We start from the raw sequence: 109439 nt of genomic DNA, 5'->3' as shown, positions 1-109439 counted from the left end.
AAATGGGCTAAATCGAAAAACTATGAAACAATGATAATAACTAAACATATAAAAGTACTATATGGACTGTGCTTAGAATATATAGAAGTAGTTAATGATTTCATATGAATGGCAATTTTATATAAATTTTATAATTTAATGCCATAAATAGTGCATAATATGAAAAAAATTAAAATAATATTTCAAATCGCTAAGAGGTCATGTTGCCAATTCTCCTTTCTGAAGGGAACACCAGACAAATTCTTCAATTTCTGATTTTTAGCAAATGTTGTGAAGCAGCAGCTTGTGGGCAACATACAAATGCGAGGGGAATGGTAGGATCAGTTGTAAAATTGAAACTTCTTCAATTTCACTGAAGACATTCAAATTCAATTTCATTCATTTTTATTCTCACGCATTTGCGGTAGGAATTCTATATGAAAACCAAATGTGGTTTACCAGGCGCACAGAAAAAATAGCGCGGCGCAGAGTTATGAACGAGCGAACTTTGCTTTGAAGCAGACGCACGTTCCTTATGAATGAATTTGTTGTCGTTGTAATATGAAATACTTAGAAAATAAGCCGCGAGTTCGCTTGAATATTATTGGCCGATGATGGCGTCTACGTTTTTTGTCACTTGCGCGAATGTTTGATTTTTTGCGAAAGACATATTGAGGGACATACATATGCAAATATATTTGGACATGCGAATGAAAGAAGGCAATTTCAAGAATATTCATATATGGACATATGAACATTTGAAGCAAGTAAACAATAATAGCTGTTTGAGTTCACAGATTAGACAAATTTGCTCTGATATCGTCTGTGGTGCTGCTTGTATAGCAGACTTCTTTATTGCAACGTGAAATATTTTGCCAAAGTTCAAATCCTATCAGATATTTTTTTATACTCTTTTTTTATTTCTATAACCCTTTTTTATTAAATGATATTTGAATTCTAATTTCATTATTATTTCCCTCATTATTTACATTTTCTTTTCATAAGTCAATTATTCTCCATTTTATTACTTTAATTTTTGTTTATGCGCATATCAAAGAACATCTCTGCATATGTATGTATATACATTTTGCTTATAGAGTGGTGTAGTTCGTTGCGTAAATTGACAGGTGTGGTGAAATTTTATTTTCGAACTTGCGCGTTTTCGATGTTCCTTCATCGTAATTAACATTTTAGAACAGCTAACATTTGCTCCTTCTCTATTCATTTACGTTCTCTGGTTTAAGTATGCATATACTGTATGAGAGAAGTGAAATAAAGAAGCTGTGTTAACTAAAAAGATGCATCTATTACCACACTCCACGTATAAGATGACAACGAAAATAACAATAGAATAATAGATTTTCATCTGTTTCAATATCAAGTTAAAGCGATGAAATACAGATGGCGCTATTCTATAACGCCAACTCTTACCGCGAAAGGGATCAATTTTTACACTCTCGCAACTTGTTGCTACATAGTATAATAGTTTTGTTCACCTAAAGGTTGTTTGTATCACCTAAAACTAATCGAGTTAGATATAGGGTTATGTATATAATAAATGATCAGGATGAAGAGACGAGTTGAAATCCGGGTGACTGTCTGTTCGTCCGTCCGTGCAAGCTCTAACTTGAGTAAAAATTGAGATATCTTTATGAAACTTGGTAGACATGTTTCTTGGTACCGTGAGACGGTTGGTATTGTAGATGGGCGTAATCGGACCACTGCCACACCCACAAAACGCCATTAATCAAAAACAAATAAATTGCCATAACTAAGCTCCGCAATAAGATACAAGACTGTTATTTGGTACACAGGATCACATTAAGGAGGGTCATCTGCAGTTAAATTTTTTTTTTAAGTGGGCGTGGTCCCGCCCCTAATAGGTTTAATGTGCATATCTCCTAAACCGCTAACGCTATAATAACAAAATTCACTAGAAGCAAATATTTTAGAACTTCTATCTATAGTGTGAAAATAGTTGAAATCGGGTGGCAACTCCGCCCACTCCCCATATAACGATACTGTTAAAAACTACTAAAATCGCGATAAATCAAGCACTAAACACGTCAGAGACATTAAATTTTATCTCTGGGATGGTTAGAGATGACTTCATAGGAACCGCGTTCAAAATTAGACAGAGGTCGTGGCACCGCCCACTTTTAGATGAAAACCCTTATCTTGGGATCTGCTTAACCGATTTGAACCAAATTCGGTGCATAACGTTCTTTTCATATTTCTATGTTATAGTGCGAAAATCGGACTACAACCACGCCTATTTCCCATATAACACCATTTTCAATTCCATCTGATTCTTTCACTTTCCACTATGCATATCAAGAAACAATGATTATATCGGGGTAAAACTTTGCGTGAATTATAAGTTTAAGGTATGCCACTTTGTGACCAAAAATTGTCTAAATCGAACCAAACTGTTCAATCCCCTAAGTACTAAATATGTGGACCCCAGTGCCTATAGTTGACCTTCTACCGAAAATATCAGTCAATCCACAAAGAAATCTCAAACGAGTATACCATTTGACTTTGCGAGAGTATAAAATGTTCGGCTACATCCGAACTTAGCCCTTCCTTACTTGTTAAATTTAAAATCTTACGTAATACAAAGTTCACTACCCTCCCTGCCCATGGTATCTTTTTAATATCTGACACAACTGCCGGAATTCTATGTAAAACGTTCTAAAATCAACAACAATTTAAAAAAACAATAAATTCATTGTTAAAACATTATCTAGTTGATCGAATTGTGAATCTGAACCATCCTCGACGCTCATTGAACTCACACAAAAAATTTCATCAAAATCGGTCCAGCCGTCTAGGAAGAGTTCAGTGACACACGCACAGAAGAAATATATATTGTGACGAACACGGATGATAGAACAAAATCGAATCAACGATAAACTGCCAGAAGCAACTAGACAGCGAATTCGTAGTTGCCAGAATGTTCTAGTAGTAAAGTAGTTAGCGAATTCGTAGTGGCCAGAATGTTCTAGAAGCAATGTTTTGTTACAGATTTACTATATAAGGGCTGCCGGATTGTGCAGCAAAGACAGTTCTAGTTAGAGTGTTGTCGTGATAAGAGCAATCAAGCTATAAGCAAGAAGTTGTAAGCTCGAATAACGAGCAATAAGTGTTAAGTTGTTGGAATTAGAAATAAAGATAAGTGTGTAGCCATTAAATTGGGACTTTTATTTAACAATCCAGTGATCGAACTCAAGAGTGAGTTACAGGTAGACGATTTATCGAGAAATCCGTTACAATTGGTGTCAGAAGTGGGATTGTCAAATAAATTCCAAAGGAGATAATTATTTAAAAATGGCCAAGTTTAACGATCTGAAGATTCCACAACTGAAAAAGGAGCTGGAACAACGTGGTTTGGCGACAAATGGATTAAAAACTGAATTACAATCACGGTTGAGAGAGGCCATGGAGGCGGAAAACATTAATGTTGAGGAATATGTCTTTCACATGGAATTAGAAGAAGAGACAACAAAGATAGAAGAAAAGGAAGAGGCTCAATGCTCGTCAAAGATGGTGGACATGAACATGCTTTTTTCTGCAATATCGCAGATGGGGACGCAGATGTCAACGCAAATGTCGACACAATTTAAAGAGCAGGATACACGTATGTCTCAGATGTCAACGCAGTTAGAAACGCGATTGTCAACGCATTTGGAAGAGCTGTTCGCAGCGCAACATGCACGTTTTTCAGCACAGTTGTCAGCACCGAAAGAGCTCGACGTGCATATGTCAGCGCAGGTATCCTCACAGTTGGAAGAGGAGGAAGCATGTGAACCAGGATCTTCACAGTATGAAGAGCAAGAAGCTTGTATACCAGGAAAAGTGTCTTCGCAGTCGGAAGAACTGAACGGGCGCATGCCAGCGCAGGTATCCTCACAGTTGGAAGAGGAGGAAGCGTGTGTACCAGTACAAGGGTCCTCACAGTCGATAGAGCTGGAACTGCGTATGTCAGGGCAGGTGTTCTCACAGTTGCAAGAGGAGGAAGCGTGTGAACCAGTAAGAGGTTCCTCACAGTTAGAAGAGCAAAAAGCTTGGATACCAGCACAAGTGTCCTTACAGTTGGAAGAGCAGGAAGCGTGTATACCATCACAGGTGGAAGATCAGCATAAAATTGAACCTGAAACGGATGACTCTGTGCAAGAAGATCCAGAATTGGAAGGTGCATTACATAAGGTGGAGTTGAACCAATGTACAACGATTGGAGAAATAACTACAGGAAGGCCAGTCACAAAATCATATTGGACAGAACGGAGCAGTTTAAAGTTAGTGTATGGCTGCTTTCATCGAGTATGGAAAAGCGAAAATAAGCAACCCTTCCGAGTACTTATGGTTGTTCCAAGGGTTGGAATTCCTAATATTCTTAACGTGCAGTACAAATGTCCAAGAGGAGGGCACTTGAGAGACATGAAATCCTTGGAGCATTTGAAGCAAAGGTTTTATTGGACTGGTTGTCAATCAGCTATAGAAAGGATTGCGAAATATGCTGAGAACATTGTAGCTAAAGGATCAAGGTCCAGGAGTCATGGGCAGATGAAACAGCACAATTCGCGTGCGCCAGCTGAGAAAATAGGCGTGTATGAAGATGGTCCATTCCCCACCAGTAAATTAGGAAATAGTCATGTTTTGTTAGTCAAGGACCATTTCAATAAATGGCCACAAGTATACACAATTCCTAACCAAGAGACTGAACCAGTGGCGGAGGCATTCATCAACAAGTGGGTAACGAGATTCGGTGTTCCAATGGAGTTACGTTCTGAACAAGAATGGAATCTCGAGTCAGCTTTAAGTCAAGGGATGTACCAGAAACTGAGTATCCGGAAAACGGATGGAATTAACTCCAAGAAGAGAAGGACGGCTAACGATGTCAGCACCAGCCTAGAAGACGAGATGGGAGACATAAAAGCTTTGTGTTTGGTATCGCAAATATGTCTAATCGGGACGATCAGACTTAGGTGGAGGGCAGTGTGACGAACACGGATGATAGAACAAAATCGAATCAACGATAAACTGCCAGAAGCAACTAGACAGCGAATTCGTAGTTGCCAGAATGTTCTAGTAGTAAAGTAGTTAGCGAATTCGTAGTGGCCGGAATGTTCTAGAAGCAATGTTTTGTTACAGATTTACTATATAAGGGCTGCCGGATTGTGCAGCAAAGACAGTTCTAGTTAGAGTGTTGTCGTGATAAGAGCAATCAAGCTATAAGCAAGAAGTTGTAAGCTCGAATAACGAGCAATAAGTGTTAAGTTGTTGGAATTAGAAATAAAGATAAGTGTGTAGCCATTAAATTGGGACTTTTATTTAACAATCCAGTGATCGAACTCAAGAGTGAGTTACAGGTAGACGATTTATCGAGAAATCCGTTACAATTGGTGTCAGAAGTGGGATTGTCAAATAAATTCCAAAGGAGATAATTATTTAAAAATGGCCAAGTTTAACGATCTGAAGATTCCACAACTGAAAAAGGAGCTGGAACAACGTGGTTTGGCGACAAATGGATTAAAAACTGAATTACAATCACGGTTGAGAGAGGCCATGGAGGCGGAAAACATTAATGTTGAGGAATATGTCTTTCACATGGAATTAGAAGAAGAGACAACAAAGATAGAAGAAAAGGAAGAGGCTCAATGCTCGTCAAAGATGGTGGACATGAACATGCTTTTTTCTGCAATATCGCAGATGGGGACGCAGATGTCAACGCAAATGTCGACACAATTTAAAGAGCAGGATACACGTATGTCTCAGATGTCAACGCAGTTAGAAACGCGATTGTCAACGCATTTGGAAGAGCTGTTCGCAGCGCAACATGCACGTTTTTCAGCACAGTTGTCAGCACCGAAAGAGCTCGACGTGCATATGTCAGCGCAGGTATCCTCACAGTTGGAAGAGGAGGAAGCATGTGAACCAGGATCTTCACAGTATGAAGAGCAAGAAGCTTGTATACCAGGAAAAGTGTCTTCGCAGTCGGAAGAACTGAACGGGCGCATGCCAGCGCAGGTATCCTCACAGTTGGAAGAGGAGGAAGCGTGTGTACCAGTACAAGGGTCCTCACAGTCGAAAGAGCTGGAACTGCGTATGTCAGGGCAGGTGTTCTCACAGTTGCAAGAGGAGGAAGCGTGTGAACCAGTAAAAGGTTCCTCACAGTTAGAAGAGCAAGAAGTTTGGATACCAGCACAAGTGTCCTTACAGTTGGAAGAGCAGGAAGCGTGTATACCATCACAGGTGGAAGATCAGCATAAAAATGAACCTGAAACGGATGACTCTGTGCAAGAAGATCCAGAATTGGAAGGTGCATTACATAAGGTGGAGTTGAACCAATGTACAACGATTGGAGAAATAACTACAGGAAGGCCAGTCACAAAATCATATTGGACAGAACGGAGCAGTTTAAAGTTAGTGTATGGCTGCTTTCATCGAGTATGGAAAAGCGAAAATAAGCAACCCTTCCGAGTACTTATGGTTGTTCCAAGGGTTGGAATTCCTAATATTCTTAACGTGCAGTACAAATGTCCAAGAGGAGGGCACTTGAGAGACATGAAATCCTTGGAGCATTTGAAGCAAAGGTTTTATTGGACTGGTTGTCAATCAGCTATAGAAAGGATTGCGAAATATGCTGAGAACATTGTAGCTAAAGGATCAAGGTCCAGGAGTCATGGGCAGATGAAACAGCACAATTCGCGTGCGCCAGCTGAGAAAATAGGCGTGTATGAAGATGGTCCATTCCCCACCAGTAAATTAGGAAATAGTCATGTTTTGTTAGTCAAGGACCATTTCAATAAATGGCCACAAGTATACACAATTCCTAACCAAGAGACTGAACCAGTGGCGGAGGCATTCATCAACAAGTGGGTAACGAGATTCGGTGTTCCAATGGAGTTACGTTCTGAACAAGAATGGAATCTCGAGTCAGCTTTAAGTCAAGGGATGTACCAGAAACTGAGTATCCGGAAAACGGATGGAATTAACTCCAAGAAGAGAAGGACGGCTAACGATGTCAGCACCAGCCTAGAAGACGAGATGGGAGACATAAAAGCTTTGTGTTTGGTATCGCAAATATGTCTAATCGGGACGATCAGACTTAGGTGGAGGGCAGTGTGACGAACACGGATGATAGAACAAAATCGAATCAACGATAAACTGCCAGAAGCAACTAGACAGCGAATTCGTAGTTGCCAGAATGTTCTAGTAGTAAAGTAGTTAGCGAATTCGTAGTGGCCGGAATGTTCTAGAAGCAATGTTTTGTTACAGATTTACTATATAAGGGCTGCCGGATTGTGCAGCAAAGACAGTTCTAGTTAGAGTGTTGTCGTGATAAGAGCAATCAAGCTATAAGCAAGAAGTTGTAAGCTCGAATAACGAGCAATAAGTGTTAAGTTGTTGGAATTAGAAATAAAGATAAGTGTGTAGCCATTAAATTGGGACTTTTATTTAACAATCCAGTGATCGAACTCAAGAGTGAGTTACAGGTAGACGATTTATCGAGAAATCCGTTACAATATATAAAGATATATACAGGTTGGTTGAAAAGTTGGTTGGTCTCTCCAAGAAATAGCACTACTAACTCCAAGATAGTACAACTATCGTGAGAACACATGCAAAGTTACAAGTCATTCTGTCAATTAATTCTTTGTTTATAAGCCATTTGAAGTTGACGTCTCAGAGTGTTTTTTATACAATAATATGAAACAAATTGAATACCGCGCAGTGATTATATCTTAGTTTTGAAAGGTTTCAAAGCAAAGGAAATTTATGAACAATTGTTAGATGGGTATAAGGAGTCTTCACCTTCAAAACGCACCGTTGAATTTTAGGCTGGTGAATTTAAATGATGTCGTACTAGGCTTGAAGACGATCCACGCGAAACACGACCGAAAACCGCAACTACAATAACCGCAACTAAATGATTGAGCAAGTTCATAACATTGTTAGTGAAGATCCAAGTTTGACTAAGCGGGAAATTGCTAATGACACAGACATCTCAGACAAACAAGTACTTCATTTTTACATGGAATTATTATAGAATTACATACGAAAAAGCTGTGCCGCACCAGCCTTTTGGGTTAGTTGGATTAAAAAAATTTATGAGAAAAGACCCGGCTAGCGCCTACTACCTTTTCAGAAACCTGAAACAATTTCTTCGTGGAAAGAGTTTTTCGTCGATTGAAGAAGCTATTACAGCCGTAGACGGTTATTTTACAGAGCATCCGGAAAGTCATTATAGGGATGGATATATTAAATAAAAAATATATATTTCGTACCAAAAAGAGTATTTTTTCATTTCGAGCGCAAAAACTTTTCAACCAACCTGTAAATTATCAGGATGAAGAGACGAGTTGAAATCTGGGTGACTGTATGTTCGTGCATCTGTGCTGCAAGCTGTAACTTGAGTTAAAATTGAGATATCGTGATAAAAACTGATACACATGTCTCTTGGCACACAAGGGGGGTTGATATTGAATTATATATATACATATATAACCGCTAAAGCTATAATTAATAACCAAATTCACTTAAGACATGCACCCCTACCGAAAGTGTGAAAACGGATAATAACCCCACCCATTCCCCATATAACGGATTTGTTAAAAACTACTAAAAGCGCGATACATCGCGATATCATCAAATGGATGCCGCGGAGTCGTTAAGTTTGACACCCGAGATAGTATGAAATGGCTTCATGTCAGCCGATGTAAAAATTAGACGTTGGGCGTGGCACAGCCCATATTTAGGTGCAAACCCATATCTCGAGACCTGATCTTCCGATTTTAGCCACAAACCACAAATTGAGTGATCCCCACTCTCGGGCTTTTTACTGAAAATATGCGAAATATTATGCGGAAGGTTTTAACGTCTAATAAAATAATTAATAATAGTGAGAAGATGAAAGATAGTGGTTCCACTAGGATCTAAAAGTGATGGAAGAAAGGTATCAAGGTGTATGAGAGCGCCCAATTATGGCAGATTACACTAGTCAACCAAACAGAAAAACTGTCGCATGGGTTTTACTATATATACAAGTATTCTGGTTATATAAGCATATATAATATATGCATATGGGAAAGAAACGGTTTACAAATCGAAAAAATTTGTTTCTAAACACTTCGAGCGATTTGACCATTTTTCGGTTTTCGCTCCCATATAATGAACCACGTCTCATCAGCTCTGAAGACTTCAATGATTTAATAAGAGACTTAAATCTATCTACTTATACTAAATACTCCTGATGATGTTGATCACTACCGCCAAAAACATTGGCCGACACGTACCGATTACGAAGTAAGAAAATGAAATATTAAATGGGAAGTAATTATCGATCTTAAAATATTTGAAGCTTTCAAATATTTGAAAGATTTTTAGTCCAAAGCTTTCAGATACGAAAATAAAAGTTGAAATCTTTTTAAGCCCTCAAATAAAAACATATTATATAAGGAAAGGCTAAGTTCGGGTATAACAGAACATTTTATACTCTTGCAACTTGCAAGAATCAAAGCCGAGGAAATTCCTTCGGGTGCTTTATATTAAAAAATGTTGTTATTCGATAAAATCATAGATAAATTACAATTTGGCCATAAATTTAGACTTAGATTTATTGCTATAGTTTAGTTAGCGTCAACGCTAAAATTATATTAAAAACACCTTCAAATGAGATAATTGTATGTGATATTAACTCGACCAAAGCGATTAAATTTAATATATTGAGTTGATGTGAAAAACGTTAACCAGAGGCTATTAGGAGTATGAGGTTTAGACTAATTCCATTTGTGTTAAGCGAGCAAAGTTATCACTAAAATATCATACATTTTGACCAACCTAAACGGTAAAATAACAGGTGGAAAGACGGGCTGATTGCATTAATTTTGGCATTGCCCAGGTATACTGGAGAACATATTATATTATAAATGCAACATATATTGGACTTGGGGGTAGTATTGACCCGATTTTATCCATTTTTGTCAATACCATATAATACATGCCAAAGACTAATAAAATGCTCCCAGGTTTTCCTCAAATACCATCGCCAAGGGATCCCGAGATATGGGTTTTCCCCTAAAGGTGGGTGGTGCCACACCCATTGTCGAATTTTTATTTTGGCTCCTATAAAGCTTAATTGTACCATCCCATCTACGTCTCTGACTTGTTTATTTAATGAGTTATCCAACTTTAAATAGCTTTAATCAAAACCGTTATATGGGGAGTGGGCGGGGTTATCACTTGATTTTACCCATTTTCACTTTGATAGGGGTGCTCAAAATGTTTGTCCTTAGTGAATCTGGTTATTATAGGTTTAGCGGTTTAGGAGATGTGCACATTAAACCTATTAGACGGAACAATTCGTTCAATTTTAGAAAAACCCGCTTAACTTACGACTCTTTAGAAATAAAAAAAGCATAAAAATATTTTTAATTACTATCATATACAACAAATAAGATTATTAATTAATATAAATTTTATATCTTCTTTCTTGTCACTGCTCGGACGGAATATTCTCCATTGAATTAATTTGTATCTATAAACTACTCGATAAAATGGAAGCCTCAAGCCCAACGGTTTCTATGACACGACGGCTTACACTTTCTTGTCAACGTGCGACAGTTGTTGGATAAAATATGTCGAGCCCCAGTACATGGGAAATAATAAAATGTACCTCTAACCGATGCATAATGACGTCCGCCCAAGATCATGAATTGTATACTTTGCCCCTCTACAATACTAACCATCAAATAGTGTTAAGGAAATCGTTCACCAATTTTCTCGTGTACCATTTTCTTTGTGATATCTCAATTTTTACTCAGGTTATCGCTAGTGCACACAGATGGCCAAACAGATTGACAACCGGAAATCAATTCGTATCATCTTCTTGATCATTTTGATTGTAACGTATCTATTGCGATTAGTTTCAGGTGTGACAAACAAATCTTAGCTGACTATATGCACCTTGTTGTGAAATTTTAAATGTATTTTACTTCAAGTTTTCATTAATTAAACCAATAAATAAAACTAACTTGCAAGGATCAAAGCCTGTGAAACACATTAAGGTGTTGGCACAACTTAATATTAAACTAGGGAAAGTATTGCCGTAAGTTCTTCCATTTGGGGCATGAAGATACACTAGTATTAGAAAGATATTTTTCTTTTTATGTTAGCTATATGGCGGCAAAGGACTCCCTATGGTGAGTAAAGGTAACGGTTATGTTGAAAACTACTAAAAATGCGATAACTCACTGAATTCATGCGCCACGAGAAATAAATTTTTTTTTAATCATGATCGTAAGGAAGAGCTTTATGGGAACAATTTTAAAATTAAACAATGGGCGTGGCACCGCCCACCTTTAGATGAAATCCTATATCTCAGCAACTACTTGACCGATTTCAACCAAATTTGGTGTGTTAGGTACCTCTTTTAGACACTGTGGAAATAGGCGAAATCGCATGACAACCACGCCTACTTCCCATATATCAAGCTTATAAATTCCGTCTGATACTTTTACTTAAGAGTGTACAATTAAACGTCACCGAAATTATCAGAATATACATCTTACGCCCATTATCAGAATATACATCTTACGCCCAAAAATTGTTTATATAGGATCTTAACTTTTACAGACCCCCACACAATGTGGAAGTTATTTTAATGAAATTGAGAGACAGTGTATCTATATGCTTAACATGGATAAAACTTTACTCCATATATTTATATATATATATATCTATAAAATAGCCTGAAAATAAGTTCTCAAGTATACCTGAGCAATGTAAAAAATTAATGCAATTAGCGTTTTCATTTCTCTGCCCCCAATGATTTTAGTAAAATAAAGAATAATATATATAATATTATATAAAATATAGAAATAAAACTAAAAGAGTCTATGAGTTAATATGCCACCAAATTTGATTGTAATATATTCACGATTTCGGCGAACAATGAAGTTGAATCCTCTCGCTATATTTTTTAATATTGCCAACACCTAAAGGTATTTAGCCGGCTTTGATCCTTGTAAAATGCAAGAGTATGAAGTGTTCGGTTACATCCGAACTTAGCTCTTCCTTACTTGTTTATCTTTTTACTTTGGTGTTTTCCTTTGATAGGTGGGTACGTCTGAGTAAGGGGGCGATTCCGTTTAAATAAAGAGAATTAGCGTTTTTGTTGCAACGTTATATTATAGTTCAATATTGATATATCCTGGGTGTATATATATACATATACACCTGGGTGTATATATATACATATACATATATGTATATACATTAAACGGTTGTGTGTTCTAACAATATTGATTAATTGTTTTATGTATATTTTATTTATTAGATTTAGATTATTATTCATATGTTAACCCGTGGTATGTTGGGTTATCTCCTTATATTGTGGTTAGATGTTTTGTGTATCCATGTATCTTTTCCGTGTTCTCTTATATTGTAGCATGAGATGATGTTCACTACTTATCATATTAATTTTAATGTTCACCACTTTTTTTATACTAATTTCATTTTTAATTTTTGGCGGATTGGACTTTCACTTTTCTTCTTTTAAAACGCGGGAAAACTGTATGGTTTTGTTTTTCGTTTTCTTTTTGTGGTAAGTGAAGTTGGGGCTTTTATTAAGTTTTGGTATTACAATTTATGTCAGGTATAAGGAGTATAAGATCCAATACTTCACCCAATTTTACACATTTTTGGTACAAGGCCATTCTGTCATAACAATAATTTTCTCCCCAAATTTCAATTACAGACCTCACACTTGTAGATTGATCAATATGATCGGTCCACATATTTGGTGTCTGGTGCGATGCCCACCGTCTTATTTTAATACTGGCTTATATAAAACTCTCACTTACCATCTCGGATGTACAATTTTCTGTCTCACACACTTTTATTTATTGCGTTTTCTCCCTTTTAGTAGTTTCAACCATAACCCTTATATGGGGAGCTGATGTGATTATTCTCTGATTCCACATATTTTGCCAATGTATAAAGAAGTGTTGGAAATACTTTTTCTCAGCAAGCTTGGTTGAAATAGCTTCAATGCAAATTTTCATGATGATACTTCAGTTTTTACTTAAGTTATCGCTTGCACGGATGGACGGACGGACAGACAGTCACTCGGAATTCTACTCTCCTTGCCTTCCTGATCATTTATATAGGTATGATACGTATGTATGTATAATGTCTCTATATCTATCATGAGTGGTTTTAAGTGTTACAAACCACCGTTTGGTGAACAAAACTGTTATACTCTGTAGCAACATGTTGCGAGAGTGTAAAAACATATGTAGGTACATTTGAAACACAGGTACTAATCTACGAGTGTGATATTTATCTGCGAAAATATAAAAACATAAATACCTTTGAGATATAGGTACTAAAAAACGAGGGAGGGTAATGTTTATCTGACGTTTCTTGTGGTAGGAACAGAAAGTATTAGCTGCGAACTGGTTCTGGGTTATTCTCTTTTCAAATATTATGACACACTAGTTCTTGATGATGGTGTTGAGTTCAAAAAAGGGGTTACTATGCCGGTTAAAGGTGATGTGCCATTAGAAGAAATCGAGACATAGGATACCGAATAAGCGCCCATGCGTGAAGATTTGATTACAGATATTATCTTAAATTCATGTTTTAACATTGATTTAAAAAAAAAGACTATGATTTATAAATATTCAACAAAGCGCCAACAAACACGGTGAAACAAATAATCGAGCAATACATATTATATGTATGTATGTACTAAAGAAAGATGGTAGCTCACCAATGAATATAAATATTATTCTCACTTATGTTCTTGTTTACTGACCACCACGCAGGGTGTCTTAAGCTAAGCAACTCGGACTCTAGTAGGTAGGATTACGCTTCGCTTGTAGTACTAGGGTCGAAGAAAAATATACTGTAAAAACAAGAAAAAACCTTAGCTTTGGTTACATCGAAGCTATAATACCCTTCACAGACATAAAAAGTTCCTCTACTCAATTAGATTTCTAACTATATATTTTTTATCGTCAGCGAAAATGATATTAAAATCATGCTCAAATGAGATACATATATCTGAAATCTCTGGAATTGATGATATTAGGGATATGAGATTAAGAACAAGGTCTACACCTACTCCATTCATTTTCAGCACTAAGCCATTAATTAAATTTTATAATTTTTAAGTACACTTTTCAACTTAATTTCTTTAAGGTATTATACATTTTGAAGAACCTTTGTAGCTTAAAGTCAGCTGGAAAGTCAGCAATCACCATTCAGAAGGTATATTTTGGACAAAAAGGTGGACTCGAGAACATATTTTCAAGCAATTATTAAATAAATAATTCACACACTGACCCGCATACAAGTATTCCAACTTCCCATATTTTCGGCATTAAACTATAGTACGAGTATATCCAATATTATATTTTCAATTATGAAGTCAACCGGAAGTTTAGATGGAAGATAAGGGTAGTATTGATCTTATTTTATCCCGATTTGATCTATATTTGAAACTCTCTGAGTTTCTTTAGGGTATCTCACACATATATATATATAAAGACTAAAGTCAACCGGATGTTTCAAAATCCTGTTATTAGTTACTTGGGCATTTAAGGCTTAAACAACCCTCTCTCACTTTTTATAAGATTACTTATAAGATTACCACATTGACCGATATATGCGGTATAAAGTCAGCCGGAAATTCAAAAATATTTCCATTAGGTATATAGAGTGTATGGGATGTATTGATTTCAATTATATATCTTACACATTGACCGATATTTTCGATAAAACGTCTGGCACTGGGGTACTCATCTTCGATATGGAGGGGCTTGAACAGTTATGGTCCGATTGTGATAATTTTTACACTTGGTGTTGTATGGGAAGTAGGGGTGGTTGTAGTCCGATTCCGCCAATTTTCACATCGTAACATAGGTGTGTCAGGATAATGTCACCCACCGTATTTGGTTGAAATTAGTAGGTCTCGCGATATTGGTTTTCATCTCAACGTGGGCGGTGCCATGCCCATCTTCCAATTTTCAGACCGACTCCTGTAAAGCCCTGTCGTACCATGTAAGGGGCAAAATTTTATATCACTGACGCATTTATTTATTGATTTATTGCAATTACTGACGATTATTGACGTTTTGTGGGCGGAGCAGATCTCCGATTGTGCCCATCTGCTGTACTGAACTTCTTATGGTGCCAAAGAATATGTGTATCAAATTACATCAAGATATCTTAATTTTTACTCAAGTTAGCCGGATTTTAACTCGTCTCGTCATCCTGATCACTTATATTTGTATATATATATACGAATATATATTACATATATCTATGTCTATTTCAATTAGTTTTAGGTAATACAAACAATCGTTAAGTGAACAAAACTAACTTAGTACACTCTGTAGCAACATGTTGCGAGAGTAAAATAGTAGATCAAAATAATTAATTTATCTCATTTGGGTTAGGAAAAAAAATTAATTCGATTGTACTGTTGATGTAGTAGTTTTTGGTGTTTTGTATTTTACATTTATCCGTACAATTATTTATCTCTACGTTGGAATTGCTAGTTTTGTTCGCTAGCACAAAACTTAATAGCTCAGCTATATTACTCGACTGATTTTTACCAAACTCAGTAGATAATATTATACTGACATTCCTACGTTACCGTTCTAAATCGGACAAAACCCATGCCTACTTCCCATATAACAAAATTTTAAAATCAATCTAATTCTCTCACTTACCAGTGTACAAAAACCAATCACGGTATCCGGCTGTTCAAAAATCTTTTTATTAAGTATTATGCGGGCTATCCACACAGGAAGTATTGACCCGATTCAACCCATTTTTAGCATACAGGCATACTATAATCAAGAAAGGATTCTCTCTGAATTTCAATTACATATATAATACAATATGTCGCTTGTAGTTGAGCTACTACTGCAGAAGGTCTATTTATCATAGGAAATTTAATTCCTCCTAACAAATTTTCTGAATCGGATCCTGTATTTAGGGAACTGAGGGAATTTAATACAAATAAAGTATTGACAACAAGTTTCAATTTTATGATTTCCCGAACATCAGGACATAAAATTTTATTCCATAATGTTCAGAGTCTTCATGAACACATTTATGATATGAAAAGCAACTGTTTGATGCTATCTTCGGATATTTTATGTTTTGTAGAAACTTGGAGTTATCCTTGCGAAAATTTTGATATAGAAGGATTTACTCCAATTAACGAGCTGAGAATAGATAGCACGGAAACAACCAACAGAAATAAACGGGGCATTATAATATATGCAAAGCATAGTATTGCTAGCTCTATACAATCAAAGGCTGTAAAGAAAATTAGTTCAGGCCGCAAAGTTTTAGAAGCGGTTTTGTTTAAATGTTTCAATATTAATATTTTGATTCTGTATAGAAATTCAGCTTCCTCTGTCAGACATTTAATTGTAGAACTTCAGGAAGTCCTTACTTCTAAGTTAGGCAATCAAAATGTGCTAATTGTTGGAGATTTCAACATTTGTTTAATGTCTACAGGGACTGCAATAAGAAATCTGCTCCAAGAAAAAAACTGTAGTTCCTTGCTTGGTGCAGAATATTCAACCACACCTGCCGGTACACATATTGATTGGGCATTTTCAAACATGGATCCTTCCCGTATTGAAACAACTACTTTTGAGACAGTACACAGCTATCATGACAGTATTTGTGTCTCTATTTCGAACTACAAGGTGCGTTCCAAAGTAAACAGAACTTTAAAAAAAAAGACAGAACAAATGGTTTTATCGGCAAAATCAATTAATTTTATTTAAAATAGTCTCCTTCTGCATTAATACAGCTTTTTACACGTTCCAAAAGCATGTCGAACGAGTGTTTTAGCTCGTTGCCCGGTATGACCGCCAGTATGCCGGTGCAAGCCTTTTGAATGGCGTCTGCATAACGCTTTCCTTTCATCGGCAAATGCATTTTTCCGAAAAGGTAGAAGTCGCACGGTGCCATATCAGGTGAATACGGGGAGTGGTTGATTGCTAAAATGTGATTTTTTGTCAAATGTTAATCGGCCACAAGCGTCGATCGATGAGACGGCGCATTATCGTGAAACAAACGCCAATTTCCATCTTCGAGATATTCGGGCCGAACACGTCGAATACGGCGCACCAAACGCTCCAAGGTAGGATACCGCATTAACGTTTTGGCTGGGTGAAACAAATTCTTTGTGGACAATACCCTTGGAATCATAAAAACAAAGCAGCATTGTATTCACTTTTGACTTCATATGGAAAACATAACGTTTCGTCAATAGTCACAATCTTGTAAAGGAAGTTCGGGTCTTTTTTTGCCTCTTTAATGATGTCCTTCGGATGTTGAATTCTGAGCAATTTTTGGTGGTCAGTCAATTTGTGCGGAACAAACCGTGCACACACCTTTTGTAAGCCCAAATGTTCGGTCAAAATGCGATAATTCGATGTTTTGGAGATGTTCAATTTTATTTTCATGAATTTCAATGATGATTTCGGCTTTCGGAATTTTCGGTGATCACGGATTTTTGTTGGCCCACATGTTTATCGTCATATATGTCCTCACGACCGTTTTGAAAACGTTGAAACCACTCGTGCACTCTGCTACGGGATAGGCAATCATCGCCATAAACTTGCTTCATCAATTGAAACGTTTCGGTAAAAGTTTTACCAATTTTAAAACAAAATTTAATGTTGGCTCTTTGTTCGAAGCTCATTTTCGCACCGATGACAAAAATATACTGACATTTAAAACGCAATAACTTCACTTCCAATAGATGAAATGTCATGAAATTTTTACTGAAAGTCGATAAAGGATAGCAAATTCTAACGCACTAGTCGTCATATAGATAGCGCCACTAAAGTTTACTTTGGAACGCACCTTGTAAAGTTTTCAGACTTAGTGCAATAGTTCCTCTTTTTTTTCAAATATAATCGAATTTGAATGGTATAGCAATTTTGTTTTTTAGACAAATTTAAGAAAAATATGTAAATAATCTAATTAAAAAAATTAAAATTATATGTATAATTTGTTATTATATAAGATATTATTGTATAAATATATGATAGAAATTAAATAGTATAAGGAGAAAAGAAATATAATTTGGATATACAAGTATGTATAAGAATCTCTATAAAAATTTATGTTTAATATTGTAAATATTATATGCAAATTACTATAATTATATAATTTTTAAAGTTGTTAATATTTATTATTTTTTAGCTAAACATTTATAATAATATCGATAAAATAAATAAAAAATGATATTCATTGTCAAAAAACGATTTCTTTTCATACTCCTCAATACAGTCCTAATGCAACAAAAGAAAAGAACGATTTACAAATTGCTCTAATTAATTTCACTGTGAATGTAAATAACTGAGGCAACAGTTTCTACTTCTAATTATTAAAATATATATAGAAAACGTCAACCAAAAGTTCAGAATTTATTATATTAGGGATAAGACGTTAAGACCAAGACCAATTAAATATATTGAGCGCCTAACTATTAATATAGTTTTATAACTTTTAAGAAAAGGTTTCCACTTAAATAAATTAATATATTGCGTGGTTTTTATCTGATTTCACACTATAATGTAGGAATATCAGGTTATTATTACATACCGAATGTGGTTGAAATCGGTTGAGTAGGTCCCGAGATATGGGGACCGCGAGCCCCTCTGGATGGCTTGGGACGATGTACGCTGGGCGGGATTCCAATGTTGTCTGTGCCGGTGACTGGTCTGCGTTGTGGACGGATTTGCTAGTCGAGGGAATCGATGGAATAATGTGTGATGCGGTCGTTGGCAATATTGACACGATCTGTCGGTTACACAGTCAAAGGTGCAATGACTATCTGCCAAGCACGTCATACTGTGGCCGTGGGCTCTGGTGATTTTTTGGCGTAATCGCGTTTGTTAGTGTTAGATTGGCATGTACGGATTATAAAACGGTAGTATTTTGAGTTAAACGAACTATTTGTCGGTTTTGATTTTATTTATGCGCTTGTCTTGGCGGGGTTTGTGTAATCGATTCTTCGATGTTCGGAAGGAAACACAATTTTACTAATGGTCGAGTTAGTATACCAGTTTGTGTTCGTACATCTACTATTCTTATGTGACCATCTCGTCCCCGATGGAACTTTTCAATGCGGCCTAGTCGCCATTCGGTGGTAGGAAGGCATTCGCCCGCATTTGGTTCCTTCTGGATCGTTTTCCACTGATGTCTCTTATGGAGATCTTTAAGGTAATCTTCCTTCCATTTATGGCTGATTTCATGATGAAATATCTTAATTTTTTCCCATCGGTCTATTAAATTGAATGAGTCTCCGTCTGCCTCAGGTATGGCGAAAAGTGGAGCTCCTCTGAGAAAATGTCCAGGTGTAAGAGCTGTGAAATCGGAGGGATCTTGCGAGAGTGGTGAGATGGGTCGTGAATTTAGTACGGCTTCTATGCAGGCGAGTAGTGTGGTAAATTCCTCATAATTGAGTTTATATTTACGTGAATTTCTTTCGCCTACACTCGTGGGTCCAAAATATGAGCCAAAACAATAACATTATAAATAAAAACAAAAAGGAGTCCGGACCTCCTTCAAAAAGACCGGAGGGAGGGGGTTGCTCCCAGAGAAGAGCAGCGTTTGGCACGAGCTAGACAAGTGGCAACAAAAAGACAAAGGTCCGCTGAAGAGGCTAAGCCGTCAGCTAAGAGAACGAAAACTAAGGGCGTGACGCCCGTAAGATCTTTTGCTGATGTGGCCCGAAACCGCATTGTCATTGGTGTACTGGATGAGGGTGATCCCGAAGGAAAAATCCCCAGAGCCCAATGGAAATGGGTGCAAGCCGCACTGACGAATGTGGCTTTGGAAGTGCTACTTAGCAATCCAGGTCCACCCCCGTCATGTGCGGATGCCGGATGGTATCAAGGGTAAATAAAGATGATAGCGTGTGACGACGAGAGATCGGTCCAGCTATATAAAGCAGCAAAAGCTAAGGTGGGAGAGGTCTACCCCGGAGCCAAATTGGTGGCGGTAGACAGGAAAGATATCCCATCCCGACCGAGAGCAAGGGTATGGATCCCGTCTACACCATCGCAGCCGGACCAAATAATGCAGCTCATAAGAGCCTGCAACCCAAATCTGCCAACGGAGGGATGGAGATTCGTCAAGGCCTTTGACAACCCCGCAGCAGAATCTGGAGTGGAGACGAAGCGAGCCACAATGCAGATTCTGCTGCTTCTAACAAAAGAATCCGTAGAACCGCTAGCGAAAAGTGGCGGAGAGATCAACTACGGATTCACAAAAGTAAAGGTCATGACCTACAAATCAGACGCCGATGCAGGAGAAAACTTGGCATCGGAATCGGAGTGCGAAGTCGAGGAAGATCCAGTGGAGTCCTCGAGCGACGCAGAGATCACGGATCAAGGTGAGTGTACTTCGGGGTCAGACTCTCTAAACTCTACACTGAGAGTGAGCTTTTAAGCGACTCTCATGATGATGCAGAGAAGACCATAACTAATGCGTCTTCTCCAAATTAATTTACACCACAGCAAACTAGCGTCTCTAGCCCTAGTTAACCGCATGGCAGAAGAACGGCCTGACTTTGTCCTCATTCAGGAGCCATGGGTTAACGGAGGGCGTATTTGCGGTCTGAGGACACCAGGTTACAATCTATACGCGAATGGTGTAGGTGAGCCTAGGACATGTATATTGGCTAACAAAAAGCTTAATGTCTTTTTATTACACAATTACAGTAGTAACGACACTACGGTTGTAAGCTGGGAGACGAGCAAGAGGAAATACCGGCTCGCATCATGCTACATGCCGTACGACGAGGTAGCAGTACCATCGCAGATGTTCAAGGAGCTGGTACGAGACGCCGAAGCATCCAAGTGTTCGATCATACTTGGATGCGACTCCAATGCGCACCATAATCTATGGGGAAGCACGGACATTAATGAAAGGGGAGAGTTGCTCTTTAATTATCTAATAGGAAGTAAGTTTCTGTTATGTAACAAAGGTAGTACGCCAACATTTATAACCAGAAACCGACAGGAAGTATTAGATATAACACTGGTATCGCAAGAACTGGTGGATAAAATAACACATTGGAGGGTATTGGAAGAACACTCCTTCTCAGACCACCGCTACATTGAGTGTATAATTGAAGAAAATGTAGTTAGGGAAGAGAAATTTAGGAATCATAGGAAAACGAACTGGCAGATGCACATGCAGGAGCTAAAAAAGCGTATTCCTATGATTCCACCATACCAACCGGAAAAGAAAGAGGACCTAGACATCCTCGTTAAACGATTCACAGAGTCTTGTCGTCAAGCACTAGAGGTAGCTTGTCATTAACGCACAGTAGGGGAAGAATTACACCTCCTTGGTGGACCCCAATACTTAAGAACATGCAGAAGAATTGCAGGAGGCAATTCAATTCTGCCAAACTATCCCAAGAAGATATATAGTGGGATAACTATCACAACCACCTTCGGGCATACAAAAAGGAGGTAAGAAAAGCAAAAAGAAATTCGTGGAAATCTTTTTGTAGCGACATCGAAGATACAGCAGAAGTGTCCCGACTGAGAAAGATAATGACACAGTCGAAACATAGCATCGGATACCTTCAGAAGCCAGATCACAGCTGGACGGAATCCAGTAAAGAGACTCTGGGCCTACTAATAGACACTCACTTCCCAGACAGTTCTGAGAACCTCACAGGGGGGCATATAATGGGGAGTGAAGTAAGCTCAGAGACCCCTCCGCTAGACATAGTGTCAGATGACAATGTTTATTGGGCAATAGGCAGCTTCAAGCCTTATAAAACGCCGGGACCAGACGGTCTATTCCCGGCCCAGTTACAGCAATCCCTGAGCTACACAATAAACTGGATAACACCATGTTTAGAGGGGCGCTGAAATTGAACTATATTCCCTCGACATGGAGGGAAGTTAAGGTGATATATATCCCAAAGGCGGGCAAAAGCTCACATATTAATCCAAAGGACTTTAGACCAATTAGTCTTTCATCATTTCTTTTAAAAACGCTGGAAAGACCAATAGAAATACATATAAAGGACATACTAAACCCAAGAAAAATGGCAGTTTCGCAGCATGCGTACTCGAAGGGTAGATCCACAGAAACGGCATTAAGCTCAGTGGTTACAGAGATTGAAAAATCTCTGGAAATAAAAGAATACACCCTCGTAGCCTTCCTAGACATAGAAGGTGCCTTTAACAACATCCAGCCGAAGGCCATATTGAGCGCGCTTAAAGATCTGGGCATATCTGAACCTCTCCGGAAATTAATTGAACAGATGCTCTTGGGCAGGTCAATTATTTCAACGCTGGGAGCTTCAACGATGTACAGATCTGTCCGAAGGGGTACACCCCAAGGAGGCGTGTTATCCCCACTTCTCTGGGTCCTGACAATGAATAAAATGCTTGTGGACCTAGAAAAGAAGGGGGTACATGTTGTGGCCTACGCTGATGATGTGGCAGTCTCGGTTAGGGGCAAGTTCCCCAACATCCTCGCTAGTTTCATGCAGACAATACCAAACGAGATTAATCGTTGGGCCGTATCATGCGGACTGAATTTAAATGCTAGCAAGACAGAACTAGTATTGTTTACTAAGAAACACAGTACTCCCGAAATCACGCCGCCATTTTTAAATGGCACCAGGCTAACGATAGGGGATAAAGCAAGCTACTTGGGACTAATTTTGGACAGGAAGCTGTCTTGGAAACAAAACCTGGAAGCGAGGGTAAAGAAAGCTGCTACAGCGCTTTACACATGTAAAAGAATGGTGGGGCCCAGGTGGGGACTGACACCTCGGGTGGCTCACTGGCTGTACACAGCAATTGTAAGGCCGATCATGACCTACGGGATAGTAGTATGGTGGCCAATTACAGAAAAGAAATATGCGATTAGAAGCATGGAAAGTATACAAAGAGCAGCTAGTATTTGCATCAGTGGAGCTCTCAGAACTACGCCAAGCCAGGCACTCAACATAATTTTACACTTGCCGCCAACAGACTTATATTGTAAGCAAATGGCAGCGAAGTCAGCTCTAAGACTGAGGGAAGCCTCCCTATTAGTCGCCTGTAACAAGGGACATTCTAGGATACTTAGGAAGTTCCCGGTTCTTCCCATAACTACGGATTTTCGCAATCCGGTGGAGCTGAACCTAAATCCGGTCCTCAATATTACCTTTCCCTCCAGAGAGGAGTGGGAACGGGATGTAGTGGACAAGGAAGAAGGGATTAGCTTCTATACGGATGGTTCCAAACTGGATAACCGAGTAGGCGACTGTCTTCTCGGCTAAATTAGATACCAAAATCGCCTTCCGGTTACCAGACCACTGTAGTGTCTTCCAAGCAGAGGTCACTGCAATTAAAGAAAGCCTTCTTGTACTAACAAAAAGCGTAATCACAACAAGAAGTGTATTTATATATACAGACAGACAAGCGGCTTTGAAATCAGTGAAGGATTGCCATGATCTTCTAGCGGATCTGTCATCCTATTTCACTGTAAATCTGCAATGGGTTCCAGGACACAGTGACATCCCTGGTAACTGCGTAGCAGATGAACTAGCCAGAGCAGGCACCACCCTACAACTAGATCCTGGTAAGGTGGACATAAATATGCCTCTGGCTACGTGTAGATACCTAATCGATAAACATGTCATTAATATAGCCGAGTGTCAGTGGAATCAATCCCTGACCTGCTCAACCAGCAGGCAAACGTGGCAAGAATGGAATATGAGCCGCACAAGCCGACTGTTAAAATTCAAGAGGAATGATATAAGAACTCTCGTAGGAGTACTAACAGGCCACTGTCTAATAGGCAGACATGCAAGTAGACTTGGCGCGCCATATAACGACTATTGTAGAAGCTGTCAGGAAGTAGAAGAGGAGGAGACCATTAAACATCTTCTATGCGATTGCGCAGCACTATATAGGAAAAGAATCGCAACCATGGGTCGTGGGTTTCTTGACGACGTCTCGGAGGTTGCACAGGTAAAACTTGTCACACTGATGAAGTTCATCAGAAGTACGGGGTGGTTCAGAGAGGAGCCAGTAGAGTGAGGGGATCACAGTCCCAGTGGTATCACAATGGGCCTCCTAAAGGCCTAAGTGTGTCGATTGACAGCCACTTTACCTACCTACCTAGCATGGAAACAAATTAATGAGCTGTGGTAGAACAATGGCTTCTGCATCTATTCGTATATCCGCGTTTGGAGAGACTATGGTGATTGGGCAAACTTTATTTGGGTTTTGTATATTTCTTCTGCCCATTGCCGAAATTTGAGACCTGGAATTTTTGACTGGCAATTTAAGCCGTTTCTGAGCTTTTGATGATGATCTTTGAGAGCCTAGATCTATTGATGCTCTAAATTTAAATAAATCTCCCTTATGTTCTATAGAAATGACCGCAGTGGGTAAAAGAATTTTGCTTTCATTCTTTGAATGAAGTGCTTGAATTTTTGCTACTTTTGAGCAACATGGGAGTTCCTCTTTATTTTCGGGATTTGGGATTTCAGGATTACCTGACTTGGTTGTCGCGACTAGGCCGGTGGTTTTATGAATGTGATTTTGCTTCATATTTGTTAAATTGGTTATGTGAAGCAATGAGTGATGTCGTCGTTGGCAGTACACACAACTGAATATGCTTTCACATTCTTTTGTCCCATGAGAATTGGACAGACAGTTGATCCAAAGTTTATGTTGTCGGACAAAATTGTTTCTATCAGAAACGGACATTTTTTAAATTTCTCGCAAGATCTTATATTCTGTCCTCCTTTACAAATTTCACACAACGATTGCCAATGATTTGTTTAATTTGACACGAATGTTTGGCTTCTATTAACGTGTCTATTATATTATGTGTTATTACTGACTTGAGGTTTAAGAAAGTTTTTATTTGAGTCATTTTGATGACCTTTTGGCTTAACTACCTTTTTGTCTACTCGCTCAACTATTTTGTACTGAGTTGTTAAAAATTCTTTCATTTGATGCTATTTTGGCGACTTCTTTCTTGCCACTAGTGATTGCTCCCATAGTAGCAAAGCAGCATCAGGTAGTGTCGCTGCGCAAGTATTTACAGGATAGGGTCCCACGATTCTGTGGATACATTTTGTCTTTCTAACACAGATAAGCAATTAGTCATTGTCGAGTACAGTTTTTGAAATTCTTGGATGGTTTCTTGTTAAATTTTTGGTAAATTCATTAAAATAGTTACTTGGTTATCTACCGTCTTGGTCTTTCGTCTTCATATCTTTCAGTGCATCCCAAGCCAGATTAAAATGTTCGTCATTCCAAGCGAAACGCTTGACAATACTGCCTGCTTTTCCTTTTGTTTTGTACCTGAGATGGTACACCTTTTGTGCTCGTGAAAGTTTAGGATGGTTGATATACACGGCAGTGAACATGTCCCGGAAGGACGGTCATTGATCATAACCTCCACAAAAAACTATCACAAGCTGGTACTTTTAAAAATATACCTGTATCTAGGTTTTTTTTTTTGGGGAGTTGTAACTACTCTCGGAGGAGGAGTAGTGGCTCTACATGGCCTTAATAAATTTATTTGGTCTAATATCATTGCCATCGTAGTTTCGTACTTAACGAGGCAGTTTTCATATTTGGCTGACGCCGAAGCTTTAGGGTTTTCTGGGAGTTCAGCGTCGTCAGTATCTAATATTGCATCGTACGCCGCCAGAACGCGTGCCCATACATTATCTATGCTTTGAATTTTTAAATTTAGGACTGATTCTGTATTGTCGTTAATAGGCGAAGCCGAAAACCGTGTGCAGTATCTAATAAAACTGTCACTTTAACTTATGAACCTTGACAGTGAATTGTCTTTGGTTCTTTTTGGACTTGCACCCTGCTTTGAGCGTGTAGCTTCTGCGGGTGTGCCTTGTGCTTTATCATCATTAACCATTTTTGGAATTTCTAATGATAGAGGTGTTCGTGGTTTAACCTCTTTTGATCAGATTGCAATTTATAATGCTTTGAATCAAATTGAAAGCTATTAGCTAGCTATTAAAATAGTTTTGTATTAAATTTAATAAAAAAATTGTTATAATAGGATTGTAGTAAAAATTTTAGTTTGCTGCCCAAAGCTGTAGTAAAATTTTTTTTTGCTGTTGAAAGCTTCGATTTTAAAATTAGTATGTTGTAATTTTTTTTTTATCGGACAAGTCAATTTAGATTTTATTAAAATTTATGTCCGCATTATTATTATCTTATAATTTGCCGAAATTGCTACTGGGTATTCGTTTCACTCGTGAATAATTTGTATGTATATACGTTTTTATTGTTTGTATCTATATATATTTGATTAAAAGGAACGCGAAAATAAAATTGTTCTTAACAAAAAATGTATATAATTGTCAATACTAGACCTTAAATAAAAATTAGCCATATACACTAGGGCCCACATATTCGATATCTCGTGAATTTAAATATTATCCGATTTCGACAATCTTTAGATGAAACATTTAATATTTAAATGCACTGTTTGTCCAAAGTTTTATTTTGTCGACTGGCAGTAGATGGAGCCGATTATATATTAATTTTCTATTGTATAACTTGATCGACTAAAATTATCACAATTTTGAATGGTTATGGAAATTGTAATCAGCTGTTTTATAGTTTCTTTACATTTGTACGCAATTTGAAATATTTTTAATTGCTGTGTGTGGATCTAATACATTAGAATTGGAGGACCAAATGGATGTGTTTTTTATATCTTATTTGAGCAATTATTCATATAATTAAAATTTTTCGAAAATTTTCGTTTGACCAAAGCTGCATTCACGTATTTACTTGTACAGCTAGAAAGTAAATGTCAGATGTCAGAAATACATCGATTCCTACGATATTAAAGTTATCTGCGACTCTAAGGTTTTGTGCTCAATGATATCAACTAAGTGTATAAAACGATAATAAAACGCACTTGGTCAATCTACAGTCTCCTTAGTATTAGCTAAAGTATTTAAAGTTTTAGAAGAACACAAATCTAAAGACTGGTTATTATTCAAATATACCGCTTCTGATTTACACCAACTTTCTGATTTTTAAATTATTTTAGAATGGACTGTGCTTCAGGTTTCCGATACACCAGCCGAACAAGTTGCCTTTTATTGCTTACAACTTAATTCTTACAATTTCAACATATATACCTATAACATAGTATATACGAGTATTTAAACTAATTACAACATCAAATATAAATAACTTAATTTTTATCCATTATTATCACTGTTTTAATTTTAAACTTCATTTAAGATTAAATGTCTACCGACCATTACGCAATTTGTAACGATTGACAAATATATTATATGTAGAAAGATAAGCATTTGAAAAGTACTCACAGTCGATGATTTAGCGAGTGATCGACACTTACAATAATACCGATAATCAATAATCGCTTTATCTATTCGCAATAGGAGTGATTGACTCTCGATTTATAAACTGTAAAATGAAAGAATTAGATTGAACTTGAAATTGTTACATTTGGGAGATAGATGTAGTTGTTCGATTCCGGCCATTTTTACAATGAAGATAGGAATGACTTAATAATGTTACACAATAAATTTGGTTAAAGTTTGCCTTATAGTTTCTGAGATATGAGATTTTACCTCAAAGTGAGCGGCGCTACGTAGTTGTTTAAAACATAACTGTTATGTGAAGAGTGGGCGTAGTTATCATCCGATTTCACTTGGGTGCAATAGTCCGATTACGTCCATCTGCAATACCAAACTCCAAAATAATAATAATCATTTGAACAGTAATAACGTAGAAGTAATGACAAGTGAATAAGCCCAACAAATATTTCAGTAATTGAAGCTATATAGCCGAGTTTGAATTCTTATGTAATTGAAATGGAAGACAATATAACTGGAATTTGCAAATAATTTTGATAATATTGACTCAATGTTGCATCTCTATTTCGTTGTAAAGTGAATTTCTTATGCAATAACTTTACCCGTATACGCATCCAGAATTTTTAATAATCCACAAGTAAATACAATAATTGTGCCCACATACGGGTTCGACAGAAGACTTGTGTGAAACTTCTTAATGCGATTGTCAGTGGTTACTGCTCACCTCCGCCTTTGACCACATCCGAGTTCCTTGAACTGTATATACACATATACACATGTATGTATGTACAAATATACAACTAACTCAGAGTGTTGTTCAGTACCGTATTTTGTATTTAGCAACTGTTAACAATATAAACCACAAAAGATATGCATATCGCCAATTATGCATCGCCTTACAGAAACGATATTTAAAATACTTATGAAGACGTATCGGAACAATAAAATATTTACGTGCGAAAATTTACTTTGTAATATTTTATATGTGGCTATTAACTGTCGGTTTTTATTACCTAGGTAATTCGACGACACTGGTTTTGATCTCTACATACGTTTAATACTTTAGAAGCAGAGATTTCTGTTAAAGTTTCTATTAGTTTCTCAAAGCCCAATTTCAGATCTCAGCATTTGGCAATATATAAATACCATACATACATATATGCATCTTGCGAAATCGGGTAGATTCAATATACGGTCATAAAAATGGAAAGAATGTTAAAGACATCTAGACTGATATAAGCAGAAGAAAAAGATACCTTTTCCTGAAATTCGATGATAATACAAGAAATTATACTTGTACACTGCACGAAAGGAAAATTATGTGAAAATACCAGATTTTTTTTAAATGGGCGATACATGTAAAATAAAAAAAAATCGATGTTTTTTTCATAAATAGTTTGTTTAACATCTTAAAAATATACCTGTAAACTTTTAGAACGAAAATCACATTATTTAGTAGGAAAAAATGCATTTCATTGTTCCGCCTCAAATCGACGCTCGAGCGTCAATGAGTCGGTACCGGAGCACGCGATTCTCGGTGACTTGGCTTCTCAGATTTCTGACCTTGAGGCCTTTTGTATTCAAAACCCCGTTAATATATATGCGTTAACTCTTTGATAACGCATTTCTACGAAAATACCAACTGTTTATTACTAGTAAGTGTGTTAACCCTTCCTTGTGGGGTTTGTAGTGCGTAAAGTAATTTTGTCAGTGACAGTTAAACAAAATGCAATCTTATCCTAAAACTACTAAGCATGAATCTTCTCGTGCTTTAAGAACACCAAAGAAAAAATTCCAGGGTAATCAGTATAGTGCTAAAAATAGTAATGAAAAACATTCCGAACCGGAGAGTAGAACCGGGAGAAAACTTTCAAACGAAGGCGAAGAAAATGTACAATTAACATCATGGGTATCATCTTATTGAGTTTTTTACAGTGTTCCTAGCTCTATAAGAGATATTAATATGTCGTGATTGTAAATTACCAGTAACATTTAACGAGAGTGACAGCCGAGGATTAGGGTTTAAAATCGTCGTGCTGTGTAGATCAATCGCAGAATTGTGTTTGTTATACTATGTTCGCACCGACACAAAATTCGTGTTTTCATAGACAAAAGAGGTTTTCACGCGAAAACTTGTGTTTTCATCCATACAAAATCTGTCAAACGAAAACACAGTTTACGCTGAAAACCTCTTGAAAACTTACATTCCACTCATTATAATCGGTGCCTGCTCTAGTTTAATCGATATTATTAGAAGACATATTTTGCCAGCCCTAAATGTCAGTTGACAATTTGTTTACATTCCATAATTGGCCTAAACGTACCCTACAAGAAACAGCTGATGGGTTCACCAATACACTCACATTTGATATGTCAGTACTGTTAATTTACATTTGCATTTTTAAATTCAGAACTATCCACTGATTGGGGAAAGACGTACGCAGAGCTATTGAGAGGAGGAGATGGCATCAAGTGAAAATTTATTTTTATATTTTCATATTTTATTATATTTTATTATATTTTTTGTTGCATTCCCTTTTATATTTAAGTATATTATTATAACTAATTCTGATTAAAAGTTTGAAATTTATTAAAGAAATAAAAATTATATTATCTACTGCGCAAAAGAATTTTTCACTTCTGATAGCGTTTCAGTCATAACTTACAATTTTCAGCTATGACGGATTTATAGTCAGCAATGACTCAGAAAAAGACATGAGAGTGAGCAGTATAAATATATAGTGAATCAATTCCGAATACCCATGCGTTTGTTTACATCAGTTTTTGCACAAGGCTCTTAAGAAAATGATAAAAACTTTGTTCTGCGCGCTGACAAAATTTTTTCAGCTATGACTGTCATATAACCCATCAGATGACCGTCACTGTTCTAACATATGTAAACAAATAGATGTGTGAACTGTCAATGAAAACTCATCGAAAACACACATGTCGGTCAGAACGACTTTGGTTCAAGAAGATTTCAATTCGGTGCGAACATAGTATTACGCGCCTTTTAGGTGTTGCTAGAGAAGGAATAAATGTATTTTGTAACATGATGGACATTTGTAACGGTATCACTGAGAGTTCCTACAATAGTCATGAGCGGCCAATTCTAAATTTAAAAGTTTCTGGAGATGGCACTTGGAAAAAGAGGGGTTTCAAGTCAATATATGGAGTCACAACTTTAATTGGATATTATTGTGGTAAAGTTATTACCGGTTAAAGAAATGTTTTCACGCTCTGAAGTATTATTTGGCGTCAAGTACGGGAATTAAATAGGGGATGGGGATTCGAAAACCTCTAAAGGTATTCTAGATTTGAATCTGTACGGTGAAGATTGCCAAGTTGTAAAAAGCGAGTGCACTGGTCACGTTCAGAAAAGAATGGGCACTCAACTCAAAAAAACTAGAACTGATAATCTCCTGGTGGAAGAGGTAAACTTACTGAAGCTTTGATTAAAAAAATGTCTTTGTATTTTGGATTAGCTATCCGAAGAAACGTAAACTGCGTGAAAGATATGAAGAATGCAATTATGGCCACATACTATCATATGTGCTCTACAACAGACAAACCAAGACAAGTGTATGCCCGTCCGGTCCCGGAAGCTGGTGCAAGTGGTGTAAAGCTAAAGCTTTGGGTGAAGATTCAAAAAAAATTTAACACCCTGCTCCATTACATACTGATGTTCAAACCCATGTAAAGCCTATTTTTGAAGATTTATCTAGGGATGAATGACTTGAAGGATGTTTGGGCGGTCACACGCAAAATGCAAGCGAAATTTTCAACTCTACTATTTAGTGACTTTGTCCGAAACATCTCAATTCTGGATTCAAAATTGTTGAAATTAGTGCTTTTATATCTGCTGAACTCATTACAGATGACGAATGGTCACCATTGCATGTCTTACAAAGATAAAATCGATGAACAAAGAGTCAACAGAGAAAATTGCCGCAGCTCTGTGACGGCTAAAAAAGGTCGTCAAGCATGTCAGGAAGAGCTTGAGTAAAAAACGAACACTACGAACGCATCAAAGGACTTCTGTGCTGAAATCGCTGATTAGACTGTAAGTCTTTGTAGCCGTGGAGTTTCCATGGTCGAAACTTTAATCGCGTTTTTCTCAGAACGACTTTTTAAAACTGGCGTGCAAAATAACTCGGAAATTTCTCAACCGCTTCTTATGAAAATTAGCACACATTTTCTTTGTAGTGTTAGCTTCTAGTTTTACCACCAAACTGCCTTTTTGACCTAAAAAATGTCGGAAAAAGGGTCAAAATTTCGACTTTATTGTCTGAGGCGTCCCATTTTTTTAATTTTTGACTTTTTTGTTTTGTTTTTGGTATAACTAGAAGATACATGTTTCATGAAAAAACTCCAACTTTTTGTTTTTTTTTTTCAGATAGCTAAAACTGAAGCTAAAAATCCTGCCATTCCATCCCACCATTTCAAATTGGTCTAAATACAGGCGTGTTTACATGTATCGCCCCCCTTAAGGCAGAAAGCTTTTTATTTCGTGAAATTAATATTTTCAGATGGTATAAAACATATATACATTACCATGGTAAATTTTCCAAACATTTTGCACACTTTAACATCACTGGAAAAACCCGTAGTTAGCTTCTTAAAATATAATACTTGCACCAATCCACCGGGTAATGAAATTGGATTATCCAATATAGATGAAGAAATAGTTAGAAACACTGATAACACAGGTTAACAAAATTTAATATCTTTTTTCGCATAGGTTTTACTTAATATATTCTGGTTATATAAGCATGTATATATGGAAAGAACGATTAGAAATCGAAAATATTTCTTTTCAAGCAATTATAACGATTTGACCTTTTTTCGCGACTATGTAATGTCGGTCTTCGCGTTCGTTTTGGAAACTGCACCAATAATATCACATCTCATCAACACTGAAGACTTCAATGATTTAATAAGAGTCTTAAATCTATCAAAAAATAAGTCAGAGTTATTGGCATCACGGTTAAAACAATGGAATTACTGAATTCTGATGTTCGAATATCGTATCAAAGAAAACGACATGACAAAATTTTCTTGTTTCTTCAGTAAGGAAGATAGGCTCTGTTTTTGTCATGACGTGAAAGGTTTGTTTGAAGAAATTGGTATTCCTTGTCATTTAACTAAATGACGGCTTTTTATTGATATCTCAACAAAAAGTCTAAACATTGTTTTATAACACAATGGGAACAAGTTTCCATCTGTTCAATTGGCCCATCCCGTACATCTCAAAGAAAATTTCAACAGTATCAAAATGCTATTAACGGCATTTAAATATATGTAATACAAGTGGAAAGTTGTTGGAGACTTCAAGATGGTGTGTTTTTGGACTGGAATACAAGGTGGGTATATTAAATACTCCGGTTATTTTTTCCTGTAACATAGTAAGAATGATGCTGCTCACTAGCGCCAAAAACATTTTCCGACATGTACCGTTTTCGAAGTAGGAAAATTAAAAAATAAATGGGAATCTTAAAACTATATTTATGTCGGCATTGCGTATTAAATTTGATCTTATTATACATTTTGTAAAGGCAATTAATCATGAGACCGAAGCTTTCAAATGTGGTATTTGAAGAATTTTTTTTCCAAAGCTTTCAGAGCCGAAAATAAAAGCTGGAATCTTTGTAAGCCTTCAAATAAAAAAATTTTGATATTATACCAAAGTTACTTATCAAGAAGAAGAAAAAAACCTTGTACAGTTCCAAGGCAGCAGTGCATAGTTTCCTTGGAAACCATAGGGCTGAAAGTTACGAGCTGATCACTGTAATGATTACGAAATTCCCCATCATCGGATGTAGAATGTTTCTAAAGGTACATATTACATTCCCAATTAGAGGAACTTCCACGGAACATCACAGAAAAAGTAAAACTGTTAAATTTGAAACATTTGAGGTCTATTTTAAAATGTATATTGTTAGAATGAATAGTAAATAGATGGTCGGTATTTTTTAGGTACATATATATAACCCGTACCCAAAAATGCTGTAGACCATGTAATCAGGAAACTTCGACTAGGCACTTAATTGAAGTAGCAACAAAAGAAACGAAAGATTGTGAAATGTGAGAAAATCAGGGGCTTCAGGTTCCAGTTCCCATTCTAAAAAAAAATCAAATCAAACATCAATCAAACATTTTAAGTCTGCTATATATTCTATCAAAACAGGCTGGCCTTACAGATGATGGTAAAATATATAACTGGCATTAAAAGTACCCCTAAGTTTATTAAAAGCTATTTAAATTTGGCTTAATGAAAACATCAGATTTGTATGAATATTATGTTGTATTTCAGTTTAATGTTTTCGTAAATTAATACAACTTAAGATTGCAGCTGCATATACTAGTGTGAAATATTATTTTTTATTTCTATGGCTTGTTCATTTTTAAGAGTAGTGTTATCTTGGTCTCCTTCATAGTTATTCATGGCTTGGTTGCCAGTGCATTCATCATTAAAAAAAATCAGCTCTGTTAAAAATAAAAATACAGACATAAGTATATTGTGCAGATGTTTATTATTTGTATATTTTTGCCCTTCGAATCTTGTTTAATAAATACCCTTTCACGTGATCCATACTCGTGGTTTTGGAATGTAGTTAGTAAATAGGGTTGCAAGGCATATAATAATAATAATAAACCCAACGATTACCCTCCTCCCGCCCAACCGACGCGAGGGGCGCAATCCGCATACGTGCGGAATATTAAATTTAATTTCAGACAGGAGAAAAGAACTGCAAACAGTTCCATTCAAAAGTTTCACTAAGAATATTATGCCAAGCATTTCCCTACGACTAGAAAGTGTGGGTAGATTAATAAGTTTTAAACGACTAGTGTATGGAGGTAGACTTACCCTAGCATCCCATCGGAAATGCGCTAAGGCGAAAAGTAAAAATTGTTTTTGAACCGACTCTAACTTGTCAGAATGGATTTGGTAGCTAGGGTTCCATACCACAGAGTTATATTCCAATATAGGTCTAACCAAAGTTGTATAAAGTGTTTTAGTAATATACGGATCTCTAAATTCTTTAGACCAACGTTTAACAAAACTGAGGACAGCTTTTGCTTTCAAAACCATGGTATCAATATGAAGACTGAATCATATATCCTGTTGTTTTAACATATTCTACAACACCGCAAAATGATGTGTTGCTACACGATATTTTGGCTTGAATTAGCCAACTCTCATACTTATACTCTGAACAGGGTATATTACGCTTGCCCCGAAATTTGTAACACCCATAAGGAAATGTTGGAGACCATACAATTATATATCCTCTATATGTACATAAATGATCAGAGTGACGAGCTGAGTCGATTTAGCCATGTCCATCCGCCCGTCTATCTATATATACGCGAACTAGTACCTCAATTTTTGAGATATTCACCAGAAGTTTGAAACACGTCCTTTTATCACCAATAACTTGCTCATTGATCGGAACCGCCGATATCGGACCATACAAACTGAGCGATCAAATTTTTATTTGCGGAAATATATCACGATTTCGACATGGATTACACTGGGAAACAGTAGTTTTGTTTTATGAAGTTTATTACCCGATTTTGTATGATTTTGTCACGATTATTCCAAATCCGTAGTTAGTTTTTCTCTAGTAGCTCTAGTTTTCAGATATGGACATATTATATTTTTAGCCAAAAATACTACAATTTCAGAATTAAACAAGTAATGAAGACTGAGTTCGGATGTAACCGAACATTTTATACTCTCGCATAGTCAAATGGTGTACTCGTTTGAGAACTCTTTATATTATATATTTTAATAATTAGAAGTAGGAACTGTTGCCTCAGTTATTTACATTCACAGTGAAATTAATTAGAGCAATTTGTAAATCGTTCTTTTGTTTTGTTGCATTACGACTGTTTTGAGGAGTATGAAAAGAAATCGTTTTTTGACAATGAATATCATTTTTTATTTATTTTATCGATAGTAATTTGCATATAATATTTACAATATTAAACATAAATTTTTATAGAGATTCTTATACATACTTGTATATCCAAATTATATTTCTTTTCTCCTTATACTATTTAATTTCTATCATATATTTATACAATAATGTCTTATATAATAACAATTTATACATATAATTTAAATTCTTAATTAGATTATTTACATATTTTTCTTAAAATTGTCTTGAAAACTACTGTCAAAATTGCTATACCATTCAAATTCGATTATATTTGAAAAAAAAATTAAGAACTATTGCAACAGTCTGAAAACTTTAATTCGAAATAGAGACACAAATACTGCCATGATAGCTGTGTACTGTCTCAAAAGTAGTTGTTTTAACACGAGAAGGATCCATGTTTGAAAATCTTCAATCAATTTGTGTACCGACAAATACAGTGTACTGATATTTATTTTACTCTTGCAACATGCTACAGAGTATAATAGTTTTGTTAGGTAATATTTGTACACACAGTTTACATATTCACTAACATAATAGCACATAATATTGAGTTATATTTATATTTTAGAAATTAGTAGTTTATTTCATTGTATTGAAATTAAGTGCTCGGAAAACCCCTCCGTAAATTGCTTTTGTCTAACGCTTTTTAAAATATGGGGATCTATGGTACCTATTTCGAATCGTCTGCTCATGAAGGCTAAATTAAATATATAACTTACATATAATTAAGTAGGTTATACACATATATAGAGCAGATAAGTAGATTTTCTTTCTTCAAAAAGTACTTAAATGTAATTGTCTTGAGTTTACGGTTCACCTCATGATCTTCATATTAAAATGTGTCGCAAAACTATAATAATAGACAATAGCATTTAAACCGATGGGGTCGCAGTTTGGCTGAATAAAATTATACTCTGTTGCAACATGTTGCGAAAGTATAAAAATGTTGCGAAAGAACTCAACATTATTATTCGATTATTATTTGGTATATTATTAACTCATGTTATTGATCATAGATTTATTTAGTGTCAATACTATTTTTTTTCCGAAATGTTAACTTTAACAAAAAGAAGCTATTTAACTCAAACATGTGATATAAACTGAACCCAAGAGATTAGATGTAATGTATGGGGTATATGAGGTTGCTGTTGTACCAGTGGAGCGGAACTCAGAATATTAGGGTTATAAGGTTTAACCAATTTCATTTATATGCAGCGATAAACCACATTATTTTTAAGGAAAACTGTCCAAAGTATCAATTTAACGAAGAAAATTATACCATAAGTAGTACATGTGAGCTGGGGAAATTCATGGACCGATTTCACACCTTTTCGGCAATAAACTATTGTATATCTAGTATTTTACGTTTATATAAAGCCAAACGGAAGTTTGAATTTTTTACATAAAGTATTTTGGAGCTAGGGTCAATATATCCCCGATAATGGGTACTAAGGCGGAACCGAGAATTGCAATTCGCAAGAATCAAAGGCCAGGAAATTGCTTCAATATTAGCCAAAACCTTATATTAAAAAATGTTGGGAAAGAATTGAACATCCATTATTAAACGAAATCGTGATTAAATTACAATCAAATTTGGTACCTTCTTGACTTATATTAAAGGCCATAAACTAAGTCTTAGTTTTATTGCTATATTTTAGTTCGCGTCAGTGAAAATTATATAAAAAAATCTTGAAGTGCGATATACATAAGTATGAATGTGATATTAACTCGACCAAAGTGGCTATATTTTATATTATAAGCTTGTGTGGAATACGTCAATCAGAGAGTCGGAATTCATTTAATGAAGGTGTGAGGTTTAGACCAAGGTACATATATGCTATTTTCATTCTAATTCAGCGTCAAACATAATTTTTAAGAAAACTTATCCACTTAATTTCGTTAAAATATCACATTTTAATCAACCGAAACGGTTTAAAGTCAGGTGGAAAGAGGGAAATCATATATATATTGGGGATAGAGTCAGATATTAATTTTGATATTGCTCAGCTATACTCGAGCATAGAAAACATATTTTGAAGCAATCTTATATTATATATAAAAAAAAAACATTAATACTCACTATCCGACATATTCGGCATAAAACTGGTTAGATTAACGAAAAGTATTATAAGTAGTATATGGAAGTAGAGAATATTATTCACCCGATTTTATCAATTTTTGCCAATACTACATACTACAGACTAATAAAATGCTCCCACTGTTTCATTAAGTTACCTCATATACCATCACCAATCATAGGGAATAAAGTCAGACGAATGTTCGAAAATTCTGATATTATTTACATGGGGGCTAGGTAAAATTTTCACCCGAGTTCATCCATTTTAGGATCAAAGATACCTTGTTATGAGTAAAATACGCTCTCTCATTTTCATTCAAAAATCTTTATATTTGGTATATGAGGGCTATAGCAAGTATGATCCGATTCAACCTATTTTTTGACACAAACATACTATTATCGAGAGTTTCATTTATTTATTTTATTATATGAATTTCAATTATATATCTTACGCATTGACCGATATTTTCTGTAAAAAGTCTACTATAGGTACTGGGGTCCACAAATTCAGTACCTAGGGGCTTGACCAGTTTCGTTCGATTTAGACAATTTTTGGTCACAAGGTGGCATACTTTAAATGCATTATTAACGCAAAGTTTTACCCCGATACAATCATTGTTGCTTTATTTGCATAGTGGAAAGTGAAATAATCAGCCCACTGTCTAAGTTTGAACGCGGTTCCTATATAGTCATCTGATACCATCCCAGAGATAAAGTTTAATGTCTCCGGCGTGTTTAGTACTTGATTTATCGCGCTTTTAGTTGTTTTTAACAGTACCGTTATATGGGGAGTGGGCGTTATAGCTTTAGTTGCTTAGGACATATGCACATTAAACGGCGTGGCAGTGGTCCGATTCTGCAATACCAACCGTCTTACAATACCAAGAAAAATGTGTATCAAGTTTCATAAAGATATCTCAATCTTTACAGTTACAGTTTGCACAGACGGACGGACAGTCCCCGGATTTCAACTCATCTCTTCATCCTGATCATTTATATTATATATACATAACCCTATATCCAACTTGATTAGTTTTAGGTGATACAAACAACCGTTAGGTGAACAAAACTATTACACTCTGTAACAACATGTTGAGAGAGAATAAAAATACCACAATTCAAGGAACAATTCTTGTACAGTATTAGCAGGGTTTAAGTAAATACGTAGACTCAACGGTCCTAACAGCAAATATTCAACCAGTTTAAAGTTATGTCCAATGAGTTAGAGTATACGACGGTTTCGTCGCAATTCCCAAATTTGTTTTATTTGCATCACATATAGTATTCCAATTGACAAAAAAATTTTACTCCCGTTTATAGATAAGATAGTAAACGTTTCAAAAATACTAATGGTGTTGTAATTTAATTTATGAAACCTTTCGTATCGAAAGAAATAGTATTTGAGCCTTATATTTTTGGCACGCAACTGTAATAAAACTAAGTATAACGAGTATATTTACTTAGGCTCTTCTATTAAATTAAGGTATGTTGACATTTTCATTTGAACGTTGCAAGGTGATTGAGCGTGAAATAACATTAAGCTTCACAGCTAATTACATAAAGTGCTTAGCATTTTTTCGATCATTTCCGTTCAATGTCTTAATGTACTTACTAGAGATAAAACGAAAACAAGTTGTATTATAAGTTCGTCTTCCTTATTTTAACATGCCTCTACAATAAGTCATCAAAACGTCTGAAAATGGTTTAGTCATTCAGTTAATTGCAAAGTGATCGAGAAAATAAATCAACACGTTAACATAATGTCCACATAAAAGAATTAGAAATACCTATATGTACACAAATAAATTTACATGAGTGCATAAGTGAAATAAAGGAATGCAAAGTTTTAAGATTTTGACTTATGCACAACCACAGACACAATATATAATATAATTTCAACTATTTTTTTAAAGATTGTCCAAGTCGGGGAAATACATTTAACTGTTGACAAATCTTTCTATGAAAAAGTAATGAAGGGCGGTAACGAAGTTCGGGCGTAATTGAACATTTTATCCACTCGCAGTTTGAAAAAATCAAAGACGGGAAAATAGAACTTTCAGGTATTGGCTAAACTTTATATTAAGCAAGAAAAAACGTTAACTTCAGCTATAATACTCTTCATAAGTGCATTTTTTTAGCATAAAGGAGTATAAAAACATCTTTACCTTCATTTTAAAATACGGCAGCTATATGCTATAGTGGTCCGATCTGAACTATTTCTTCGGCTATTACATTATTGCTTTAGACAATAAACCATGCGAAAGTCCTTAAAGATAGCTCATCAAATGTCAAAGCTTTCCATACAAGCCCTTGATTCCGATCGTCGATGGCAACTATACTTGTATACTGTAGTGGTTTCATATCGGATACACTCTCTGAATTTCATGAATTTCGTACCGGCATTACGAAATTCTTCATATTAGGTATATGGAATCCGATTTTATCAATTTTTGACACATGGTACATTATTATCCGATTAAAATTATCTAGAAAATTCAATAATATATCACAGATTGACCGATTTTTTCGGTAAAAGTCAGCTATAAGCATTGGAGTTCACATATTCGTTATCTGGGTACTTCAAAATTTATGATCCGATTTAAACAATTTTTAAACGTGAGATATCAAACCCTAAAGGCATCCATTTATTGGTACTTGATTTGTATACTGTAAACTGGAAAATCAAATGGAATTTTAAATTGTGTTATATGGGAAATAGGCGTGGTTGTATTCCGAATTCTTATATAGGTATAGTAATGTTATATCATCAGTAATAATTTGTACCGAATTTGGTAGAAATTGGTTCAGCCGTTCTTGATACATGGTATTTTAGTTAAAGGTAAGGAGCGGCTCACATGAAGCTCATCCGTGCATGTGAAATTTAATGCTACTAAGGTATTTAGTTAGTGAGTTATCGCCATTTAAGTCGTTTTTAACAAAACAAAGCTTTGTCATAAGCAAATTTAGTTAATATTGCTCTTGTGGTTTGTGAGATATTATATTAACATTATATTCATTTTGGGCAGCACAGCACATTATATTTATATTTCTCATATTGACCGATATTTTTAAAAGAGAAGAATAAATTAATTGGTAGTAGAGACAATTTTTGGGATAGACCACCTGTTAAATTCGTTTGGGTAGAGATGTATTTCTGCATGCCAAATATCGGTTAAATTATACATTAATAAAAAGAGAGCGCTACCAGAAAGTGCGTGTGATCGCTCATTCCTTTCTTGTAATTACAAGTATATGTGTTAGTGTACATATTATATTATTATTTAAGCATGTGAGATGCAAAACTGTTCACGAAAATAAACAAAGACTGTCCACACTAAACCACATTAGTAATCAAAATTGTGTTGAAATAAGGATTTTAACTTTTTACTTTAATAAATTAGTTAACGATCTAAAAACCCAACAATCGATAAATGGTTCTGTTGTTCTATGTATAGTATACGAGAATACATTGTCATTGTAAAATGTTTTGTTATGTTTTTTTTTCATTTTAATTAAATATTGGATGTGTGCAAAATCATCGCGGATTAACTAAGAGCAGGTGAAAAGCTTTCTAGCATTCTTGGAGAAGGATTGAGGAGGTGTAAATAGAGCTATAGGAACAATTCAATTCCTTGATGGGTTCATAGCGCTCCACCGGCATATAATATGAGATAAATATTCCTATAAAAAACTATGCGTAACATGTTACAAGTGTAAGAGAAAATGTCAAATAGTATCTAATAATTGCGTACTAAACTCCAATAACAACCAGGCTTTTGTGGGCATTGTAAAACAGAAATGTGGTTTCACTTTAATGCGATACGAGATAAGAGTCCAGATATTACTAAATATTTGAACCTATAATAAAGGAAGAGCTCACAACCCTTTACACCACATAGGTAATAATAGCAAGTCTCACACTTTGTCAAGACTAATCATTTAGGCAATTCACAAGCTTCGTCTTATGTCTTATATCGTATTTCAATAGCTTAAAAAATACGACACTTGTGAGCACCCTTTAATTGTTGTATTTCATATTATGTAATATTTCTACACTTCACCAGCTGGTAATGAAAAATTAAGAATACAAAAATGACACGGGAAAGTGGCATAAATGAAATTAAAGCTTCTTTATAATAGAAACAGCGGCATTTTGGTTCACATTGCAACCACAGAAACAACCAAATATTTTTATATTTTACTTTTCTTCAACTTAATCTACCTGAATATCGTGGCTTCCTTCCATTAAGAAATTGATGAAATTTATTAATTTTAGACACTTAAAAGTCAACAATTAACAAGTAAGAAAGGGCTAAGTTCGGATGTAACCGAACATTTTATACTCTCGCAAAGTCAAACGGTATACTCGTTTTAGATTTCTTTGTGGATCTTGCCGCCTTGTTCTATGTTGTTCAGCTATAGGCACTGGGGTCCACATATTCAGTACCAGGGGCTTGAACAGTTTTGATTCGATTTAGACAACTTTTGGTCACAAAGTGTATTCACGCAAAGTTTTACGCCGATATAATCATTGTTGCTTGATTTGCATACTGGAAAGTGATGGAATTAAAAATGCTGCTAAATGGAAAATAGGCGTGGTTGTAATCTGATTTCGCTTATTTTCGCACTATAGTATAGAAATATGAGAAGAATATTGTGCACCGAATTTGGTTGAAATCGGTTAAGCAGATCCTAAGATATGAGTTTTCACCTAAATGTGGGCGGTGCCACACCCACTGTCTAGTTATGAAAGCGGTTCCAATAAAATCATCTCATCCCAGAGATAAAATTTGATGTCTCGGGCGTGTTTAGTGCTTGATTTATTGCAGTTTTAGTAGTTTTTAACAGTACCGTTATATAGGGCATGGGCGGGGTTGTCACCCGATTTCAGCCATTTTCTCACCGTAGATAAAGGTGCTAAAAACATTTGTTCTCAGTAAATTTTGTTATTATATCTTTAGCAGTTTAAGAGATATGCACATTAAATCTATTAGGGGCGGAACCAAGCCCAAAAAAAATTCCCCTCCCTAATGCGATCCTGTGGGCCAAATATCAGCCTTGTATCTTATTTTGGAGCTTAGTTATGACAATTTATTTGTTTTTGATTAATGGCGTTTTGTGGGCGTGGCAGTGGTCCGATTACGCCCCAATACCAACCGTTTGACGGTACCAAGTTTCATAAAGATATCTCAATTTTTACTCAAGGTACAGCTTGCACAGACGGACGGACGGACAGACAGTCACCCGGATTTCAACTCGTCTCTTCATCCTGATCATTTATATATATTTAACCCTATATCTAACTCAATTAGTTTTAGGTGATACAAACAACCGTTAGGTGAACAAAACTGTTATACTCTGTAGCTATAGGTTGCGAGAGTATAAAAAAGTAAACAGATACGGCTGATAGAATAGCACACTCAAAACACTCAAAATTTTGTATGGGAAACAACAACAGTGTTGATATGACAGTCATAAAAAAATAAGACAATACAACGATATGACACAATATGACACCTTGTGAATACCCTAATTGTCTATACATATATTCATCTATGCAAATACAAAGCACATATTTCTAAAATTATATTATTGTGAACCGTGGCAGGCACATGCCGTTTAAATTAACGGCATTTCGACATTTCATCACTCCGATATTTTTATCAAATACTTACTATACTCAGATGTATGTGGGTGCATACAAGTACATACATATGTTTATACCCACGTTTATTATCGTCTCAAAACTTTCAGTTTTTCGCGCACTTAAAGCGCGTACTTGTATTTAAGTTTTTGTAATATGTTATGTGTTGTTACATACATAGTTATATACACTAGCATATGTGAAAATATATATAAATATATGTAAGTATGTAAAAATGAAACTGAATTAAACAAGCGACAAAGTTGTTAATTTTCCAAAAGTTTTCCAAATCATTTATCTTCTTAACTTCTCTTAACTAAGTTTTTAATTTCTAATATGTACATATGTATGTATGTAATTATTTTCTCAGTTATAAAAATTTATTTAATCGGATTAATTACCTAATAATCTAATGGATAATGAAAATTATTTCGACAACTTTTGGTTGATGGGAAATAAAGAAAATGTTCACACAAAATCAGTTTCATAGTTTGTTGATTCACTTTGAACGACCTGTTTTCTGCGAGCGACGAACGAGAATCAAACGGCAATGAGAACTTGCGAGAAAAAATTATTTAACGTGTTATATTTTTGGTGGAAGACACGCACACTGCGCAGTGAGGGGTTATTCAGTATTGCCGGATTTAATTTCTGTTAACAATTTTTAATGAAACAAGTAAGGAAGAGCTAAGTTCGGATGTAACCGAACATTTTATACTCTCGCAAAGTCAAATGGTATACTCGTTTGAGATTTCTTTGTGGATTGACTGATATTTTCGGTAGAAGGTCAACTATAGGTACTGGGGTCCACATATTCAGTACTTAGGGGTTTGAACAGTTTTGGTTCGATTTAGACAATTTTTGGCCGCAAGGTGGCATACTTTAATTGCATTATTCACGCAAAGTTTTACCCCGATATAATCATTGTTACCTGATTTGCATAGTGGAAAGTGAAAGAATCAGATGGAATTGAAAATGGTGTTACATGGGAAGTAAGCGTGGTTGTAATCCGATTTCGCCCATTTTCGCACTATGACATAGAAACATGAAAAGAACCTTATGCACCGAATTTGGTTGAAATCGGTTAAGCAGATCTCAAGATATGGGTTTTCACCTAAAAGTGGGCTGTGCCACGCCCACTGTCTAATTTTGAACGCGGTTCCTATAAAGTCATCTTATACCATCTCAGAGATAAAATTTAATGTCTCTGGCGTGTTTAGTGCTTGATTTATCGCGCTTTCAGTAGTTTTTAACAGTACCGTTATATGGGGAGTGGGCGGAGTTGCCACCCGATTTCAACTATTTTCACACCGTCAATAGAAGTGCTAAAAGCATTTGCTTCCAGTGAATTTTGTTATTATAGCATTAGCGGTTTAGGAGATATGCACATTAAACCTATTAGAGGCGGGACCACGCCCACTTTTTAAAAAAAAATTTTAACTGCAGATGCCCCTCCCTAATGTGATCCTGTGTACCAAATAACAGTCTTGTATCTTATTGCGGAGCTTAGTTATGGCAAGTTATTTGTTTTTGATTAATGGCGTTTTGTGGGCGTGGCAGTGGTCCGATTACGCCCATCTGCAATACCAACCGTCTCACGGTACCATGAAACATGTCTACCAAGTTTCATAAAGATATCTCAATTTTTACTCAAGTTAGAGCTTGCACGGACGGACGGACAGACGGACGGACGGACAGACAGTCACCCGGATTTCAACTCGTCTCTTCATCCTGATCATTTATATATATATAACCCTATATCTAACTCGATTAGTTTTAGGTGATACAAACAACCGTTAGGTGAATAAAACTATTATACTCTGTAGCAACAGGTTGCGAGAGTATAAAAAAGTTTGCCTAATAAGAAATTTTACCCAATTCAACTTCTTTCTCGCTTTGTATTGTCTGTGGGATGCTCTTTGATAGGCCGACTGATATACATATATGTATTATACTAGTTTTATACTCTCGTTGGAATTTAGCGAGAAATTTTCTTATAATACATATCGTCATCTAAATTATAAAATAATGTGTCATCAGTTAGCGTAAGTTTGCAGGAGAAAGAAAAAACGGAATAAAATGGACTCACTTCTCATATTGAAACAAAATTCAAAGTTGAATTATAACTTGGTCATAGCTGCCAGCAGAAGCTTAAAATTTGTATGTATCTTATATTTATGTATGTAATATGATGTAGTGTCGACAACAAAAATAAATTTTAAATTTGTTGATGATACGTTATTTGGCATTTTATAGGACGATATGTGTATGTAAAAAAAAGGATTAGAGTATAGATCTCCTCGCTATATTAATTCATTTCAATACCTTATTTCTAACTTAGACTTTAGCTAGGCTAACTCTCTCTCTCTCTCTCTTCTTAAACTACCATACTTAGCTGTGGCTAGTTGATTGATGCTCGTATATGCTGCTGCATACCTTGATTTTTGTTGTCAGTTTCCTGCGATCGATTGTATTTTGTCACCTGTATCACTTCCCACCCTGTCGGGTATAAAAGTATTTAAATAACGAGTTTTCAAATTCAGTCTAGATGCGATCGCGAAAACATTGCAACAGAGCAACGATCAGAGCGGAAACGTGATTAATTTTCATCTACATTCACTGTTGTTCTGTTTGAGATTTCCGAATTTCGCATCCGAAGTTATACATACATACATAAGTAGCAATTTACAAGCGTTCCGGTACACACAGCGCTTCCGCGAAATCAAGCCTTTTAAAAACGATCTGTCGTAAAAAAGTTATTTCCGACATCAGGAAAGTTAAAGTTTCGCAGTATTTCCGTGTCAATGTTATTAGTCAGTGTGCCGTTGTAACGCTACGAAGTGAGTCATCGGCTAATGAAATAGAAATCCACAGTTTCTTACTTCACCAAATTAGGGAGTGCATAAGTAAATATACAAATATATAATATATAAAAAAAAACTTAGTTTAACATATTTATAAAGTTTTAGTTTTAAAACAATGTGCATCTTCTAATTGTATTAATACTGAATTATCGCATTTTATAATATTTTTTTTTTTGCGGAAATTCTACAACTATTGTTAAATATTAATTTTATTAATTTTTTTAAATTCTGTCAGTAAAAAATATACTGATATTATTTTTGCAAACTAAAAAATGTATTACCAAAAATGTATGTGTTCACATGTACATATGTATATGACTGCAGCTTAAGAGTGATTCACTTTCCTTAATTCTTATTACAATGTTTTTTATGAGAACTGAACTGCAAGTATTTATTCCTTCATACATATACTCACGATTTGTTATCTCATTGCAGACATTTATTGAATTAACTGAGTCATGTGAAAGTGTATTGACAGTTCAACAACTCGATTCCCATAATATGACGTGAATGGGAAAGAAAAAACTAATTTGAATAATTAAAATTTTAGTGTAAAAAAATAATCCCAAATTGAGGTAAAAGCTTAAGTATTTGCATATTTTTGAAACACATATCCAAAAGTGTATATGAGAGTTCAAAATTAGTTAATATAGGAAAGACCACAACTGACCATTACTGACTGATAATTAAATTTTAGCATACATTTTACGGTCCTACCCTTTGTCATTAAATGGGTATCGCACTTTTAATGCTGAAAAACAAACACCTTTGTCATATCAGTAAAGACTAGTAATTAACAACGAAAAATATTCAAAATTGTACCGGCCGGTTTTACTTAATTTAAATTGACCCAGATTTTATTCGTTCAAGGGCTGCCATTTTGACGATCTTAACCTGCTTTAAGCTAATATTGCAACACTGGACAGACAGTCACCCTGATTCCAACTCGTCTCGTCATCCTGTTCATTTATATATGTATGTATATATAAGTCTATATCTATCTCGATTAGTTTTAGGTAATACAAACAACAGTTAGGTGAAGAAAACTATTATACTCCGTAGCAACATGCTGCAAGAGTATAAAAATATTGCGAAAGAATTCAACATTCAATTGTCGACGAAATCGTGAATGGAGAACTTATTTTTAATAAATTATAACACCCACACTGAACGACATACATATTCGTAATAAGGTTTGTTAAAATAACGAAAATTATTATGCTTATGGAATATATGGGAGTTTGGGTAAACCGTAAACCAATGTCACATAATTTCGGAATTAAACTATAGTATATCCAGGACTATACGTACGGCATAAAGCCAAGGGGAAGTTCAAAAATCTTAATATTAGGTATATGGGTACTAAGAAGTATTGCCCGATTCAACACATTTATGATATAGAGATATACTACAATACTATCGGAATGTGATTTCTCGAAATTTTAGTAATATATTTCACACATTTACCGATATTTTTTTTTAAAAGTCAGTAATACGTATAGGCGCTGGGGTCCACGTCTTTGAACATTTATGGTCCGATTTTGACAATTTTTAGACTCTAAATCGCATACCTTAAATGCACTATTTGTGAAAAGTTTTCCTGACATATTCATTTGTGCGAGATTTGTATGCTGGAAAGTGAAAGAATCAGAAGGAATTTAAAGTTATGGAATAGTGTATGTTTAGTAGGCGTGGTTGAAATCCGATTTAGCCCATTTTCACACTGTAACACATGACTGTCAGGACTATTATTTTTCGCATTTTTTTTATGATCCGATTTTATCCATTTTCACACAAACATTTGTTCTGAGTAAATTTGGTTGAGTTGGCTTTATTGGTTTTGGAGATACATATGTATGTACAATAATTTTATTAGAGGGCGGGTCCACACTCAATTCTTAAATATTTTGAAACCACTGGTGTCACTACCAACTATGATTCGTTGGAACAAATAACAATTTTGTATCTTTATTTGTGGCTTAGTTTATGACACTTTATACTTGATGTACATTTTTCATTAAAAACAGAAAAATAGTTCCAAATTGAAAAACAAAGTTTTTTGTTAATAAAAATGTGCATTTTGTTTATAAAAAAAACATCTAATGAATTCAACGTACATCTCATTGGAAAGCTGAGAAGAATTGTGTACATTAGGTCGACTAGATATTTTTATAATGAAATAGTTTTCTTCGTATACGCAAATGTTTAAAGATACTTTTTTCCAACGTTGAAATTTTAAAAATTCATAACTCCAAATTTTTTTATACTGAGTCGAAATAAAAAAATACGTGTCCAATATGTTGCCTCAAAGAACATAAAAAAATCTTTTGCACAAAAAACAAATGTGTGTAAATTTTGGATGGAATGACCCATAAATAACAAAAAAACTCCTACTTTAAAAAGAATTAGAGAAAATTTATCTAAATTATATCAATTACAAAATTTTTGAGTAGTTCTTTTATTTATTTGTATATTTGTTTGGGCAAGCAATATACACTGCAAGGAAGATAATACAATCCGTATATAGTAAAACTAATACAACGACAATAAGCAATTAATGAAGTCCTTAAGATAATTTAAATTTTTGTTAAAAAAAACAACAAGAAAAAAACGTTAACTTTGGTTGCATCGGAGTTATAATACCCTTCTCAAATACAAAAGACTCCATACAAGAATTTGATTATGATGGGATAATGTGTGACACCTATATGCTATAGCGGGCCGATCTGAACAATTTATTCGAAGATTGTAACTTTGCTTAGAGAAGTAATCCATGCCGAATTTAAACTATATTTTAAAATAAAAAAGTTGTCCAGACAAGGACAGAATTTTAATTAAACAGTTTGTATGGCAGCTATATGTTACAGTGGTTCGATCTGAACAACCGTTCGGCGTATCGCCAAATAAAAAGTTTTCCATACAAAGACTGGATTTTGATCGATCAGTTTGTATGGCAGCTGTATGCTATAGTTGTATGGTATCGGATTCGACAAAAGAGCAGCTTCTTTGGGAGAAAAGGACTTGTGCGAAATTTATGATCGATATCTCAAAAGCTGAGGGACTAATTTGCATTTATACAGACGGAGAGACAAACATGGCTAAATCGACTCGCTCATATTGCTGATCATTTATATATCATATATATGTATTTATACTTATACTTTATAGGGTTTCCGACGCTTCCTCTGGATGTTAAAAGCTTTGTGGCACACTTAATATATCCTGTTTAGAGTATAATTAAAGAAAGATGACATCAATATTGACGACTCTTTAAAGAAGAAATTTAATTTGAATTTGTAGCATTATGCACTCGCGGGACTCACTTGTTGTAGAACGTACATTATGTAGTACCTTTGGGGGGGGACGATTTCTTTTCTATAAAATCAGAGAGAGAGAGAGATTACGGGTCTAATACTGGTTTCGAGCCAGCGTTTTTTCAACCGAAATTTACCTTTTCAGAATTATAAAAATTTCATTAGTTTTTGAGATATCCGAATGAAATTTACCACATATACATATGTGAATTTTGATATTTTTTCGACCATTCGTCGGAATCGGCGAGATCGGACGACTATATCACATATCTCCCATACAACCGATTAATCAGTTATTTTATTTTCCGGTATCCTGTCAGGGTATAAAAATGCAGTTTAAATCTGTGTAACAAGGACGAAAATCTGTGTAAATTACACATATGTATGTATTATATATGAATATATAAGGTTTGGTAAAAAGAAATATTGTATTTTTGCATTGATACGATTTTAGCAAAAAATATAATATACAAAATATCAATAGAATATAAAAAGTATATATATGTGGTAAATTTCATTTGGATATCTCAAGAGCTGTCAACGAAATTTTTATAACCCTTAAAAGATAAATTTCACCATCATAAAATCGCTGGCTCGAAACCGGTTTTAGACCCGTAGTCTCTTAGGCATAATTGTTCGGAATGCACCGTGGAATATTTCCCTCATACGCAATTTTTTCGATTTTTTGTCTCCCTGTAAATCAGCCCGCACTTATGTACGTTCATGGATATATTTGCATTATACCTATACATTTCTAAAGTATATTTTCCTTGAGACCACATATACCCATACGTGTATACAATTATGTGTATCTTCATACATATATACTTATATACGCTTGCTATTTATTTCGGGGCAACGGTGTACGTATAATAATTTAAGGGAAAGTTGAGTAAGTAGAAAATAAAGTAACAGAAGTTCGTAGCATAATAGCTAGAAATTCTAGTAAAGCTACAGAGTTGAAAACTAGACGTTCACTAAAACGGTCGTGCTAGAAAACTCGTCGGAGTAGTGACGCGAATGCGGCTAAATTTCCGAGGACCGTTCGTAATGCGTGACGGTCGATAGTGAAATATTTCGAAAGCAGCCGTAAATACCGTATATTTGGAGTAGGCAGAAGAAGGATTAGTAGTGCATGAGTAGGTTAAGTGTCAAATAGAAATAAGAAATAGAAATCCCAAAATAAATGTAATCTGGGTAAATACATAAATACAGCAATATTTAAAAAAAAATCGTACATATAAACGACGTAATCGATGAAAATAACTGATATACACTCATACATGATATACATACTTACATGTATGTATCTAAATAGGTGAAACAATATATATGCATGTATCTACAGTTTTTCAAGTGTAAAACCTTAAAAATTAACTTTTAACAGACAAATAACATAAAAAAAGAATAAACTAGTAACAACAGTTAGGGCATTCTTGAATAATGGACTTCTTTTTTTTAAGAGTTTCAGAATTCACGGTTTCAGTACGTATGTAGGTACATACATCCGTATATACGTCATGTCGACGCTGTAGTATCTACAACAGATAGTTGTTTATACTATGTATTTTTTCAAGCTCATTCAGGGTAATGTTCATTTAAAAATGGTTTCCTACATAGAACATTGAAATTTAGACATAATATGAAATTTAGTTATAGATTATATTTACCGAATCAATTATGTTTAGCAAAATTACTCAGTTACTCGTAAAAATATAGTTGTTGGTCCTCATTTGCATGTGTACGTTCACGTGATCTAATTCATTTCACACATCAATTTCAAAATCTTCTGATTTCTGCTTAGGCTTTCTTTCAGATTTTGCTTTACTTAATATGTTCATATACAATTAGTTATTTACATTATAGCAGACCATTGCAGAATTTTCCAGTTGCTTGTAGGTTTTTTAGCCTTAACACTTTGTTGGGATTTGCCATGTGCTTATCTGAGGTTGTATCTTCACAAAAATAAAAGAAACTTTGCACAAAAATAAAAAGATTCCAAAATGCATTCAAAAGTAAAAGCCGCCCACATCTTTACGATAATTATGTAATAGCACAAACCGTCACCGACATTCCTCCCTTCCGTACTTACCGCCCGTATCAAATCAAATTTGTCAAAAGTTATGCCCGTAGATGCAACGCAGAAATCAGTTGTGTCTTTTGTTTTCATTTCACCAATGTTGCCATTATTCTATTTGTATACACGATTTTTCACACATTTAGTTTTTAGTTATAATTTTTCATAATGTAAATGCTCAAAACTAAAATCCTACTATAAAAATAATAGTGTCCCTATTTATAAAAAGGTGTATTCCACTGTGATTCTGAGTTATTTTAAGAATATTTCAAATATATTCAAGTTCATTTGTTAATTACTACAAAATATCGAGACTGACAACCCAGCGTTGCAAGAGATTGCTCTCTTTTGCGGGTATCCTACCGTACGGTCTATTGAAGCGGACGGTAGCAGCGGTGGTGACTGTTCATTTACATTGCGCTCATGGGTCGTATCAGCTGATTCGGTCCACGGTTTTGCGTCGGTGACTGTTTGTGTCATATTCATCATATGATACCGCAACTTATGTGTATGTACATAACTTTTAGCGCCTAAACCTAACACTGTGTGCTACATTTGTTTTCGTTAGTATGAAAGCATGCACATTCGCTTTCCTTCTTTTTTCTTTACAAGTATACACCCAAATTTGAAATTTGTCCCTTTGGTTGACTTTATAGAAGCATACATTAGGGTGACGATAACCCTATATAGAAAAGTGGCGCTAGTTACAACTTATAAATATACTTGAAGTTTACTTTTTTATACGAACAGTCAACTAAATTATCTAAAGAATTCTTGCCGGAAAAATATTTTGATCTACCATATGTATATGATCAGCCAAAAACATATAATTCATCTTATTAAATTATTAATTTTTTGGTTCTTGTAGACAAATAGGGCAAAAGTTACCGTCACATGATTATTATAATTTTTAAAGGCAAAAACAAACATAAAATATTTTCAAGACAAATTTTAGCATACTTCTTGCATGCTACAATTCAACTGAATGTATTTAATTCCAAAATCAAATATTTTATTATTGGACTTATTTACAAAAACAACTATATTCTATATAAAGTACATATGTATGTATTTATTATGGTCACCTGCATTGCACTTATCCTTATAGTTTAGTAAAATCTAGAAAACAAATAAAAATAGCTTGAACACTAACTTCTTCAATATCCGATTTTGTGTGATATGGGAACTTTAAAAGTAATCGGTCATAATAAAGTACCGTTATTTTTTTTAAACTTTAGAAGGCCTCGTGTCAATATAAAATAAGCCAAAAAAGAACGAAATAAAATTATAATGAACGATTATATACAGCAATAGACCGTTAGTGAAATCTGCGAATTAGTTCATTCGTACCACAATTACTGGTATCCATACAAGTCAGATGGGCAATATCAGAAAAAAATATTTACCCAACAGTAAAACACGGGTATGTCAGAATCTGGGGTTGGAGAGTTAGTGTTATTGATGATATAATGGACAAAAAAGAAAAATTTTAAATAAAACCGACTACCAGTTTCAGCATTCTTCGAATATGGGTATTGTACAACACTCCTCACATCTTGAAAACTTCACCTCAGTCCCTAGATCTTAACCCGATGGGACCATTTGGATAGATGCTTTCGAGAACACTACGTGTCATCACATAACCGGCTAATATAAATTACTTCTTGAATAATGGATGAAAATTAATTCAGATGTTACGCAAAAAAAATAGTGCATTTAATGCGAAAACGTTTGCGATAAGTTATTAATAATAACGGTAAACATACAACATATTAAAATATATTTACTCCTCATATAAATGAAATTTTATATAATATTATCATGACTTTTGTCCCGAAATATGTATTATAAACAATGCTTCTTAACTTATGTTCTAGAATAAGTCAAAATTACATAACATGATTAATCAAACGAAATTTCTATATTACCCCCCATAATTCTAAAACCTTTGAAATCTTTACCTAATTAACCATTTTAATTTCATTTGCCAAAGTCAACGGGAAGCGCATTATTAACCCTTCCTTAAAGTGTCAGAATATTAATTCGAGAAGGCTTTAAAATATTTATAGGTATAAGTTTAGATATATTTCTGAACTAAGAAAGTCCCCTTGGGTGGGAAATAGATACAATTTTTCAATTATATTTTGAATCCTGGGGTAGGGAGTTATCAGTAGGGAATAAAACATTAATTATTTTCTAAATGTAAAACTTTTATTTCATTCACTACATGAACACAGAAAACTTCGCGAATGACACCCACAATGTTATTATATTTTATTGTCCAAAAAATATCGCATCAATGCCATTGGCAGTTATAAATAGACAGCACAAGCAAAATAATGAACCTTATGCATAATTATAATAATCAACACCTTGCCTTAATTAGAATGGCAGATTTCGTCCTACCTTGGCTCTTGAAAAAAATAAATTACAAATGCGATCTATATATTTTTTCTTTTTATAAGATATATCGTACTAACTTCAAAAGATGATACCTTTGTGTACATTTGTCTGATTTAAGTATGCAAATTTGCGACGCTTTGTTCGTAAACTTGTTGCCAACGAGATGACAACTTCATTACACCCCTCTCGTAGAAGGCTGCGTCCCTATTGGCAAAAAACTCGGAGAGCCAATTTTCACAGGCCTCTCTTGAGGCCAACTTCTCACCATTAAGCACGTTCGCCATGGACAGGAAAAGATGATAATCACTTGCTCCCAGGTCCGGACTATAAGGTGGGTGCATTAGGACCTCCCTCTGTTGATCAAAGATGGCCTCTTCTGGATGAGTGCTGCCTTCAAGCGGTCCAGTTGTTGGCAGTAGAGGTTGAATTGAGTGTTTGGCCATAGGGGAGCAGCTAGTAGTAGATAATTCCTTGCCAATCCCACCAAACACACAGCAAAACCTTCCTGGCCGTCAATCCGGTCTTGGCCACCGGCTGGGCCGCTTCCCCGAGCTTTGACCACGACCGTTTGCGCTCGATGTTGTCGTAAGTGACCCATTTTCATCGCCAGTCACAATCCGCTTCAGAAACGGGTCGATTTTGTTGCGATTCAGCAGCGATTCGCAGATGGAAATTAGGTCCAGCGTTAGTTCGTGTGGCACCCAAACATCGAGCTTCTTTTTAAATCCAATGTTATGCAAATGGTTCCAAACGGTTTCCTGGCTTATCTTTAATTCCTCAATAAATAAATAAGTGCTCACGTGACGGTCTGTTTCCACTATTTCCAAGATTTTATAGCAATTTTCGACGACAGGCCTCCCGACGCGTGGTGCATCTTTGACATCGAAATTACCGGAACGGAACCTAGCAAACCACTTTTGTGCTACACGTTCGTTTAAAGTATCGGGCCCATAAACTAAATTAATTTTTTCAGCCGCTTTGGCTGCTTTTTCGCCTTGATCAAAGCAAATTGTAAAATATAGCGAATTTTCTCTTTGCTGGTGTCCATCTTTGACGAGCGCTCACAACGTACTGAGTCAATCAATCGAAAAACTGTTAAAGACAAACTCTTAGCGCGAATAAACACGTTTGCGATACGTAACACTAGTACTATGGACAATAACGCCATCTCTTAACTTTTTACTGGACCTAATATTTCGAATTCTAATTAAATTCCGAACTATATTTGATTAAATATAAGTTGTTAACTACTATATTGGGCCTTCTGACTTTTTCAAATAAATTCTTAGAATCACATTGTAATAAAATCCTCTTGTGTTTAATATGTAGTACCATATAGCCAATTTGCTTAGTCACGTATTTCTACAAACTTAGTGCATACGCATTCCATCTAAAAACTTGACTAATAAGGCCACCTTAATTAAGAATCGTATCCATTGTAAAGAAAGAATGTATCATCTTCTGTTACAAAGAATCGTCTTCTAAAATTCCACCCACATACTGAAAAAGGAATATTTAGTGACTCACATATAAAATTACCAAAAGAGATAAATACAGATGCAGTTTAATTCAGTGTAACAAGGACGAAAATGTGTGTAAGTTACACATATGTATGTATTATATAATATATGCATATATAAGGTTTGGTAAAAGAAATACATGTATTATTTTTGCATTAAATTCAAGGTTTTATTTAGTTAGAATGATTCGATTTTAACAAAATATGCACCGTTTGGTTTGGTATATTTATTAATACTTGTAGAAACGTTCGTCCCTATTGGCAAAAAACTCAAACATAAACTTCTCTTGAAACAAACTTACTAGACCTATTATTCACATACACATATGTGTATATACCCGTATATAGGATTTAGTGACACATTTTTGACATCGACTGATTGTTTTAGGTTTTCAAATCACAGCAAATTTGTATTGTATTATTGTAGGTGATAAATTTGGCTCTTGCTCAACGCGTGCGATAACATGCAGTTTAAATAGTGCTGCGAAAAGACGAGTACTTCCTCCATTCATTAAAAAGTACTTAACGTGGATCATGGAGCGCTCCCAAATCATATAAAAGTTGTAATCCAATTAAAATTGCAATGTCCTAAGGCAACACTAAATATTTCAACTCTGCAAACTATCAGAGCACTCCATGGTGTACCTGGGGAAACTACTTCTGTAACTACTATAAAATCAATTTTCTATGAAGTATTTGTGAAGGATTACTTCCGAAACTTCCTCTCACTCTTTAGGATAATATTGTTTTTATTTTCCTTCGTTATCACTTAATTTTCTTACTTCAATTTAATACTTAAAATATATCATGTGTGTTCATAATCACGATGATATTCGATCTAAAAATCAAATAGATCCACTTTCCTTACACGCTAGTAAATTACACATCGTGCAGTGGTTAACAACAAAAAACAAATCACTATCGGAAATCCAACTATATAGGTAGAAAATCATGAGAGTTATACCAATCAGAAGCCGATTTGGTAATAGACCTTCTAGTAAACAATCAACAAAAAAATAGAAGTTGCTTATGTTTAAAAAATACAGTTGTAAAGTAGTTTATACCTAGTTGATTCGGCTCATATTTCAGTATTGGGATACACATATTATAACAAACCCCTGTCCAAACATTTACGATCAAAAATTGCGTATACCTACATAGGTAGATACATATTTATATACATAAGATATAATTTCTATTCGTTAGTATAGTTTTGTCGAAATGTTAGACTGACAGCAATGTCTACGACGTGATAGACTTATAAAATTCATATTTCTAGTCTATTGCGTTTCGCAATGGATATGAGAATAGGATTGACTTCAATCTACAAGCGTTACAGGCGTGAGCACCGAGTTGTCCTCTGCGAATGCCATATTTTACTACATGTGGAGATAAATACATATTTGTTCACACAGTTTGTTTTCATTTGAAAATTCAAATTATACCTTGAGAACTGAATTTTCATTGCAGTAGGTTTAATGGAACAAGCATATTTACATATACTTGTACCTAAGCAAATACATATATGAGTACATGCGTACACAAGTGGATTATGAACTACTTATACTCCAATCTAGTTTTAATGTACACGTAAAAAATATTTTTAGGAAAACATGAATCATAGATAAGTATAATACTAGGTAAAAGGTTTGTTTCATTTAAAAATTTAATTTAAAGAATAAGGAACTGAGAGCGTGAACATGCACAAGCTTTATAAACATGAAATATGCCATTATTAAAAAATTTCGTTATTTTCTTTTTAACTGACTAAATATACTCTCGCAACATGTGAAACAGATATAAAGTTATGCATATTAAAATTATAAGGATGGCCGAGACGAGTCGAATTCCGGTCCGTCCACCTGTCCGTGCAAGTGATACTTGAGCAAAAGTAGAGCTATCTTGTGACACTTGATACACGTTCACTTAGCACTATGTAAACGGTGACAAAATTACGTTAATCGAAAAACTTTAAAAGACTACAACTAAGCCAAAAATTATGATAAATTAAGATAATTTGGTACAGGGCATCGCAATACACTCTGTGTCTGTGATTTAAAATTTTTTTTCAAAAAATGAGCGTGACTACCTCATCGGGCTGCAACCAAGCCTACTGCCCGTACAATACAGTTTTAATATATTATAGATCTGATTCTTTCACTTTATAGAATATTAATCAATCACTAATGCAGATATCTTTGTACTACTCTGCATAAAAAGTGCCTTCAGGATATGTCATCTCACGTTTATCCGGACTATAACTTTCAAGCTCTAAGAACCGTATTTTCTTGGATATAGTACAGTTTGCTGCTAAAAATAAGTGAAATTGAACTTTCACTTTTCAAGCCCAAAATATTTCCTCCTTGCAAATTGCGAAAGTATACATTGTTCGGTTACATTCATTGTTATGGTTTCGTTCACACGTCGAATTACTAAATTAAAAATTAGTAAAGAAAAGAAAATAATATTACTTACAGTTCAAAGGAGATTTTTCATTTATGATATATTTTCGGACAATATGATAAGTTTTTGGTCAGCAAAATCATAGTTAAAGTATCATGAGATCGAGCAGTATAGATATACAATATAAGTAGTTAATAAATTCCAAATAACGGTATGCTAGAGAGAAGCATATGCACACGTGTACATTTGTTTACTTCAAACACCATCTGGAAAATCTTAAGTTCTTATATTTTTAATAGAAAAATAAAAATTTTATTGAGCTTTACAGTTTATTTTCATTAAATTTCATTTTATTAAAGAGTACACCTGGTTTGAAATTTTTTAAAACGGATTGTTTTTATATTTCAATGGGTTAACCATTAAAAATAACATACTATAATTTGAATCGATATCTAAAATAGTTTTTGAGTTACAACCTTTTAAAATGTAATTTGTATTGTATTTTCTGTATATATTTCTCCATACAATGACCTATCACTTTTTTGATCGGATCGAAAATTTAATTCACACCACAAAATATTGGGTAAATTTTTTAATTTTTTTTCGACTGTAGGTCATTGAATGGAGAAGAGAACTGGTGAGAAATATTTTATTAAAATATTAAATTGAAAGCCTTTCCATTTATTTTTGTTTGACTTCCCATCACTTGCAAGGGTACATATATATTTTTTTGTGACGACACAGTTGAAACCTCTTTATTAAACCACTGATACATTACAGAATGTTGTATAACAACAACATAACAAGAAAAATACGGTAATGGCTGCTAGTGTCTCAGAAAAAACTGTTCGCTGGATTATCCGAAACCAAAAAATTAAGATTCATTCATTAGATGATAGTGAACGAATAATACTTTATATACTATAGTTTATTGCATAAAATGTGTGTACACCTAATCCTGTTTTTATACGGTAGATTGGTTTCAGAAAAAACCGTGTAAAAAACGACTTTGATCGTATGCAAAATTAGGTGAGGAATAGGTTCCTTTTCTTCAAAACCTATTAAATTTTGTGAAAACAAGTATTTTTTAGAACGAGTATTAATGTAAATTTGTGTTATGCTTAATGTGTATTTACACATGCATAGTTATTGATGAGGGAAATATGCACTATAAGTTTAAAAGTAATGTAAATTAAATGTAGACAAGTTCAGGAACTAAAAACAAATATGTAAAAAGCTAGAAATAACTCAATGCATATAAAATATTTCTTTGACTTTACTTCGTCTGATTGTATTGATATTTCAAAATATTAACACATTTAAAATTTGCTTGTACGAAAAAAAGGGGGATATCATTTTTATACTCTCGCAACTTGTTGCTACAGAGTATAATAGATTTGTTCACCTAACGGTTGTTTGTATCACCTAAAACTAATCGACTTAGATATAGGGTTATGTACATATAAATGATCAGGATGAAGCGACGAGTTGAAATCCGGGTGACTGTCTATCCGTCCGGCCGTCTGTGCAAGCTGTAACTTGAGTAAAAATTGAGATATCTTTATGAGACTTGGTACACATGTTTCTTGGTACCGTAAGGTTGGTATTGCAGATAGGCGTAATCGGACCACTGCCACGCCCACAAAACACCATTAATCAAAAACAAATACATTGCCATAACTATTTGGCATACAGGATCACATTAGGGAAAGACATCAAGAGTTAAAGATTTTTTTTAAGTGGGCGTGGTCCCGCCCTTTAATAGGTTTAATGTGCATATCTCCTAACCCACTAAAACTATAATAACAAAATTCACTGAAAGCAAATGTTTTTAGCAACTCTACCTACAGTGTGAAGATGGGTGAAATCGGTTCACAACCTCGCCCACTCCCCATGTAACGGTATTGTTAAAAACTACTAAAAGCGCGATAAATCAAGCACTGAACACGCCAGAGACATCAAATTTTATCTCTGGGATGAGATGATTTTATTGGAACCGCTTTCATAATTAGACAGTGGGTGTGGCACCGCCCACTTTTAAATAAAAACCCATATCTTGGGGTCTGCTTAACCGATTTCAATCAAATTTGGCACACGGATTACAACCACACCTATTTCCCATATAACCTCATTTTAAATTCCATCTGATTTTTTCACTTGCCAGTATGCAAATCAAGGAGCAATGACTATATCGAGGTAAAACTTTGCGTGAATAATGCGTTTAAAGTATGCCACCTTGTGATCAAACAAGAAAAAACGTTAACTTCGGTTGCACCGAAGCTATAATACCCTTCACAGGTACAAAGGTTCCTTACAATAACTTGATTCAGATCTAACTTCGTGTATCGATAATAAAAAATAATTTTTTTTTAAGCAGGCACTACGATCGTTCAGTTTATATGATAGCTGTATGTCATAGCAATCCGATCAAAACAATTTTTTCGGAGATTATATTCTTGCCTTAGAAAATAACTCATGCCAAATTTCGTCAAGATACCTCGTGAAATGAAAGAGTTTTTCATGCAAGCACTTTACTCCGATCGTTCAGTTAATATGGCAACTATGTGTTATAGTCATCCGATCTGTACAATTTCTTTGGAGCTTGCACTATTGTTTTAAATAATATTCTCTGCCAAATTTCGTGAAGATACCTCGTGAACTGAAAGAGTTTTCCATACTAGCACTTGATTCCGATCGTTCAGTTTGTATGGCAACTATATGTTATAGTCATCCGATCTGTACAATTTCTTTGGAACTTGCACTATTGCTTTAAATAATATTCTGTGCCAAATTTCGTGAAGATATCTTGTGAAATGAAAGAGTTTTTCATGCAAGTACTTTACTCCGATCGTTCAGTTAATATGGCAGCTATAAGCTATAGTCACCCGATCTAAATAATTTCTTTGGAGATTATATTGTTGCCTAAAATAATAATCCATGCTAAATTTCGTGAAGATACCTCGTCAAATGAAAGAGTTTCCCATACAAGCACTAGATTCCAATTGTTCGGTTTGTATGGCAGCTATATGCTATAGTCATCCGGTCAAAACAATTTCTTCGGGAATTATATTGTTACCTTTGAAATTAACTCATGCCAAATTTCGTGAAGATATTACCTCAAATAAAAAATTTTCCCATACAAGTACTTAATTCCGATTGTTCAGTTTGTATGGCAGCTATATGCTATAGTGGTCCGATATCGGCCGTTCCGACAAATGAGCAGATTCTTAGTGAGAAAAGGACAGGTGCAAAGTTTTAGATCGATAGCTTAAAAACTGAGGGACTAGTTTGTATATATACAGACAGACGGACCGACGGACAGACAGACAGACGGACATGGCTAAATCAACTCAGCTCATCATACTGACCATTTATGTATACATTTTATAGGGTATCCGACGTTTCCTTCTGGGTGTTACAAACTTCGTGGCAAACTTAATATACCCTGTTCAGGGTATAAAAACGTCTAAATCGAGCCAAAAGTGTTCAAGCCCCTAGGTACTGAATATATGTACCCCAATGCCTATAGTTGACTTTTTACCGAAAATATAGGTCAATATGTAAAATATATAATTAAAATTCATATAATAAAATAAATAAATGAAACTCTCCATAATTGTATGTCTTTATATTAAAAATGTATTGAATCGGATCAATACTTCCTCTAATATGAAATTTTGCCAACACCTGAAGTAAGTTCCCGGGTTTTGATCCTTGCAAGTTGCGAGAGTATAAAATGTTCGGTTACACCCGAACTTGGAACTTCCGTACTAGTTGTTTATTCAAACAAAAATAAGAATTAGTAATTCGCTTCACAAAAATAGTTAAAAGGATTCAAAATAAAGTTAATAGTTGCTAAATGGTAGAGGCAATTTTTATATTTACGAAAAGTTCTGAGTTATTTATCGCTGTTTTGTTTTTCGAATCATCTCAGTTGACTTTGAGCAAAATGTTGTCATGAAAAATCTTTCATACGATTCATATAGCTAATCTGGAAAGCTTTGAAAAATACATTAAAAACTCCAAAAAACTGGTCCAGAGAAATGTTAAAAAAATACTAAAACCTTGCTTCGAATCACGTTTATGACATCATGAAATGTGATGATTTGTGGATTTACGCGTATGAGTCCGAAAGTAAACAGCAGTCGACTGTGTAGGTGTGTCCAGATCAGCCGAGTCCAACAAAAGTTGTTCGCGCACGAAGCACTTCTAGGCAAATGGTTACCAGTTTTTTGGAAAAACTGGACATGTCGCAACCATACAACTAAAACAACACAGAATAGTTAATTCTGAGCGGTACACCACCATTTGTTTACCAATTGTCTTTCACGAAATCAGAAAAATTAAGCACCGAAGACGGATCAATCTTCACCACAGCAATGCAACTTCTCACACATCGACAAAAAAAATGCATTTTTGAGCACTCGACACCTGAAGAGGCGGTTGATGCGTTCAGAACACATGTTTTGGAGATACCCCATTCAGAGTGACAAAAATGCTTCGACAATTGAATCAAACGCATGCAAAAGTGTTCTTAATGGAGAATATAGCAATAAAGCGATTTTCAATTATTAATACTTGTTTCTGTTCTCTAATATTGAAATATAAAAGGCATCTCTCGTATATTGTGCGAACTTATTACTTGTATACCATATGTACATACATATATAAGCTCGCTAATTCGGTTGTTATTTATCTTACAAAGCACGTTCAAAATTCAAACTAATTAAATATTTGCACCGTCTGCTTATTTTTCAAGTTTCTGTTTTGTAAAATGTGCACATAGGTTTTCGCCTGTATGTAGCAACTCTTTTTTATTAATCCTATGAAATCACAAATTAGAATTATAAATTCGTTTATTGGATAAAATAGGCGAAAAATGTGTATGAACAGTCCAAAGTGTGTTATTTATATGTACATATGATCCATATGTATGTGCAGGGTAACTAGGTGTTCTCTCCAATATTCACCCAAGCTTTTTGTGGTGGAAAAAAAAAACTTCTTAAAGAGACACAGACCGCATCATTTTCTTTTAATGATATGTGTTGATGACACAAATACATAAAATCATAATTTTAATAATTAATAATTATGAGAACATAAAATTCTGAAAATACAATACCATAGTTAAATGCTGAAAATGAAGAAAATCGGTTTACGAATTACCCCAGCTCTCATATATATAACATATAACGATTTTCGTTTTTCTAGCAGCTTCTTCACGAAATATATCGGCCAATATGTGAGTTATCTTTTTACAATTGCGTGGAAACATATTCTCGTGTATAATTGAGTAATGGTCAAAAGTTAGTGCAATCAGTTTAGACCTTGTCCTAACCGCAATCATATTTTTTTGAAGCAAGTAAGTGGACACATTTTTGCGAATATTTATATTGAGATATCTTTACACAATTATATGGGAATTTTATATTTAACATAATGTTGTGATTTGATCTAGCTATCTATATGTGCTTTGATGCCAATAATAACAACAATAACAATCGAATCGGCCCAACCCAACATATACATATTCTAGTCACCTAAATGTGTATCATATAAATCAGTCTATAAGTATGGCAACACGTCTTTATTACCATAATGAGATTTTATGCGTAAAATTGATTAAATCGGTATCCACCACTACTTACTACTTTTTCCTTATTAAGTAAACTTAATTCGCTTGGAAGATTGTTTATATCAAGCAACGCGACTAGATAAAACTAGCAAAACGTTTTCCGTTCTTTCAGATTTAATTATACATATACTTGCTAAAAGTAATGCACCTATGAAGGATATTATAATGTTTTTTCTTGTTTTTCATATAACTTTTCGAGGGTCTAAGGAACACTCTTATTTTAAACTTTGTACTCCAATACGATGACTATTTATTTGCATAACGACGTTTTTATTCCTGTAAATCTTAGTATACATACATATTGTACAATATTTCAAACATATGTTTGTATGTACCTAAATGTGTTGAGGTGCATACTTATGTATTTATGCACTTGAGAGGGTGTGGGGGTATTATAGTAGCGGTGCGTACCGCTTTACCCACAACAAGTGAGTCTGGCGAGTATGACAAACTCAATTAATTCCCAGAAGTCAAATATTAATCATCGACCAACTATGAGCAGGGGAAGGTCCCCCCAAAAACAAAACAACCTCATTTTTTTACACAAACGTAGTGTCTGCAAAACGAGTTAAACAACACTTGCTTGATTTTCGCAAACTTAACAGCCGCTTTCAGCCACTACACAACAATACTTAGTGAATAGAAGGGCAAAACACTGAAGATCGGACAATAATCATAACAAAGTAAATGCATATATACGAATACATTTAACTCTCAGTCGAGGGAGTAAAATTTATCAAAAACAATAAAAACCGGAGAGTACAGCTCAAACAGCTGGAACAAATACCGACACGATCATTGACAGCACAAAGTCATCAACGAAACAACAACCGAAAGCTCCACCTTTGTATTCTCCACTCATATCGAATACGAAGTAGCTTTTCAGCAACTGTCCACCGATCAGTGGGTGACTTCTGGTGCCGCGTAGTGTACGTCATATTGTCAGTTCAATTTTGCTCGCATCGTTGGGCGGTTGTGTTTTAAGAAGCGAACAGTTTTTCGATTTTTAATGAAATTTGTGTTACATTTCATAACTTAAACGACAAAGTTGTGTGGTTAAATGTGGTACTTACATGATCATATACCACTAGAAATTGCCTTAAATAATTGAACCTAAAATTAGTGCAGCTTCATTACATACGACATTTCGATCACTCAGCTTAAACCGTGCAGTACACACGAATATTCATCGAATCGCGTCTATTTATGTGCAAAGTGAATTAAATATAGGTATCCCATTAAATTCAGTTGCATGGCAGAAAAAGCTGCCACTTCAAATCCAGTTACCAGCAATTGTCATTGTGTAAGGAATATTATCGTACTTATCTTTAACTTCATGTAACTCATACTGTCAACATGAACATATACGTATATACAAACATACAGACGAAATAATGTGTACGTCTGTTGCGCGTAATCTTATATCATTACCTACAAATATGTACATATCTACGAATGTATACCCTAAACATGCTAAGCATTCTTTCAACAATATTTTCTTCAAATACAATAACTGGACATATTTTTCCGTTCAATTTTATAATTGATTTTGTTTTGGTCGTGGAAAAATCGAACTAGTGCACAATTAGCGAAACATCTAACAACCTTTGACAATGTAATGTATATATAACGCGGTAAGCATAAGTTAAACAAATATACATACATGTGTATGAAATTACAGGAGTGTTGCCTAGACAAGAACCTGGGATAGCCGAATTAATATTTTGAAATTTGTGCACATTTTACATATTCATTCCCATGTTTTGTATATAAGCTGTATAAGTACTCGCCCTTGAAATTGGCCGAAAAGAAAACCCAAAGATAATAAATTCCCTAGCCCTTTCTCGTAATCTTATCTCAAAATTGTTCAACAAGGTTTTTGTGCTTGTGGTTTCACTAAATATACCAAATAAGTTTTTAAAAATATTATGTACAATACTTGTATGTATATATACGTATCAAAAAATAAATAAAGAGTGAGCTAACCCGAACTTTAAAAACTCGAAAAATATGGGCGTAAAAAGTTCATTATAATTTTAATATGTCACCATAATTTATGAGAATTAACTTATACATATTTGTTACTAGCATATACGACGTATTCACTTGACTTTGTTAGAAATTCCGAGCTTAAGTTGACGACTTTATGTTAACCAAATACAATTTGTGGAGCAAAATCGTCCATCGTTGACACAAATCTACCTCGTCTTCAACTTTGTCTTGATATCTATGGTAATAAGAGACATTATAAAATGACACTCATTAATAAAAATGAAAAAGTCAACTATTTATAAACCAGGTAGATCTAAAGGTAATTTGATTCCTCCTAGTTACAATGGTAACTTACCTAGTTCAGTAAAAATTCATATACCGAGTCACCAACAGAAGGAGTTACGGATAAATATTGCCTATGAAATCCTCTTTCCATTTTGAACATTTTCTATTTTATTTTGGTTTTTGAATTTTTTTGACACAATTAATAGTTCATTTTTATGGTTACTCTGAAATGAAAATTTGTTACATTCTTAGCCCAATGCATATACATACATACAGGACAACATCAAATGATCTTAATCGATCAGAAAGATCGCGTTAGAATAAACTTATGGACCGACTTGCATTTATTAAAATAACATACAAATTATTTCTTAATAAAGGATTCAGGAAAGCCGTAATATGGTTGTTGTTGTTGTAACATTGATATATTTAATTATGCGTATGTTCTCAAATCAATTAAAATATGTACATATGTATATATTAAAATATGTAAGCATGGGTACACAGAGAAAACAGCTCATTTGAGATGTATAGACATGTGTAATTATTTCACATCTTCGCAAATTCATGGGACTATACTAAGTCAAGAATACTTAACATGGATACTAATGAGTCATACACTACACATACGTGCATTTGTATGAAAGTATGTTATTCCATACTCGTGCTGTTATTGGAAGATTTTTAAAATGTTGACTAATGACAGTAAGCAAAGACAAACGTTCCTTTTTAAAAATACCTATATATAGCCATCAATTTTAATATATACTAACCACAGTAGATAGGTTTTGTTTTGCAAACCTTAGTAAGGGTATGTTATTAAAAGTCTCCAACTTAACAACATCAAAGGAAAGGACATTATTTTTTTCAAACTGCGAAACATATTTGATAAGAACTTGAAGCATTAAGAAATATTTGTATGAATTAGAATTCACACATGGGATATACTAAGTTATACTAAGAACAAGTATGTGATTTGAGATGTGATTAAATTTGGTGCTTGTAGTCGAGTACATTCCGAGTGTGACTTAAACTTTGTGGATAAAATTCCAGTAGTAATAAGTCTAAAAGCCTAACATTATTAAGTTCTTTTAAAAAAACTCTCCTTTCTTAGGATCACCGTAAAGATGAGCTGCTAGCAAATATCGAAAATGTATTGTTTACCATTCGTGGACTCGTCTTGAATTAAAAACTGATTTTTGATCAACACTTTTTCTTTATTTTTATTTTATTAATTCAAAAGACGTATTATGAGCATATTCTTGCTGTTCATAGCAGTAAAAATAAATAATTTGACTTTCCATTAATTGTATCTCTAGTAGAAGTAAGTAAGACATGTTAATTAGCTTACATATATACATACATATTTTTATGTTCTTATATACACATTCATCACAGCTACATAGCATTTATATAGGTATATGTATATACAATACATATATTCGTCACATTTTTTTTCCAAAGTTGCACAAAATGGCGACTGTTTCACCCTCATCGGAAATTTTATATCAAGTTTGCATATTCCTAAATTGATAACCTATGGAGCTCATAAAACTAAAATTAAAAGCATACTCCAACTATTTCGTTTAGATGAAATGTGCATTTAGTAGCATGTATAAACCTGTGTATAAAAATATATTCACGACCAAATTAAGTTGGATATATTACGCGATGAATGTACATATTGTACATGGTATAATTCATATACAACTGAATGCATATCATATACGGTTATATAATATATAAATATATATGTATATACCTATACTTATGTATATGTATGCTTGCATGTACATACATATATTCACAGCAACAGACTCATCCAACTAGCCACGGTTGGCCTTAAACTTCATAGTTGACCTTCAACTTAACTCAACTGTTACGATAACAATTGCTTCTAAATAATGCAACAAATGTATACGTTTAGCCTGCAGTGAAAGTTGTCTCTATTATAAAAAAATTAGGTTTTTTAGTTTAAAAAGTTCTTAACAAATTTGTATGCAGACATTCGGTCGTAACCTTTTTGTGGTGTGGAATTTCACCTACATACATTTATACATATGTAAATGTGGAGAGTTAAAAATACACTGACATTAAAAACTAAGTAGATTTATTTTCATTTGATTAGAAATCGTATAGGATTACCCAGAAGTTGCTAAAAGTCCTAGAATTTGGTAATATTAAAAGGTTTAAAATCAGTAGCAAATATAATTTATTGTACTAACCGAACTGGTTGTGTTATATCTTGAAACCAGTGCAAAATATATATGTAAATGCCCGTATTTAGAATAAAGGTTAAATATAAACATAGGCGTGTATAGGGTTTTACCCCATAAAACTGTTTGGGATTTTCATGCTTCGATAACTTAGTTGATTATTTGATCAACAATGAATTGTTGGCACCAATTTCCCGAATAATGATCAAATAATTAGATGTGTATGTATGTACATACATAGATATTTAATAATAATAGTAACTTACGAGCAAATCTTTTCTTAAACTGTCCAAATTAGACATAATGAATGATATGTATGGGTATAGTAATTTGACGAGAAGTTGTAATGAAGATGCATTTGTAGATTCGATAATGCTTGCTAAGGCACGATTGATAGTAGAAAAAAACCATGGAACAAGCGTTCGTATGTATATACTCGCGTTGAATATACAAGTATATAAATATAAATAAAATGCATGGCTTTATACATACATATGTACATATATACTTACGATACATATGAAATTATAGCCGGTTAATAGCCGGTTTCCATCTTTAATTTTCAAAAAATATGGAACAATAATGCCTTCTGCATGCAAATCACACCACTTTGTAAATTTTTCTGGGTACAAGGGACCCCTGAAGGATCTCTTCAGTATTGTTTTATTTTGCTTATTCACGTACCCTCTAAGCCGGTAATGTCGTAAATTTGTGACCCAGAAAGTGAGTTTTAATAACTTCGGCTTAATTTAAAACACATAGTACTGAACATAAATGTTATTTACATCCCTGCTGGCTATTCTATACCTCTAAAAGAACCCCCTATATGTAAATATTTGATATGCCTGATTCGTGCAAGCGCGAATGACACAAAAATAACTATACCTCTTATGACTGGCGCACACCAAAAATATGAAGACTTGACAGTGAGATATTTAGCAATGTTACTTTGTTGTGGAACACGCACACATATATAAATATATATACTTGTAATACCATATTTATACTTTTATATCTGCAAAACCAGAACATATAGACATTTTTGTGTATGAATCAGAATGCCGACATGACCTTTTAGTTCGCCATAAAGGTTGAATGAATATTTATCATTGTTAGATTTAAACGTAACGATATCATGAAAATATCACAAAATACCATACAGAAAAGTGTGAATGTATAAGTGCGTATACTTGTAGAATGTTTTTTAATAATAATTTCATTTAGGATATATGTCGGGTTATAATAATCAATATTTCATTATAAAGTACAGAGCATATAAAAAATAATATAAAGCATCCAACTTAGTTCGGGAAAATCGAGACAAGTGTGGAAAAATTTACTGTAAGGTATACTTATATACATACATACGTATGTCAATATCTTCAAATGAACAAGCTTATTAATTCTTAATAGTAATTTATACTTCATATATCATTAGTCATTAGTTGTTTAGTTATATTATGAGGATATACAAACATATGAATCATATGATTTGATAATAAATGTACACAGATTTCATTTGGATACACATTTTCTACAAAATACAGTGTAACCTTGATATAGCGAATCTGAAAGGAACTAGAAAATATTCGTTATATCGAGTTATTCGTTACAGTGAGGTTTGTTATATTGAGGTTAAATTGAACTTGATTTTTTATATTTACCAATTATTGTACAAGAGGTTTAAGCTTGTGTGTTCCGGTGCAATTAGATCTTAGCAACACTGTTAACTGAATTTTGCTGTTTTTCCCACCATGGCATTTGTCGCCTTTAAATGAAAGGGTTTTGTATAGCAAACACTTATAGAAAAGTGCGGTTTCATCGATGTTATAAATATCTTCAGGGTCATAGCCCTCAGTCTGAAATAAAAGTTTTTATTTCCAGTCGTCACATACTTGTTCATTCACTTCCGCATTTTCACCACATATTTTTCGAAAAATAATCTCATTTCTTCTTTTAAAGTTTTTGAGCCACCCATTACTGGCACGAAATGTTCCAATTCTACTGCAAATTGCTGAGCTTTTTCTTGAAGATTAGGGCCTCCAATTGGTACATTTTTGTCTCGACATTGTTTGAGCCACTTCAAAACACATTCTTCCACGTCCGTATATCCCGCTTTCTTCAGCAAATCTTCCTTTTAATTTCAAAATTGTAGCTAATGTACTTGTTGGAATGGCAATCTCTAATTTTTTTACTAAAGTATTTTCGTCTACAAACTTAATTATTTTTCGTTCAGTTTACAATTAGTTTTTAAAAAAACTGTTTTACGGAAGATTGTAGGTAGTGATCGAAGTTGCAGCGAAAGAGGAATTGAAAATTTGAGCTTTGCATCCTCAGCTTCTTGGAAAAGTCACAAGTAGCTGCGAGCCAATCAAATCATCAGCTTTTGCCAGCTAGTGAAGGGAGTGAGCAAATTATAGTCAAAAAGCGATTAACTAAGGGGGGGATGTTTTTGACTACAGTCAAACAGCTGACGAGAAAAGGAGTCATTCGTTATATGAAGGTTGTGGATCAAAAAATTCGCAGAGTAAAGGTCAAAAATAGTTTCGATCTATATTTTTCTGAGTCTAAAAATTCGTTATCGTGAGGTTGAAAAAACAAAATATTCGTAATACCCCGTAAAAGGTATATTTAACATGAGCTCTTATGGGCAATGCTAGGGGGTTTTGAAAAATTCGTTATATCAAGGAATTTGTTATATTGAGGTTCGTTATATCAAGGTTTCACTGTAATATGTTCTCGTTTCTGGAAAGTCAGCACTAATTGATAATTTTTAAAATGATATTCAGCACTTTTTCGAGTTTATACGCAACATTAGGTAGCAAGTTAAAAGAGAGTTGGAAATAAGGAAATTATCCAAGATGGTCTCACCAATGATCCTTTCTTTATTGAAAATCAAACATACATGTATTGTAATATATCCATTGGGGAATAAATTTTTAATTCAAGTTGGAATTATATATTATAGTGTATGTAAATAATAACCTATATTTAAAATCCTTGGCAATAATTCAAGATTAAACACGCCCCTTAGACTGGATAATTCCAAGTAATTCAATTCATTACCAATTCAATAACATCGCTGAATAACCAATTTGCATTAAAATATTTTTATGAGGAAATATTTCTAATATCATTAACATAAGTTGGGGGCCTTTTTTTAAACGATATGGATTGACACATTCAGGGGTGTTGTGGAATCTAAAACAAATTTGCGTAGTTATCAGAATTGCAAACAAATTCTGATTTTTTGGGTTGGTTTTTCGTCTTTTCGAACATATGCAAAACTAATATTCAGATCAGCTGCTTACTATTGTGACAAAACTTGCAAATTAATAAATTTGGAATCGTTTGATAAATTTGAAATACTGAATAAAGTCTACTAAAGTTTATAACGAGTTTCGCTCTTATTTTATTGAAAAAAAAGCAACGAAAAAATTAAAAGGAAGATATTAAAATATCACAGTAATCTACTTGATGCACATTTGGGTATTTATTACGTTTTGTAAATCCTCTTAAAATATCTGGATTTTTTCCATAAACTCGTAACAATATTAAAAAAGAATTTCTTAACATACATTTCAAATCTGTCAGCGACTATCCACTTGCTTTGTTTCTGATAACAAAACCGATAAAATTGGTTTTCGTAATACTCAAAGTCGTTACAATTTCTGTTTCGAACTAATGAAAAACTATTTTATTTGTGAAGGGTATCAATTTTTCTTACTTAGAATGCATTTAATCAGGGGTTTTGTAGAATCTGATAGTTGCCGGAATGAGAATTGAAACCGACCTAACTACATTTTTTGATCGTTGATTGAAGTTTATGTCGTATCATCCAAATTCACTTTTCTTTCCCTGTTGATTTCAAATTAACGCTCCTATTATTTTGAGAAGCCAAAAACAAAACTTATTTGTGAAAATCGGTAATTATCAAGCACAGATAAAAGTCAAAGGCAAACCTTAAGCGACATCATAATTTGCACTAATATTTAAACAAATTACTAAAAAAAAGAACACAAAAAAATAAAAAATATAATTTCAATATTTATGCAACAGCACTTTTATTATTTTGATAACAGCGACATATATATTTCTTAGGGTCTCCGACGTTTTCTTCTGGGTGTTAGGGAACTTCGTGATAAACTTAATATACCCGGTTCAGGGTATAAAAATTAACTTTGCTATGCAACTATTTCATTTAATAGTAAGTAAAAGTGTTGTTCTCCTCCAGATAGGGACAACAATAATCCAAATATCATTTAAAACAACCAAGAAATCTTAAATTGCATTTAGATAAGTAAAATATGTTGCCTTTTAACTCATTTAATGGTATGGACAAGTAATTTTTCTCTTTTCTAATTAATAAGAAAAGGAAACTAGCATAATGTGAGCTAAACTTTCGAAATGCAAATCTTTTTGCAAACTTATTTGCAGTTTGATAGTTTGAATATTTTTTCTTCAAAGTGGTGGCAAACGATTTGTGGTTTGCCATAAGACTGAGACTGATTAAGATAATAAGTCTACCTAAATCTACATATCGAAATTTTATATCGTGGTTTATACTCCACTTTCAAAATACTGCTTTAAAACACAAAATAAACTCGCAATACAATTAGGAAAACTTTAAATGGAAAGCAAGTGACTTTTACAGTGTAAATAGAGTTACAGTACTTCTTAAATACGATTCAGCAAGCTAATTTGGGCAAGTAGAGATTCACTTTTAAAAGTTACTTTGTAAACAAAATAGGATAAACACAACTCTATCTGTTAGCTCCTGCTTAAATAAGCCTACCGCGTTCATATGTATTCGTGAATCTGAGCTTGTTACACTATTTTTACAAGCAACGCATTTATGCAACAACACTATCACATCAATTTTTGACAGCAATACTCGTAGTTAAAACATCATTAACAAGTTTCCTTAAAAAAAATGTCCCGACCAATATGTATGTATGCATATGTAACATATGTATGTATGCATATGTAACATATGTATATACATATATGCAAAATAAGATATTGAATTATGAGCTAGAGCATTCGCAAGATATGTATGTTATTATTTCCTTTCTCTGGGTGACATGTTGACAATTATTTGGAAATTACTTACAGTTTTAAGTATAGATTTCTTAGAGTTTAATAAATCAATTATTAAAATTTTTATTAAATACTACATTTTTTATTATCTCTTGTACATACATACTTATATTTATACTTACACATTTTTTTTAGATTAATCGAATTGTTTAACTGAAAACTTATTAAATCTACGAGGGGTCTAAAATACTCGGTTGCAAACAGCGTATATAATTGAATTATGTTGTATTGTAACTCAAGGAGACGAAGTACAGCGAAGTGTTCGACAATCGACGGAATTTCCTACAAAATGCGATCCTGCCAACAGTGTTCAGTATTTATAGTTTTAGTCACCTTAGTAGCCGTAATTGGTACTGTTTATCCCAACCCTGTACAGACGACAACACAAGCTGAGGTATGTATTTTTATATACATATGTATTTATCATTTAGTAAATATTTTTTATGGCAAAAAGTTTTAAAACTTATAATTTTTTAATGTCAGGGGTTATGAAATGTAAGAGTCAACATAAGCACAATAAATATCGGATATAATTAAGAATTATATGTACCAAATCCAGTTAAATATCGCGAATAAAATTTTAATTTGAAGCATGTGAAATCTGAGGAAAATAACATAATTTTTCGTGTTTACCCGCAATTAAAGACATAACAGTAAAAAACGGATAAATCGGTAGGAAGGTTCTCGGAAATGCTCATTCATAATAAATACATACATATGTACTTTGCTAATCAATATAATTCGCTTTAAAAAATTCCATGAATTAAAAAGAAAAACTTACAAACGTGCATATTCTTAATCAGGCATGTGATTTCATTATTATTAATAAATGATTTAGAAAGGAATTCAGAATTTATCTTGTTTTTAAGTTCTAATAATCAAGTAAGGAAAAAAGATATTATCTCCGTAGCTCTCATAAATGTATACATATAGGTGTGTACATATGTATGTATATGTAAGTAAAATACGCCTATTTTTAAATATCCTTATATCCTTGGATTATTGTGGGCTACTTTTTTCCCTTACTTCATTTTCTGAAGACTAATTAATGTTAATGTTTATGCATGTATGTATGTATTATAGAAATAATTGAATTGCAACAATTATCATAACAAAAAAAAAAAACTTTAAGTACAATACACATATGAGTATATAGAACTTGATTCCAACAAAGAACCTAATAATTATTGCCGTTGGAAATTGCCATTTATATCGTGACTCCAAAATTTAAAAAACAGTGCTATTAAATACAGCTACTGACTATTGAAAATATTTTCCATTAGTTATTTTTTAGTAGCAATTCATCACAAATCAATTATAATGTTAGGTAACACAACAAGGCTGCCAAGTACGTATAGAATAATTGCATGGCAGAGAGACATTTGTATGTATGTAAGGAATAATGTACTTAATAAATGTAATCAAAAAATTTTTACCTCCGAACTGTCCGATTACTATATATCAACGTATGTACATATGTATATATATTTATATAGGGACAAACTCTCCAAGTGTACATTCATTTTTTCGATGGTATAGCTTTTCTCGTACAATAAACGTTTTATGGTTCTAATCGATAAATAAAAATTACAACTTTATTGATTTTTCGAAATTCGAATCGATTTCGCTTATTTGCAGTACGATTATGAGTGAAAATGTTCTCTTTCATTTGATATTACTAATTTTTAGAAAAAACATATTTGTGAAAAATACAAACAAATTTTTTAAACAAATTCAATTAAACTTCTCAATTGCTTTAAGTCACTTTTTTTCATATCAAAAATGGGTTGAATTAGGTCAATATTTCCCTTAGCCCCCATATTCCTAATAGAAAGCTTTTCGAGCTTCCGGCTGACTTTATACTTAATATATCGGCGAATATGTAAGTTATCTTAATGAAATTGAAATAGAGTATTTTTCTAATAACAATGTGTCTTTGTGCATAAAATTAATAAAATCGGGTAAACACTTGCCCTAGCAGCCATATAACTAACATCAGGATTTCAAAACAAATTTCCAGTTGACATTATCCCACATACATTGGTGATGGTATGTGAGGTACCTTAATAAAACTCAGGATTATCTTTGTCTGTTATTAACACTGGTAAACAAAATTAATTAATTACTTCTTGAAATATCGTCACTTGGCTTACTTGAAATAATTTTTATTGCAAAAAATTACTAATTTCATAAATAAACCGCTATGTCTACTTAAGAAGAACTTGTTTAAATGATCCGAATAGTTTTTGTGCTGTTTGTAGTTTATATATATATACCTATATGTTTAGAAAATGACGTTTAAATGCGTCTAATTCTAAAAAAATGCCTTTTTTAACTACTTTGGAAATAAAATACATAGAATATAACTGGCTGATACGCGTCGATCTTAAAATGGTAAATTTTATTTTGGGTCAACAATGAGAATATACCACATAGCCTTGTTTCATGTGCTTAAGGGATAGCAGAGCCAAGACAGAACACTAGACTAAAAAAGTTTGGCCTTTGTGAATGAATTTAGTATCGGGTAGTATGAATTTGATGAATAAACTTCTAGTAGCCTGATACCGCATTACATTACCCCCTCTTCATATAGAGTTAGGTCTGATAAAACAGTTTGTAAAAGCTCTAAACATGGATGGGAAATGTTTTAAATATATCAGCAAAATATTTCCGAAATTGAGCACAGAAAAAATTAAGCTGGTAGTTTTGACGGCCCTCAAATCAGTGAAGTATTAAAGGACCAACATTTTACTGATTGTATCTACAGGGATTGAATTTAATTGGGTTGTGCAAAATATCTTAGGAAATAAAGCCTCCAGACTACATTCAACTCATTGAGCCATTTAAACCGCTTCCCAGAAAATTTAGGCGACTTAAGCGAACAACAAGGAGAACGCTTTCATCAGGATATTCGCACTATGGAAGAGCGATACGAGGATCGTTGGAATGGCTGATTACTGCTAGAGTATTCAAAACAAGACTGATGTTTCTACTCATACAAGAAAATTTTTTTCATATTAAGTAAGACTAATATATTTTTTAAATCTAAAATTGTGGTATTTTTGGCTAAAAATGTAATATATTCATATTTAGAAAACTAGAGCTGCTAGAGAAAAAACTAGAAGATTTGGAATCAGCGTGGCAAAATCATACAGAATCGGGCAACAAACTTCATAAAACAAAACTACTGTTTCCCAGTGTAATAGTATGTAGAGTGTATAGATAAAATCCTAATATACCTAATACAAGATTTTCAAACTTCCGGTTGGATATAAACCGTATTATCGGTCAATATGTAAGATATCTTAGCAAAATTAATTGAATGTAAATATATACCTAAAATTGGTCCACAACTACCTCGACTCCTATATACTATGTTACATATAATGATTTTCGTTATTCTAACAATCCTTATGCCGAATACGTTGCTCAGTATATGAGTTATATATTTTTAAAATTGCTTGAATTCCAATCCTCTGGTTGATGTTTCGCACCTGAAGGTATTTCCCTGACTTTGGTCCAGGCAAGTTGCAAGGGTATGAAATGTTCGGACTTAGCCTTTCCTCACTTGTTTTTTTATATCGTTTGGATTCTAAACTGTTTTTTTTATCGTTTAGAACAGTGGTCGGCATTTAATAGCATAATTGTGTAAGCTAACTTCATACGTACGCTTACGCTCTGTCGTTGTCGAGACAACCCTGCAGGAAATTGTTTGTCATTATTAATGCTCTATGATATTCAGGGGTGTTGTGGAATCCAAAACAGATTTGCGTAGTTGTCAGAATTGCATTCTGATTTTGAATGGTGTCACAGAATCTGACTGGATTTGCGCCTTTTCGAACATATGCAAAACCAATATTCGAATCAGCTGTTTACTAATGTGACAAAATTTGCAAATGTATAAATTAAGAAGCTTTTTATAAATTTGAAATCCTGAATGAAGTATACTAAAGTATACAATGAGTTCCGCTAGGGCTGGGGCCACATATTTAGTACTTAGGGGCTTGAACAGTTTTGGTTCGATTTAGGCAATTTTTGGTCACAAGGTGGCATACATTAAACGTATTATTCACGCAAAGTTTTACCTCGATATAATCATTGTTGCTTGATATGCGTAGTGGAAATTGAAAGAATCAGATGGAGTTGAAAATAGTGTTATATGGGAAATAGGCCTGGTTGTATTCCGATTACGCCCATTTTCGCAATATAACATAGAAATATGAAAAGAACGCTATGAACCGAATTTGGTTGAAATCGGTTTAGCAGATCCCAAGATATGGGTTTTCACCTAAAAGTGGGCTGTGCCACGCCCACTGTCTAATTTTGAACGCGATTCCTATAAAGTCATCTCATACCATCCCAGAGATAAAATTTAATGTCTCTGGCGTGTTTAGTGCTTGATTTATCGCGCTTTTGAAGTTTTTAACAGTACCGTTATATGGGGAGTGGGCGGAGTTGCCACCCGATTTCAACTATTTTCACACTGTAGGTAGAGGTTCTAAAAACATTTGCTTCCAGTGAATTTTGTTATTATAGCATTAGCGGCTTAGGAGATATGCACATTAAACCTATTTGGGAGTTAAATTACGTTGCTACGTTTCATAAATTCTCTTAAAATTTCTTGATTTTTTCCATAAACTCGATAATTATGACATTTTTTGTTTTATTCTTATGTTTTCCGCTATAGAAATAACGATAAATTAAATCGAAACAATAATATAAATTATTTTCTTAACTTACATTTCAAATCTGTCAGCAAAAATCCTCTTGCTTTGTTTCTGATAACAAAACCGATCAAATTGGTTTCCGTGACACCCAAAACCGATGCAATTTCTGTTTCGAACGTCAAACCAATAATATCTGAATTCATGACACCTACTACATTTTTTTATCGGTTTATATTCTGATTCCGACAACTATCAGATTCTACAGCACCCCTGATTATGAATTAGACCATCGGAAAAATATGGTACACTTGGGAGATTTTGTCTTTATATACAATAAGCTTTCGAGCGCAAAACTGCTTTGTTATCAAATATTGCGAGTATGACCATATTACAGTTTAAGTGCAATTTTTTTAGTCCCAAAATTCTTTTTCAAACTAATATATTTTGGTCAGGAATTTGTAGTTATGATCTATCTATTTTCCTGACAAATATTATATGCTGTCACAAATATTATATGCTGTATCAAAAAATATATAGATATTTATTTTTTTACGCAAAAAATATAAATTCCGTGTTCCCGACGCTTAAATTTAACCTGTTTTGTTAATTAAGTACTTTCAATTGTGCGAACTGAGAATGCAACACGATTGGGACACACCCGAGATTATTGTTTTTACACGTCTGGGATGTTCAACTTAAATCACAACTAAAATATTAGATAGAAAGCAATCAATTTTTTCATGCTTTTCCAAATACATACACACATCTATAAATTTCATTTATATTATTCCCTATTTCTGAACATTACTCGTAAACGTACTGATTGATTTGTGCAATGATCCGGTGATGTTAGCCAGCCTTATTGTTTTCTATGCATATTGTAGAAGTATTGTTAGACTTGTTATATTTTGTAATATATTTTTTTTAACTAAACATAAAAATACCTGGGTTATTTTCTTCATACTTGAAGTTTATTTAGCCCAATAACATTATCAATAATTTTCTCGTAATAAATTTAAATGTAAAATAATTAGCTTAAAGTTAGTTATCTTTCTTAGAGCAAGGTAGTAATAATATGGCTTAAGCTTGAGCTGAGCAACCTGGTTCTAATAAATCTCTCAATAAATTAAAATGAGAATTCTTAGTTTATCATATACGAAGTTCAAATTAAAAGGAAACCCAACTTCGATAATAATCGAAAAGTATGGTCTCATTGTAAATGGAAGAGTTTATACCTCCAAACCTTAAACTGTAAAACTTATGTGTTTTTCACTAATACCTCTGCGACTTTCTCGTTACATAACAAAACAAAATGGTCTGAAATAAGTTGACCCAAATCGTCTAAAAAGCTAAAGCTGCTCTCTCTCTGTATTATGTCAAAGTTGATTGCAAAGGTCGTACTCCACAATTGAATACCATACATCCACCGGCTCTATGACCGCGTTGTACAAAAGAACTTTGTTGTCAAAGCTAAGTTTCGAATTTTTTTTTAAAAGCTAGTTTAAATGTGGCGCTGTTAATTTCAAGCTAGTTATTTAGTTAGTACTTAAATGTTATTCATTTTAATAATCTGACACATTTGTGGGCTTAGTGTGAATATAACATGCTTTTGCTCATTTACATTTATTCGTCAGTTGGCTAACCACTCTTTGACAAAAGTTAATGACTCCTCTAAAACTTTTAACGCTGATGGACCTTTATTACGGCATGTGGCTTAGTCATCCGCCAGGGTGGATATCAGTACATTTTTAGCTATAGGAATATCTGCCATATATCAGTCACATAGATTTGGGCCTAGCACACTGCCCAGAGCTAGTTTAACTGATAATTTGCTATTTTTTAAATAAGACTCCAGTGTTTTATGTAATTTGAAAAGTGGTATTGTTTTGATTCCAAAGCCTTCATGCTACACCTTATCGAATGCCTGATTTAAATTAATAATATTGCTGAACAGTACTATGTACTCATATGCCTTTCTGGTTTTGTTAGTTCTATTTGCTTGCTCTACTGTGCCATGTTTTGAACGAAACCGGAATTGGTGCATTGGAACTGTATTATTTTCATGGAAGAAAGGAGACAAGAGGAGAAAGAAATATTTTTTGGGTTAATCTATCATGATAATCTGCGACTTTTTCCATAGTATCCGAAACTGAAAATTGCAATAAAAAGCAAGGATAGCACTATTACAACAATATTTTTTAGCTCCATTAGCACTTCTGAAGTTTATTTTCGTGTCCTGACGACTTTTTTAAACTCAGCTCTTTCATGACTCTTTTAATTTTAAAAGCTGAGGACTTAGTAAACAAGAGCGACTGGTTAGCGGCAACGGGCAAAATTGGTAGCTCAAAGTCGTTTTTTTTTTTGGCAGTTAGGCTAAAATACCTTTTCTAAGTGGTTTGCAAAACAAATTGCATTTTCCTCTTCACTCCGAACCCAATTGCCACTCTCGTCTCTTTTTTTATTGTTTTAAATATGATGATTGATATTTACATACGCTAAAAATTATCATTAAAATGTTAACCATATATATGTATGTATTTAATTACTATTACATTTTCCGTGTTCTGTTAAAATTTATGTTCTGAATATTATTATATTTGAATATAACAAAACATAAAACATTGGCATTTCATCTTGCCTTTTCAAAATTTGTGTGCAAATGAAAACAGCTCTGTCAAACCACCAAATTAATGGTTCAAAGTTGTTTGTTTTTGTTGTTTTTGAGTGGGTAGTTTTGTTTATTTATTGAATTTGTGCACAGTTTCTTTACATAATTTTCAGTGTTGTATTTTTCGGGGCGTTTTTCATAATTTACATACAGCAGACTTCAATTGCAGCTAAGTGAAAGGGCAGCGATTTTGATTTGTAATCGCCAAACAAGATCCCAAATAAAATTTAAAACAATAGAAAAGAAAACGAGAATATTAAATGTTTTTGAAAATAATATTTGATAATAATAAGTACCACAGCTGTCATTAAAATGTGAGTATCACAAGTTTACAAGAATACGCAAGTAATAGAATATTATATATTATTCTAGTTATCCGGCCACGCGTTACTGTGGCTATGTACACATTAAACTCTATTATAATAAACTATTCAATGCAGTGAAATTATATACATATGTACACTCGCCAGAAAAATTATTCGTACACCTCGTATCCAAAAGTTTTATTCAGTATTTTTACTACATTTTCCATGAGTTTTTTTTTAGACATACACTTTAAAAAAAATTTCACAGAATAAAAACAAAAAAAGCTCACATAATGAAGCAGAAGAAGTATTCGTACATTTTGATTATAATTAAATATAATTAAATTATTTTGGAAAAATTTAATATCCTACTAGTTAGTTAGCCCTTACGTTTTAGGACCTCGGCAAGTCGATGTGGCATTGAATGAACTAGTTTGGATGTGTCATGATTTGTAATTTTCGCCTATTCATTTATGATCACATTTTTGAGCATTTCTCTGGAGGTTATGGTGTGTTGGCGGATTCTGCGCTCCAGTAAATCCCACAAATGCTCGATGGGGTTGAGGTCTGGAGATTGAGGTGGCGAGCGCAATTGATTTTTTATGTTATAAAGCAACCAAAGCCTGGTATTGTGCGCCGTGTGCTTTGGATCATTATCCTGTTGGAACCAAAAATCATCACCAAGCCCCAACTGCTGAGCACTTTCCTTCAAATTATTTTTTAAAATATTTAAATAGCCGAATTGATCCGTTATTGTATCTATAAAAACGAGTTTGCCTACTCCTTCTGCCGCCATTCAGTGTACGGATAATTTTTCTGGCAAGTGTATGTATAATATTATTTACGAATAAAGGCGAAGACGTTATTGCCGGTATAAGAATGCAAGTGATTGTACTTAAGGTTTAATTTGGAAAATAATTGGTACAAATATTGTCAATGGAAAATATAATGAATTTTCCATTTGGCATTTTACTCAAAATGATAATTATTTTTTTTTTAATTTTGAGCACATACCTACATATCATACATCTAACAAATATATATTTTATTTATGAGCTGTTTTAACTTTTAACATAATTGAGATGTAAACTGTCCTATCTTTTAAGCTGAAAAAAACTGAACACAATGTGCTAAATTTTACTAAAATCGCTTCAGTAGTATGAGAATTTATCCCAGACAAAACGTGACACGTAATTTATATATACATACATAAGTATATATATACATATAAGACATGCTACATAAGTACATATACATACATATATGGCTCTCAAAATGTGATAAGTGAAAATTATATAAACAATACCGCCTATGTACATATGGTATATAAAAAAATCTTCTTTTAATAAACATTGCAAGACTTTACTAATTAATATACTGTAGATAATCATAGTTTTTAGAAAAAGTCAAGATAAGACGATAAACCTGTCAAAGGTTATAGGTTTGCTAAAACCGTTATATACGCCCTCTGTACACACATAACATAAAAATGTGCAAGTGGATATGTATATGTGTGTATTTTACTACATTTTCCATGAGTTTTTTTTTTAGACATACACTTTAAAAAAAATTTCACAGAATAAAAACAAAAAAAGCTCACATAATGAAGCAGAAGAAGTATTCGTACATTTTGATTATAATTAAATATAATTAAATTATTTTGGAAAAATTTAATATCCTACTAGTTAGTTAGCCCTTACGTTTTAGGACCTCGGCAAGTCGATGTGGCATTGAATGAACTAGTTTGGATGTGTCATGATTTGTAATTTTCGCCCATTCATTTATGATCACATTTTTGAGCATTTCTCTGGAGGTTATGGTGTGTTGGCGGATTCTGCGCTCCAGTAAATCCCACAAATGCTCGATGGGGTTGAGGTCTGGAGATTGAGGTGGCGAGCGCAATTGATTTTTTATGTTATAAAGCAACCAAAGCCTGGTATTGTGCGCCGTGTGCTTTGGATCATTATCCTGTTGGAACCAAAAATCATCACCAAGCCCCAACTGCTGAGCACTTTCCTTCAAATTATTTTTTAAAATATTTAAATAGCCGAATTGATCCGTTATTGTATCTATAAAAACGAGTTTGCCTACTCCTTCTGCCGCCATTCAGTGTACGGATAATTTTTCTGGCAAGTGTATGTATAATATTATTTACGAATAAAGGCGAAGACGTTATTGCCGGTATAAGAATGCAAGTGATTGTACTTAAGGTTTAATTTGGAAAATAATTGGTACAAATATTGTCAATGGAAAATATAATGAATTTTCCATTTGGCATTTTACTCAAAATGATAATTATTTTTTTTTTAATTTTGAGCACATACCTACATATCATACATCTAACAAATATATATTTTATTTATGAGCTGTTTTAACTTTTAACATAATTGAGATGTAAACTGTCCTATCTTTTAAGCTGAAAAAAACTGAACACAATGTGCTAAATTTTACTAAAATCGCTTCAGTAGTATGAGAATTTATCCCAGACAAAACGTGACACGTAATTTATATATACATACATAAGTATATATATACATATAAGACATGCTACATAAGTACATATACATACATATATGGCTCTCAAAATGTGATAAGTGAAAATTATATAAACAATACCGCCTATGTACATATGGTATATAAAAAAATCTTCTTTTAATAAACATTGCAAGACTTTACTAATTAATATACTGTAGATAATCATAGTTTTTAGAAAAAGTCAAGATAAGACGATAAACCTGTCAAAGGTTATAGGTTTGCTAAAACCGTTATATACGCCCTCTGTACACACATAACATAAAAATGTGCAAGTGGATATGTATATGTGTGTATTACATACATACATCGTTTAATCTTTACACATATGTATGTACAATATACTGACATAAGAGAGGGACCTAATATTGGCGTGTTACACGCAACATACAAGGACATATAACAATATGTACGCATATAATTAGTTGACATATGTATGCACATTAGTAGTATGTTTATATATACACACTCCTTTATATACCCTGAACAGAGTAGTACTTAGTGAAGTGGACGTGTTTTTTGCGCTCCTGGGTTTACCTGCAGATAATCCCAGCTTTACATGGTGAATCACAGTAGTTTTTGTATTGGACTTACCGTGCAACCGGACGATATAAGTGGATTTAGCCTAAATATAGAGATAAGTACAATTTTGTTTTATATAAAAAATCATTGGCACTTACCTGCCCCTTTCTTAGAGAGAATTTATAATAAGTTAGTTGTAATTATCATTTCCCCTAATTTTTCGCTGTTATTCACATAAAACGTGCACTTTTTTCAATCTGCCGTTTTGTTTTGATTAAACAGCTGTTCCCCGAACCGCTTTCTCCTTTTCGTTTTTTCTTTTGGTTTTGGCGTTGCCAACCATTCAAAACATAAGTAAGGTTTAGCGCTAGGGTTGAACATACCCATTGACAGGTGTACCCAAACTATTCTCTAGCTGAGCTATGGCCTCTGAGAATAGTATGGGGCGTACACCAGAGAATCCTTTTCGGAGGAATTCTAAAATTTTGAGAACGCCACCAAATGACAGAAATGAGGAACCCACCGCTGCTGGATCAACATGTAATGGTGAATTTACGGACCAGGCAAATAAAGCTGAAGAAAAGTCAGAAAATATTGAAATTTCTGGTAATTTTAACAAACTGGGTAGTAAATTAAAAGAGTTGGAAAACATGATGGCTGGTCAAAGGCACGTTAACCAAGCTATGCGTGATCTACTTAGCAGCATTATGAGCCTGTATAACAGAGCCGAGAAACCGCAGAATCAACGGAAAAAACTTATGGCTGAAAAAGCAACACAAGTTTTTCCTACTTATAAAGAGATAAATACGCCAAAACGGCTGCGGGAGACATCGAGGACCTTACCCCCCACGAAAAAATCAAAAAAAGCTGTTGAAAAAGTGCAGCCAACAACCAGTGAGTCCACGATAACAACAAAGGAAAACACCAGGGAACAACATAGCGCTGGCGAAAAATGGGTGGACGTTGTTAAAAAGAGGAAACCGATTCAGAAGAAAATAAGGACGAAACCGGACGCCATCATCATAACCAAAAAGGAAGGTGCGTCATACGCTGATATTCTCCGGAAGATCAAAATCGACAGCGGTCTTGAAGAGTTGGGTTCAAACGTGACCTACATACGGAAGACCATGAAAGGAGACCTACTGATTGAATTAAAAAATCAGGCAGACAAGAAAGCCGAATCGTTTCAAAGCGTCTTAGAGGGAGCGGTGGGGGAAATGGCTGTGATACAACCGAAATCCCACAACGTCACAATAGTGTGTAAGGACCTAGATGAAATTACAACTCCCGAAGAAATCTGCGCGGCACTGCACAAGGAGTGTGGGATCCAAAACCTGGAAAAAACAAGCGTCAAAAGCATGATAAAAACCCGTAGTGGCACACAAATTGCTCTTGTATGCCTGCGTGCTCAGGAGGCCAAGGCTGCACTAAAACTGGGAAAAATTAGGATAGGGTGGTCGATCTGTCGCCTCCGGGAATATTCGCCTATTCCGCGTTGTTTTAGGTGTTTCAACCTGGGACATATGGCACGAAAATGTTGCAACCCGACTGACAGGTCGTCTCTTTGCACGCGTTGTGGAACTGGAGGACACGTTGCAAAGATATGCACAAACGCTCCAAAGTACATGCTATGTAAAGGGGATCACTCAATATTGAGTACGAAGTGCCCGAAATATCTGGAGATGATGACGTCACTAAAAAAATGAAGATATTGCAGCTAAATTTAAATCACAGTGTTGCAGCACAAGACCTGCTCAAACAAACGATTATAGACAAAAATATTGATATCGCGTTATTAAGCGAACAATACTGCCAGCGTTCGGAAAGCACTTGGATCACAGACAGTACTGGCAAGGCAGCAATATGGTCTTGTAAAGGGAAACCTTTTATGTCGCATTCCAGGCAAGCTCACAGTGGTTTCACATGGGCAAAAATAAAAGACATATATTTTGTAAGCTGCTATGCCCGCCCCAGCGCATTAATTAAAGATTTCGAGGACTTTCTCCTGGAACTGTCCTTGGAAACCAGAGGCAAATCGCCAATAATAATAGCGGGCGACTTTAACGCATGGTCGACTGCTTGGGGCAGCAAAAGAACAAACCATCGTGGGCGTCTTATTTTAGAATTCCTGAGCCAAACTAACCTCACGTTAATGAATAGCGGCACGAAAAATACTTATCAAAAAGGAAATAAAGGTTCCATAATGGACCTAATGTTTACAAATGACACATTGAGCAGACGCATTAAGTGGAAAGTATCAGATATCTACACAAATAGCGATCACTCGGCTATAATGGCTGAAGTTCTATTCTCTAGGGAAACGTTTCCCCAGCCCCCCCCCCCCCCCCAGAAATTCTTTACAGAGGCAAAGCTGGAGACAAAAAGATTTCGATAAAGACGTTTTCGAGGTAGTCTGGAGTGCGGCAAAGACACAAGGTGAAGACGCCGCCCACTTGGTATCCGCAGTGCGGAAAGAACTGGTCACAACATGCGACGCTACTATGCGTAGGACAACACACCGGAATAAACGAAGGCCAGTATATTGGTGGAACGGGGAAATAGCCACGCTTAGGAAACTTTGTCACTCAGCCAGACGTCGCCTACAGCGTAACCAGAATGGCACAAACGATATTGAGTTCAGGGAAACGTTTAAAAGACATAAGAAGCTCCTGAAGTCAGCGATTACCCGCAGCAAAATAAATAGTTTCGAAAAGCGAACATAGACCCATGGGGAACTGCGTACAAAATTTGCATGTCCAAATTTAAAAATAAGTCCCAGCAGCCTAATAGCGCATCTTTTATGAGAAGAGTAGTCGGGTCACTATTTCCGACACACCACCCTATCTCCTACGCTAAGCTACGAAACGATGATGCAGAGCCACCATTGTTGGTCACTGAAGATGAAATATTGACCATAGCTAAAAGAATAAAAACCAACAAAGCGCCTGGAATAGATGGCATACCCAACAGAGCCCTAAGGGAAGCCATGACCATAAATCCCAGTTTGTTTGTAAAAATGTACAATGCGTGTATAACAGAGGAGGTGTTCCCCGACCCCTGGAAGATAAAACGTTTGGTACTGCTCCCAAAGCCAAAAAAGCCACCGGATGAACCTTCATCTTATCAACCATTGTGCATGCTCGACACGGTTGGTAAAGTGTACGAAAGCATTGTAAGAAACCGCTTGGAGCTAACAAATTGGGCGATCAAAAACTAATTCGGGAAAACTTTAGAATACCGTCCAAGGATTACGAGGATAAAATGAACATGGGCGGATAGAGGAGAACCTCCAGATCAAGAATATAATATATAGATATAGCCGCGGGAAACTTATAGTTTTCGAGATATTTGCATTTAAATTTGAAAGTTTCAAATATTTAAAGTACGTATTTTTTTTATTGAAAATTAATTTTACATTTATATTTTTTAATTTTATATCCACCAACACTTCACTTACTCGTTTGTACACATTTTTTTACATTATATAGCGTAAAAATAGTTTTTTGGAAATATTTAATTCTTGTTCAATTCTATTAATTCTCACAATAACAAAAAGGGTGCATAATGACAAATATCCAGTGTTACCTTATCGACATCTTTTGTACATGACCTGAAAGAAATAAAGAAAACAGATTATATCCCAAATACAGGAATCCAAAACCTAAAAAAATAAAATATTAAGAAATTATTCCAATATAAAAAAACGAAACTGTTTGTACCTTGTTTTAAAAGTAGCAGTAATAATATCCCCCGGCGAAGCCGACCCACAAATTCTTCTTTGGAAATCTTTTTATAATCTTGCAACATGTTGCTACAGAGTATAATAGTTTTGTTCCCCCAACGGTTGCTTGTATCACCTAAAACTAATCGATATCGAGACTAGTTGAAATCCGGATGTCTGCCTGTGCAAGCTGGAACTGTCCAAGTACAACACGGCCAAGCTAAAATAACCTAATTCGTTCAGGTACTTTAAGCACCCCTACCAACACTGTAGAAATGGATGAAATCTGACGATAGTCCCGCCCACTCCTCATATAACGGTACTTTTAAAAACTACTTAAATCACTCCCCGAAATCGCAATACGACCACTCCTACTTTCTATATAATACAATTTTAAATTCAATCTGATTTTTCACTTTCCAGTATGCAAATCAAGCGCCAATGAATGTATCGGGATAAAACTTTGCACAAATAATGACTTTAAAGTGTGCCACCACCAAAAATGTTCCAAATCGACCCCAGTGCTATAATTGACTTCATATTATTGAAATTCAGAGAGCTTTCTTTTTTAAAAATAATATGTCTGTATGTCAGAATTGCGTTGAATCGGGTCAATACTCCCTTTAGCCCTCATATACCTAATATAAAAATTTTTGAACTTCCGGGTAACTTTATACCACATATATCGGCCAGTGAGGGAGTTATCTCAATGAAAATGAGAGACCGTGTGTTTACTCCTAACAGTGTATTTTTGTGCCCAAAATGGGCGAAAACTTAATAAACCTCCATATAACTAATATCAGAATTTTTGGAGCATGGATGGTATGTGAAGTCCCTAATGAAACCCTGGGAGCATTTTATTAGTCTGTGGCAGGTTAGTAGTATTGGCAAAAATTGATAAAAATCGGGTCAATACTACTTCTAACTCCCATATACTGCTTCTAATGATTTTTGTTATTCTAACATATTTTATGTCGAATATGTCGGTCAATATATGGTATATTAAATTTAACCTCATCGGTTGAGTTAATATCACATATATATATCTTATTTGAAGGTGTTTTTAATATAATTTTAGCTGACCCGAACTGAAATACAGCAACGAAGCTAAGTCTAAGTTTTTGGCCTTCAATATAACTCAAAAATATACTTAATTTGATTGCAATTTATTCACGATTTCATCGAATAGAGGATGTTTAATTCTTTCGTAACATTTTTTAATACAATAATTTTCCCGGACTTTGAAGTGGCAAGAGTATAAATTGTTCGGTTTCTCCCGAACTAAGCTCTCGTTTAGTATTTATTATTTTTCAAGACAATGCAACAATCTCGGACCATATCGTTCAGATCGAACAGCTATAGCTTATAGCTGCTATTTAAACTGTCCCATCAAAGTCAGGATAAAGATCTTCCTGAAAGATGTTTTCCTTAATATACATGTGTATGTTTTCAAATAGCGTGGTTAGATAAAATTTGGAAAACCTTTTCCGTTGGATGCAAATCGTTGGCCGGTTACGTATTCAGAGTTATTATACATATATTTAATATGAGGAAAGCACATGTGAAGGGTATTACAGCAGTGCAGTCGAACTTAATGTTTTTTGTTGTTTAGAGTAAGAACACAATATAATTAGGTCAAAGGTTCATCTACAAATATTACTTCACATAACATGTATATTTTTTCCCTAATCATTTAGTTTTTAAACTTTCGTATAATTTTATATGATATTTTACGTTACTTCATTGGCAAAAGGAAATAAAATAGGTGGACATTTGATTTCTAGTATCAGAAAAAATATTATATAAAAATATATACATATATATGTGTATCATTTTTTCGCCCATATTGTCAGCTATATATACAGCTACAATATATAGCTAGAAATACGGAATAAAATAAATTCGATTATTATACTCTCGCAACCTGTTGCTACAGAGTATAATAGTTTTGTTCACCTAACAGTTGTTTGTATCACCTAAAACTAATCGAGTTAGATATAGGGTTATATATATATAAATGATCAGGATGAAGAGACTAGTTGAAATCCGGGTGACTGTCTGTCCGTCCGTCCGTCTGTCCGTCCGTCCGTGCAAGCTCTAACTTGAGTAAAAATTGAGATATCTTTATGAAACTTGGTAGACATGTTTCATGGTACCGTGAGACGGTTGGTATTGCAGATGGGCGTAATCGGACCACTGCCACGCCCACAAAACGCCATTAATCAAAAACAAATAACTTGCCATAACTAAGCTCCGCAATAAGATACAAGACTGTTATTTGGTACACAGGATCACATTAGGGAGGGGCATCTGCAGTTAAAACTTTTTTTTTTTAAAGTGGGCGTGGTCCCGCCTCTAATAGGTTTAATGTGCATATCTCCTAAACCGCTTATGCTATAATAACAAAATTCACTAGAAGCAAATGTTTTTAGCACTTCTATTGACGGTGTGAAAATAGTTGAAATCGGGTGGCAACTCCCCCCACTCCCCATATAACGGTACTGTTAAAAACTACTAAAAGCGTGATAAATCAAGCACTAAACACGCCAGAGACATTAAATTTTATCTCTCAGATGGTATAAGATGACTTTATAGGAACCGCGTTCAAAATTAGACAGTGGGCGTGGCACAGCCCACTTTTAGGTGAAACCCCATATCTTGAGATCTGCTCAACCGATTTCAACCAAATTCGGTGCATAACGTTCTTCTCATGTTTCTATGTCATAGTGGGCGAAATCGGACTACAACCACGCTTACTTCCCATGTAACACCATTTTCAATTCCATCTGATTCTTTCACTTTCCACTATGCAAATCAGGTAACAATGATTATATCGGGGTAAAACTTTGCGTGAATAATGCAATTAAAGTATGCCACCTTGCGGCCAAAAATTGTCTAAATCGAACCAAAACTGTTCAAGCCTCTAAGTACTAAATATGTGGGCCCCAGTGCCTATAGTTGACCTTCTACCGAAAATATCAGTCAACCCACAAAGAAATCTCAAACGAGTATACCATTTGACTTTGCGAGAGTATAAAATGTTCGGTTACATCCGAACTTAGCCCTTCCTTACTTGTTTTATTACTCCTTTTACGTCCCCTCTTATGAAAACCACGACGCTATTATGTTGTTACTCATTTCTGGGCTATTTAGGAGAGCATTTATTACTTTAATGATAAAGTTATACCGAAGGAGTAATATACATATGTACTATAAATAAAGAGAAAGTATATAGATAAGTACATATTACATACTAATGCTTTATATTGCGTTTTAGTATTTTAATCAACCACTCAGCTGATTTTGAATATCTTTGCAATTATAGTGCTATCATAAAAATATTTTTTCATTACCGGACGGTTGAACGTAATACTCGTTATTCGATTTTCGAAAATACTCACGTAGCCCGTAAGCATACAAAGCAAAAATTATATGGCAATGTTTTGTTTCAGTGAATGCATAGGAAATGTTTAGTAGGAAGTCTAGCCGTGGAGTGTTAATAAAAAATTATCGCATCGAGAATAATAATAAATGCGATTCAAAGCGATTGCGCGTCGATTGCTTACCTCGTATGATATATGCACACATGTGACGTGCATATATTTTGCGTATTTACAAATAAAGTATATACGGGACCCACAAATGATAATATATATACATATAATATATGTATATATTGCATATATGTATATGGAGGCGCATGCGTCAGCTTGAAATTAATATAAGTATGTACATATGCATTAATTAAACGCGCGTCAATAGGTAAATGAACTTTAACGCAAGTATTACAATTTTACAATTTTTGTTCCTATAGCATGGGAAAAACTTCAACTGCTCTAAAAATGTATTGCCTTAATATTGTAATCGTATGTGTGTTGCTCACATTCTAAGCCCTTTCCCCCTCAATAAAAAAGTTGATTTATTAAAATAACTTCAAAATAAAGCAATCTTCACTCATTAACTTTTCATAATATGCTTTGAAATTATAAGATATCTTTAATCTGAACTATTTCATTGCTACACACTATATACACACATACATATATACATATATAGACCATAAATATCTATGTATATTCATTTATTTCATTCGAAGTAAGTTGTGTCCCCTCACATTACGTAAACTGACGTACGTACGTATAGATATATTGATTAATTTTTATTTTACTACAAATGAGTAAAAATTACTTATATATTCACCAAAAAAAAGTTTTATGAAGCAAAATCATAGCCTCGAAAATGTGTTTTTTTCGAGAAAAGAAGAATTTCTCTTCAAAGAAAGAAACGCAACACAATTGCGCATGCGTCAGAAGACATGGTAGTAGCGCATGGTTTGTTCGATTAACTACTATCCAACGCTTGGCGAATCGCAGACAGCTTATACATACATATAACATTAGAAACCTCGACTGTGATTGGTATAAGTCTGTTGATTTACTGTTATGGAGTGTCTAGTTGAATACTGGTATATTTTCTGGACAGTTCGATACTCCAGGTAAATTTGTATATGTTTATAAGTATACATGTACTAATATATGTATGTACTCGTACATACATTATAATTGTATGTAAATAATAAATGTTCTCAAACCTTGCTCTTCAAAAACTAACAAATTTTTACCAAGAAATTTAAAATTGTAAATAAAAATAGAAATTCGGTCAATTTAGTCTTGAATTTTGCAATTATATCAATTCATTTTTGTCTGTACAAAAAATCTAATGTGCATTATCAACATTCTAAAATAGTTTATATTATTTACATATTTACACATAAGTATTTAATAAACATTTTTTGATATTTACGTCGTATGGGAAAGTAATTAACACAAAACCATAAATAATTGATCATTTAATTCTTGCTAAACTCGAATATCAGATTATAAAAAATTTTCAATGATATTTAAAATTTAAAAAAATAAAAATTGTATAAATACATATGTAAATTACATATACATATGTATGTAGCAATATCTTAAAATTGAAAATGTACTTACTTTTTCCAGATTTATCTATCACAATTTGGGTATCTGCCTGCATCAGCCCGTAATCCTGCAAACGGCGGTTTACTTGATGCAAGCACATGGACTAAAGCTGTGCAAGATTTCCAAAGTTTTGCTGGCTTAAATGTAACGGGAGACTTGGATGGAGAAACTTTGGAGCTAATGTCATTGCCACGGTGTGGTGTTAGGGATAAGGTGGGATTTGGCACCGATAGTCGTTCTAAGCGATATGCTTTACAGGGAAGCAGGTGGCGTGTTAAGGCTTTGACATATAAGATTTCTAAATATCCTAAACGACTCAAACGTAACGATGTTGACGCCGAAATAGCACGTGCTTTCAGTGTATGGAGCGATTTCACAGATTTATCATTTACTCCCAAGGCTTCTGGACCAGTTCACATAGAAATTAAGTAAGCATTTTTTTATTAACTAATACATACAGTTTTTAGTTGGATTTAATTCTAATGTACATTCAGTATACATAAGTGTTTACACATCTCAGTCATTGAATAAGTTAAAAATATACATAAGTCAATGTTATTTACCTATTTTATAGATTCGTTGAAAGTGAACATGGGGATGGTGATGCATTTGATGGGGTTGGTGGTACCTTGGCTCACGCATTCTTTCCTGTTTTTGGCGGTGATGCACATTTTGATGATGCTGAATTATGGACGATTGGATCACCTCGTGGAACAAACCTTTTCCAAGTAGCAGCACACGAATTTGGCCATTCATTGGGCTTGTCTCACTCAGATGTACGTTCTGCTCTGATGGCACCATTTTATCGTGGATTTGATCCCGTATTTAAACTTGACTCCGATGACGTTCTTGCTATTCAAGCTCTATATGGTAAAAAAACTGTCGGAGTAGCTGATCGTGGTGGTTTCCCAAAAACAACCCAAAGACCACTGCTTTCAGCACCAAAAGTGCCACGGGACGACCTCATTTGCAAAGATCCAAAAGTTGATACCTTATTTAATTCGGCCGATGGACAAACATACGCATTTAAAGGAAACAAATACTACAGACTCACTGAAAACTCTATTGCAGACGGTTATCCCAAACTTATATCAGAAGGCTGGGCGGGTTTACCGGGTAAGTCAATTTTAAAAATAGAATGCATAGTAAGTAATATCCAATTACATGTGTGATTTTTTAAACAGGCGATATAGATGCAGCATTTACATACAAAAATGGCAAGACATATTTCTTTAAGGGTACCAAATATTGGCGTTACAATGGACGACAAATGGATGGTGACTATCCAAAAGAAATTAGTGAAGGATTTACAGGGATACCAGATCATTTGGACGCTGCTATGGTTTGGGGAGGTAATGGCAAAATTTACTTCTACAAGGGTAGTAAATTTTGGCGCTTCGACCCATTAAAACGACCGCCAGTCAAATCAAGCTATCCGAAACCCATCTCTAATTGGGAAGGCCTGCCAAATAATATTGACGCTGCATTGCAGTACACCAATGGCTATACATACTTTTTCAAGGGTGACAAATACTATAGATTCAACGACAGAACATTCTCGGTAATTTTTTGTTAGCTCATAGATATAAACTGATTTACATTGAAAACTTAGCTCAATTAATTCATGTGATTTTATCCTCTGTATATTGAATAGGTCGACGCAGCAAACCCGCCATTCCCTCGACCATCTGCCCACTGGTGGTTCGGATGCAAAAATGTGCCGTCTTCAACAGGTAATATAATTGACAATTCCTACGAACCACTTTTGCACTCGGCATACAACAATGATGAAAATGACGAATCACTACAATTCGAAGCAGGTGAGTGGAACCGACCGAGGATCACATTGTGAGATTGAAAATAGCAAACAGCCGTTAAATATTATTATCACAACTAATGTAAAGTTGTTAATTTATTAGATCGCTTACCCGTTTTATAATTAATTTAATTAGGAGTAATTTGAAATTTCTTTGAAATGTTACAAAAAGGATCAGTATGGTATGTCACATCTCATCGAGTTAAATATGTTGATATATATATATATTTGTTTTAACTCATCCCTTACTGTTTTAGTTTTTGTGTTACTTTTATTGTATAAGTGCTTACATGAAATAGACGCATCTAGAAGTGTCAAGTGTTCATTTGCGCTGTTATAACTTATTTCCAACTGATATTGGCTAAATAGCACAAAGCCTCATAATACTTTGCTCACACATAATGCATATTATATCATATCGTATCAAAATTAAATTTGTAAACTCACCGCAGTATACTAACAAAATTTTATATCCTTTTCCTATCTCTCCAAGAACATGCGTATATGAATAATAATATTATATAAGTATGTGATTTATAATTTTTATACTCTCGCAACCTGTTGGTACAGAGTATAATAGTTTTGTTCACCTAACGGTTGTTTGTATCACCTAAAACTAATCGAGTTAGATATAGGGTTATCTATACATAAATGATCAGGATGAAGAGACGAGTTGAAATCCGGGTGACTGTCTGTCCGTCCGTCCGTGCAAGCTCTAACTTGAGTAAAAATTGAGATATCTTTATGAAACTTGGTAGACATGTTTCTTGGTACCGTGAGACGGTTGGTATTGCAAATGGACGTAATCGGACCACTGCCACGCCCACAAAACGCCATTAATCAAAAACAAATAAATTGCCATAACTAAGCTCCGCAATAAGATACAAGACTGTTATTTGGTACACAGGATCACATTAGGGAGGGGCATCTGCAGTTAAAAATTTGTTTTAAAGTGGGCGTGGTCCCGCCCCTAATAGATTTAATGTGCATATCTCCTAAACCGCTAATGCTATAATAACCAAATTCACTGGAACCAAATGTTTTTAGAACCTCTACCTACAGTGTGAAAAAAGTTAAAATCAGGTGGCAACTCCGCCCACTCCCCATATAACGGTACTGTTAAAAACTATTAAAAGCGCGATAAATCAAGAACTAAACACGCCAGAGACATTAAATTTTATCTCTAGGATGGTATGAGATGACTTTATAGGAACCGAGTTCAAAATTTGTCGGTGGGCGTGGCACCTCCCACTTTTAGGTGAAAACACATATCCGCTTAACCGATTTCAACTAAATTCGGTAGATAACATTTTGTTCATATTTCTATGTTAAAATGCGAAAATGGGCGAAATGGGACTACAACCACGCCTATTTCCCACATAACACCACTTTCAATTCCATCTGTATATCAAGCAACAATGATTATATCGGGGTAAAACTTTGCGTGAATAATACATTTAAAGTATGCCATCTTGTGACCAAAAATTGTCTAAATCGAACCAAAACTGTTCAAGCCCCTAAGTACCAAATATGTGAACCTTGAGTTGACCAGTGCCTATAGTTGACCTCCTACCGAAAATATGAGTAAATCCACAAAGAAATCTCAAACGAGTTTACCATTTGACTTTGCGAGAGAATAAAATGTTCGGTTACATCCGAACTTAATCTACCTTACTTGTTTTTATTTTAAGTCTTTAATTGCGTAAAAACTAGTAAAAATGAAGACATGGTTTTTTATAACCATAATTTGCAAAGTTCATATATGTTTGTACTATGTTATTTATTAAACCTTTGTAACAAAATAACGTCAAAAACACTTGCATATATAAACAATGTGATAAATAAACAATCATAGGATAATTTCACTAATAATCATATGTAATCGAATGTAAATAATAGAATACTTTTATACAAATGCAATTTATGGAACAATTCACATAATTTCTTTATTGAATTTTAATAATCATTCACAATGTCAGTGATTCAATTAGTTTGTGAATATTAATTTTATACTCATCCTATTTTCATTTAACTTGTCGCTTATATGTACATACTAAGGTCTCATTGAATTTATCATCCCGATGTGTCAACATACCGTTAAGAAAAATAATATAAAAATTTACAACAAAAATAAACGAATTTTCAAGGCAACTGAATATGAAACTCACAAGTTCCTTCGGAAACAGTAGCCTGGTCGGTTTCACTAAACTACACTTGGAGAATAGTGATTATATATATAATACGCACATATTATAAACAAAATGCAAGTCCTATATGATAAAAAATAATTAGTATATAACAATATAATTAACAAACGCACTAGATTTATTTGTCGCACGGGTATATAGATGCTTATTTGCTTATTTACTAATTCAGAAGCATAATTATTAAAGATCCATAACATACGAAGTATTTATTGGTGTTTTTATTAACATATTACTCGTATAACACTTCGTTTGAACATCCAGAATAATGAGTTAGGATCTAGCAATTTTCAATAGCAAAACAAGACAACATACACCATATAGGTATATGATATATATTATATGTATTATATAATATATACCCATTACCTGGTACTTTGCGCTCACAATAGTAATATTCAGTTAATAGAACTACCGGTTTGCAGAATAATGAAGTAGCAGAATAGTAATTCACTATTTTATTGTAAATATTTATAAACACATCATTATACTCTGAACAGGGTACATTAAGTTTATAAAACCCTGAAGTAAACGTTTGAGATACATATATATGATTAGCCATGCCCGTCTGTACGTCGGCTTGTCTGTATATACGCGAACTAGTACCTCAGTTTCGCTCTAAAATGTTGCACACGGCATTTTCTTCCAATTGTCAGAACCTCCGATATCGGACCACTAGATGCCATACAACCTGAACGATCAAAATAAAGTTCTTGTATAGAAAACGTTTCTATTTAATGAGGTATCTTCAAGAAATTCACCATTGATTATTGCCCAAGGCAACACAGCAATATCTAAAGAAATTTTCCAGATCGGACCACTATATTATGGAGTTGTCATACAAACTGAACTATTCAAATCAAATTCTTCTATGGAAACTTTTTTATTTGTGAAGAGTTCACCGAAGTTAACATTTTTTCTTGTTTTTTTTTTACATTAAATATTAGAAAAATAGTCCCTTTCTGAATGCCGAAAACGTTGAGTAAGCGTTAACTTGGAGTAATCGTTATATGTGGAACAGACAGGTAACGGGTACATAAACACATCTGTTTAACACAATTTAGAATGGTAGTTCAATAGTAGCCAAAGAATATTTTTTATAAATTTGATGTTGTAAATCTTATGCGAAGTATGTACTTATATAATAACTGCTTCTATAAAAGTGAGGTGTAAGAAAAAAGGTCTAGTATCATTTAAACCTTCGGAGTTATTTAAGAACGTGTATGCTAAAAATATTGCTATAAAAATAATCCTACTGTATGCATATTTATATGAATTTGGACGTAATTAAAAAAAGTGTCAATGGTGTTTTGATCAGTTCATATAGCAATTATATTACGGTTATTTAGTAATATCTATTCTATATGCAAATTATTGGCTTAACACATACAAATTTCCCAAAACAGTAATTTTTAACTCATATTTTGATTTTATACCATTATTTGACTATAATGAATTTCAGCATATCCGTTTGCTTTGTTGGATGGTTGTAACTAATTGAAACTTAAAATAAATTGCATCATAACTGTATATTATTTTTATTTGTTTTTAATGTTATCCCTATAAATGAATGCTGGCATTCTACTATTATTTCAATCGTATTACATACATACGTATGTGCTCAAATAGTATATAGTATACTTGTACATAGGTACATACATAACGGCTTCTTTCCTAGAGTTTGCAAATTTTCGATGCACTGTACTTCTGAGTAACTAACTTTGATCGGTTAGGCACTTCATAATCTTGAGATAGTTTTTACAAATTTATGATATCTAAAACCCATTTTGTTGAATTTGGTTTATTTTGCAGGCATTAAAAAACGTGGCTGAACTCACAAAATCCTTTATTTCATACAAATATGTATGTATCATACAAATATGTATATATATAATGCCTAACTTATAACACATTTGAAGGTTAAAAATCAGGGATTAGTAGTATGTACGAATTGTAGGTACGAGTATACCTATTATGCCAGCAAACAATGTATGCATCCATTCGTAGATACAAAACTAACCAAATGTGTTGTATGGTTGCGTATTTTGAGCCACTTACTATGGTAAATCTGCGTGCATATGCTATCATCTCTCATCGATGCAGATATGAATGTACAAGTATGTAGCTGCGTGTAGTTTTAAAAAGATTAGTCGTGTTTTTACAAATAGCTTAATTAATTTAGTAGCAATTATTATATAAGTAATTACATGCACTAATATGTTTGTTTAGAAAATTATTGTAGTAGTATTTATACAAATTTGTAATAGTATCGGTAGTTTAGAGGGATACTGCATATCAATGTATGTATGTATATCCATTATAGTATTTTTTTATGCACATTACCGAAGTAAATATGTATAAATTTTGATTTATATAATTCTTACATTTCTATTTTTGCCACCATCACTTACATACATATATTTGCGACGAAAAAATGACTTCTGCTGGAAATTTTTAAATATTTTTACAAATGAAAGATGAGAAGCCTGGCAGAGGGAATATCCCTGTTTGGATGTGGAACATAGCGAATTCTTTCTTTTAATTGTACCATATATATTTCTTAATTGTATCCAACGATGTCCCTCAACACCCAAAAATAGTGTAAAACTAAAGAGACAACTTTAAAGTTAAAAAAGTAGTGTAAGAACCATAGGCTTGTAAATTTGTTAGTTAATTTGTGTATGCAAAACAACTAAAGTTGATAAATATCATCTATACCGTGTATAAATGTGGAACTAGGCAGACCATCCAGCCCATCGCTATTATCATCCAGCTTCCTCATTCATCAAAACATTATATATCGCTTGTCTTCGTCAAACTATGTCCAGCTCATGGAGGTAGTGCGTCCGGCAGCAGTAGCACCAGTTGAAGCTGCACTATTACGAGTAAAAATAAATTCCTTGAAAGAGAAAACTAGCGCTTACTTCTGTGGCCGCACCGTCTCCATGCCGTATATCCTGCTTACATCTGCAAAACAACAACACCACAAATTCCGAAAGAATGCTCGCAAATGTACGTGAGAGTTATTATTTATTTCCCATTGATAGTACATTTAAGCACAATTAATAGATACACTCTTTTTATACTCTCGCAGCCTGTTGCTACAGAGTATAATAGTTTTGTTCACCTAACGGTTGTTTGTATCACCTAAAACTAATCGAGTTAGATATAGGGTTATATATATATAAATGATCAGGATGAAGAGACGAGTTGAAATCCGGGGGACTGTCTGTCCGTCCGTCCGTCCGTGCAAGCTGTAACTTGAGTAAAAATTGAGATATCTTTATGAAACTTGGTAGACATGTTTCTTGGTGCCGTGAGACGGTTGGTATTGCAGATGGGCGTAATCGGACCACTGCCACGCCCACAAAACGACATTAATCAAAAACAAAAAAAATGCCATAACTAAGCTCCGCAATATGATACAAGACAGTTATTTACACAGGATCAAATTAGGGGGGGGAGCTCATCTGCAGTTAAAATTTTTTTTAAAAAGTGGGCGTGGTCCCGCCTCTAATAGGTTTAATGTGCATATCTCCTAAACCGCTAATGCTATAATAACAAAATTCACTGGAAGCAAATGTTTTTAGCACTTCTATTGACGGTGTGAAAATAGTTGAAATCGGGTGGCAACCCCGCCCACTTCCATATAACGGTACTGTTAAAAACTATTAAAAGCGCGATAAATCAAGCACTAAACACGCCAGAGACATTAAATTTTATCTCTGGGATGGTATGAGATGACTTTATAGGAACCACGTTCAAAATTAGTCAGTGGGCGTGGCACAGCCCACTTTTAGGTGAAAACCCATATCTTGAGATCTGCTTAACCAATTTCAACAAAATTCGTATATGTTGTATATACATTTCTATGTTATAGTGCGAAAATGGGCGAAATCGGACTACAACCACGCCTATTTTCCATATAACACCATTTTCAAGTCCATCTGATTCTTTCACTTTCCACTATGCATATCAAGAAACAATGATTATATCGGGGTAAAACTTTGCGTGAATAATACATTTAAAGTATGCCACCTTGTGATTAAAAATTGTCTAAATCGAACCAAAACTGTTCAAGCCCCTAAGTACTAAATATGTGAACCCCAGTGACTATAGTTGACCTTCTACCGAAAATACCAGCCAATCCACAAAGAAATCTCAAACGAGTATACCATTTGACTTTGCGAGAGTATAAAATGTTCGGTTACATCCGAACTTAGCCCTTCCTTACTTGTTCATATTTATTGCCTTTGTAGCTTAGTATATGAAAAAAGTTTCATTAAGAGATTTTTCAGTTAAATATTATTTGATTATTGTGTGTAATAATTTCTTATCAAAAGCTTAACTGAAACGTTTGCTATAACACAATGTTTAAGAGTTTTTATGATAATTTTTATTATTAAATCTAAATTAAATTTTTTGCCAAAATCATTGTCCTAACTACTGCACTTCAGTGGAGGCGAATTACAGTAATTAAATCTCTTAATGAATTTATGTATGTATGTATTTCCTTCTGTTGTACATACATATATGTAAATATACTAAATTATTAAATAAATATTTATATATTTCAGTCAATATTGTTTATGAAGAGTCAAATCTATTGAGCATTTAACTAATACATCTAATTATTTTTAATACTTGGGAATTGTTTATATACGTTTAACGGATGTTCATTACCTTGTACAGCAGAATAACGATGAAAAGTAATTTTTGGTAATTTTACTAATATTCATTAAGAATCATGATTAATACAAAGTGCAAAGAGGATACATGAAATAGTCATTATCTAAAATTGATATTTACTAGCAGAGAAAAGGATAAATATATCTGAAGAAGGCCGATATTACATAAAAAAACGAAATTTAGGACCATTTATTTTAAAATTATATCCCTCTTGTCTGCTTTAGTAAATTTTTTTTCTCATAATATATTCGTTAAAAATAAATAAACCCATTTAATTTGTTCAAGGTCAATATCCCTCTACAAAGATAAAACCTCTGTATTATGCTTAATGTACATAAATCATTAGAAGCATTTTTTTTTACTTAAAAGCATCCTTTCGTGAATTTTTTTTTTTTTTTTTGGAGAGGCAAATGTACATTTACTGAATTGAATATACTTTAATAATGGGTTATTCGTTTGGAAAAATTTTGCATTTTATCTTAAATTCAAACCCACAAAAAAAGGAAAAAAAAAATATTACAATATATGAATGAATACAAATAAGCATCGAAGGATTAGTCATAATTAAAATTTTTGAGAAAATTGCGGTTTCCCATAAAATAGTCGAAAATATTAACAAAAATCTTATTCCTTCGATAATTACCTGACAATATACGTATGAAGGTAGGTAGGACACACCTAAGCCATTAGGAAGCCCATTGTGATACCGGAATCCAAGTGTCCTCACTCTCTTGGTTCTTCTCGGAACAATGTCATCAGTATGACAAGTTTTATCTCTACAACCTCCATCTTCAAGAAACCCTCGACCGATGGTTGCGATTCTTTTCATATAGAAAGCCTTACAATCGCACAGCAGACTCTGGTTGTATTGTGGTGCCTCTTCTGGCTAGTTAATCTGCTACACAGCATTCTTTCACTAACTTAGACGAAATCCTAAAGGACAGTGGTCTGGAAGATGGAAGACGATTTTGGTATCTAGCTTAGCAGAGAAGACTGGAACAAAAGACAATATTGGCGATCGGATTTAAATTCAACTCTGGTTGAAATTCCGTGAAGAAACGAAAAGTTTCTAAGTATCATAGAATGCCACTTCTTACGGGCGACTAGTAGGAAGGATTCCCTCAGTTTTAGAGCTGACTTCGCTGTCATTTGCTTACAAGACTAGTCTGTTGGCAGTAAGTATAAGATTACGTTTAACGCCGTTGTTCTGAGAGCTCCACTGATGCAAATACTGGCTGCTCTTTGAATACTTTCCATAAGTCTTACCGCGTATTTAGAATTTTTCCTAACTGAAATAGCCACATTGTCAGCGTAGACCGCAACACGTACGCCTTTCTTTTCCAGATCCACCAACGTTTTGTTCATTGTTAAGATCAAGAGAAGTGGAAATAACACGCCTCCCTGAGGTGTACCCCTTCGGACAGAACTGCATGTCGTTGAAGCTTCCAGCGTTGAAATAATAGACCTGCCCATGAGGCTCAGAGATGTCCCAATCTTTAAGCGCGGTCAGTATGGCATTTGGTTGGATTTTATTAAAAACGCCGTCTATGTCTAAGAAAGCAACGAGTGTGTATTCTTTTATTTCCAGAGACTTTGCGATCTCTACTACTACCGAGTTTACTGGGATTAGTTTGCTCCTGCATAATTCTATCAACCTTTCCAACGTATTTAAGAGAAATAAGAGAAATGAGAAAAGACTAATTGGTCTGAAATCCTTTGGGTTAGTGAGTGAGCTTTTGCGTGTCTTTGGTATATATATTGTATCACCTCGACTTTCCTCCATAACAAGGGAATAGAGTTTAATTGCAGTGCCCCTTTAAGCATGTTTGTTCACCAGTTTATTTTGTAGCTCTGGGACGGTGGTAACTGAGCCGGGAATAAACTGTCTGGTCCCGGCGATTTGTAAGGCTTGAAGCTGCCTATCACTCAATAAACATTACTGTCTGACTACACTACTATATCTACAGGAGGGGACTCTGCTTCCACTTCACTGTCAATTTTGTATACTCCATTGTGTGCTTTTCGGAGCTGCCTGGGAAGCGAGTATCCGTAAGCAGGCCTAGAGATTTTTCACTGGATACCCATTCAGGTGTGGTTTGGCTTCTGGAGGTATCCATTGTTGTGCACTGATTGTGCCATTATTCTTTTAAGTCGAGAATCTTCCTCCGTATTCTCGATATCATTACAAAAAGATTTCCAAATTTCCCAAATTTCTTTTAGCTTTCCTTACGTCTTTTTGGTATGACCTTAAGAGGGGGAACCAGTTTAGGAGGCCGAAATTTGAGTGTTTTTTGTGATTTTTTTAACTGAGAAAGAATACTTAGTTAGAGGGTGGTGTCCATTGACGACCGCCATCAGAGTTGACTGCTGGCGGGACACCTGGAGGTTACAGTTTTGATCTGAAATCATTAATTTTTTTTTTCTTTCGTTAGTATCATATTTTCTAAGAATATGAACCAAACTCTGGCCAAAAGAGTTGCAAATTAAATGTTTTGGAGGAGTTTGAACAAAATGTTATGTTTTTATATAATTTTTTCACCTTTCTTACATAAAAAAATATATTTTACTTAAAAATATCATTCCAGAGTTTGGTTCATATTTTCGGATTTGAATAAAGGATATTTACACAAATTTTTAGATCGATTCGTGAATACCTTTTTGAGCTAGGATTCCCGCAAGTTGAAAAAAGTCGTTTCGAGAAAAACGCGTTTGAAAAAAAAGTGCGCTTCGGCACTGAATCGACCGGTGTTTACCTTAGTGCTCTTATCATCGGAATTGATTGGAATTTCGTTTGGAAACTTAAATAGCATATTCTTGAATAGTTGCACTAACAATTTATGCAATAAAAAAATCAATTTTTTTTAATCATGTAAACTGGTTTCCCCCCTTAAGAAGTTATAGTAGTTATCGCACTCCACTTCTCTTTTGGATAATTTGGCTAAATTAAATTAATTTTTTTGTAAGTTCTTAAGTACGGGGGACCACTAGAAGGACCTACTTTTCGCCCTACTACGTGTTATGGGACAAGCAATCTGTGAACTGTTTGAAGTGGATGTTTATTTCCTCTTTGTTCCTTGATTGAAATGGCGGAATCATAAATACGCCCCTTCATCATACGGCATGTAGCATGACACCAGCCTACATTGTGGCTAGTTTCGTCTCAGTTCCCCAGTTAGAAGATTCGTGTTTCAGGTTCTGGTGAGCTGTATTATCTGGCCTGGCTTTGATGGTGTAAAGATTATTCGAAATCTTCCTCATCCAGCGCACCAATGATTATGCAATTCCGGGCCATACCGGCAAAGGATTTTGTGGACGTCACGCCCTTAGTCTTCGGTCTCTTGGCCGATGGCTTAGCCTCTTCAGCGGAACTTTGTCTCTTGGCTGCCACTACTGCCGGTTCCACTTTAAAATAAGGTAAAACTGCTCTCGCACAGTTAATAGTTTTTGGAGCTCCTCCGTTAGCTCCTCCTTGTTTGGCGGTTGCAGCTCTACCTTTCTCAGCAGGTATGCAGCACGGTCTTCGATCCTAAAAACCGGCAACAAAAATCTGGCTGACGCACTAGTAGCAGCAGCCCTTTTGACATCTCCCTCCTCCCCCTGCTTAGCAGCCAAGCTTTGGCTACAGGGATGCCTCCTGTGCTGCAACTTTCCTGGAGCCAGCCCTAGCTTCTGCCTATTTTCGAGTGCTTGCCTTATCGCACCACGTATGAAGGTCATGTGAAAATTTCAAGTCGATCGGTTTAGCTATTTCGCAAAAATATTCCTCACCAGCTCTGAAAACAGCGTTTCCAGAAAAACGCGTTTAAAATTATGGTAACTCATTTGTTTATATCTCCGAAACTATTTCTAATCTCTAAATTTTTGGAGAATATTTTTAAATATATGTACATTCGATATATAAGAAAAAGAAAAAAATCGATTTTTTCTTATTCACAAGTGGATGTAACCCGTAATGAGAGTCATATCTCTCGTATGACAACCGATTTTTAAAACCCCTAAATTAAATGCTTCTTCAGAAAATAGGAATGCAATATTTTGAAGCACTGTATTTACACTTGGAATTTTGTTTTTGTTGCTAATCACTTTCACACAACTCATAATTTACGTATTTATTGAATTTCAACCATTTAAGGCCTTTAAAAATAAAAAGGAGTCCCAAATTTCGTAGCAGTCAATAAGTCGTTGGTAATTTTTTCAAAAACTTAGAAAACGTACTCAAGAATGTAAACTGAATGTGTATGTATTGTTTTTCATTAAAATACTTATCACACTTTTGCAATAAATAATCACAAATACAGTTTTTTTTTGATGTTACGGTCTTTCGTAAAAGATATTCCTTCAGTTATTTTCTCGTGAATTGGAGCATTCAATTAATAGTTAGTTCATATGTCATCAAAATTGACTACTACCCACAAAAACATGAATTAACCAAATCCTGTTGAATCACAAGAGCTATAATGAAGAAATTGAAATTTTTCACAGTTGCAAATAACTTCTAATACTATTTTCCAACAAATTACTCTGTTTTTATTATGCTCTCCGTATTTATCAATGTACATATGTATTCGGCAAGATTTATTTTTTTCGTATAAATAATGAAATATCTCGATGACATAAGAAAGAGAAATTATTAAATTATTCATATCAAACGAATATCATTAATCTCTTTTTAACGGGTTCATTTGTTATTATGCCACAATGCAAACGTGCTGACAAAAAGATCTCTGGAAGACCAGTAGACGTATACGTTAGACATGCTGATTTCTGTAAAAATTTACACATGCACACATACATGCATATATCTGGTATAATAATTTTTCGAAACATGTCCTATAATTATTTGAATGATTTAATAGACAAAAATATAGAAACTCTTTTAATGCATTAAATCAAATTTAAAAACATCGTCAATTTTATAGTTCGAAATTTCTTGGGGAAAAGTTCTATTCAGTTATTCATACTTTAATTTAATATACAATAGTATAGAAAATATTAAACTTAGTCTATAAAAATGTTAGCACTCTTCTATAATAATTATTTTATGTACATATAATAACAAATATATAATATAATAGTATACATTTCACAAACAGGAAATGACGACCATCAAGCTCATGACCAATCTCCAGAAGCCGATGTTTCGAGACAAAGCAATTCTGCGAACAACTATTATACATCACACAACTGGAGTATGCTCTTGGGGACGTTGTTGATGGTGCTAATTTATAATTTTAAAAGTAGATAAAAATCACGCAGGCTAAACAAATGCATATGTCAATAATATAACGCCAAATATAATAATATATGAGCAGAGAAATTGTATATTCATCTCCTCCCAGTTCTATAAATACCCGCACCTGCGCCCTTCTTCAATGTTTCGAACTCATGTACACGAAAATTAGCTTTAAAGGAATGTATAAATAACTGTTATCACGTACATATGTACTTATATCATAATTATACCTATAAGCTCATTTCTTAGTTTTAGCAATTTAAACAAATTGTGACATTTTAGCTAACTTAGTGTAGACTATTAACTTTAGTTTCCTAAGTAAAAGCATTTGTGGTAATGGGGCAGAGAATGACCCAATAATTGTAAAGAGTGTACGTGCAGTTCAAAAAAGTGCAAAAAGCGTAATTTTTGAAAATTCAGAATTTTTCAAGTCGAGCTCTAAACAAATTAAAATAGATTACCTCTAATGAATATAGAATCCTAAATCGACAAAGGTATATTTTCAAAACCAAATTTATCCATTTGTTATTATATTAATATTTTTGTACTTGAGATTTTAAATCACTTAATATGCTCTCTTAAGAATTTCTTTCAATCGAGTAAAGTTTTCATGCCTAGTCGGCACAGAATTGTTCACATGTACAGAAATAATTATGTATTGTATTTCAACATTGTAAGAAAAAATATTTAATTTTGTTAATTTCTTTCAGCCTTAAAGCCATTGTAAAGCAAATTGTAACTTTAAATAATATTTTTTTACAAATAAGAATATTATGTAAGATGGTAATTATAATTTGATTACTATTTCCTAGCTATTGTACATTTTATTGTGTGTAGAGACGTTTTCAAACCACGGAATTAATATTTAACTCCAGATATCAAAATTATGATAGGTTTGTTCAAAAGTTTGTATATACTTTTTTATTACTTAAATAAGCTTAATTGGAATTGTCGCAAAATACAAACTTACACTAAAATTTTACTGTTTTATATTACATATGTATATTTTCATTTCTGGGAAACGCAGCAATAATTCAAACGTGTCTCGAAAAAGAAGTAGAAGCCCCTCACAACTATTTTACATATTTATATTTTATATTTATTTAGCAAGACTTCGACACACAAAAATGACACTTGTTAATCTCATCACCGAGGACATTTGAAGCTAATCTACTCAAAATCTCCCTGTGCGACTTTGATTTAGCGCCAAAATGTAAACAAACAAATAAACTAAAAGCAATGCATATGAATTCCCCTGGCAATCGACTTCCCAAATCAAAAAATGTGGCCACTATTCCCATTAAATAAAAAATATTTAAAACAAGACGACTTTTATAACAAAATACGACGCTACAATGTTTTCTTTTGAATAAATATTAAACGGTGTGAATTTTTAATGTCAAAAACAGCTGTTTTATAAATATCGGCAGTGAGGATAGTCTAGATTAGTGAATACAATAAATGTAATCACTCAAAATTTTTTGGCGAAGCATGATATTACATTATTCGACGAAATCGTGAATGGATTAAAATTTTGGAATCTTATTAACATATATTGATTGCGTCTGCAAAAATTATATTAGAATTATCCTCAAATGATATATATGTGATATAAAACATGCATACATGAAAACGTCAACCAACGGATCGGAATTTATTTTACTAAGGATTTGAGGTTTGGACCAGGGTCTAGATCAATGACTTTATTTTCAGCTCTAAACCGCACAATTTTTAAGAAAAATTGTCCAATTTCATTAAAATATCCCAAATAGGTATTCTTGAGAACATATTGTCAAGGGATTTTATAAATATTCAACTAACACACTGACCAACATATTCTACATAAGGTTTGCTAAAATAAATATAATAAAACCATTATATGTAATATATGGGAGTTATAATAAAAATATATATATATTATACGTTTACTTATTTTTGCTAAAATATTTTACATATTGACCGATATATACGGTTTAAAGCCAACCGAAAATAGGGGTAGTGTTGACTCGATTTTTAAAATTTTTGGCATTACCGCATAAGTTGCACTGCCAGAAAAATATGATCTCTGACTTTCACCAAGGCACACCAATATACAAATAAGGAGGAAAGTCAATTGGATGTTTTAAAATGCTGATATAAGGTATATGGGGGCTCGGGCAAGTTTTCACCCGATTTTATTAATTTCAATTTTAGCACAAATATACACTGTTATTAAAAAGATACGCTCTCTCCATCTCATTATGGTAACTCACATATTGGCCGATATATGCGGTATAAACCGGAGTTTCGGAATTTAAATTTGGTTGAAATTGGTCCAATAATATGGCACCATGTTTATTTTTTAGTTTTTATTCCACAGGTACTGCTCACTACTGCGATACCCTGTATCAAATTTCATATCTTAATTTAGAGCTTAATTATAGCCCTTGATAAGTTTCCCTTTAATAGCGTTTTGTGGGCCCGAATGCGACCATCTACAATACCGAGCTCCCCTGAGGAAAACCTGTGCAAAGTTTTATCAAGATATTTAAATTTTCACTCAAGTTAGAGCTTGCACAGGTTATACATCAACCGTTAAGTGAACAAAACTATTAATCAACATGTTGCGAGACTATAAGCACTTATTTACTTATGTATGTCTGTATGTATGCCAACTAGTCCCTCAATTTTTAAGAGATCGACCTGAAATTTTGCACACTTCCTTTTCTCAACAAGTGATTGCTCATTTGTAGGTACCGCCGATATCGGAAAGCTATATTAAATATTGTTTGTTATTAAATATTGTTTGACATTATAATATGCACAAAAAATCCACCGCAGCACTGTTCGGAGAATATCGAAATAACATACTAAAAATTTAAATGAATATTTCAAATAAATTATGAGTTACAGCCTTCTAAAGTGCAGCAGCTCAGTTCAATCAGTGTATATTAAATCCTCTTTCGTCAAAATGATGACGCGCGATTTTAAATTCGATTGAAAACAGGTTCTTCTTATATGTTTAGTAGTCAATATGACGAAGGAAAACCTTTATGTAATGTTTAATTGCTACATTTTTGCAGCATGGCATATCAAAAATCGTTTAGTGATAAAGAAACTGAGAAATTTGTTTCCTTTAGTTATGACGACGATGAAAGCGATGACGATCTGAACTATAGTGAGCCTTCTGATATAGAAGTCGCTTCTGATGAGGATGATATTCCTCTAAATATTTTAAGGGCGAAATCAAACATTATA

General features: G+C 34.1%; 1 protein-coding gene across 14 annotated transcripts; it reads left to right on the top strand.

Annotated features, from left to right (window-relative positions):
* Nucleotides 1-45605: 45605 nt before the first annotated feature.
* On the top strand, nucleotides 45606-107179 carry Mmp1 (Matrix metalloproteinase 1). Of its 14 annotated transcripts, none has more exons than XM_070108707.1 (10): nucleotides 64166-64573; nucleotides 72999-73257; nucleotides 92282-92688; nucleotides 92835-93376; nucleotides 93445-93821; nucleotides 93915-93993; nucleotides 98093-98143; nucleotides 98200-98397; nucleotides 98758-99292; nucleotides 106063-107179. In XM_070108707.1, exons 2-7 carry the CDS (start codon nucleotides 73084-73086, stop codon nucleotides 98110-98112), a joined length of 1599 nt encoding a protein of 532 aa, XP_069964808.1. In that variant the 5' UTR covers nucleotides 64166-64573; nucleotides 72999-73083; the 3' UTR covers nucleotides 98113-98143; nucleotides 98200-98397; nucleotides 98758-99292; nucleotides 106063-107179. The 14 variants fall into 14 exon arrangements, with proteins under 14 accessions (XP_036228214.1, XP_069964802.1, XP_036228207.1 ...); XM_070108703.1 differs by having other exon boundaries at nucleotides 93915-94080; XM_070108706.1 differs by having other exon boundaries at nucleotides 98093-98397.
* The last annotated feature ends 2260 nt before the right edge of the window (nucleotides 107180-109439 follow it).

This window comes from Bactrocera oleae, chromosome 4, assembly GCF_042242935.1.
Source record: "Bactrocera oleae isolate idBacOlea1 chromosome 4, idBacOlea1, whole genome shotgun sequence".
In the NCBI taxonomy this organism is placed as follows: domain Eukaryota; kingdom Metazoa; phylum Arthropoda; class Insecta; order Diptera; family Tephritidae; genus Bactrocera; species Bactrocera oleae.
Note: the sequence above shows the minus strand (reverse complement) of the source record. Positions and strands in the feature narration are given on the sequence as shown.

Excerpts from the sequence above, each read along its gene's own strand:
- Mmp1 (XM_036372321.2), top strand. The coding sequence starts at position 73,084 with ATGTTGTATTGTAACTCAAGGAGACGAAGTACAGCGAAGTGTTCGACA. Across the intron at positions 92,689-92,834 it reads CCAGTTCACATAGAAATTAA|ATTCGTTGAAAGTGAACATG; the intron begins GTAAGCATTTTT and ends CCTATTTTATAG. Across the intron at positions 94,081-106,044 it reads ATCACTACAATTCGAAGCAG|TATACATTTCACAAACAGGA; the intron begins GTGAGTGGAACC and ends ATAATATAATAG.